Source organism: Lynx canadensis, chromosome A2 (genome assembly GCF_007474595.2).
Source record: "Lynx canadensis isolate LIC74 chromosome A2, mLynCan4.pri.v2, whole genome shotgun sequence".
Classification (NCBI taxonomy): Eukaryota; Metazoa; Chordata; class Mammalia; order Carnivora; family Felidae; genus Lynx; species Lynx canadensis.
Genome location: NC_044304.2, coordinates 125,090,009 through 125,225,273, shown reverse-complemented (window position 1 = coordinate 125,225,273; position 135,265 = coordinate 125,090,009). Strand labels below are relative to the sequence as shown.

At 39.6% G+C, this 135,265-nt stretch overlaps 1 protein-coding gene and 1 long non-coding RNA gene across 8 annotated transcripts; both read left to right on the top strand.

The window, feature by feature from the left end:
* Window positions 1–25,025: 25,025 nt before the first annotated feature.
* Window positions 25,026–131,149, top strand: DPY19L1 (dpy-19 like C-mannosyltransferase 1). 7 transcript variants are annotated; one of them, XM_030308216.1, is made up of 23 exons: window positions 25,026–25,071; window positions 25,425–25,541; window positions 52,309–52,333; window positions 52,977–53,064; window positions 56,592–56,729; window positions 60,065–60,185; window positions 61,081–61,174; window positions 74,998–75,055; window positions 86,592–86,683; window positions 88,577–88,676; window positions 90,835–90,912; window positions 99,428–99,514; window positions 101,653–101,712; window positions 102,249–102,329; window positions 108,262–108,363; window positions 112,677–112,748; window positions 114,709–114,758; window positions 116,923–116,947; window positions 118,014–118,133; window positions 119,521–119,695; window positions 120,414–120,513; window positions 121,678–121,803; window positions 128,333–131,149. In XM_030308216.1, the coding sequence occupies exons 4-23, from the start codon at window positions 53,044–53,046 to the stop codon at window positions 128,487–128,489; spliced, it is 1,857 nt and encodes a 618-aa protein (XP_030164076.1). In that variant the 5' UTR covers window positions 25,026–25,071; window positions 25,425–25,541; window positions 52,309–52,333; window positions 52,977–53,043; the 3' UTR covers window positions 128,490–131,149. The 7 variants fall into 7 exon arrangements, with proteins under 7 accessions (XP_030164076.1, XP_030164077.1, XP_030164073.1 ...); XM_030308213.1 differs by lacking the exons at window positions 25,026–25,071; window positions 25,425–25,541 and adding an exon at window positions 33,433–33,930 and having other exon boundaries at window positions 128,333–128,506; window positions 129,882–131,149; XM_030308212.1 differs by lacking the exons at window positions 25,026–25,071; window positions 25,425–25,541 and adding an exon at window positions 33,433–33,930 and having other exon boundaries at window positions 128,333–128,514; window positions 129,882–131,149.
* On the top strand, window positions 41,270–44,211 carry LOC115509064. The gene is made up of 2 exons (XR_003967219.1): window positions 41,270–41,417; window positions 44,087–44,211. It is a non-coding gene; the product is annotated as an uncharacterized LOC115509064 (long non-coding RNA).
* Window positions 131,150–135,265: the final 4,116 nt, after the last annotated feature.

Below are 135,265 nucleotides of genomic sequence, written 5' to 3'. Positions count from 1 at the left end.
GTTTTTATAAATCTTCTCCTCCAATATAAAACCTATGCAACAACAGTGCTTTGGCAGTGGGAAATAGTTATCTTGAAGATGTTGCCAAATGCAAAGACTGTCTGTGCTTGATAGTAAATATGCCACATCTGTAGCATTTTAGTATCTATCTGCTTTAAGTTAATCATCTCAGAGTCTTTGTAATTCCCTTATGTCCTTGGCCCTCTACATTTGAGATAACAAATGACTTAATTCCATAGATTAGTTCATATATGGTAGGTAGGAGATTATATTCAAGAAAACGAATAAAATTACTTTTCAACTTTTATAATTGTAAAATACTTCATTTAATACAGGTTACAAAACTGCTAAGAAAGCATACCACATTTTATCAGTATTTTCCAGTAACTGGGGCCTAGGTATGAGACAAAAAAGAAAAGGGAGACTTAACACCTAACGTTCGTAAAAATTAAAATACATTTTGGATGATGTTTTCATAGGAAATATTTTTCAAACTTTGGGAGAATTTTTTTAAAAGAAGAGCTGTATTACCTAATAACATATTTTATACAAGTGTACTTACATGTATTTATTATTTTCAACTTGTATAGTTGTCAGATATTTTAACACAGGATGCAGAGCAGCTAAGAAAGTAAAACATTTTACTATTTTAGCATTTTCAAATAATTTTTCGGTGTGTAGGGCAAAGAAGGAAAAGAGACATAGCACCTGACATTCATAAAATTAAAGTAACACATTTTTGATGATATTGGCATAAAAATATTTTTAAAGAAGCTGGTAGAATTCAACAACCAAAACAGGGAAGAACAATATTAACTAATTAAATGTTTCATGCAAATATAATGTATTGATATGGATTTGTGTTACTTTCATGTACTATATATTTTTAAGAATTAAAAAAAGCCCTTGAAGATCCTCTGTGTGTTTTCTATCTTTTCTCATCCTTTACTAAGCATACATTTTGACCTTGAAATAAATCTGGTATGAAGGTACAAATCATAGGTTCCTAAATTTATTAACCATGTTTACATTGGCAATGATCTTTCTTAGTTAGCCATTTAAAAACAATTCTGCATCGTCTCACACAGAAGTCGGGGTATTGTGAAGGAAATAGTGTGGGCTTTGTAACCAGATAGCTCTAATTTTAAATCCTGGCATTTGTTTTTACTGGGTATATCACCTACCATCCATTCAAAAGGTATTTATTGAGCCCTTATGCTAATTAAGCTTGGCCATGTCACATGACTATGAGCTTCAGTTTCTTCACCTGTAAGTCGGACTCTGTAAATCAGTTCTGTAAATGAGAGCCCAAACTACCCACTCGGTAGCATCATTATGAGATAATGTAAGATAATGTAGTAAAGTGTTTGGCACTTACAGATGTGCACTCAAAAATGTTAGTTCCATTGCTCCTTCTCCCCGTTCACCAAATAACCAGCTTAACAATATCAAGTTACATGGTTGGTTATTTCATCTCAACATTTCAAAGAGTTCTACCTTTATTTTCTGTCAATAAAGAGGAATACCGGGCTACGCCTTACTTTTGTACAAATGATGCTATTGGCCTCTCGCCTGCATATATTTAATCGTTTATATCTTTGAAATGTGAAGACTGTGCATGAACACTGTGGGTTGAGTCATGGGTAGATTTTCCCCAATGCAATGAAGTGTTTCCCTTAGTTTCTGATGATCATATTTATGCACACGCATTTGAAACTACGGCTAGAAGTGAGTTGCACACAAGCTACGGCAATCCTCCCCGTCTTCCATGTCTCCATCTTCTGATTACAGCGTCAGTGACTGCTGTGCCTTCTACTCTTTTGCCGCTAACAGATGCCACATCAAAAAGCATGGAGTACTTTTCATGTTAATTTTAATAAAAATTATATTTCAATTGATAGGTGTCTATTATACAAGCAATGCAAACTCAGAATTTTAATTTTGAATAAAGATACTTGAAAGAAGGGGGGAAATACTCAACAAACTCAGTTGTGTCATTGTTTTCTTCCAACTTTACTATCAAGGATGCATATTTTGCTTGTTTTCTTCTTTTAACATAATTTAAACACTTTTATGTTTTCTTCTTTATGCAATACATAGGGAAGTATTTTACAGAGACTCTTTTCATAGTACTATATAATACCCCGTGTGTGTGTGTGTGTAGAGACCATGTATATAAATATGTCTCTTAAGCATTGTCAAGCTATTTCCACTCTTGCTACTTCATGTATGTATATATGTAGAACAGCACTACAGTGAATATCCTAGTACCTTAAGATTTTTTAATTTTCAAATTATTTCCGTAGGATAGATTCCATAAAGTTAAGTTTCAGCCAAGAAATGTGGATACTCTTAAAGTCTACAATGCAGTTTGCCTCAAATTACCTTTGCAAAGGGATTATATACACCACCAGAAGTCAGTGTGCAAATTTGTGACACCTGAAATGTTATTCATTATTATTTTAATTCACACTAATTCCCTGGTTTCTGAGGTTGGGTACCTATTCATGCTTGTTAAATGGTTGCATTTCCCTTTGTGTATCGCCCCTTTATATTCATCCACATTTATATGTGTCCAGCTCAGCACTGAGATTGTACGGTACTGGTTTTTAGTGAGTTTTTAGTTTTTCACTGTTTAGTAATGTTGATGAAGATGCCATATGAGTTAGTATATTCTTACTACTGTGTAGGCTGGAGACCATGCGTCAACTGTCTAAAATAGTTTATCATTTGTACCATATTCAGTATGTCATATTTAACATTAAATATCAAGTTTTAAAATCTCAGTGCCTCAGCTGTTTAAATAAAGATGCAGTGATCATCATTTCATGGTTCGATACTATAAACTTTTTAAGTTATGTTTATGTCTGAAATTTCTTTTACATTTAAAAAAATTTAATGTTTATTTTTAAATGTTTATTTATTTATAGTAAAGAATGTTTTATTATTCAGCGCGTGAATGGGGGAGGGGCATAGAGAAAGAGGGAGACACAGAATCTGAAGCAGGCTCCAGGCTCTGGGCTGTCAGCACAGAGCCTGACGCGGAGCTCGAACTCACGAACTGTCAGATCATGACCTGAGCATAAGTCGGACGCTCAACTGACTGAGCCACCCAGGTGCCCCTATGACTGAAATTTCTTAAACCATTATTATTAATCTAAACTGGGTTGCTTTTTGTAGGATACAGAAATTAGTAAATTTCCAACAGTTTTTGGCCTCATGTGAACTAGTAGAGTTTTATGTCCAGTAATAACTCCCTATATTTTTAATCGTTAAAAAGTATATTCTCTGAAGCTCCATTCATATTCTTTGATAAATCCATTGAGTCTCCTCAAAAGAGGTGGGGTAAGAGATAAGGGAGAAGAAAAATCCTTTTGAAAATTCTTAACCATGAGAAACAAAAGGAAAATTTGAAAAGAACAGGTAAGTATATAACTTCATGCATAAAAATAAAATTTATATGGATCAAAAACTTAAATGAAAAAGGCAGAACATTAAAACTTTTAGAAGAATATAGGAAAATACAAATTAAAACCGCATGATAGGGGCGCCTGGGTGACTCAGTCAATTAAGCCTCCGACTTCGGCTCAGGTCATGATCTCACAGCTCTTGGGCTCGAGCCTTGCGTTGGGCTCTGTGCTGACAGATCAGAGCCTGGAGCCTGCTTCAGATTCTGGGTCTCCCTCTCTCTCTGCCCCACCCCTGCTTGCACTCTCTGCCTCTCAAAAATGAATAAACGTTAAAACACACACACACGACAAAATGTGCAAGTCTAATAATCGGTGAAAACAAGGAGCGACAAAATTGTTGCTCACAAAATTGTAGTAGGGGGGATAAACTGGTACAGCTATCTCGGAAAATAATGTTTTATTACCTAGTAAATTTGAGAGGGTGTAGTCCCTGCAACCAACAATCACCCTAAAGAAATGTTTGTACCAATACGCCAAGGAAAACAATTACAAGAATATATATGGAGGCATTATTTGTACCTCAGGAGAATAAAGGCTGAAAACAACCCAAAGGGCCACCAGTAGACCAGATAATGAAGAATCCCATACAATGGAATATTGTACAGAAGTGAAAATGATCCATTCATGTATCAGCAGGACTCAATTTTAAATATGTTAAAAATAAAAAACTTGAGTTATCAAAGATTGGTGTGTGTATAAATATATAGGCCACTTCACTTTTTTTTAAGTTAAAAAAAGGGGGGGGCTGTGCTAGCATATCAGTGGTTCTTAAACCTCAGATTGTCTTTCAGTGGCCCCAGGGTGCCTAAGCAAGCATCACGAGTTGTTCTGCTGACCATAGTCTAGCCAGCCAAACAAAACTTCAGACTGTAGATTTTCTTGAGCTTCCGTTCGTGCGATTTCTTTCTTCAAATAGCAGGTGATGTGACAGTGCCTTTATTGAACACCACAAACTTGGTAGAATTTTTTATAGAAATTTGATTTTTTTAAAAATGTTTCCTATGAAAGTAATTTACGTGCATTAAGGGAAAGTTGGAAAACCCTGAATAGTATTGAAAAAGGAGTATAACTTCTTAAAAATTACCACATCATGGTTCATTGGACTTTGAGGAAAGACATCATTCATAGAAATTGTATTACAATTCATAATAATGAGCAATAATGTGACTTCTTCGTGGCCTTAAAATAGCCTCCACACGACAAGAACTCTGTTTTTGCTACCCAACACAGTATATGTGATGGCCTGTGTCTATTAAACACCCGTGTTCTATAATACACAAGAAAATTACAAATTAAATTTGTTTTTATTTATTTTTAAGGCCAAGATTTTTATCACTCAACTGTAAGTAGTACATTGCTTAGGACTTCAAATTAGGCTCCCTGTTTCTCTTGAATTGTGGTAAATTGCTTCTTCATCTTTTCTGGCGATTAACTATCAAAATTAGAAAAAAATACACAATGTACCTACTTAACATTAATACATCCATTAAGAGGTTTTTGTTTTTGTTTTTGTTTTTCCCCAAGAGAGCAAAATTTCTAGCCTGGGTTTCAGTAATATTGAACAGAAGACATTGCTTTTCTTTGAAATGAGGTCTAATCAAGCATTTTTTTTAAGTATTTATTTTTGAGAGAGAGAGCAAGCAGGGGAGGGGCAAAGAGAGAAAGAGAATCCCACGCAGGCTCTGCACTGTTAATGCAGAGCCTGATACGGGGTTCGAACTCACAAACCATGAGATCATTGACCTGAGCCGAAATCAAGAATCAGATGCTTAACCGATGGAGACACCCAGGCGCCCTGGTCTAATCAAGTATTGACATTTGATACTTAATACTCTTTGAATGCCTTACAGTTCTCAGATTCCTGTTTTTCTATTGAAAAACTACAGTCTGCTGTGTGGATACAGTGTGCAAGTCTGTCCACATCCCCTTTAAAGGAACTATCTTCAAAGAGCTTAGAAGCTTGTGTGTGATAACCACTCTGTGACCAATGCCCTGGTCGCACGATAGAAGGGACGCCTGAGCAGACCATGTCACTTCACATAAGACTTTTCTAGTACAGGTGCTCCTCGATCTGTATCCTAAAGGGAAGGTAGGAAGTAACCAGCTAAATGGATAGGGGAAGGGGGGAGGCACTTTCCGGGTAGGGGGAGCAGCATGCACAAGAGCCCAGAACCATTGAGGCAGATGACTCAGTCCAGGAATTGTGTCGTGGCTCAATGGCAGCATGTGCTTGTTGAAGTACTTACTAGAAACTGGAGAGACAGGCAAGCAGGTCGCGAAAGCAGTGGGGTTTAAAGGAAGATACGCCTCTGGAGCGGGACGACCACAAACGCACCTTTACTCTCCAATCCGATAACTCTGGGCCTCCATTTCTTTGTAAGTTGTTCATAAGGCTTTCCTTCCAGAATTGTGAGGATCAAACAAGGTATTCCATGTGGAAGTGCATTATAAAGTAGTCCACATGCGATCCATTTTAATACTTCTAAAGACATGGAGTCAACTCTGAATTGGATGTTAACAAAAGGAAGCTCTGAAAGGTAGTAATAATCCAAAAGAGCAAATAACATGATCATTTTTATTTGACTTTGACTTATGTTAGAGGAGCTTTTGCAGAAACTGGGTTATTATGCTTGGCTGAGATTAAAATTCATTTGTATCCTTTGAACCCATATAGACAATGGCCTTTATTTGAAAATCTTCATAGAAGGGGAAAAATTCCATGGAAGAGCTACAGCTAACTCATCTATAGATACTGAGCTTATTCAAATGAAGCTGCAAAGCCCCTTCGTGGAATATACTGAATTGAACCAGGCCCAAGGACACAGGAACTAAAGTCTATACACAATTAGCACCTCAGCCATCGGAAAAAACAAACAAACAAAAACCTGTTCCTGAGGCCTCATCAGGGAGATCTAAGGAATACAAAGGGGATCTTAACAAGGTCCCCTTTTTAGCTGGGACCGTGTGGCTGTCACAAAGGCACACCACCCTTAGGATATTCCTCCAAAGAAGAACGTACTATTCAACTGCAGGAGGACAGTTAACTGATGGCCTCCGGTTATAGCACCTGCAGCTGCAGCTTCTGGCATGGCCATCAAGCAGTGGCCACACTCTTCTGGGCTGTCCCAAGCTAATGACAGCATGGTGGGAACTAGGGCCTGGCTGTTTCTACCCAGTGCTGGACTCCTCGGAACGGCAACCTTTTCTCTGAAGCTCCTCACTGAGTAAGCCAAGACCGGGGCAGGTCTCCCTGGCAGTCCCTTGTCCCTCCTCTCCCGGGTATCAGATGGACCTCAAAGCCCGCGGGCTGCCGCACCCAGTCCTACCTCCTGCCACAGCCATGACCCCTTCCGTCAAGCCCCGTGCCCTCCTTTCTCCATCTCGGCTTCTAATTGTTGGAGAACCTGAGCTAACCTGGGTAGATTGCTGGCCCCGATCATAAGCAAAGCAAGTTCGGACTTTTGTGTCCGTCTGTCGGGTTGTCTGAGTGATTTCTGCCATTCTCTGTGTATGTGGGGGCTTACGAATAGAGAAAACCTGACTGTGGAAAACCTTTCACTCCTTCACCCACCCGTGCTAGTTTCCCATGAATTTTCTGGACTACTCAGAGATGATGCCACCAAGGAAATTCCTCTCCTTTTAGAACCTTACCGGAGTCCCCAAGGTAATCCCTAGGAGGCTATCCCACAGCAGCTACTGTCAAGAGAGGGGACTGTATGCCTTGAGACGACCGTCTTTTCTCACGGTTCTGGACCCTTGTCAAATTTCAGAGTTCCCCAAATGGAGAAAAGTCCTTTGAGAACAGAAGAGGCCAGGCATTTAAACCGTTAATAGTACATTCACACTGTACAATTATATGAAGCATTAAATGCTGAAATTTGGTCATAAAACTAACTAGCCAAGTTCAGCTATTTTAAATGAAGAGTTGGGCTTTGTTAGACTCTTTCCAATATTGTGAAAAGCAAAACTAATCTGAAATACAGACTTGTTAACTCCCCACACTTACCAAAATGGTTTACTGTATTATGAAAACTGGATTAATTTTTTTAATAAATAGGAAGAGCCACTAAAAAAGGAGGGCGCAAAATGTTCATTTTGTATATACTTAGTGCCATCTGCTGGCAGTGACATATTATAACATTTGTCATGAAATAACCTATAAAAATTGTAAAGCCGCTGGTTTGCATTTGTTTTAATAGAAAGTGGGAGAAATCCAAGGACAAACAGAACTCGAAGACACGAACTACACTTTTTTTTTTTTTTTTTTTTTGGAACAGAATAGGCTCTTCTTTGTTTTACCCAGTCTATCTGCACCGTGTCCTCCATTTAGCTCCCTCCCTTCATGTCTCAGGAGCTTCTCTTGGCTTCGGCCCTGCCTCCCTGTCCAAGATCACTGACACAGCCAACATCACGTTTCACTCCAGTAATAATGAACTGCTGGAAATCTCCAGCCTCTCTTTGTCCCATCCGGCCTCCCATCCTCCCTTCAATCTATCAAGGTCTCACCTGCCCTCCTTCCTCTTGAGGCTGATCCTTCTAGTCTCTGCCCAGAAGTCCCCTCCTCTTGGAAACTGGTCCTGCCCAGCTCTTCCGTGGTTTGCTCATGGCACTCCACTTGCCATGTCGTTTGTTTAAAAATTGTCAGTTTGTGGGCACCTGGGTGGCTGAGACTCTTAAGCATCTGACTCTTGAGTTGGGCTCAGGTCATGATCTCATGATGTGGCTCTCTCTGCCCCTCCCCTACTCATACACATGCTCTCTCTCTCTCTCTCTCTCTCTCTCTCAAATAATAAATAAACCTAAAAAATTGTTTGCCTTCTGACGTCCCTTACTGAGCTATGCACTACTTAAATACAGGATTTGTGTCTTACTTATTTCTGTGTTCCTGCACAGTACCTGGCACATACTAGACACTCAGTAAATATTGCATGAAGGAATAACATAGAACATGGTTAGGATATAGGAAAAAAAATAAAGATAGGGTGCTTGGTAATCCCTTTGGGTCATTTTTTTCCCCTGTTTTCTGTCTCTACTACATGGGTAAATCATCCAAAAATGGATCAACATATTCTTAATTTATTTTCTAGGTATCCAGCACCGGATCTGGGTGTTCTGAGGAACAAATACAAAATAGTAGTATGTAGATTAAGACTGGGTTGGAATCCCTGCACTCTCACTTACTAGCTGGGCAATTCATTTAAATGTTCACACGTTTTCTCATATGCAATATGGAGATATTAAACTGTATCCCTCAAAATGGTCTTTGGAAGTAAAACATGAGGTAATACCATAAAGCATATAAAATAGAGTAAGCGCCCAGCAGGTCGCTTGCTGTTCTTTTTGTCATTGTTCCTGCTAAAATCAGATCAGCACAGGGCATCCGCTGACTGGATGGGGTTTCTATTCACCACTCAATACTTTGCTTATTCTTCAGGGACCGTCTGTCCTCTCCGGAGTCTACTTACAACACTTCACTATGCCAATTTGGGAAGCTTTACTATTGTGTTGTTTCTCTGATGAGGGCTAACTTATATCTTTAATTTTAAGAAGCCATTATGCCAGGGGTGCCTGGGTGGCTCAATCGGTAAGCGTCCGACTTCAGCTCAGGTCATGATCTCACGGTTCGTGGGTTCGAGCCCCACGTCGGACTCTGTGCTGACAGCTTGGAGCCTGGAGCCTGCTTCGGATTCTGTGTCTCCCTCTCTCTCTGCTCCTCCCCCACTCACACTCCGTCTCTGTCTCAAAAATAAATAAAACATTGAAAAAAGACATTTTTTTTTTGAAAAAAAATCCATTATGCCAGACACAGAAGATGAACACAGTCTAAATAAATGACTATAGCTTCACCGGCAAAATAGCAGGTTGCTATAGTATAGTGGCATTTTAAGTTTTCAAATAACTTTGAATTTACTCAGGTGGTCTTTACCTCCAGGCATAAAATAAGAAACACAACAACACCAGGCCTCCAGAGTTTGCTTCTGACAAATTTCTCACCAGCAAAGGCAAAGCAAATTGAAAAAGATGAATAACAGCTTCTCAATTGGAAACAAATCTAAATACCATCATGGGAGTTGATGTGCTGTGCACAAATTTTACCTAATGTCACAGCCTCGTTGAGTGGAGGATGAGGGAAGGTGGCTGTTTGTGTTTACTCTTGGAAGGACTTCGTTAAATGCTTCTGCAAATTTCTGTTTTCTCGGCAGATGAATTTGTCTTGAGAGAGTCAGAAACCAAAAAGGTAACCAGAGGCAAAGGTTCATGGCTTGATTCTTTAATAAATGAGTATGTTGCTCTTTTTCCTACCTCCTATTCCCGATGCCTGAAACAGGGTGAGAAGGGGAGGGACGGTGAAGAGATGTAGAGGGAAATAGAAGGAAGTGGCGGCTGACACAGTAATTCTCCGGGTTGCGCCATGTTGGAACTGTTTTCCAGAACGTCTTATTCACACAATTGGGTAGAGCCATGGACATTTCCAGTAGGAAACTTGGGTTATGAGACCAATCTCTCAGATCATCCACATAGGTTGGAGAGTCAGTCTAACTGGACCCAGATTTTCTACACTCTGTTCCCTGTACTGACCATGCCTTTTACTTACCACAACAGGTGATTTTTCTCTGGGCGTTATTTTTCTACTACGACAACCTGAGAAAAACAAACTTCAGCTTCAATTTCAGAATATTTTAGCTGATGCCACTTTCTCATCCAAGGTGGTTTATAATTACGGATTCGCATACACTCCTATGAAATAACATATTCTATGTGTAATACTTCCATACTTTTAAATCTCCTGACACACATACAGAAGCCCACACTCATACTCAGCATGTCCACAGTATGCCAGAAGCAGGGCCATACAGAAGCAGGAGGTAGAAAGAGGCCCTCCATGAAGAGACTTTTTGTCAACATCACTCCCTCCTGCAGGCAAATTAATATAGGCACCACAGTAAAGGCAAGAAATTTGGTGTTATAACAAGTTTCTCAACTGAGTCTATGGATACGTCAGACCTTAGACTATCGTCTAATGAGAGTAGAGTATACAAGGACTTTCTACAAAGTCACCTATTTTGTTTCCCAGATCAGGAAAACAGGCAAGGATGAAACTACTTCCTGTTTTAGGTCTCCACTCTACTGATAACGACTCCCATTGCAGAATCGACAACATTTTGGTGCCTTTATTCTCCACTTTCTTTCATTTTCCTCAGGGGTACAAAATGTGCCTTAGTAAGAAAGCAGTTTCTTTGCATGCCCAAGACCAGGTCAATGCCTGGCTTCTCATAAGTACTTGGCACGCGTTTCCAGAATGAATTTATCTATACAAACAGACCCCACATGCATGGTTCCCATGGAGAACCAGAACTGGGCAGATAAGGGAAATCAATGGGGGTCTGGAAATGAAAAGGAAAAAGCAACTGAATGTATTACAGTATCGCGCTGATGTAGTCCATTCTTTCAGGACACATGTCTATCTTTCCTGTTTGTTGCTACTTCTCTCCTGAAGAGCAGAACACCTCTCTTTCGGGCAACTCACTCCAATTTAGATGATTTCTAAGGGCCTTTCGGCTCTAAAAAGCCCATGATCTGTGTATGACTCATTGGCACTGACACTTTTCCTTCAGGAGGAGGAGAAAAGAGATGCAGTTAAAAGCCCACAAAAATGTCAAAATGACTGAAGCTTTTGGATTCGGGTGGGAAATATGCGAGCCCCGGAGTTCTGGAAAGGTCTATCTCCGCGAGACATTGTAGGAGATAGATGAAATAATGAAGATATTTATTGTTGAAAGACAAAAGCGAAAATGGGTAGCAAATAGACTGTCTAGCAGCATACACCTCATTCGAAAAGTTTCAATGTTTTTTCAAGGTAGCTCCAGAAGCTGAAATTGGTGATTTCTTAATAACACGTTTTGAGTGTTTATCTTATTTGTTTGTGAGAAAGAGAGAAAGGCAAGCAGGGAAGGGGCACCGAGAAGGAAAGAGAGAGAGAGAGAATCTTAAGCAGGCTCTGTGCTGTCAGCACAGAGCCTGATGTGGGACTCAAACTCAGGAACCACGGGATCATGACCTGAACCGAAATCAAGAGTTGGAAGCTTAACTGACTGAGCCACGCAGGCACCCTTCTTTATAACACAGTTTGACCCTGCATTCAGTCCAGTTTAACCCAGTCGAGTGCTTTGTGAATACTTCTTACATGGCTGGTGATGGACGGAGTAGCAGTAAAGACCTATCAGCAATGATTTTCGTGTTCTCTATTTTGATGCTTTGACATCTGGGCCCTTGCTGACCCAGGAGGACGGCCTCTCTCGGGGTTAGCTAATTCCCAGAGACAGCAAACAACCACAAGCACACCTTTCATATGCAAACTCACCAATCCATAGCCCACACCCCCAACTGCCTGTTTGATGCGCTCTCACATTCCAGGCCATCCTCCACCTGCCCTAGTCACCAGGGCCAGGTACCAGGCAACTAGGGACACCCCCTATGCCCCAGAACTTGCTAGAATTATTCAAATTAAGCAATTCTAAACTTATTTCCGTTTGCTTGCCCATTTATTCCCACAGAAACCACAAGAAATCCATGTACCCCCATTTCCCACCACTTTCCTCTGCCTCCTCATTGGCCTTGGCATTTCCCCATGCGGTGTGGCATGCACGCCCCCTCTTCTCGGACACCGGTGACCTTTCTTCATGAAAGTCATTGCCATGTCTGCGTGTCTTGCCACACGTGATTAGAACAAATCCCGAAGGCCAAAATCCAGGACACTGACCACCAGGCGGTGAAGGCAATGAGGAACAAGGAAGAGCTGGCTGAGAATAAAGGCATGGGCACTCCTGCAAGTGAAAAATACGGTAAATACCCTGCTGTTAAAGGACTCGGATTGCAAAGCTCATCTCAAGAACCGTCTCAAAAACGACTGAGCAAGCAAATTACCCAGCTCTTCTCATCCCAGACCTTCTCCGGGTTGCTGGAGGCTGTAGGAGTGCAAGGCAGGGCTGAACTTGGGGGTGGGGGGCCAGTCTCCACTGGGCCAACAGCGGGAGGGAAAGGGAAGGAGGCAAAGGGGTCCTCTGAGAACCCAGGAGCTCCCGCCCACAGCAGGACCCGGTTCTTTCCATTCCCACCCATGGGAAGCTAATTAGTGGGGAGCTTCGGAGACCTTCGCTGAGTCCCGCAGCTCTCTGCCCTGCAGTGGGCTCACTGGCGAAGGAGAGGATCCTGCTTCCTCTGGAGGCGGTTCAGCTTTCTGCTCTCCAGACTACTGAGAATCCCTGCTAGATCTGTTCCTGGGCTGGATTCGCACGAAGCAGAAGTCTGTGGCACAGGCCTTTGAAGCATTTTCTGTTTACTGGCGCCCTTTCGTTGGAATTTAAAATTCTCCGGAGGAAATCAAATTCCCATCTGAAGCAATTTGGTGACAGCGCGAGGTGTGTGTGTGATTCAGTGTAGTTCCTGAGGGTGTGGAGCTGTTCCCAGAGATGTGATAAATGTAGCATTCAGCCAGACAGGGCAGGTGCTCAATTTAGAACATGTAGGTGAATGGCTGATGTGACATCTTGCTGATACCTCTCAGATGCAAAGTTCCCCCAAGTAAGTAAAAGCCTTGGAAAATAACGTGAAATTGCCTTGACTGCACTCATACGCCAGGAGAATGTAAACGCTTTTTTTTTTTTTTTAACTAAAAAAAATATGTTTAAGGCTTTTGTTGCACCATAGAATGGAAACCGACAGGGCAGGGCAGGAGCACAGTGGTATCGGTGAAGCACGGCGTGCCATGCATTTGGTCATTGATGCAGTCAGAGACACAGAAGAAGTGAGAAAACGTATTCTTACATGATGTCTTAATGCAAAAGTTAAAAAAAAAATGAGTGATATTGAGCTGTCTGCTATGCAGCTGAGGGGAACTGAAATCAGAACTGCCATTATGAGCCTGGGTTGACTCAGATTCTCCCTTTCGATTTCTTCACAGTGAATAATAATTGTAGGCTGAATAGAAGGACATGTGGGAGCGCCTGGGTGGCTCAGTCGGTTAAGGTTAAGCGTCTGACTCTTGATCTCCGCTCAGGTCACGATCTCATGGTTTGTGAGATCGAGTCCTGCGTCAGGCTCTGCACTGACGGTGTGAAGACTGCTTGAGATGCTCTCTCTCTCTCCCTCTCTCTGCCCCTCTCCCACTCATGCTCACATTCTCGCGCTCGCTCTCAAAATAAATAAATAAACTTAAAAAAAAAAAAAAGACATCTGACTTTCCCGTGCTTTAGTTTACCTGTCTCTGAAGTAGAGAAGATTCAGAGGGACCTCTCCCACCAGCTCCAGGGTGCTCATGTTTGTGAAGTGTTGACCTTTTCAGGCATAAGAGACTGTAATTACAGGATCATTCTCAGAGATGTGTGATGTATTATTATTAGCAGACGTGTTTAACGCGACCAGAAAAATACCACTCATTGGCGCCACTCATGCCAAGAATCTGGAAGTCAATTTCAAGGCAACGTCAGACAATTAAAAATATTTTTAAAATCCCATTCCCGCTATGTGCCAGAGACTGGAAGGAGCTCAGAAGGCAGATATAAATTCTCTGCCCTCAAGGAACCTCGAGGAGGAAATAGACATACAAACCAACAAATACTAAGTATCACAGGTAATGACTGTAGTAGCAGTAGGGTATGTCTCCAGAATGGGAACATAAAATTGTGACACTGGATTATTGTGATTCCTGAAAGGTGGAAGCTACCAATATGCAAATAAGTCACATGTGGACCAAGAGGCACTACTCCCCTGACGAAGCAAATCAGATTCCCTCAAAGTCCCTGGAATCCCCACATACCTGGCGGTTCTAAAAGCCTTCCCAAAGAGGGAAGGACAGGGAGATGCAAGTCGTATATAGAATTCACCAACTGTTGGATGTTGAATATGACTGAGACTGGCCAAGATGAAGTGAGCCCACAACAGCCTCTCTCTCACACAAACTGTAGCTAAAAACCAATGCAACATACCCCAACTCCTTAAGGAATCTGAAAAGTAAACAGGGGAAGGTAGGTTGGAGAGGAAAAACAAAAATTTAAGTAGTACCAGTATTGTGGTATTTGGGGTCGTTTTTCCTCTTTCATCACACGACTTTGACAGGATAGTGGCCCCCGTTATGGAGTGTCACACAGGCAGACGTTAGAACCCTGAGAAAAAACTCCTTTCTTGACCATAGCAGGAAAAGCGGACCCCTGGGAGCTGGGAAGTATGGCACACATCAACTTTTTTCCTTTTTTCCCTCCTACCTCTAACACAAGAGTGGCCCCAGTCTGGAACTTCTTTGCAGTGCTATGGGCCTGAGCCTTAAAGCACTGAAGAAAAACTAGTTTCTCTTGTCAGAGGAATCTGGCAGAAGGGCTCCCAGTGCTCCAAAGAGTATAGTAGAAGTCCCCACTATTGTTTTCTCTCTTTTTTCCTCACCATTTTGCCCAGAATGCGGCACCAGTCATATGGAATTGCGTGACAGCGTGGTTTGAATAAATTCTAAGAGGAACTCATTTTTACGGCCAGAAGAACCAGGAACAAGTGTCCCTGGGAGCCTGAGGGCATGAGGGAAATCTTGGAGAGGTCAGAACTAGAGAAGAGAAAGCTCCAATCCTGTGTACAAAACTAACACAAGGTCTGGGCTAGCGACGAGGCTGCATGTGCATGAAACAGACCCAAAAGCAACATAGCCACCACTTTGAGATCTGACCTGATGGTGAAATCACAGTCCCACATGACTGGTGACCTGTGCTGTGTCGGCTGATTAACTGCTAAAGCAAGCAAACAAAATCAACATTCTCTAGATTTATAACTGGAGAAAAAAAAAATCCAATAATCGCCAGAGGATTTTGACGGGACCCAGAGTCTCACAACATCATATCAAATTGTTTAGAATATAATCTCAAGTTAGTTAGCAAAGAATCAGGAAAATGTGACCAGTTCTCAAGGGAAAACCTATCAACAGATGCCAATCCACTCCAAAATGGCAAAATGCATATTCTTTGAAAGTGCTTATATAGGCCACGTTCTGAGCCTTTAAATAAACCTTAGAGTTTTTTAGATAATTGAAAGCATACCAAGTATGTTCACAATAACATGTATGATCATAACAGAACTAGAGAAAAAATAAAAACAGAAAGATATCTAGTATATATCCAAACATTTGGAAATTAAACAAGGCTGGTTATCTAGTGGAAAGAAGTTTCAAGGTAAATAAATTTTATTTTATTTTTTTTTTTTTTTTTAACACATTTATTTTTGAGCGACAGAGAGAGACAGAGCACAAGCGGGGCAGGGGCAGAAAGAGAGAGAGACACACACAGAATCTGAAGCAGGCTCTGAGCTGTCAGCACAGCGCTCAACGCGGGGCTCGAACTCACAAACCGTGAGATCATGACCTGAGCTGAAGTCAGACACTTAACCTACCGCATCATCCAGGCACCCTGGTAAATAAAATATTTTAAAAGAATAACAATGAAAATACAGCTATGACAAGGATAGGAAGCACTTAGAGGGAAAAAAATAGCATGAAATGTTCGTATTAAAAAGAAAGTCTCAAATCAGTAACCTGAGCTTCCACATTAAGAAACTAGAAAGGAATCAACTAAACCCAAAATAAGTAGAATGGAGGAAATAATAAAGATAAGAGCAAAAATCAGTGAAAGAGAAACCAGAGAAGGGAGAGAGAGCGGGGGAGAGAGGGAGCAACAGCTAGCAGTATCAGGAATGAAAGAGTGGATGTCATTAGGAGGAGGAACACCAGGAGCCCCTTGTCCCTGGGGCACCTGGGACCCTGGGAGAAACTGGAGGTTCACTGGAGGAGATTATCAGGACCCCCGACCTCAGGTTGAAGAAACACACTCAAGGAGGGTCTACGGATAGTTACTGAGACCTAAAAACAGTGTCAGAATAATGAACGGGTAGAGCCAGGGCCTGGGGCCAGCTCAGAGGCCATGCAGGAGAAGCGTGGTGGCCAGAACTGTGTTGTAGCTAAACTCTCTGTCCTGTTCAGCCGAGCTCTTGAGGAAGTTCTAATATCTCTCATGACACCATGAGGTGCGACTGTTTACGAGCAAAGATTCCCTCAGGAGACGTGGAGACCGAGAGTCTCTGAGAAGCATGGCCTTCTGATTTGGCCGGAGCTGGGTTGGAGGCCAGGACAAAGTAAGCTTCTGTCACCCCTTTCTCTAAAGGGGGGATCCTAGTGCAGCTTAGGAGAGAAGGTGGCTGACACAATGCCCGGCAGATAGCAGGTGTTCACTGCACACGGGTTTCTTCTCATCCGCCTCGGAGGCCATGCTACCTGAGGCCGTTTGTCAGAATTGTCACTTTGGGACAGAAAGCACCAAGTCCCAGCAGAACCCGGCAAAACCTGTGGCAGCCACTGTGGCCAGTCCCTTGAGGAGGATGAGACGCTGGAGTGGTGCTCCACAGAACAGCCTTGAAGCGGGGGGGCCCTGAGCCTAAGAGACCGTGGACTGGTGGGCGGCCCTGAATAGCCTGTTTGCAGGGGGAAGGGCCTCCCAGAGGAGGACACGGGCAGGGGCCCTTATGGGGCTGACTCTTTGTAGAGAGCTGACAGATCCCCAGGGGAGAAGACCTCCCAAGAGAAGGGGCCGGGGGGCAACAAGCTGAGCCTGATAACAGGGCCTTCCTTGCTGAAGGAAGTGGGGGTTCTGAGCTCAGGGTGAAAGCAGTTACTCACCCCTGTCCCAGCCCAGGCTCTGGGATGCACCTTTTCTACTGAGAGGAAAGACACTACTTTTTTTTTTTTTTGAATAGTAGTTTTGTCTTTAAATTCTAACATAGGGCATTCCCTGCTTGGCATTCTTCCAATAGCCAGTCACACAGAGCTGGTCCTTCGGTCCCCGCAGCCGATTGTCACAGGCCACAGCACAGCTTTGCTCTCTCGTCATCAGCGTGGGTGGCAGGCAGAGAGGCTGTGCCTCCATCAGGAGTGGCTTTCCAAGCTGTGACAGCTCTGAAGACAGGGCACTCTGGTGACGGGCAGGGCATCTGCGGGCCTGCAGGGCACAGCAGCAGGCTGGTTCCTGCACACCAGTGACACACCTTCTGGAGAGTCCTAGAACTACCAGCGGGAGCTTATAGGTAGAGGAGGTGTGAAGGTCCTGCATGAGGTGGCCAGACAACCAGTGAGTGAAACTCAAATTGTCCCAATAATTTGACCTCATTTTTCCCTGCCTGGTGGAGAAACCTCGGAAAGATAAGGCAAGAGTAGTAATGATCAGTAATTACCATCCGTTGAGCCACCGTCTTGGGCCAGAACTATGCTTAAATGTTCTAAACATATTATTTACTCCTCATCACAACCCTGAAAGTCTCCCTCCTTCTTCCCCTCCTCCTCCTCCTTCTTCCTTACTATGCAGAAATACCTTGATTAAAGGAAACTATGCAGAGATAAAAATTTGGAAATGAATCTTTTAACTGGGCTTTGATTTTACAGCAGGCAAAAAACCAAGCTGGTTCTCATTTAAAAAAAAGATTTAATAAAGTGAATACTCGATAAATATTTGTCGATTTAATCCATGAAACATATAAATGTTAAATGAAAATATACATGCTCCCAAAATGAAAAAGATGACTTTTTTTTCTTTTTTTTTTTTCCTAGCACACAGTACCACAGCACTGCAGCTCCATTCTCGTGGAATTTTCTTTGATGTAAGTGGCGCCCCCTGCAGGACAGTCCCAGGACACTAGGTGAGGGCCGGCCACCCAGCAGCCCTGAGTTCATTACAAGTGAAAATGATTTTTGTATATTTTATGCTTTTTTTTTTTTTTAACCAATCTCTTTGGAAGAAGCAGATGAAAATTTACAATTTTAACAGAGAATGTTTATTTTAGAACAGAGAAGCTAGATTAAAAGATCAGCTGGGGCCCAGAACACACATATTTTTCCTGTAGATCCAGCCAAATGTGAGACCAGGGACTGGGCGTAATTCATCTGAGCCAAGCAACTCTCTGCAGGCAGGTTGTATGGCACCCACCTACCTTTGCAACACTGCCTGCCTTCAAACGCAAACACAGCCAGCCAACTCCTCCGAGAAGGATGGGAGGGAAAGCCAAGCTTGGCAGCCGGCTTGGCACCTCTAAGTGCCAGAAGCCACCTGCACACAGCATGGTGTAGAGGAATAGCCATAGTGCCCTGGAGCCATTTCCTTCTAGAAACCAGCAGTGGTGGGGCTCACCTCCTGTAGGGAAGAGCTTTTGCAAGGGTGAGGTGGAAGGAGGAGGCCTAGACTGGGGAGGGCTTGGGCGGTACCTGGTTCTTCTCTGGTCCCCCAGGGCCCACTGCTGTCTGCTTAATACCCCATTGAATGGAATGCATGGATTCTAGCCCCAGCTCCACTGGGAGGTTTCTGAGTGATTCTGGGAAGTTACTTCTCTTGGAGCCTGCTGTACAACAAACCACTCCAAACTTAGTAGCAGGAAATGAAAATAAGCATTTATTATCTTTCGTTGTTTGGGTGTTGATAGGGCCCCACTAGGTAGTTTTGGGTCCTTCTGCAATTATCATTACACAGTGGCTGGGCTATAGTTCTCTCGAAGTCCTTTCCATTCACATGTCTGCTGTCTGACCTGGGGAGACCTGAATGTCTGGGGCTTCTTGGACACCCCTCCCTGTCAGAGTGTGTTCCCTCCATGTGGACCCTCCAGCATGGTGGCTTCAGGGAAGGTGGACTTCTTACACAAGGGGATGAGTCCTAGGAGAGAGGCAAGTGGAAGTCAGTTGCCTTTTGTGACCCAGCCTCTGATCACACAGTGACCTGTTCGCCACATTGTTTTTCTGGAGGCATTTGAAAGTCCTGCTCATGTTTCCAGGGGAGGGGAATAGAAATCCCTCTTCTTGATGGGAAGAATGTCAAAGAATTTACAGAGGTGCTTTGAAACCTCCGCAGAGCCTCAGTTTCTCCATATGTTAAATGAAATAATATTTCTTGGGATAGATCTTTGGGCGGGGGAACGGGAGAATAAACGGGGCTAATGCAGATGAACTTGTGGCAAAAGTGAAGGCACTGTCCAAATGCAAGTGATGAACAATTAGAAAAAGCTGTGTGGTATTACTAATTTTCAAATTGGACTATATTATAATATTTCAAAGGCTAAAAAGCAAGCATAGTTTTCTCATTGACATTCTTTTCTTCAATAAACAGATCATCTAAGCTGAAATAATTTCTCCCATAGGATCAACCACAAAGCCATTTTGAATGAAAGAGAAATATAGCCTGTAAGCATTTGTGCTTTCTCCTGAATTTGCCCTTGATCAAAACAAGGTTGCCCACCATTGCTACGCATCTTGTTAACCCCATTGCCAAGCTCAATGTCTTGCAAAAGCTGCGGCTGAGTGTGAATGTTTATAATGCAAAGAATTTAGGAGTGCCTGGGTGGCTCAGTCGGCTGAGCGTCCAACTTTGGTTCAGGTCATGATCTCCTGGTTTGTGAGTTTGAGCTGTCAGCACAGCTGCTTTGGATTCTGTGTCTCCCTCTCTCTCTGCCCCTCTCCAACTTACGCTTGCTTTCTCTCTCTCTCTCTCTGTCAAAAATAAATAAACATGAAAAAAATTTAAAAAAATGAATTGTCATTGGCCTATTTATCATGAAATACACTTATTATTTTTACTCTACCTATAGCAGTAAGATAAGTAAAAACTTTTCCTTTGATGCAGGCAGGCTGGGTTCAAGGACCCAGGGGGTGTCCCACAGGACCAGCCAAGAGGGTCTTTGGCTTCCGGTAGGATAAAACTCCAACGCAAGCTGGAAAAAGTGAAAGCAGAGTTTATTGAATAGTATGAGTGACAAGACAGAGAACAGCAGACAGAGTGTCTGGCGGACTAGAAAGGAAAGGACAATTGAGTCTCACTTTTGCTTGGGGTTAGAGTTTTATGCTGAAAAGGGGTCTCAGGTATGTGTTCCTCCAGGAATCCAGGGTAGGGTCCAATCAAAGGCAGATGTCAGGTGAACAATAGGTGTTACTCCGTAGGGGCACTGAGGCTAGCAGCAGCCCAGGTTTATTTGAAGCGCATGTCCTGGAACATGTTTGGGATCCAGCTCTTCTGAGATGTTCTCAGGTGTTTGGGGCCCGGGACCAAAGTCAGAGAATGATTAACTTCCCTGCTTCCCCTTTGACGTGGGAACATAGCTTCTTTGGCTTATTCAGAAGCAAAATACAGAGCGTGAGTAAACGGGGCCTGGCAGAAAAACAGCAGCAACGTGGCCATTCTAAAATGGAGTCTGTTCAACTTTCCTACCTCACCTTCACCCATCTCAATTGTTATATGAATAACAATTCACTCACTTATTAGTTGGAACTCTTGGTTATAAGCATTTTTTAGAAATGTGAGCAGGCTTAACAGAAAACGGAACTGGGTGCCTTCAGCGCTGTTCAGTGTTGTAATGTCAGAATATGGCCGGCCCTCAGGCAGGGGCAGCAAGCAGCTACTGGTAGGAAGCAGGTTCTTCAGGATCCCTTCACTCATCCACTTTCACTCTCTCTGGCTCTCTCTCTCTCTCTCTGTCTCTCCCTTTCTCTCTCTCTCGTTCCCTCTCTCTCCCTCCCACCCCTGTTCTCATGCTGTCTGTTGCATTCCACTCTTTCCACAGATTGATTTTTTTCTACTTCTCAGCTGACATGACAAGCAGAAGGTGGCTGCTCCGTCATGTTCTATTTTGAGTCCTTCATTCAGCAGACTTGTCCAAACTAAATTAGACAAAATTCTCGGGAGAGATGATACGCTCGGCCCTGTGTGGGTCAGCGTCCGTTCATCTGGGGTGAAGGGACCAGTCCACAGTACAGCTGCAAGCTCCCAGGTGTAGGTGGGGGAGGGGAGGACTGGCGGGCAGGGACTAAGGGATGCACTTGGAAATGGAGGGACACTCCGGAGGGTAGCTACCGCCACTTATTTACTTACACATCTTCAGACGTAAGGGCAGGACTCTGTTTTATTCACTAGTTTCGTGTCTGTATCAAGCACGCTGCCCATCCCATAGTAAGTACTCAGTGCAGGCTGGATTTATGAATGACAGTTTTTACCATCACATTTAGTAAATAACAAAACCTTGGGTCATGGGGACAGCCTTTGAGAACCTTGTGATAATTAGCACATGAAATGGGACTGTCTCTTTTAAGTCTACCTGGATCCTTTGAAATGTACCCAAAGGCGTGTGCTAGTGTGTGAAAAGAAACTTCTCCAATATAATTTCTTCTTTTTGATGACATGCGTTTTTAGGTGGGATTCTTCCTGTTTGTAAAAGTGCATAGTGATCAAGGGGAGTCTTGAGGACGTAGTATTTGGATAGATAGATACTTTTTAGGCTCAGAGTCTAAATAATGCTAATTTGGATTGAATACAAGCAATGGATACTTTAGAGTCTGTGGGCTAGTGATCCACTAGGGCTTTACAAAATCTATTCATTTGAAATGAAAAAGAAAATGATCTGGAGGTGGATTACTGGGAAAAGATTGAAGGCGGGAAGAAAACATTGAGTGAAAATCTAGCATTCAAGCTAGCTCTTCTCGACGGGAATAAACATTATACACCAGTCTCATCTTAATCAAAGCACCACAGGTTTTTGAGCAAAAAGGGACTTAGGGGAGCATATATTTTTTCCTTCTGCAGTAATATTAATTGACTTGACCAAAGTCACCTGGCTGACCTGAAGCGTCAAGGGACCCAAATGTCCAAGCATGCGGATGTCCTGGGAGAAGTGGCTCTTTCTTCCCCCCAGAGCCTGTCATTTGCTGTTTCAACGGGGAGAATTCTCGGCCAGCAGTGATTTAATCTTATGCAATAAGTGCTGTGGCTTCTGGGACTTCTGTCCTGTAGTCTTGGCAGGCAGCAGGATGCCCTGAAGCTTATCTCTGCAGCTCAACTCCAACACTGTGATATTTGCTCTTTCTGCCAGCTGCTTTTCTTGCCCACTTTTCCAGAAAGGCACTAAGCTGGGAAGTCTGACACAAACTGCCGATGTCTAGTTTTATGCATCTTCCAGCTACCTTTTCCAACTCAGTCACATAAATATCTTTCCATTTAGGTCTATTCACCAGGCTGCTGCTTTCCAAAATGGTGGTGTTGCAACCCCCTGGGTGTTGCAATGGGTTGTCAGCAGTAGGGCAAATCATTGCTTACTAAAAATAGAGTCCCAAGGTCTGCAGAGGACTCGCTTTTCAATATATAAATTAAAGAGAACTCAAGTTAATCCCTGTGATGTGTCACACTCAGTCACCCTGAACATACTTTCTCATGAAAGCCCGTAATTGTTGGATGGGTATGCGTAGCCTTTATTTGCAAGGAAGCCATTTTTAGCTCACAACTCATGGTGTCTGTCTTTCATGAATGCTCCACCCACAAGACAGTACAGAGTTCAGGATCAGGCAGAGTGGCCCCATTACTCCTAACTATCTGTCTGACCTTGAGCCAGTCACAGCCTCTCTGTATTTTCCCTCTAGTAAGTTGGAGGGAATATGCACCTTGTTGGTTGCTGTGAGTATTAAATAGTGTGTATTAAAGACACAGAACAGCGCCCAGGACCTGGTAAAGGCTGGTTTTATAGTAGCTGTTACTATTTATTTCTGTGGGTATTTTCTGAGGGTTTTCCTTGATGTTTTACCAGTTGTTTTGGGCATAAAGAACAAATACATCATTACTGTGTTGAATAATGCCCACACATAAATATATAGGGTGCCTCCACCTGGATTTCTTTTGTTTTCAAGATACTTAAAATTCCATTGCCCTCTTCCTTGGCTAACACCAGAAATATGTCTTGGGCTTGGGTAGCTCCAGGAAAAACGAGATTTGGCACAAGCTGTTGTTCTCCGAGATATTTCACGACTCTCTTCACGGGCTCCTCATACTTGCACCTTGATTCATTTCTCCTTCCCTACAGCCATCCCTTTTCAGCCCTTTCTGTTTCTGCCTAGTCCGGGGAGTGTGGGAAAGAGGAGATTCCTGCTCAGGTTTTCCAAGCTGTGGCAAAGCTGGATCCGGGCGAGGGGGAGGAACAGGAGTCTAGGAGGCAAATCCCTGGCCTTCCAGGCTGAAGCTCCAAACTGTTTTCCAACCAATGCTGGGCACTTGTGCACTGTGGGTTAAGTTGGCATCTGTGACCTGACTGAAGTGTTGGACAGGCCACAAGAGAGAGACTCAAATAGAGAGTGCTATGGACAAAGGTCTGTCTCTGATGTGTAAAAGCCACTTTTGAATTTGAAAGGAGTGACATCCTACATTCCTTGCTACCTCATTGTTTTTTCCTTTTACTGTATGGACCCTACATAAGATAAATTAATATACTGTATGCTAAAAGTCTATCATATAACCAAGGAATATGAATAAAGATCATTTCCTTGTCTCCTAAGGTTGTGGGTCTCCGCCTTACTGTTTTGCAGTCACCTGGGGAGCTTCTAAGAGGTACAGATGATTCCCTTCCTGACTTCATTGGTTTGGGTGAGGTTTGGACACTGGCATTTCTTAAAGGCTTCCGGGTAAGGTTAATGTTGCCAGAGCTCCCGAGATGAGACCTGGCAGACCTATGGTATTTGCTGAACAGTTGTAGATTTCCCCAACCTTGTTCCCCCAACTTCAGGCTCCAAGAAAAGGGTCAGGTGACACCAAAGACATCTCCCTCAGTACTCAGAATCACACATCTGTGTAACCTTTTAAGTTTTATAAATAGTACGTGGTCTATTGTTATCTACCTTACTTTTTTCTTTTTTTCTTTTTTTTTTTGGCAGTATTTTCAAGACCTGTTTCCAAGATCCTTCTTAAACTACTAAAGAAGAATTATTAGGGACATACAAGAGCTATTTCTCCAAAATATGACTCAAGAAAAAAAAAAAAAGAATGAAGGATGAACTTTGTGAAAATGTATCTCTATTGCTTTTTTCACTTTTTTTCTACAGGCAAAATCTGCATACTTCTCCTGAAGGTCTCCCTTACAAATGTACAGATTATTAAATACTAATAAGAAAGGAATTTGAGAAAAATGTTTATTCGTTTTCAAAAAAAAAATGCAAAATGGAAGCAAAATATTGAATAGGTGCTCGTGGTCTGTCAGGCCCCGAGACACCCCCCAGCGTTGGCCTGGGTGCTGGGCGTGTGCCGCCCAGACCCTCCCTTCAGGTCTGCAACCAGGGGTGTAGGTTGCTGAGGGCTTTGGGTCCCTCTTTAGGAACTGCTCTTGGATGTGCACTTTCCATGGAGATGCCATGCTCAGATCTCTGCCCCTGCTCCTTGCAAGCAGCCAGCACCAATAATCAGTTGATGTGATATCAAAGGCTTGTGACCCTTGCCACAATTTGGGGTGATTTTGAAGGGCCATCCTAGCTCCAGAGCTCCCTGTTGGATTGGCCAAAGCCTCTGTGGCAACCACATTGCAGCTCGATTTCTCTTTGCCCAATTGCACCTTCCTCACTCTCTTACAGGTTTTGTTCTTGAGAGCACCCCCCTCCCCCAACACACTGCCTGCATGCAGATTTTCATCTCAGAGTCTGCTTCCTGGGCCACGTGACCTACCACGCGGTTTCCGTCCAGGAACCCTATAGTCTGACAGAGAAGTTGGACAAATAAACAGGCAAATAGACTGTGTGGTAAGTAGTATGACAGAAGACAGTCTTGGTTACTGGCTGTAGAGCCCAGGGGAAGGGGGAGGAAAGTTCCTACAGGAACGGATTTCTAAGTGAGATATGAAGGATGACTCAGCTGTCCTAGTGAAGTGTTAGGGGCAGGGTAGGCAGAAGTGGGGCAGTTCAAGAGAAGACCACACATGCAAGTCCAGGGGAATTGAGGGCACAGAGTATTGGGGCGACATCAGAGACGAGGCTGGAGAAGAAAGAGCAGGGGGAGGGAACGGTATGTCACAGATCATGACGGCACATGACGGCAGTGTAGTAGATCATGTGGAGGAATTCGGGAGGGATGAATATTTTTTTTTTTTTTAAAGGAGAAACATTATCAAATTCTCATTTTGGAAACAGTTATCTGGAAGACGGATGGGCAAAAGAGAAGATGCAAAGTGACCGGTGAGGAGGTGCTGCCGAAGGCCATGGGAAAAATAATGGTGAGTCATAGCCATAAGGATGGAAAGAAAGGAGTTTATTTGGGAGACATTTATGAGACAGAATCAGTAGGTGTCTGTGATTGACAGGATGAAGAAAGTAAGAGAGAAGAAATAAGAATGACTCCCTGGAAAGGGGGATAGAGGGAGTCCTGGTGGATTTACTGAGATTAGGACACTAGAAGAGAAGCAGGTTTGGATTTGGGGGGTTAAGGTGCCAAAAAGACATGTCAGTGTGTCATCAAATGCTCAGTTGTGGATACGGGTCTGAGACTCAGAGAGGAGATCAAGGCTGGAGACAGAAATACCCATCAAAGAGACAGCAGTGAGAATGCCCAGGGAATGTGTACAGAGTCAAAATGGGAGAAGCTCCTTTTTGAACCCACGGGGACATCAACATTTAGTGAACAAGAGGAACTTTCAAGGGAGATTGGAAAAGAACAGCCAAAGGGACACAACAACCAAGTGTGTGGGTCAGAGAAGTCAAAGGAAGGGTGTGGTCAGATGACAAGATGTGAACCTAGCAACAGGGAGGTTATTAGCAATCTCTGGGTGAGCAGTTCTGCAGAGGGTTGGAGGCAATGCCAGACTTCCGTGAGCTTGAGTGGGAAATGAAGAAGCAGAAGTAGTAGGTCTAAGGAACTCTACTAGAATGTGTCTGAATGAGGCAAGGAGAGGGAAAGGGCCATTGCCTTGAGGAGTTGTTGGTTTGGAGGAAGGTTCTAATTAAAATAGGAGTCAATTGGCTATAGTCCTAAGGCTATTTGAAGGCAGCCCAAACAGTGGAAAGGTGCCCAAGCAGTAGTTGGCAGAGGGAGGCACCAAGATGGTGGCATAAGATAGGAGAGGTTGGCTGTGTATGGAAAGCCCCATCCTCCTTAGGATGGAAGGAATGAGGATATTGGGTGAGTTTGTGGGTACATGGGAGAACAGGCAGACAACTCCTTCTGATAGTGGCCAGTTTCTCTGTAGTGTAGGAGGAAAGATCATTTTCTGGGAGTATGGGAATTGGGATGAGGGTAGCAGGTTTGAGAAACTAGTTGTCTTAGTTAACTCAGGCTGCTATGATAGAGCACCATAGCGTGGGGGGGGGGGGGGCTGTAAACAGCAGAAATTTCTATCTCACGGTTCAGAAGTGGGGAAGTCCAGGATCAAGGCACTGACAGATTTGGTGAGAATCTTTCCTGGTTCATAGATGCCCTTCTTTTTTGCTGTGTCCTTATAAGAAGGAAGAGGTGGAGGAACTCTCTGAGTCTCTTTGATAAGGGCACTAATCCCATCCTGAGGGCCCTGATGATCTTCATGATCTAATCGCCCCCAAAGGCCCCGCCTTCAAACACCACCACCCTGGGGATTACATTTCAACACATGAATTTTGTAAAGACACAAATATTCAGTCTATAGCACCAGCGAACATTTGCTACCCCTGCTCTGGAGAATGGGATCGGGGAACATGGAAGGATTTCAGGCAGCACGTAAGGTTCAGCTGCTGATGGAAACTAAGGGTTCCCAGGGGTTACTTCCTTCCATGTTGTAGGATTTGTCCAGTGTTTCACAGCAGCACAGGTGCAGATTTGAAGTCGGACAGTGACATTTTGCCAGGTTGGTGAGAGAGGAAGGCCATGCAGGGGAGAGGTGGGGATCTTGGCACAGAAAGCTGCAATAATGGGCCCTGACTGTCAGGATGGAATAATCAAGAGACTTAGAGGCATTGGAAGTGGGGTTGTTTGCATTATAAAATGCAGAGGCAAAGCCAGTTGGGGTGGTGACAAGGATCAGGGTGAGTCCATGAGAGTGGGTGGATGACACAGAGTGTGAGTGCAGGTCACCGGAGACAGGGATGTCAGGGAGCTGAGAGGCTGGGTGTTAGATGGGTGTGGAGGTCCCTCGGAGCACTGGGGAAGACTGAGCAGGCTGGGGCCAGGGCTCGAGGAAGTGCCCGTGCGGGACACAATGATGAAGGGCAAAGATGACTCGGAATTCAGAGGAGCTCTCCAGGTGGCAGAAAGGAGCTCTGGGGAGAGACAGAGTGGCCTTGTGGGGGAATGAACCTATCACAGGAGAGGGGGGTCTCTGGAAAGAGCTGAGAGGTGGAGGCTACTGAGAAGAACTGAGTGTGTCAGAGATGGATTGGTGGTCTCAGGGAGCACCAGGTAAGGTTGCGTAGAGGCAACAGTTTAGGGGTGAGAGGAAAAATTGTGCAAGGCATCCAGGTGCTTACCCTGGAGAATGGAGACAGGAGACTGTACAATGTGTAGGTCGGTCAGTTCCTTATCTGATCCATGCCTGGGGGCCTGGGAGTAGGTGAGGGGCTCAGGCTTCTGGCTGGGAGTCAGCAGAGGCCAGTCAGATGCAAGCGAGTCCTGGCCCAAATCTGAGCCTGGGGGTGGAATTCATTGGCTCCAAGTATTTCTTTTCTTTTCTTTCTTTTTTTCGTTTATTTTGAGAGAGAGAGGGAGAGAGAGAAAGAGAGAGACAGAGAGAGAGAGAAAACGAGTCAGGGAGGGCCAGAGGGAGAGGGAGAGAGAGAATCCCAAGCAGGCCCCGAGCTGTGCTGTCAGCGCAGAGCCTGTTGGGGGGCTCCATCTCACAAACCGTGAGATGGTGACCTGAGCGGACAAAATCAAGAGTTGGACGCTTAACCAACTGAGCCACCCAGGCGCCCCTGGCTCCCAGTATTTCTCAGGTCACGTGGGTGTGAGGGTCACTCGGCATTCCTCAAGCAGGAGCCTGCTCAGGTCTAGATAGATTTGTGGGGCTTTGAGAGCCAGAAGCCATGTTGAGACACCCTGGGCACGTCATGCTTCAATCATTACTTCATTGATTCATTCTTTAATCCATTTATTTATTCCTGAAACTTACATCAGCTGTTTCTTCCCTTCCTCGTTCCAAAAAGGATTTAAGATGTTCATACTAGCACCCACTATATACCAGGCACATAGGGTTTCGGAAATACGCTGTTCCCCATCTGTAATGCCTTTTCCGTGTTTCCTTCTGTTCAAAGTCCATTGTTCGAACAAGGCCTAGACCAAGTTTCATCTCCTATCTGCAAACTCGTCCATCATGTCAGCCATGGTCTTCTCTCCTTAGAGCTCCTTCAGTACTTACACTCTGGATCACATACTTTCCTGCATAACCATACTTTGTTCTAGCCTACCCTGCCTCTCTGACCAAGCTGCAAGCCCTTTGGGGATGGAGACTTAGTATCTGAATTTTTAATGTCTCTAATGTCTATTGAGGCACTAGGGACATAGTGAGCCCTCAGTGCCAGAGACTGCAGCTTGGAGAAACACGGACCTCTGCACTGGAGTGGCTCCTGGTGATGCACTATAACTAGGACTAATAATGCACTCCAGGCCTTTCTCAGGAACACCCATTTGAGCATGAACAGTTTAAATTACAAGGTCAGCTACCAGAGAGACGGAAGATAAAACTTAAAAAGCAATAAAGTAGCAATTTACATTTGTTCTCACCAGAGACTAACGGAATACATTATAACACAGTGACAAGTTAATGTTGGAGCTTTGCTGGAAGTTGAATGTTACACAGATCTACTTTGTGGCACCCATTTTAAATTTTTGGGAAGTGTTCTGGGATTTGCAGTTTCTTCTCTTGACAGGAGCTACTACTGAGAAATCTAGAACTTGCCAGAATCTAGAACTTGCCCCCAAGACACTTCTCCAATAAAGGGATCAAGTGACCTAGTCCAAGGAAATGAGAAATAGATGCCACAGTCAAGATTCTCCTTTTGCTTCATTCTGTGGGCAGGAGTGCGAGTGGGAGGAAATGCAAGAAATTTGGAAGTTTTAATGTTTTTATTTATTTATTTTTATTTTTGAGAGAGAGTGAGAGTGAGTACAAGTAGGGGTGGGGCAGAGAGAGAGAGAGAGGGAGAGAGAGAGAGAGAGAGAGAGAGAGAGAGAGAGAGAGAATCTGAAGCAGGCTCCAAGTCTGGAACTGTCAGCACAGAGCCCAACTTGGGGCTTGAACCCACGATCCGTGAGATACGATCTGAGCCGAAGTTGGACGCTCAGCCAACTGAGCCACCTAGACACCCGAAATTTGAAAGTGTTAAATGGGGTCTTTAAAATGCCAGTGTAGGGCGCCTGGGTGGCGCAGTCGGTTAAGCGTCCGACTTCAGCCAGGTCACGATCTCACGGTCCGTGAGTTCGAGCCCCGCGTCTGGCTCTGGGCTGATGGCTCAGAGCCTGGAGCCTGTTTCCGATTCTGTGTCTCCCTCTCTCTCTGCCCCTCGCCCATTCATGCTCTGTCTCTCTCTGTCCCAAAAAGAAATAAATGTTGGAAAAAAATAAATAAATAAAATGCCAGTGTAGAGAAACAAGGAAATTGGTTCCTAACATAGTCTTCTCTTGACCAAATTTTGCTTTTCATCACCCATTTAACAATGTTTCCTTGGTTGCTTAATGTAGCTAAGCTTTATTTTGGCGCATTTACTTGCCTTCCTTTATTATTTTATGCTCACTTCCCCTCTTTAACCTCCTCTCTCTGTGCCCAAAGTTAAAAAAATTTTTTTTTAATTAAAAGTTTTTATTTCAAACGTCCAAAGCGTAGCTTTTAGTGAGGGAAAGGATTGGGTTTGCACCCTGGGGACCAAACCCAATGAGTGGTTGTTCTGTTGGGTTTCTGTGTTGTAATCTGTCTGCCTTGGCCCAGTATTTCTACAATGTCACATAAGGAAGTACCTTCCTGGTGCATCTGTAACTCTTGAAAAGCACATTAAAGGTGGCTACTAACTATAATGCTTAATCCATATTCATTATAATCTTGAATTGATTCATTGGATCATCTGTGCACAACACAGTTTTTAAAATGCAGCTTTCAGTTTGTCTTTTTTTTTTTTTTTTTTTTTTTTAAAGCATCCACCACTGTGTGGCAGGCACTGGCCTAAAGATACAGATATGAATAAAATGCATTGCCGGCTCTTGTGAATGTCACAGCGATAAATGCACAATGAAATCTGGCATGTAACCTTCCATGACTGTTCTAGTTTCTGTTCCACCACCCATCTCGTGTGAAATATGCTTCTCGGGGTGGGGGGAGGTTGGGATGGGGGGGAAGAGGGTCAAGAGGAGATGCCTATTATTTTATCCAGGCTTAATGACCCACCCATGGGCATCATTTGTAAAGCATGTGTGTGAAGCAGGAAAACTCAGGGGAGGTCAACTTCTCAGATAGTTGAGAAGCTTGAATCCCACCCAGTGTAGGACTGGTCCAGAGAGCATACAGCTGTCCTTGTTTTTGTGTGCTCTTCTCCCCTGCATCTTCATACCCATTGGAGACTGTCGGCCTTAGGCTCTGGGAGGACAGAGGACCTGCCATCCTCCTTACATACTGGCCACTGATTTGAACATTTTTTGAGAAATTACTCTGATGGAAGTAAGTTATATACATTGTATTTAATTTTTACAAACCTGAAGGGTAGATATTTTTTATCACTCCCATTTTAGGGATGAGGAAACCAAAACTGAAGAAGGTCTAGTAAATTGGCCAAGGTCACAGGGCTGGCACATGTCAGAGCAAAGGCTGGTACCTGGGCCTAAAGTCACCATGTTTTTTGCCCAATACTCCATACTGCCCCTTGCTGGAATTCTTTACTTGGTCTCCAAACAAAGAAGAGCTCTCATCAGCACTGGTGGAGTTTATAAAAACCTACTTGGTGTGTCTTAAATATAGGTGTCTCTCTTTCGATTAAAAAAACTTCCATAGCCAGGTTCTGGGTTAGGCTCTGTGGGACAATATGAAATTGAATAGAAAAGATTGTCCTCTAGAAAGTTGAGACTGTGGGAGAGGGCTGCAACAAGGTGACTTTCAAGTGCACTACAGAACACAAGGTTTTGAATTATCATTTGATTATGTCATTTCCCGCATTCATTTACTCATTCATTCATTCATTCATTCAACAAGTATTTTCTCTGGTGAAATGGTACCAGTTAAAGGGATACAGTTCCTGAATCCAGCCTCCCATGTATAGGAGACAGACAAGCAATCCAGTAGTTGAAATACTGAACCTCGTATTCCATGTGTTTTTCCAATCATTTAAACAAAAATCGGTCAATGAATTATTTGTATTACCTTTAACAGACATTGAGTTAGGTCCCTCTTTCTTTTCTTTCTTTTCTCTTTTCTTTCTTTCTTCTTTCTTTCTTTCTTTCTTTCTTTCTTTCTTTCTTTCTTTCTTTCTTTCTTTCGTTTATTTTTGAGAGAGTGCAAGGGAAGGGCAGAGAGAGGGGAGACAGAGGATCCAATGCAGGCTCTGCGCTGACAGCAGGGAGCCCAATGTGGGCCTTGAACTCACCAAACTCACCAACCATAAGATCATGACCTCAGCTGAAGTCAGATGCTCAATCAACTGAGCCACCCAGGCCCCCTGAGTTAGGTTTCTTTTAATCTAATCGGTAATGATTTAAAAATTAATCCAAGAGGGCAACACTGGATCCATCTGACACATTGTTTTAGAATTCAAGCATTCCCTGCTATCCTTTTGTTTTTTGAAAACTAGTGCCTAAAAATAGTTGTTCCCTGCGCCAATAAAAACAACAGCTGAAAATCCTAATTCACAAAATATAGAGTATGAGGGATTATCAATTAGCATGACGTTTTTTTTCCCCTTACAAAAGAATTCATTGTCTCTTAAAGAGGCCTAACAGTGAATGTATGCATGTATTAACTTCCCTAATAAAGACATCGCTCAGTGGAGAAACTTCACGGTGAGGATCCATAGTCTCATGAAGCTTCTGTAATTACAATAGAGATAAATGATATGATTTACATGACTTACAAATGATATGATACGATTTACAAAATTGGGACTTAAGGACAATTTTTTGGAACAAGCCCACTGGACACCGCGAGGAAGGGGACCTGCCAGTTAACCATACAGCTGTAGAGCTTTGTGCACAGAATTCAGGAGAGCGGTGGGGTGGAGGAGGAGGGATAACTGGGTTTTGCTTCGTTTTAATTCCTTTACTCCCGCATTCCGCTGCTACGTGAAAGAAAATACGTTCTTGACTAAAGTTTTGTCTTTTATCAGCAAATAAAGTTTCTCTAAGTCACAAGGTTGCAGCACTTGAAACTAACAGAACATACTTGTTGATAATCCTTCCTTCTCGGGCCGTTCAATTTCGTCACCTTCCAGCCTGGGCTCCCCTCCCTGGTTTTCAGTTTACGGTTGTAACGTCAGGCACACGCTTGTGCCTCGACGCTTATCACTCCCCCTGAGATACTCTGCTGCCATTTTAAGTCGAGTTGCACCGTTGGTCGCATCGGCGGAGGGAGGTGCACTGGGCAGCATTCCCAGATGCGAAGCCACACACTGTGGAGTCAGTGTGAAACCGCAGCTTGACTTTTATCCCCTCGCTTTCCAGCGGCGGGGCCACCGCGCCTGCGGAGCGCGTGCACAGCTCCCCCCTCGGTCGTTCCCGAGCGCTCCTCCCCCACCCAGCCCACCCCCGCGACCAGCCGCCTGGGCCACGCGGGCTTCTTTGGGCTCCACGCGCACCCTTAATCGGGTCCGAAACTTCGCCAGAGGCTCCCGCCCCGAAAAGGCCCTTCCTTCTTCCCAACCACTCCCAGAGGGAGGGACGGCTGCTCCCGGAAGGACAGCACCACCCTCGCCCCAACAGAGCCCGACGCGGGCCACCAGCAGGGCGAGGGTCCCGGGGCCGCGGCGGGGTCGGCTCCCCTTCCGCGCCGGAAGTCCGCGCGTGCGCGCTGGCCGGCCGGGAGCGCGCGTCCGGCGCGGAGAGGCGGAGGGGCGGCGGGGGCGGGGCCGCGGCCGCTCACAGGGTGTCCCCGCCCCCGCCCCCCGGCGTTCCGCGGTCGCCGTGACAACCGGAGCGGCGGCAACGGCGGCAGGAGCGCGAGTCCGGCGCCGCCTCCCGGCCGCACCGCCAAAGCAAGCAGCCGCCGCCCGGCCTTGCTGCTCTCCCCGCCTCCCGGCCCGCGGGGAGGGAACGGCCCGCCCTCCGCCCGCCTGCCCGCCGGAGAGTGAGCGGCGCCCGTGCCGCCCCGCCAGCCCGCCGTTCCCCGGCCGCCGTTCGGGCGCGCGCAGCGAGCGGGAGCGACTATGCCAAGATGGTCCTGCAGGCGCGGAACAAGCACCGGGAGGCGGCCCCCAAGCCGCCCCAGCCGCCCCGCGCCTCTCAGTCGCCGCTGAGGGGGGCGCCGGACGCCGGCGCCGGGGAGCCCGGGCCCGAGCGCGCGCCCCGGTCCCCCGGGCGCAAGGGCGCCGCGGGCAGGAAGGGGCCCCGCGCCGAGCCCGCCGCGCCGCCCGCCGGAGGCGGGCTTGGGGGGCGCCTGGCGGCCGGGCTGCGTGGGGCGCTGGGCCTGCGGCGCGCGGGGCGCGGCCGGACCTGGACCACGCTCCTGCTAGGTGAGCAGCCCCAAAGCGCGGGCGCCGCCGGGACGCGGAACTTTGAGGCGCGGGCCCCTCTCCCCCTCCCCTGTATTCCCCTCCCACTTCCGCGCCGCGGAGCCCCGCCGCCCTGTCCCCGTCAGTTTGCAGCCTTCTCCGACTTTTCCTGGGACGTCCTCACCTCCTCCTCCCCTCCCCCTCCTCCTTGCTCAGCCTTCCTCGCTCCCTTCCAGTCCGCACTCTGTCTCTGTTTAAAAAAAAAAAAAAAAAAAAAAAATGGCCCCGAGATCAACAGCTGCCCAGCCTGGCTGCGAACTGACAGGTCTGCGCTAACGAGACTTGGGCGCTGCTGATTGGCGCGGACCGGCCGCCTTCCCGTTATCTCGGCCCCTGCCCGGAGGATGGTTTGCTTTGGGTTGGAAGCGATTCCGTGCTGCTCAAAGTAGAAGCTCATTCCCTATCCTAGAAAGTTGCTAAACTTATAATTGAAATTTAGAGTGCTTTTTTTCTTCTTGGCCGCAGACACCGCCGGTGGCACTTTGTGATTCCCCGCAGCACGTCACTTTCCAGGTTGTGTTGTGTTTTGGGCACTGGAGCCTTAATCCTCTCTGCTGACCTGGGAACGTTTGGTGTGGAGGGCTCCCCTCCGTTCCCGCTACCATGCACCAAATGGGTGATATGCAGCGATGTGCTGAACAAATAAAGTTCAAACAGTCACAGGTTGTGGACAGACTTCAGGTTTTCTTTGTTTCCTGATTGACATTCTGATAAGGCAAATTATTAGCAGTTTGGATAATGGGCCTAATTTTTCCAAACCAGTGCTTGGAAAATGGGAAATGCTGTAACACCGCCTTTCCTATATAATACATTAATGGATTTTGGCTACTGCATTATTTAACTGTTGGTGATTTATTCTTTGTTATCCTTTCAAATTCCCTTAGTGACCCAAAAGATTTGGATTTCAATATAGGTGAAGGAATAGGACACAACAATCAGCTTCCCCTGAGATAACATCCACCACCAGAAGAAGCCACTCAATCATAAAACACCAGAGTGTGTGTGAGTGTGTGTGTGTGTGTGTTTGTGTGTGTGTTTTAATGGTCTCAGGTTGATATTGTTATTAGAGTACTTTTATATATTGTAGATTCAAGCCTCGAAAAAATCAGTATTTTCAGTATATTCCTTCCCTTTTTAGTAGGGAGCTTGAAAAAAACCTTGCCAGTATGCAGGTTAGATAAGTTCACCTTGGGGAGGCAGCATGGTACAATGGATGAGAACAGGCTCCAAATCCTGTTCAGAGTGGTTAAGTATGGTTTAAGTTTCAAGTTATTTCCTTTGTGAGCCCTTCCTTCTCTGTGACATGGGATTATCACCTGCCCTACTTACTCTGAGGAGTAGAACTAAAAGGGGTGGCTAATATGTGGGAAGGCACTTTGTGTCTAAAGCCTTTAACAAGTTTTAGTTGCTATTATAAAAGCACATGCATAATACTGACTTGAGATCTGGTGACAGAATGAAGTTGCATTTTTGTCGAATGGCTATTATAAACATAAACCACTTTGTAGTGAAATATGGAATGACACCACTTCTTTTTCAGAGGTTACAGTAACAACCATAGAATAATATCTTGCCATTTTCTTGTTATTGCATTTACTTTGAATCTCCTTTTATTGGATACCTTATATTTGGATTTCGTGAGCATTATATTTAATGTTTCTACCTAAATACAGTTTTGTATTAATAGAGCAGTGTGGCACTTTACCTGACTTACCCCTTTGGGCATTGAAAAGAGGTACAGTGAAGGAGCTGTCCCTTATTTTTGGGTGTACTGGTCATCAGATGTATGGAGGTTGGATGATTTTCTGTCCCTGCTAACCACTTAAAAGAGGCCACGGGACAGCCTGAGAGGTGATTCTGGAGAATGGGATGTAGGTTGTTTGGTTCTTCCTCTGGCCCTGTTCCTTTGGATCCTGCAAGAAGGAGCAGAGTTTAGACATTTTTGAAAGCCTCCTCATTCCCTTCCTTCTTGCCCTTCACAGAATGAGTGAGAATTTGAGCTGACACTGTACAGTATGGGATTTTGCTATGACAAAAATGGTTCATTTATGTTTTGGGAAGAAATTTACAACTTGAACCTCCCTGATAGAAGCATACATTTTTAAAAGTTAGAAACTGACTGGAGATTCTCAGTTCTGTTTCTTGCATCTCCTCCATATATACTAAGCACTGATGGACTCACTATGTACCATGGGGGCCCTTTCCACTGTTGGGCAGTGGTAATCACCGTTGCAAACATCTATTCAACAAACATGTGTTTTTCTTTTTCTTTTTTGGATATCATTTACTATTTATTTAGTGGTAACAGTCATAAAAAGAAATATTTTTCAAATGTGTGTTTTTAGAAGTATCAGTCCAGTAGCTCCCTATATCAGCCAGGGGCAACAGTGGTATAGTAAGAAGAACCATGATGGTGTTTCTCCATCTTTTTTGACCATAACCCACAGTAGGCAATACAATTTACATTAAACTTGCTCACACTTCTGAAAGTGCAACCCAGTACGTTTATGCACATTTCTGTCTGTTATTCTGTTTAGGTTTGTCAGTGTCCTGGCAGGAAACAGATTTAATAAACGGACTGTTTTCAAAAGTGAACAGTTTTGTGGAACCCACAGAGGGCATCGAAACACTGAGGCTGTCAGCAGTGAGAAAGTGCTACCATGTCTGGGCCTGATGGGGGAAGGGGAGCTTCATCAGGAGCTGAACCCAAGGAGAGCTGTGATGTGGGAGCAGGATCTCCCCCCAAGAGGAGTGACCCCATACTCTTCTCCAACCTTCTACTTTCCCCACTCATGCCTCTCACTGGCTGACCAACTGGAACCCCTCGGGCAAGGGACCCAACTGAATCATTCTGTAGGGCTGGGAACTAGGCAGAGAAGGGAGGAGAATGGATTTAGATAGGCAAATGAAGTCTGACCAGCAAATATGTGCATATGCTTTAAAACAAGTGTCATGTTAACAATCTTACTTCTGTAATATACTGTATACTCTGATTTTCTATTCTGTCCCTTTTAAAACAATGCCATTTTATAAACTGTTGAGTTTTATGGTCTAGTGTATAACACTAGAAAAACCTACAGTGAAAACATTGCCTTAGAAGAACTGTTTTCTGATTTTTTTACCTATTTCAAACTAGTTGGGTACCTGAGCAAAGCACTTAGCTTCTCCGAGCCTCCGTTTGTAAGCACATGTAAAAATGGGAAGCCTGGACTAGACTGGTGGCTCTCAATCTTAGCAATACTGGACTAGAGTCATCTGGAAGCTTCAAGAAATCCTAATAGCCAAGCCACACATCTGACCAATTAAATCAAAATCTGGGGATGGGGTGAGGTGGAGGAAAATGTCAGTAATTTTTAAGTCCGATGTCTTGCCTCTCCGTAGAAGCAGCTTGTCTAGCATCACGGGGCTGTTATTCCTACATGGCAGCGATCCCCTAGTACTAAGTGGTTCTCACCTCCCCTCTTTTAGGCGGGGACACACAGTTCAATTTGCCCACGTTTCTCCTAGTCTATTGTTTTCTCAAAACTGGGGCTGTGAGTTGCCATTCATCAACTGATATGGCTGTTATTTTAATTAGAGTTGAGAGAAGAGTGATGTGTTTCTTGTACCCATGTGTATTATCAGAAGAGGGAAGAAAAAAGCATAGTTGGAGAGGGCTGTGTGTTTCAAGGAGAAATGGAAGGGGTGCTATCCTTTGTGGAAGTGAATATACATGTTAAACATGCAAAAAGAGCATGCCTGTGGTAAAGACTGCAAGGTAAGATGCCATTTACAAAACATAATAAATTTGTAACCTGAATATGGAAGAGAAAGATACTGAAAACTACTTTTTTCCCCCTTTCATCTGTCCTGCTTGGTTCGTTAACATACCTGCCTGGTTCCTAGGATCAGTGGCAACCGCACCCTTGCTGAAAGCTGGTTCTGTGTTGGCAAGGCCTCTCAACCACAACGTGATGACATGTTGGGTTGGATAATTCTTTGCTGGGGGGTGGGGAGGGGCTGCTGTCCTGTGCATGGTGGGATGTTCAGCAGCATCCCTGGCCTCTACCTATTCGACGTCAGTAGCACGTCCCCCGTTGTGACAACCAAAATGTCTCCATATATTGGCAAATGTCCTTTGGGAAGCAAAACTGCTTTTGTTCTCCACAATTTATGGGAGTGTGAAAGCCCATATAATAGGAAAGAAATATGGCTTTTTAGGGGCAGAAGGGGTAAGAAAGTGGGTGGAGGCAGAAGATTGAGGCTAGGTGTTAGCCATAGGACTGGGTAGGAGGCAGTGTGGTGTGTTTGAAATAGCACAGGCATCTCAATACTGACCTGCATTTGAGTCTTGTTTCTACACTTAAAAGTTATAGATCCCTAAATATCTCTGACTCTTGCTTGCTTCATCTTTAAAATGGGGATTATATGAGGTGCCTGGGTGGCTTTGTCAGTTAAGCATCCAACTTCGGCTCAGGTCATGATCTCACAGTTCATGGGTTCCAGCCCTGTGTTGGGCTCCACACTGTCAGTGGGATTCTCTCTCTCTCTGCCCGTCCCCAACTCATGCTTTTTCAAAATGAATAAACTTTAAAATAAAACATAAATAAAATGAGGATAAATGCCCCACACGGTTATGGTAAAGAATAAATAATATCTGTAACAGCAGCTCTATTCACAGTTACCAATTACTGAATGCCTACTACAGCTGATGCTAGCTTTGGGGGATAAGAGGGAGGACAAGACAAGCTGTATGTAGCCCCTGTCTCCAAGGAACTCCATTCTAAAAGGGCCGGGAACAAATAAGAATAATAGTACATTGTAGTAAGTCCAGTGGAGGAAAGAAAAAGGGCTAAGATAGAAAAAACAGGAGAGACCCACTTTAGGGTCAGAAAAATTTTGGGGGAGTTGGCCTTAGAGGCAAGACCTGCGGGTGAGAAGATGCATACTGTCCGGAGAAGAAGGGGCATTGTGGAAATGGCACACGACATGTGCTGAGGCAGGCCAGAGCTTAGCCTGTTCAACATGAGAAGGCCACAAACCAGAGCTCCTTAAGGAGTTGGGGTTTTATTCCTAGCATGACGGGAAGCCACCGAGGAGTATTAAACAGGAGAGTAACGTGACTTAAATTTTATTTTGGGAAATCTACACTTGGGAAAATGGGCTGTGGAGCACAAGGGCAGAGCTGGGAGCAGTCAGTGGGGAGGCTCTGGCAGGACTCCGGCAAGAGAGTTGTTGGTCATGATGAAGGGGATAGATTTGAGATCTGCTTTGGAGAGAGAAATGGGAGGGTTTGGGCTTGGATTGAGGAATTGGGAAGGGCTTGGATTGAAGGAATTGGTTTGGGCTTGGATTGAGGAAAAGGGAAGGGCTAGGAATAATTTCTCAGTTTTGGCTGCTGTAACTGGGTATATAGGGTGCATTCACTGAGATCGTGAAGACTAGGGGCATGGTGAGGGGCTGGGTTTGAGGGAAAAGATTGGAATTCTATCCTGGACGTGTTTCCCTTGCAATATTTGTGAGATGTCCAAGTAGAAATGTCAAGCAGGTAGTGGGACATAAGAGAAGATGTCAGAATGGAAACAAAATAGGACATCACCAGCAAATGGGTGTTAATTCCCAAATTAATGGGAATTAATAATAACACCTTTTACTGAAATGGGGTTTACTCTGTGCCAGACATAGTTCTAAGTGCTTTAGATAAACTCATTTATCTTAGACTCAATTCACTGCTAACTCAGGCCTGGCCATGACACTGTGATTGCCATACCTGTTTTATCAGACAGGGGATCTGAGGCACACAGCTGTTAAATAACTTGCCCAAGACCATCTCTAGAATGTGGAAGGCTCAGGATTTGAATCCAGGCAATGTGGCTTCAGAGTTCGAGCTCTTAACTGCTCTGCTGTATTTCATCTTCTCCAGGGTGAGTATAGCAAAAGAAGAAATGAAGCCCCAGGACTCTGTTCAGAGAAATGGCAACATTTAATGCTCAATTGAGTGTTAGCTTTCTTGTTTCTTCCTTCAGGGGAAATAAAGCAGAGAGGGATCATGTGTGGAGGTACGGGGACAGGAAGTGGAAAGAGAGCATATTAGGGTGGCATAAAGGATGAGAAAAGCTGAGGAGCTGTGAGGCACAGGGACCACTGGCCATCTTGGTGGGATGGCTGTCAAGCAAACACTTAGACACAACTGAGCATCAGCTCTAAGGATGTGTTAATACATAGATGTTGGACCAGTACATTTCCTTAGAAAGCCAGTGAATAAGATGGGAATTTGGGATTTAAAGTGTTTCTTCAATGTTTAAAACCAGTTTTTTCTTTCTGAAATAGACTCTGGTTAACTCTAAACAACAGTCATAATCACTTAAACATATTTTTTTTTTATTTTTTTATTTATTTTTTTTTTCAACGTTTATTTATTTTTGACAGAGAGAGACAGAGCATGAACGGGGGAGGGGCAGAGAGAGAGGGAGACACAGAATCGGAAACAGGCTCCAGGCTCTGAGCCATCAGCCCAGAGCCTGACGCGGGGCTCGAACTCACGGACCGCGAGATCGTGACCTGGCTGATCGGACGCTTAACCGACTGCACCACCCAGGCGCCCCTTAAACATATTTTTTTATTAAAATACACAATTGGAGGGGTTCTGAGTATGTTATATTTGTGTGTGCTCAAATTAACAAATGTGATGAGTTTAGATTGTGTAAGTATAAGGAGACATTACCAATATGTGATTGATTCTTGGCCCATAGTATGGCATCATTACTGAAAGCAGATAAAATTTTATTATACACATATGCATATTTGCATGTTGATAAATTTGAACTGTGGCCATTTTTATAAGTTTTATATGCTTAGCCTGTTAGGCTGTATTAATGTGTCTTAAAATTTATGTTAATGAGATACTTACATTATCATAGAGACCTATAAGCCTGTGTGCATGTTTCTAAGCAGGCCAGCTTTAGGCTGCGTACTTTGTATGTTTAGTTCTAAATTCTTGTGTCGTTAGTTTATCTTTTGCCATCGGATTGTACTTTACCCAAACCATTGGAACATTACTCTTCCAGGAAGGAGTCTGCTAGTTTTCTTTAGTTACCATTCTAATGAGTATTTGTCCTCAGAGTTAGTAAAAATTACATCTATTTCTAGGTCATGACCTTTATGCTGCTGTTTAATTCTGTAAAAGGCAGTTTCATAGGAAAGATCAATTCTTCATGGATGATCTTTCACAATTCAAGAATCATTGAATAGGAATAAATTTAAAAGTGGAAGTATTGATTTGTAGAGTACATAAATCTACAACTGTTGTAACTTTTCTCTTTTTTGTTTTCATACTACTTTTTATTTTCTCAGCATTGTCCTTTTTCCTCCCTGAATACATTTAAATTAACAGCTCACACTCATATCTTCACGTTTGTCTGGCATATTCCTTCATGTTTGACTTCCTTTCCGGAGTAACCGATTGTCAGGTATGTTTTTCACTACTGTCACTACACATGATCAACGCTTAGACAGCATTTTGTAATTTTAACTTCTTGCAGCAAATGTTAACATAATAACCTAGTCACCAAAATCACGGGAGTTCAGTGTGATTCATTGTACTAACTAAGGATGGGGTGATTTTATCTTCTAGTTTACGGTAGTACCAACTATATCTTAAACAAAGTTTATAAATTACTTGGCCAATTACTTTGACAAATTTTTAACTTGAGATTGTTGTAATTCAGAAGAGTGAGGCTTTAGTCATTATTTTTATACAGCTCAACTCAAATTTGCCCAAAATGCTGTTGCTCTGCGTTGAATTTGTCTATTAGTTCCTAACAGTAATCACTAGTTTTTTGTAATGCAGCTTTTCAGTGCTGCTATTGTCAAATCTCAGAATCTTTTCTCCACATTAAAAAAATTTTTTTTAATGTTTTGTTTATTTTTGAGAGGGAGAGACAGTACAAGTGGGGGAGGGAGAGAGAGAGAGAGAGAGAGAGAGAGACAGACAGACAGACCGACAGACAGAATCCTAAGCAGGCTTCAGGCTCTGACCTTCCAGCACAGAGCCTGATGTGGAGCTCAAACTCGTGAACAGTGAGATCATGACCTGAGTCAAAGTCAGATGCTTACCTGACTGAACCACCCAGGCGCCCCTCTCCACATTTTAATAATCATCATAAAGTACTTATATAACTGGCACAGTGCTACTGTTTTCCACCACATTTAAAGGGTTTTTTTTAATAAGACCTCATTTCTCATTCTTTTGTCCTCTTTGATCTCCATGGAAATATCATAAGAAATCCAGACTGAAAGGTTGGTTACTGGAATTTTACATGCGAAGAAAGTAAAGTAGGCCAGGTGAATGGCCTGACATCATTAGTGAGTTCACAGGGGGAAGTTTGAGATTGAAGTTAAGGTCTCTTGGTTTGTTAAGCACATCTGTCAAATTGTAGGTTTCAGATCTATAGTTTAAGGCAGCTGTCAAAGATACATTAATGGGAAAATGACCTGATAACTCTTTTGGCAAGAACACTCCTTTGCTGGCTTCTGCTTATCTGGGGGAGTCACTCTCTTCTATCCTTATGGTCAACTTGTTAGTTTCCATTTTGTTTGTGCTTAACTATTTTTGAAGATGATTAAATTGTGGGTTATTTTTTATTGTGTTGGTTGGGTGTTTGGCATTAGTATAAAAACAGAATAGTAATCAGTGGTATCGTGGTTTTCTTAACCATTTAAAGAATAAAGTACACTTTGTGATATCCAAGGGCAGTTTGCAGTTTGGGGGATGGAATCTATAATCTAAAGATTGGAATGGCTTATTGATTAATAAACTTGCTAAATCTTTTGCTTCGTGTGATGGGTCTGGGTTTATATTGTGCACGTGTGGGTTTTCTTTCCCCCTCTAATGAAGAGATGCAGCATCTACACTTTTCACATTAGGTTTACTAAAGTTTTAACAGTTTTTCTACGATTGCTCAGAAACATTAAATGGGCCAGCATATTATTTTGGGTCTGTATTTATTTAGCTACCTAAAACACTGAAATGCCTTTTTTCAATAAGGAGAAAGTTACTTTATGAAAATGATTAATGTAGGTAACTGTTTGAGTTAGAAATATTTGTATTCATATTATCTGAGAATAAGATTTTTAAAGGAAGTTACAATTGATTGCTTTAAAAGCCCATATGCTGGGTAATTGTTCTATTAAGTATTCCCTACTTTAATATATGTATATATGTAAATATTTAAAGACGTGAACATTTATTTTGTATATTTCTCTGTTTAGAATAGCCTAATTATATTCTCTTTGAGGATGGTGATATATATTTTCTGTGCTCTGTTTTCATATATTCACCTTAAAATAAGCCTTTGTCCTTGATTTTTGTATTATTTCTAAAGCATCTCCTCCCACATTTGAATGCATTCTTTTGGTTAAATGTGCTTATTAAACATTTTCATGCCTGAGCTTCCAGTCACAAGGACATCAGTGGCCAGAGTCCCAAAATCCAGGCTTTTCCTCCAGGCCTTGGTGCATCCCAGTCATGTGACCTTGCACCTCATGGGAAAATAAGAACCATATTTGACTCATAAGGACTCCTGGTTCTTTTCCCTTAATGTGTGAAAGTGTTTTGTAATCTGCAACTGATAAACAGATGTTAGACATTGTCATTGTAATTGAGAGCCTCCTAATTTTTTCCTGTTGTAATGTACTGTTTTGCTCAATGCCAAATATATGCAGGAGATTCAAATGATCTAAAGTCAGCCTTGCAGCCATCATCACATAGATCACTGAATTCTAGATCTTACTGGTAGTGTCTTCAAATCATGCCTGAGTTTTGGGGCGCCTGGGTGGCGCAGTCGGTTAAGCGTCCGACTTCAGCCAGGTCACGATCTCCCGGTCCGTGAGTTCGAGCCCCGCGTCGGGCTCTGGGCTGATGGCTCGGAGCCTGGAGCCTGTTTCCGATTCTGTGTCTCCCTCTCTCTCTGCCCCTCGCCCGTTCATACTCTGTCTCTCTCTGTCCCAAAAATAAATAAACGTTGAAAAAAAAAATTAAAAAAAAAAAATCATGCCTGAATTTTAAAGGGGTCCTGGTTCTTAAGACTGAGTATCTCTATTAATACATTGAGTGCATTCCTTTTTTTTCTCCATTCAGAGAAGAAAACAATAAAAGGACCAAACCTACAAAGACTTTTAGTTTGGGGAGCAGGAAGATGAAAACAAAAACAGAAAATAACCAGGGAAGCAACTTGGAGAATGTGAAGTCCGATGTATTAGTGGTAATTGTTGTGGCTATCTGAGGTCATTAAGTGTGAGGAATAGAGATAACCAAGTAAAAACCACTTTTTAACATCTGGGAAAAATGAGACTTAGACTAAATAACTTATAAGTCATATAAAATCCAGGGACTCTTTCTTTTTAGGAGTGACGTTATTGCCAAGAGAGGTTAAAAAAAAGGATTTTATTTTCAATTTTAGTTCTTTCCCTTCCTTAATCATTGTTTTCTGCTATCAGGATTTTGACAGTTTTTCTATCAGAGTATCATTTGAATTAATATTTGCCTTTTCCTAATAAAAATTGCTAAAAGTGTAGATTTCCAAGCCCCCCAAGTGAGAGAGATTGAATTAGGGTCTTTGAGAATGTAATCTTAACATGCCCCTCCTAGGTTAATGTTTTCAATCCTAGTTGCGTATTAGAATCACCCCCAGTGCCAAACCTAGCACATTCAAACCTCCCAGGTGACTCCACTGTGCTGTCAGTGTTGACACATTGTCCTTAAAAGTGTTTACAAGCCATCTGAGGGGTCTTGTTAAAATGTAGATTTGGAGCCCAGGATTCCGGGATGGGACCTGAGAGTCTGCATTTCTAGGGAGCTCTCAGGTGATACAATTACTGCTGGAGGGCACTTGGAATACAGAGAACCATTTCTCAGGTTACATTTTGTGGACAACTACCTACACTCTGTTCCAGTCATTTTTGTGCCAGTGATAATTAGCCTTGACTGTACATCAGAATCCCTTGTGAATTAAAAAAAAAAAAAAAATCCCTAGAGTTTCAGATTTAGGGGTTCTGGATTAATACTCAAGTATCTCCAGTTTTATTTAGTGCCAGGGATGATTCTAATGCAATCCCAGGGTTTAGACCACTGTGACTTCATATTACTGTATTAGGATAGATTCTCTGAAACTTTCTTTTCTTTAGTGGCTCAGTGCTTTCCAACCTTTTTCATGTCATGGCACACGTAGGAAATGATAATATTTGTGTGGCGTGGGGTGGGTGAGTGCTCTCTTCAAAACCTGGAGGTTACTGGCCCCCAGGACTCTGGTGCTGCCATCCTTAGCACTCCAGGCCCCATTGGCTGAGAAGCTTTGCCAAACTCCTTTCCTGGTGTTCAGTGGAGCTCTGAGAGCCTGACACACTATACGTATAGTGAGTGGGCCCTCAGTGAATATTGTCTTGTTTTTGCCATTATAATTTGTGTTCTGTACTATGTATCAGTGATGGAACTTCTTTTTCATGTTCGAGCCCAGTCCACCTACAGCTTTACTGTAGCTGTCTTCTTTTCTGGCTGTCCACCAGAAATCCCTACCTAAGTTGTACTCATGTCCTGAGCCCTGTCCCTCCCTCCCACCCCCCTTTGATAGACCTTGCCCTGAGAAAGTCATTACTGATCTGCCTTCTCAGATTTTTTTTACAGTTTGTAGACTTTGTGCCCTTTGCTTGAGTGCCTAATGTGTTCTCTCATTATATTGCGTGTGTACCTAAATCATATCTCTCAAATATTTTATTTTTGATGTTGGATAATGTTTCTTTAAAAAATTTTTTTAATGTCTTTATTTTGAGAGAGAGACAGAGTGCGAGCAGGGAGAGGGTCAGAGAGAGAGGGAGACATAGAATCTGAAGCAGGCTCCAGGCTCTGAGCTGTCAGCACAGAGCCTGACATGGGGGCTCGAACTCACAGACTAAGATCATGACCTGAGCTGAAGTCAGATGCTTAACCCACTGAGCCACCCAGGTGCCCCTGATGTTAGATAATATTTCTTTAGTGTTGTTGATTTCTAGGAAAATGTGTTGTGCATCTAGTGGGCATTTAGATACTTGTTGACTTTAAAGCACTTATAATTCTCAAAAATCTAGGTGCTAGAAAGAAGGCAGGAGCTGAGCTTATGGTATAACAACTGTTTTCTCTTTCTTAAACTGGATCCTGCAAAATGTCTTTTCACTTGTTACTTGATTACACAGAAACTGGCCTCTGTTTCATTATAGGTACTATAGACTGAAAATATGATTTCTTCCAATATATTAATTTTATTATAATATATGGGCCTTCATGTAATGGGAACCCTTTGAACAGTTTGGAATGCTTAGATATTGTCTTTAGGTATTTAGGTTTTTATTTAATGGGGTGCATTCTTTAATTTCTCTTACATGGTGATTGTCATTTAACAGTTCAACCCAGTGAGGTGCCAGGCATCATGCTAGGACATGTAGATATTAAGAGGAATTAAACACAAGCTCAGCTTCAAGGCCTTTCCATTCTAGCAGAGGAAACTGGCGTGTGCATGACTAGCTATTTAGTTGCTGTAATAAAGGTATTTTAGCTAGGATGGCAGGATCAGCTTCACAAAATGCCACATTTGAATTCCTGTGATTTGAAGGATAAAGTAGGAGTTTACAGACAGAAGCAAAAGCATAGCATCATGAAACACTTGGTATTTTAGGGGACTGTTGCCCAGTGCAGCGCGCATGAAAGGCATGTGGTGGGAATCAAGTGAAAACAGACCGGAGTGTGGGCTCCATGGTTTGAGGCTTCGGGAGTTATGAGACTTTTCAGACAAGGGGATGAGATGCTTAAACCTGTACATTTCGAAATTGACTTCATTCTCCAGGATGGATTGTTGATGTGGAACAAGGAGACAGACTATTTACTGGTGGCTTTACCTTCTGGAAAGAAACTTAAACTCTGAACAGACCCTTGAGAACAATAAGAAATGATTAGTAAGGATTGAGTATAGAACTTGTCAAGGTTGATTTGGAAACCTTGTCCAATAGATTTAAGGGGAGCATCCTTAACCTTTTTTTATGTCATTTGTCACTTGAGGGTTAGGGAGGCTAAAACTCTTTAGAATGCTTTAAGTATGGATTAACCTCAATTTAGGAATAAATTGTATTAAATTTTGCAAGTCATTATGGTCTTAGAATACATTTTTCCATATAAATATTGTTACAAGATGAGGTCAGCAAATGCCCACAAATGGGAGAGGAGGCAGCTCCTTCCCAGTGCGAAGAAAGGGAGGTTTGGAATTAGAACCCCTGGCTCCAGGTGATTCTTGCCATTTATCAGCTATGTGCCTTTGGGGGAAATGACCTCTTGAAGGCCTAGTTTTTCATTTGTAAAATAGGAATAAATACTCCCACTGCTGTGTGAGAATCAAATGAGACAGTTTGTGAAGGTAGCTCTGAGTTTTAAGTCAAATGCTAGTTACGTAGTACACATGTAAGGGACAATGTAACGTGGATGGGATAATATATTCAGGATCAGAAATATCTGTTGGCTGCAGGAGAGCCTCCTGCAGGTTAGCACAGGAGAGCAAAGGCAGAGGCAGCCCACCTTGGCTTCATGGTTCTTGCTCTCACACCTTGAGGAGGTGGAAAAGGAAAGGAAAGGACTGTGCATTAGAGTGCAAAAGACTCAGCTGAGTATCTTAAAGATGCAGATCACAAGGCTCTACTTCGCAGCAATCCAGATGGGGGTTGGTGGGTGTATTCATAAAGGGGTTCTGGACTTCTGAGTCATCTGCTGGGGTGAGGCAACTTGGGGGAAGGGAAGAGGCTGGGAGAGGAGGTGAGGGCCGGCAGGGGCCGGGTGCCGGGCAGAGAGGGATTAGGGTTTAGGAGCCATTGAAGGAGGATTGAGCTGAACCTATGGAAGAGCCCCTTCTCCCATTTCTTTTTCCTTTCCTCCTGCCCTCCCTGCTGCTGCTGACCACTGTGGGCCAGGCATTGGGATGGGGACAGGGGATGTCCCCTCCCTGTTTTCCCAAGACACTGGACTTGCTGGTGTGGAGCAATCCAGAGGAAAAGAACAAAGGCCACCTTGGGGAGCTGTGGCTAGAAGGAGGGGGGTCAAAGGGAACTGAGCTGGGGTGGACTTCTGGGACCTCGCCTGCTCACCTGGGGGCACTCGTCCTCCCCTGCTACCTGCTGCTGGGCTGCGGGTGAGAGGGGAACTAAAAGCTTAGGCACCTGACTGGTTGTAGAGGGAGGCTGGTGGGTGTGTCAAATTTGCACTAAGTAAGTGGGGACTCAATTTTTGGAAAAAAAAAATCTATTACTTACATACAAGTGTATGTGTGTGTATCCATCAATCAGAGTACATTCAACCTTATTATGTGGACATGATTTAGATGATTTCGTTTCCCCTTTAATTATATCAAGTTGTACCCATTAATTCAGCAAACATTTCATTTGAGCTGTGTGCTCCAGTATGTGGTCAGCTTCCTGTAAGTACTGTGGTATAAACCTCAGTAAAACATCATTTCTGCCCTCAGGGAGTTACATTCTAGTTTGTTTAAACAAGATTCTAATAACAGGAGAAGAACAATTTTCAGTGGCTAGGCTTCTCAAATCCCATGAAACTGAAAATTGATATAATGTGACATATAATCTGGTACAGAATTTCTTTAATCAGAAAGTGGAAGGAGTGTCCAATTTAGCTTCAGAGTGTTGGTAATTTAAGTGCTTCCAGCAAAACATAAGAGCCTTTCAGAATTCTCAGCCATAGGATTGCAATCTTTTGAATTAGATTACAAAGCAAACCTTTCCTTGAACACTTTTCTTCTTATGGAATCGGCTTGGATTTTTGAAAGTTCGGGTTTTTTTCAATGTTCCGATTAAAAGAAAAAAAAAAAACATGCTAAATTCACCACAGTACCTTAGAATGACAAAAAAAAAAAAAAAATAGCATGTGTATTAAAATGGAAAAAAAGGGATTATCAATTTTGTGACACTCCCAAAAGACTATATAGACAGGGTTGATGATCACTGGACTAAATTTAGAGAAAATCATTTATAATCTTTTCTGTAGGCAAGAATGTAAGAAAAGCTCTTTAGGGGTGCCTTCAGAAGTTTTTGTCATTTTATGTCTTTCTGCTTAAATTATATGCTCACAAGGCAGTATCTGCCTTACTGAGGCTTTCATTTTCAAATGAAAAAAATGTATATATATAAATATATGTATACACACACATAGCTTATTTCAATTTTGAATAAATTAAATCATAACTCTACATTTTTATGTAAAAATTAGTAGTTTCTGTAAAGTATGCTGCATATATCAATAGATAAATTGCAACTTTCCACCCCTTTTATCTTAAGGAAAAAAAAAAAAAGAAAGAAAGAAGGGAGCAAGATAATTTAAGGTAAGGAAGCCCCGGCTTTTGTCTTACCCTTGCCCCCGCAGTCCTCCTCAAGAGGCCAGGCAGTGTATGGCTTTCACGTTAAAGTTCTTGTCTTCAACTTCCCTTTCTCTGTTTACTTGCTTTGTTTCCTTGGTCAAGTTCCTCCAGTTCTCTGAGCCTCAGTTTCTCACTATATAGTGGGGAAATACTGGTGTCTACCCCATGGGATAGTTGTGGGGATCTACTGGGTTGGTTTAGGTAAAGCACTTCAAAAGTACCTGGCATGTAGTAAGAATGAAAATGTCAGCTGCTTTATTATTATTACTACTAAATTGAAAGGAGCAAAGGAATTGAAAACACTGGGCATATTATGAATCGACCCTGGGGGCTATGAAAGAGCTCCATTCAAATGCCCCAAATTCCAAGAACAGTTTAGTGCTTCAGGGATTGAATTAGAGGAAGGCACCAAAGGCCACTTGGTACCTTCCTTCCTTCCTTCCGTTCTTCTCCTGAAGAATTGTGGTATTCTGAGGAAGTAGAGAGGTGATTGCCTTGAGAAATCCTATTTATCACTCCAGAGTCCTGAAGGTTAGAGGCTAATTTAAAAGCAGATGTGTAATGCACTGCCACTGAAGTCAGTAGAAGGCAGGATGCCCTCTTTTACCAGAATTACTTAGTATTGTTCTAGAAGTCTATTATTATTGTCAAGTGGGAAGAAGATACTAACAGCAAAATTATAAAACACGAGCAAAATTATTAAAAAAATTTTTTTTAATGTTCATTTATTTTTGAGAGAGAGCACAAGTGGGGAGGGGCAGAGAGAAAGGGAGACACAGAATCTGAAGCAGACTCCAGGCTCTGAGCTGTCAGCACAGAGCTGGAAGTGGGAAGTGGGGCTCAAATCCACGAACCATGAGATCATGACCCAAATGGAAGTCAGACGCTTAATGGACTGAGCCACCCAGGTGCCCCGCAAAATTATTATTTTTAAATAATATTGTTCAAAATAGAGAATTGAATATAAACAAAAAAAAAGGTAATAAAATTAATAATTTAGTATGAGTCAAAAATAAATACATGGCAAAATAATTACACTTCAAAAATAAGTACATTAACAATATTCAGTAAAGTGTAATAAAAAAGATTTCGTGGATATTAGCAGAAAAATGTTAAGCTCACAAAGGAGACTTAAGAAATATGAATTAACTATGTAACTACTATATTAATTCTACCGATAGGATTTTTGTCAAGGGCAATTGAAAAGCAAGTTGAATAATTGAAGGTATGTACTATGTTTATGGGTATATACATATGGATTCATGTCATCACCGTGTAGCTTCTTTCCAAATTAATTTATAAATGAAACTCCAATTACAATCTCAAAGGGATTCCCAAAGTAGAAGGGTGTGAGGTGTTCCATACATTAAAGATGGCATTTACATTCAGTGAGAGAACGATTTATTCAGAACATGATAGTTAGATTATTGAGAAAATAAAGCCCAAATCGTGTTATGTATGGTGAGGTGAAGTCTTTGAAGGCAGAAACCAAAAAAGAAATGGATGGTAGATTTGTCAACAAGAAAAAATCAAAATTTTGAAAGATCCAAGTAATATATGTAACAAATGTCAAATGACAAACCTAGTTAAATATTTGCAGTTTTAGTGACCCAGAAGGAGTAATCTGTCTTTTATAACCATTACTATCTCCTAGGTAACATGCATTTTTTAATATTTAAAAATGTAAATACTTGTTTAAGAAAAAGGCAATAAGATCTAGACTGTTTGGTTTTCATTTCTAAGAGTATTTCATAGTTCAGTTCCTTAGTAGTTATTTAATAAGAAGTAGTTATTTAATAAGAAGCCTGCAATAGGGTGAATCTTGTGGCATAAGAAAATTGGTATGGTTTGGATTCATCTTAATATGTTTTTTGTACTTGGACAGAAAGCAACTATTGATTCTCCTATGAGACTGATTTTATTATTAGCTTATTTTCTCTCCCTTACCTTTTCTTTCTTCCTTCTGCCCTGATGAGAGAAAAAACAGAAACAAAAAACCTCTAAAGGCCTGAGATATAAGGGAAGTTATTTTAGGTTTCTTTCTAAGTCAGCATGACTGTACATAAACTTGGTTTAAAACAAACGCCTGATTTATGGCCCACCACTCCTACATTATACACCTGCTTTGTAAATGAGTAGCCTAAGGAAAACCATCTTGTCTTTAAGATATCGATCATTGCTCTTACTTGCATTCCTTGACATTAAACTTATGTTTGCTGCCTGTATGCTAATCTGTAATCTTTTGAGCTTTTACAAGATGTAAAAAAGTATATAACCTTGTAAAAACTGTTTATTCTCTGAAGCACTTCTCTGTGAAGAGCATGTTTCTTGGGCATCTGTCCTAACTTGGGCTCCCGTAAAACTCTCTTAGAGATTCTAAAATGTTTGCTTGTTTTGTGTCAACAGCCCTCCCTCTTCCTTCCTTCTTTACTATATTTCATGATAAATTTGTTTAAAAAATAGTAAAATTTATCATAAAAATCCAGATATTGCAGCAATATACAATAAGTGATAGTTTCTTATTTTATTCATCCTCAGTCCGGCGCCCGAGGTCACCATATGTCTTTATTCTTGAGTTATTTCTTACTGTTGTTTCTATTCCTCTGGCAGTTCTGTTTGTGGAAGTTTCCATGTTAGGGTTCCTTGGATAGTTTTTGGCAAATAAAGGGCCCGCATTTTGTTGAGTGAGTGAATGAATGAAATTTATAGATACATGCCTAATTCTTTTGTAATCCAGGCTGTTGGATTTTAAGCATAGCCCTGGGGTTTCTTCCAAAGAGTCTCTCTTCTTTCCCCAATCGCTAAGAATCCAACATTTTATATCCCAAATTTTACCATGCTTATTTTTGCAATGCTTTTCTATAAGGTGAACACGTTTCTTTATGCTAACATAGTAATTTAAATTTCTTTTTTCTTCCAGCTGCCTTTGCAGCAGTGTTGCACTGGTAAGATTGTTTTCTTCTCATGTATTTTATGCAGATCATTACAATTTACCAAAGCTATTTCCCATATATATAAAGAAAAAAATTTCAGTATGATAAGGATGTATATATATATATTAATTACTACAGGCAACACAATAGCTTGAAAAAGTAGTTTAATTGATAAATCGAGGTCAGAATAATGTAATTTTTTAATAAAAAAAAAAAGAGATCCATTATTGAAGAGGTTATATTTGAGGCTCTATTTCACTTAACGTTAATATAGTGTTCATGTTGAGAGGAAGATTAATTTTTTTAATCTTCTGGATAGAGTGAAATATGAATTTCATTAATCAGATATTTCTGAAATGGGAACCCAATGACATTTATAGTTCATTTATAGTTTTATTGTACGTAGTTTAAAATATTGTTATTCTGGTTCATTCTAATTTTAAAATCTAATTTGAATGTGTTTTCTAATAGAAATTTTAGTAGAAATGTTAAGACATACAGAGTGGAAAAACAAAGTCAAACGTTATCTTTGACTTTCATTACAAAATTATGTGCAAATTTCTAGATTCTTTTATGTTTGCTCTTGGTTTCTTTTCAAAATAATACTTAGCATAAGTTCAACACTGCTGCTCTGTTAACTCTTTTGTTTTTGCAGGAGCCATATAACACACCTCTTTGAAAATGATCGCCACTTTTCTCACCTCTCAACGTTGGAAAGGGAGATGGCTTTTCGCACTGAAATGGTTAGTTTTCATGTGGTATTTTAGGAATCTAAAAACTTGAAGCTTTTTATCAGGGAAATTTTCAAAGATGTTCCAAAGTAGAAAGAGCAGACACCTCCCATGCCCCATCCTGTGGCTTCAACACCTGGAGACACAGCCATCTTTCTTTCATTCCCTCACCTCCACACAGCCATCTCTTTTTAAAGGAATCCTCAGACATCGTATCATTTCATCTGTAAATACTTTCGTATGTATCTCAAAAGAGGAATTTTTTGTTACCCACAATACTTCTGGCGCACTTGAAAACGATAAACAGCAATTGCTTAATACTATCAAATGTCAATCAGTGTTTAAGTGACCTACTGGCTTTTTTTTTTTTTTTTCCTTTTTACAGTTGGTGTGTTGGTAGGCTTGAATTAGGATTCAGACAATGTCTACACATTGCGCTTAGTTGAGGTATCTCTTGTCTTTTAATCTATAAATTCCACTTCTGATTTTTGTTGTTCTGCTCTTTATTTGTTGTAGAATCCAGGTTATTTATCTTACAGAATTACCCACAGTAATTCATGTCATTTATTATGTTCCACTGCCCCAAGTTTCCTGAATAATTGAGAGAGACCTGATAACTGAAGATTCAGTGGTGTTCTTTTTGTCTGTTTTTTTTGTTTGTTTGTTTCGGTAGGAATATTTCATAAGCGGGTGTACATCTGCTGTATCATACAAAGAGGCACACCGTATCTGGTTGTCTCAGTTTCTGTGATGCCAAGATTGATCAGTGGGTTTAGATATTGTCATGTTGATCCTTCCATTATAGCCTAGCCATCAGCCTAAATCAGTTAATTCATTAAGATTACCAAATGTTGATGATCTATTCTAATTATTTGTTTCCTGCATTTGTTGACTGTAATTCTTCTATAAAGAAGAATTTTCCCATAATATTTATTTATTTATTATTTAATTATATATTCTCTGGTGTACGCTTTGTACAGGTAAGACAAATAAATGCTTGAGTTTTTCCTTTTATTTACTACTTTCTAGAAAAATTAGTTGGTTTCCTAGCATTTTCTTCTGGTAACTGATGGAGTTCCATCTTTTGGAATAAATCATTATGAACTGATGAATTATAACATGTTTTGTAAACTTGTAAAACTGTCTTTAATGAGAGTCCTTGCATTGACTTTGTGTCCCTCTGATGTGACCTTGCTAATCTTCTATAGCTTTCATACTTTCTGGTACTATTAGGTGTATCCTTTCCAGACCTGGAGTCATCGAGTTTTCCAAGGAGCCCCAATTCCTTTCAGTAGCAAGTGGTAGTTAGAGACCACAGTTTTGGTGCTAGAGGTGTTTATTGCTATTACAGTTGACCTTTGAACAACAAGGGGGTTAGAGGTCCTGACCCCCGTGCAGTCAAACATCCACGTATAACTTTTGACTCCTTCCAAATTTAATGATTAATAGCTTACTGTTTACCGGAAGCCTTACTAATAGCATGAACAGTTGATTAACACATGTTTTGTATATTACATGTATTATAAACTATATTCTTCCCATATAGTAAGCTAGAAAAAAGAAAATGTTATTAAGAAAATCATAAGGAAGAGAAAATATACTGTATTTATCCAAAAAAATCTGAGTGGAACTGCGTAGTTCAAACCTGTGTTGTTCTGGGTTCAGATGTATTTGATACTAGATTGGCCATTGTGTCTAAGCCTTTTTAGTAAACAGAACTAAGAAACAATTTTTTAAAGAGAAATTATGATCTTATATTCATATTTTAAAATGCAAATTTAGGATGAGTTTTTTTACTTACTTTGTATTAAATTTATATCTTTATTGTTAGCTTAGGAATCTTGGTTTCAAGTTACTTGTTTTTGAGGAACAAAAGTACCAAAGGTATTATTAAACATATGATTATTGAAAACATTTTAAGATTTTCTTGCATTTCTTTTTGACTTCAGGATATATTCCATTAGGGATGTACAGTAGAATTACTGTATCTTACAGTTATTTGAAATCTTCCAACTTGATAGTTAATTCCTTTATTTTGATGTTTGGGGTTTACAAAATTTTTGTTTTGTAATTCAGTAAGATATTTACATGATTCCAAAACAAACCTATAAAACAAGATAGGTTGTAGTAGGTTTCTACAGCTAACATAACAAGGGTACACTAAACCAGGTGGCTTAAAAGCAGAGATTTATTCTCAGAGTTTCGGAGGCTAGGAGTGTGAAGTCAAAGTGTGGGCAGGGCCACGTTCTGTCAGAAGGCTCTGTGGGACAGTCCTTCCTTGCCTCTTCCTAGCTTCTCATGGTTTCCGGCAATCCTTGGCATTCCTTGGCCGGCTTTGGAATTGCCATCACTCCAGGCTCTGCCTCTGTCATCATGAGACATTTTCCCCTGTGTCTCTGTGTTTAAATTTCCCTCTCATTGTAAGGATATCACTTATTAGATGTCCTCGTTTTAATTTGATTATGTCTTCAAGGAACCTATTCCAGATAGGTTCACATTCACAGGTGCCAGTGCGTATGAAATTTTGGGGGATATTGTTCAACTCATTACAGTGGGAGATATTTTTAAAAAGTGATATGAAAGCTAAATACCATAGTAGGAAGAACCATTTTTTTTGTTGTTGTTTTCAATAAATATCCAGGTATGCAAATTGCTTTCATATTTATGAGCTTTAAATCCAGTATGGAATTTGACAGCTGATGTGTCCTGGCCACCAGGGCAGCTGTAGGCAAAGTTGTATAGAAGATGCAGTATGTTTCCTGTCTTGCCCCATACTGCCACTTATACTCCCTCACAAGGGGAGCAAGTACTAGTACTTGCTTATTTTTTGTTCTTTGTATTATTCCAACCTCAATATGTCCTATTCGCTCATAATGGGAGTACCACTGCTGTCCTCCCCGACCCACATGATCGCAGTCCTATGGGGTTCTTACTGTATTCTGAGCTGGAAGGAAAGAAAACAGCCTGGAAAAGTGGTTGGCATCTGAATGTAATAATTGATATGTAATACATCAATATGTAGCCTTCCTAATATATTTTCATTTATACATGCAAATCTGGAGGAAAGATGACTGCTAGCAGAATTTTGGGGAATCAGATAAGCAGGAAGGGGGAAACATTTTTGCTGAGGGAAGATTTCTTGGATCATGGTAATTTATGTTCTGTAGTAAACCACTCACTCACCCTGTTCATAAGGTAGCCTTTTCTAACAATTAAATTAGTATGGGACCTGGGGTTTCTTAGATTATGTATGCTGTCTGAGTTATATTACTTTTTAAATGCTAAAACTATTTTTGAGTAAATTTTGTGTTCAATTATTTAATTTATTTTTTTTGAGTTCAATTATTTTAATTAAGGCAAGGTTATACTAACATATGTAGTTCTTTTTTGTAACCTAAGATTGTATTAGTGATCAGAAACTGAAAGCTATTATTTGCCTGATTGCTTTATTTTTCAAAAACAGTGTATTTTTTTTAAGCTGATAAGAGGCATAGTAATTATGTGCTTTTTATTATAACTATAACATATATTTGTTTCAGGGACTGTATTATTCCTACTTTAAGACTATTGTGGAAGCACCCTCATTTTTGAATGGAGTATGGATGATTATGAATGATAAGCTGACTGAATACCCCCTTGTTATTAATACATTAAAAAGGTTCAATCTTTACCCTGAGGTAAGTTACTTTTTCAATTGTGATTTTTTTTTTTTTTTTTTTTTATTTTTTAAAGTGTTACTTGCATTAAATGCTGATTCTAAATGTAAGGTATAGTTCAATATATTCTATTTCATCTTCTACTTAAAAAGAAATTATATATCTTGTTTTGGAAAGAACTATGAAAAAAATTATTATTAATTTTGGTGGGCTTTAGCTAGTTTCATGGGAACTGTGATGATTTCATGGTTTAGAAAATTTGAAAACTATTTAGATTCGGTGTGTTTACAGAGATGATAGCAAGGGAGTGCCATTACATGTCATTTGCCAAATAATGTTTCTTCCCTGTCTGGGATTCTTCACTTAATTGAATGAATGCCCTTTTTGCGGGGAGGGGAAAGATGGATCCACCCAGGAGGTGATCTCAATGATATCAGTAACTTTTTTAGCCTCTCTTTTACTGTCCCTGCCTTCATTTGACACATCCCTAAGCATTTTCCAGGGCTAAACTGAGATGTGACTCAGTGACATCCTCCTTGACTTGATATGAGGTTCCTCTGTTAACACACTGCCCCTCTGACTCCCCCCTCTTAGCTTGCCTGAGCTGCTAGACAGCATGTTCTCCGGCTAGGGCGGTGGGGGCCTTGGTCTCTGAGGATCTCAAGCTTGGGCTCTGTACCAGGACTTAGCAGGGCTCTCCGTTATTCCCATTCCACGAGAGAGGAGTCCCAAACTCCATCCAGATCAGTGAGTTAGCTGATTGATTAATGAGGAGATAGAGATAGAGGAGGTAGAGACAAATAACCGCCAAGTTCCAGTGTTTTGTTTTTGTTTCTGTTTTTTTAAGTTTATTTATTTTGAGAGAGAGAGAGTGAATGGGAGGGGCAGAGAAAGAGAGAGAGAGAGAGAGAGAGAGAGAGAGAGAGAGAGAGAGAGAGACAACTCCAAGCAGGCTCCACACTGTCAGCACAAATCCCAGTGCAGGACTTGAACTCACGAATTGTGAGAACATGACCTGAGCGGAAATCAAGAGTTGGAAGCTTAACCTGCTGAGGCACCCAGGCACCCCTGTGTTGTTTTACTAATGTACTGCTTATGAGTACTTTCTATAACCGTGTATACATTTATTTTTACAGAAATGGGATCACATAGCAAATATTCTTTTATAAGTCCTTTTTGTCTTTTAGGATATTTGTAACAATCTTCCTGTGTCATCTTTTCTTCTGCAACATCAGTTTTGGTGGCTGTATATCCAATCTCCCATTGTTTATTTAGTCCATCTTTTATGAAAATTTTGGCTGTTTTCAGTTTTTAAAATATTCTAATACTGGCATGAGCATTCTTGAAGCTAAATTTCTATACATGTCCTTATGTTTTTTAAAGTATAAATTTGTTGATGTGGAACTATTTGGTTCAACAAATATATACTTTAATGACTTCGGTATGGGTTGCTAAAATGTTTTCTAGATAGGTTATACTAATCAAAATTACCACTGGCAGTGTTTTTGAAAATGTTTGTTTCCTTGAATCCCTGCCAATTTGGTAGACAAAAAAATTGAAATCACATGATATATTTTTCTCATTGCTATATATGTGTGTATATATGTATTTCGTTCGGTGCTATACATTAAAAATGCATTTTTACTTATAAAAGTAATGGTTTATGTCCTTTGTCTATATTCCTATTGCAATTTTGTAGGGGTGCATTTACTATATTCTGGATGTTAATACCAGGCTATCTGGGTAAACCTTTTCCTCCGGTTTTTGTTTGCCTTTAACTTTGTGTATGATATGTATGTATTTTTTCTGTATAGAAGTAGCATACCTATTAATCTTTTAAATTTATGATTTTTCATATTTGTAAAAAAATCTTCATTCTTTATTTTAATTATTTTTTTGGCATTTATGTTTTGAATATTTCTGGAATTTATTTTATTGCACAGTATTAGAATAGGAATCTAACCTTATATTTTTTCAAAATGGTCTCATGTGTAACCTAACACTTTGATGAGTGGTCCATCTTCTTTCTCCCTACTGATTTGAAGTAGCTTTCTTTATTATATACAGAATTATTCTACGTATATGCTTGCATCTGTTTTGGGGCTTTGTATTCTGTATTGGGTTAGGTTGAGGTCCTGGAAAGCAGGCTTTCAGATGGAGATTTGCATATAGGAAGTATCTAGAGGAGTGCCCTTGGGGGCAACACCTAAAGGGGATGAAGGAAGTTGGCTGAGGCTGGAGGAGTTGGGCTCTGATGCAGTCACAACAGAGGCTGCAGGTAATCCCACCCAGAGCTCTGGAACTGAGATGACCCTGCTGGGAGTTGTCCTTGGCCTTTACATCCCTCCCTATTGACTAGTCTGGTATTGAATGCCCAGTTACCCGTGGGTTGCCTTTGGGTCGCCTTTGGGTCAGGGTGTAACCTATAATGAATTTACTGTCCTCCAGTTGAGGGTAGTTACCAGAGTGGGACTCTGGTGGGAGCTGTCAGCCACCAACCCTCCCTGCCCCTGAAGAAATGAGTGTCTCAGCCCTGGAGGAGGATATGGTAACACTCCTCGAGGCCTCTGCCATGATTACTTTGATCTGTCTGGCTCTTCTTCCCGCATCACACTGTTTTAATTTTTTTTAAGTAGCAAGTTTTAGTATCTGTTAGATAGAATATTCCCTTCGGTTATTCTCCTTGTTATATTGCCACATAGCACTTCTAGATAGACACTTGGGATTTTGCTTAGCATTGTTTTATGTTTATGAGTTAATTTGAGGGAGAAGTCACATCTTGAGAAATTAGATCTATTCAAGAGGACAAACTATCTTTCGATTTGTTCATCTCTTCTTTTATGTTCCTTAGTAGAATCTTAAAGCTTTTGAAAAATATAAATCTTGCGTGTTTCGCGTTATATTTTATTCTTATGTATGGGTGAACAGTTGAAGCCTGGCTAATGAAGAATCTATGTAGGGGATTGTAAAGCTTACTTGACTAAATTTAAAGGGAACCAAGTGGGTAAGTGTAGAAAAGGAAGGTTTAATAATTATCAAAATAGGGGCGCCTGGGTGGCGCAGTCGGTTAAGCGTCCGACTTCAGCCAGGTCATGATCTCGCGGTCCGTGGGTTCGAGCCCCGCGTCAGGCTCTGGGCTGATGGCTCAGAGCCAGGAGCCTGTTTCCGATTCTGTGTCTCCCTCTCTCTCTGCCCCTCCCCCGTTCATGCTCTGTCTCTCTCTGTCCCAAAATAAATAAACGTTGAAAAAAAAATAATTATCAAAATATCTCAAAAATATTCTAGTAATGAAACTGTTGATGATAATATCTTTTCTCTAAAAATCTAAAAAAATGCCTCTATTTTCTTAAAAATAGGTAATCTTAGCCAGCTGGTACCGGATTTATACCAAAACAATGGACTTGATTGGTCTTCAAACCAAGATATGTTGGACGGTTACCAGAGGAGAAGGACTCAGTCCTATTGAAAGCTGTGAAGGCAAGGTTCTTTCTGTGATAATGTGTCAGAGGCTTCTGCTAGATTCAAATGGCTTGGGAACACTGGAATTAATTGGAGACTGCTTCACTTACATTCTGCCCTGAGAGGCTGGGCTCATTTGGGGCTATAGGTTGGAACACCTACATATGCCTTTTCCATGCATCTTTGGCTTTTGAGCCGGATAGTACCTCAGGGTAATCAGGCTTTTCATGGACTCCAAGTTGGATACTGCTTGGCCTCTTCTAGTCTTAGAAGTCACATAGTATGGCCTCTGCCATCGTCTGTTAAAGCAGTCACAAGCCCAGCCAGACTCAAAAGCATGAGCATAGACCCTCCCCTTCCCCAATACCTCGAAAGGAGGAGTATCTGAATTTGTAGCCCTGTTTTTTTTTTTTTTGTTTTTTTTTTTTTTTTTTTTGTTTTGTTTTTTTTTTTGTAGCCCTGTTTTAAAACCACGGCAGTTGGAGCGCCTGGGTAGCTCAGGGAGGTGTCTGACTCCTGACTTCAGCTTACATAATGATCTCAGTGTCCTGTGATCAAGCCCTGCCTTGGGCTGTACGCTGGGCTTGGAGCCTGCTTGAGATTCTCTGTCTCTCTCTGTCTCTGTCTCTGTCTCTGTCTCCGTCTCTCTCTCTGTCTCTCAATAAATAAACAAATAAATAAGTAAATAAATAAGTAAATAAATAACTTTAAAAAATAAAAAATAAAACCATCACAGCTACTGCCCTGTTCTCATCTCTGTTCTGCAGTAGTGTCATGTGTTCCTATGGGAACCAAGGCAACCATTGAAGATATCTGTGCCATTTTCAAAATAAGCACATTTTAATATAAATTGCCAGACACACAGAGTAATTTATAGTTAGAACATATGTTTTTTTTTTTTTTATTTTTAAAGGATTGGGAGATCCTGCTTGCTTTTATGTGGCTGTAATTTTTATTTTAAATGGACTAATGATGGCATTATTCTTCATATATGGCACATATTTAAGGTAAGACTATTCATTGAGAATATTTTGGTATGTATTATAACACTATATACTAGAATAATAAAAATGGTGAGATAAAGATTAACTTTTGGTTTCAGTTTTATAATATTTCTAATAGATCTACTTGTAGATACAAAATTCTTTCCTATTTGAATGATTTCATCATTGGCATAGCCAGCCAAACTTAAAATAATTTTAGAGGCTTAAATAGAGAAGGGTGGGGATATTTGATTAATTTTAAATATTTATAGGCTTTTAAGCATAAATAATATATTGTGTACATAAAATATAAGGAAAGGACCACTCATTATCAAATGGTGTTAACAATTCTATTTTGCTGATGTTAAAATAGAAATATATTTTAGACAGATATTTAATATCTGACCTGATATACTTCACAGTTGAATAACAGTCCTTAAAGTAAAAGATTGACAAATTTTGTAAGCATCTTTATTTTTCTTCTTTTTTTGACAGTTTGTTACATTGTGTACTTGTTTGAACAATTTTACCTTGAGAATATGTTTAGAATTTTTTTATATTGCTTATAGATTCCTTGTAGTACAGAAGTATGAGCATAGGTATATGACTTTCAATTTGGGTTAATGAGTTTGAATCTGCTGTTATACCATTATCTTTGCCTTGGAAGTACTGGTATTTTCAGTATAGTGCCTCAAAGATCTCTTTCATTCCTAGCTCAGTGTTTGAGCAGATAACAGTAACTTGATAAATATTTGTCAGATGAGGAAGTTATTAGAAGATCAATTTAAAGTATATTTGCATATAGATTTAAGATACTTTGATGCTAATATTTCTGATTTAGCTATAACAAAGTTTTTTTAATCATGTCACTGGAGGAGACTGAAATGAAAATGCGTGATTAAAAGATGATGTGGAAAATTTTGTTTTTGAAACAAGCCACACAGATATCTTAACCAGAAGTATATGTTAATTGGTCAAGAGGAAGCCCACCTGAAGGAGAGCATGGCCAGTGTGCCTTGTATTATGATGAGCCTAAGGTCTCTGCTTTGGGAGGGGGTCCATCATTTTGCTAAGTACTGCCTAGCTGTCTAATGGATGGGTAGCTTTATTGCGTTTGGGATATTTGATTTTGAGGAAAAGAAGTTAAAATATGGAACAACAATATGGCATTGTTGCTAAATTGCCGACCTATAGTTATGCTACCTTTTTAATTGAAAGAATTTCTAAATATTTAATAAGCATGCAGTATCATTTCCTTATAATGCATCGTTTTGAAGGCCAAGGGTATGACATCCGCTGCAGAGACTCCATTTTGTGGTTTTGACTGAGAGGTTCTCGGTGGTTTAGGCCCTGACCTGAGATTTCTCAGCCTTCAGCCCCCGCTGTCCCCAGACAGCAGTTTTCTCCCTACATATGTAGGAGACACATGTTCATTTGTCTAGTCCACATAAAGTACGTACCAAGTGGCTTCTTTGTGAGCTGGTGCGCTTGGGTTTTGACAGCATGTGGTGAGGTGAGGTGGGAGATGAAAGTGGTGCTGAGCGTATGTAAATGGGAGACAGCCAACAAGGATAATGTGCTTCTAGTGCTGGTGGCAGAAGTTTGTTCTGGGTGGAGGGTTGCTTTAGCTGTCCCTTGGAGGGTCAGGGCATTTTGGATAGGTGGGGGAGGAAGGAATTCCAGGGAGAGGCAAAGGTGGAAAACGTTGGATGTAGAAAGCAGATGAGTTTTACTGGGATGCAGATTATTGAGGAACATTGTTGAAGATTAAGATTGGAGAAATGGTTTGGCTGGTTGGTGCATGACCTTGGCTGGTTTGAGACCTATTCCAAAGCAAGCGAAGACATTCAGAAATTTGACCAACGGAGGGACAGGATTCAAACTAAACTACGATCTCATGAGACCCTTGATTTTCACCTGTCACTACAGTTAGACAGTAACTCCTTTAGCATAGCATCTGTCAAACTGCAGGGTAAGGCCTACTCGGTGATTTTAGAATTAATTTAATTGGTTTGGCGCAGCAGTATTTTTCACATGAAAAAGAAAAGAATACAAATGTAAATAATAGATTATACAACATTTTGTAAGATAGGTAAGATTTAGAGAAACTTCTATTTGCTATTTATTGTATATACGTGTATACATGTGCATGTGCTGAGTTGTAATGTAAAGTCTCATTTCTTATACTTTGAGTGTAAAGAAAAAAAATCTATAGACCACTGCTACTCGGTATGAGGGAGTGATTACCTTACGCATTTGAGTCTTTCCAAATAGCTGTTTTTGGTTTCTCTTCCTGGCTCCGAGGGCTGCAGCCTGTTTCAGCTTCACCCACTTGCCTGTTTTGTGCCCCAGCCTTTCAGGTGTTGCTTGACTCTTGGACCCTGAGGGTGGTCTGCCTTATGCACCTGGGCTTGGATATAGACCTGCAGTAGTGTCACACGTTTTCACTTCTCTCCTTCTCCCTTTGCTCTGTTTGCGGGCATTTTTTTAACCCTACCTGAGTAATCACTTTAGCTTGAGCCAAATGCATCCTAAACTCATTTCTTTCCAGCCCCAAATGAATATCTAGTTCTTGTACATTAACAGAGCCCCTTCTAGGGAGCCTTGACTATTGCACTGTGCCCTGAGGGCAGATGTGTAAATTAGAGTCCAGTGGTGATCCTGGTTAATATTGTGTTGAAGAGAGTCTTCAGTCACGTCTTTTCTATCAGTTTTTTTCATCGTATTTTAGAATGTTCTTAACATGAGTATTTTTAGAGGTCTTAAATTGCTAGGTAGTTCTTATTGTTTTCTTTCTTGGTGGTTAGTTCTGTCAACCTTCTAACTTTATAAAGTGGGATAAAGCTGCAGACTTCTTAACATGTGGGTTAAGAATAAAGAGGAGGATATCTATAACTGTGGTTAGAATCTTTTTATAAATTGTATTATATAAATTTACAGGCAGATTGAGTATGACATTTTTACTCCAGAAGTATATTTCTTTTTAAATAGTACAGATATAAGTTTTCTGAAGTCAGATAAGTCAATCCATTTCACAAAAAAAAAAAAAAAAAAAAAAAATGGAAGGAGAAACAGAAAACACAGCCAAATGGTGAAATGGGTCTGGGCTGCCAAGCTCTGACTTGAGATGAAGTAAGACGTTTTGTCAATACAACCTATTCATGATGTATCTCTTTTTCTGGAATTCTCAGTGTTCTGTTTTTGTTTTTGTTTTTAATAAAACATATGTTGTTATTTTCTAAAAGCTGTTTTGTTAATTCATGATTACAGTTATCTATTTCATTAGATACCCTGACATGTTTCAGCTACAGACTAATAGTGTCTGGAGGCCAGTTTCATAAGACTTGGTATGTGCAAGTTTCCATTCTGCAGGAAGGAGGGTTCTCTGAGGGAACCTTCAGGGACTGTTAGGAGCTCAGCTGAGCTAGAAGAGGGAGCTGAGCTGTCAAGTATTGGAGTCATCCATTAAAGCAACAAGCCAGAAACAAAAGAGTTAAGCCTTCTGTCACTTACTGTGATAATATAGCATGAGTCTAAAACTGGAGAAAACACAGACTATCCCTGGCCCACTTCCCCCCATGGAACAGTACACTGGTTGAGAAGTGGGGGACCAGTGTAGACATGGGGGTCATCTCACTGTTGAGGAAGCCCTGAACAAAAGGCTACAGCAGTTTTATGGACCCTGAGGTAGGTGGGGGAAGGGCAAAGGGAAGATGGCTAGGAATGGAAAAGTACTGGGTACTGAGTCAGACTGGGGGAAAGTATCTTCAGAGCTCCCCCTCTCATCCCTCTATAAGGAGCCCTTGGCAGAGGCATCTGAAGAGGACTTCTGCCCAAAGTCTCAGATAAAGAGACCTAGGAATGAAGGCAGCTGGGGGTAGGAATGCAAAGATGTGAAGGCCATGACTGGCCAGGACATCCTGAGTCCTCAGAGACTGCCATGCACCAGGTGTGTGGGGGGAGGGTAGCTGTCTCAGTGAGGCCTGTCAGGTAAACCTTTGTAATTGTCTGTGGTTGGGCCTTAGAAATTATCTATGGGTTTTTAACCAGGAGCCCAACTCTGTAGGGCATCTGTGGGCAAGGTCATGAGGACAAAGGGGCATCTGGAAGAACGGGCCTGGTCTGAATGTCCAGCCGAAATATTGTCAGGGGAAGAGCTGTCCCCTGTTTCCAAATTCATCACTGCATCCTGGCTCTCAAGGATATACCAAAACAGAACAATTTCTGTAGGTGAAATGAGCATCTTTAGCTGATGCCAGTAGTAAGGCATGTGGAAGCCAAGACAAAATATGGACAACAATCTGATCTAGGCTCACCTGGGTATTAATCTCAAGTTAAATAAAACACGAAGGGCACCTGGGTGGCTCCGTGGATTGTGCATCCAACTTAAGCTCAGGTTGTGTTGCGGTTCATGAGTTCAAGCCCCACATCGGGCTTACTGCCTTCAGTGTGGAGCTGGTTTCAGATCCTCTGTCCTCCTCTCTCCACCCTTCCCCAACTTGCATTCTTTCTCTCTCAAAAATAAACAAACATTAAGAAGAAAAAAGAATCTTGGCATGAGTCAGTACTTGGTTCTGTACTGACTGCTTTCTATGGTTTGGTGTCCATCTGTCATCTTGGCGTTTTCCTTCACCACCCAGTGTTCCTTCATTGCTCTCTTATAATGGGATCTCTTGTGCCATATCCTATGTATTCTTCTTTCTTGGTTTATTTTTTCACTCTGGTACATCTTCTAGTGACTAGATGGGAGGTAAGGTTTTGCATATTTGAAAATGTATCTATTTTGTCCTTATATTTGATTGATAGTTTTAGCCAGTATTGAACTCCAGATTGGAAATCATTTTCCTTCAGAATTTTGAAAGCATCACACTATTGTTGTCTTGGTTCACATGGTGCTGTTCAAGTCTAAGTTATTCAGATTCCTAAATTTTTGTATGTGACCTTTTCTCCCCCGTCTTTCCTTCTGAATGATTGTAGAATTTTTTCTTTGTCACCGTGGTTCTCAGATTTCACAATCTGTCTTGCTGTAGATCTGTTCCCCTTTATTATCTTGTACGTGTGATGGGTTGTTTCAGCGTTGCAGTTTGTGCCCTTGATTTCAGGGAAATTTTCTTGGATTATTTCTTCACGTACATCATTCCTTCTGTTTTCTCTTTCAAAACTTCTGTTATTTGAGTATTGCATTTCCTGATCTTCTAATTTTCATATATTTTCCTATTTTTAATATCATTGCTATTCTACATTCTAGAATACTTTGTCCACTTTATTTTTCCAACTCTTCTCACTTTTTCATTTCTGTTATCTTGTTTTTAATTTTCAAGAAATTTTCATTTGTTCTGTGAATGTTCCTTTTTTAAAAAGTAGTATTTTATTTTTGTTTCATGGATTCAATATCTTTATCTCGGTGGATACTAATGATTTTTTTCTTCCCTAAACAACTTTGGTATCTTCTGGTTTGCTTTTTTTTAATCTTTTGTCTTCACCTACCATGTTAGAGGTTGTCTTTAGCTGTCTGGCTATCCTAGGCTGTCATGATTGAGACAGGAGGACACAAAAGCAGTATGGAAGCTCCATATCGTGGGTGGAACCTGTTAACATTGAGTTTTTATATAATTTGAATAAATGACGTGGGAAGAACTTAGAGTGACTGCCAGTTCTTTGGTTTGCCTTTAGATGTAAAAGAAAATATAATGTAACAAAGGTTTTTCAGGGTTGTGATAGGGAGGTAAAGTGTTTCATCAAGTTAATTGGAATGAAAGATTATAGGAGAATTTTTAAGAAGTGACTGGGTAGGGGGGAAAACACCGAAATGAGTTAGGAGACACTGTCTTCTGTGTGAGACAGAATATACAATAAGATAATGCTTGCAGGGCACCTAGAAGAAAATTTGCTTTCAGAAAATAGTTTTTAATTGAATGAAGTGAATAAATAAATTATTGGGGGAAGAAAAACTTAGCTCTTGATTGCTATTTGCAAAAGGCACAAAAATGATATATTCTTTTTTTTTTTTAATTTTTTTTTTCTTCAACGTTTTTATTTATTTTTGGGACAGAGAGAGACAGAGCATGAACGGGGGAGGGGCAGAGAGAGAGGGAGACACAGAATCGGAAACAGGCTCCAGGCTCCGAGCCATCAGCCCAGAGCCTGACGCAGGGCTCGAACTCACGGACCGCGAGATCGTGACCTGGCTGAAGTCGGACGCTTAACCGACTGCGCCACCCAGGCGCCCCAAAAATGATATATTCTTATCTAGCATATAAGCTTTATTAGCATTTTACCAATTTAGGAAGTATTTTTTCAGTGGATTCATTTGAAGCTTTTCCTCTTCAGATTCCCATTTTAAGATTATTTGTTTACTGAAGAAATACGTTTCTAGCACTTTCAGAGGTAACTCTGAGGAAACAGAGTAACAGGAAAGCCATGGGTCTTTCCTAGGGGTCAGACTTGGGTAGCAAACTTTGTTGGTTTGAAGTGTCATTTGCTGAGATAGTGACCTAAAAAGGGACAGGTTTTGGAGAAAAGATGCCAATATTTTCAACCAATAACTTTCATCAATTTATGTGTACTGAAGAGAAATACTTATCTTTTAAATATTCATATACAACTGTTAGACCAAATGACTAAAGATGTGCTAGCAGGCCAAGTTAATAGAACATTCCAAAAAATAAAAATAAAAAAGCAAAAAACAAACAAACAAAAAAAACCCCTCCACAACAAGAACATGGAGCTGAAGAAATTCGAGCTGGTGCAATTCATAGCTTATTTAAGACATATTTTAGTCAAAAATCCAGCCTGCATAAACAATAATGCTTGATTTTTTAATGAAGCATGAACAACAGAAAAATGTCAAAACAATGGAAGCAAAGCAAAATTGGCATAAAGAATAAGAAGCCCAACTTTGCCTTGAAACAGGTAGTGGTAGGGGGAGTAGTATATTGATCTATAATAAAGAATTGATATGAAAAGCTACTCTATTCTGCCACAGAACCTAAAAGGACATTGAGTCACTTCATTGATAGCTTGGATTGGATCATGAGAAGAGACTAGAAAAACTGGTTATATTAACTATGACTCTTCACTATCATTATTCAGGATAGAAAGGGGGGATGTTAAGCAAAATTAAAAGGAAGATTTGGATATAGACTAATCTTCCATGCTTTCAGGGCTTCTGGAATACCTTTAGAAATAAAGTAGTCAAAAATTCTTTCTGGTATCAAAGAAGCATGAACCTGTAGTGACCAAAGAAAATAATAGAGTAGAGCAGAAAATGAGATGATGAATGCATTATGCTCTGTGACTGGTTGGTTTTTCTTGTGGAAGAAAAGGCATTTTCTGATGACTAGCTATGTCTACAAAAGAATGGCCAGGATTTTCTGACAAGAGCTGAGAAGCAATGGAGGATAAAGTAGAAACAGAGAAAGGTAAGTATTCAAGAAGAGAAGGAAGAGATCAGAGACAGATTAGAGTGGCCACAGTGATACAGAGCAGCAGACATTAAATGTAGAGAAGTTCATTAAAAAAGGTCGTTAAAAAGTTCTCCTCAAAAAGCCACCCCAGTGTAAGAGAGGAAGGGAAAAGAGGCACAGGGAACCCGGAACCCTGCCTCCTGTGAGTTAAGACTCTAGGTGTGCCTGTGATGAAGGAGAATAGCTGTGGATTATGGAAAACAAGCTGGAGTGTTGGGAGAGAACTGTTGTGAGAAGCGAAGTGAGAGAAATGAGCTCAGAGGGGTAGGCTTTCAGGAAGGTTCCAGGGTGGTGTCTGAAAGTAGCAATAGAGGAAGCTACTGGCCTCGCCCCCGGGCCTTGAGCCATTCAGGAGCATGGTGGTGTGGGGAGGGGAAACTTCTTCTCAGAGTAGGGTGAGGTTTCAAGACAGGAGAGGGAAGCATCTGGGTAGAGACTGAGGGTGCCGTGAAGGAAGTTGTTTACCATGGAATGGAGGTTCTGAAGGGTGCAGTGAAAGGTCTGGATGGGGAGTCAAGTGGTGTGGTGGGTCACAGTAGAGGTTCCACTGAACACAGGACACTGATGATGAGCAGGAGTCTGCATCTAGGCCAGTGACCAAGGACAGCAGTAGCATGAGGTGTGGGGTGTTTGAAAGTGCTCCCTTCCCTCTCCTGAAAGAAAAGAATGCCAGCCGCCTTTTAAGTGGATTGTCTTCATGTTTTTATTTACTCCTCAGATACCTTTTGACTCTGCCATAGACAACGCTCAGGCTGTGTGTTAGGCACTATGGCAGCCACAATGATGATTTGGGAAGTTCACAATCCAGTAGATAAAAGATTATGTTTTTGGCCCTGGCAGACAAAGAGTTAAGTTAAAGGCATTAATTAGTTGCCTCTAATAGACTGGGAGGGCTAAGCTGAGACTTTTCCTAGCCTTCCCGATTATCATTCTTGTTCCTTACCTTTACTTTCTGTGGCTTTCCTTAATGCCCCAGAGGAGCCAAAGAATCCATGTGTAAGTTTAGGGGAAGGTGCTCAGTGGGCCTGCCAGGTGTTTCTTCATCTGGCTAGCAAGGTGCCTAAGTCTTACGTCTCTAACTTGAGACTGAAATTCTCTTAATTCAGTTGTTTCTACATTATTCTCTCATTTTCTTTCTTAAGCATTTATACAAGAGTTACTTAACTTCAAGAGTTAGTTAATAACATTTTGAATTAACTGATTAGCTTTTCTTTTTCTCATTGAGTGTTGAACTTTGTATGTTTTACCATTTTTTGGTAAATGGAGGTACAAACATCAGTGATTAATGAAGCCCACAAAATATGATGATTGGTTTGAATTCATGTCACTTAAAGATGTGAGAAGAGAATTATAAGTTATTAAATGTCAGCAATGAAAAGTATTTTTAAGATCTTTCACATTCTTACCCCTCATTTTACATCCAATGAAATTGAGGCTGAAGGGGCGCCTGGGTGGCGCAGTCGGTTAAGCGTCCGACTTCAGCCAGGTCACGATCTCGCGGTCCGTGAGTTCGAGCCCCGCGTCGGGCTCTGGGTTGATGGCTCAGAGCCTGGAGCCTGTTTCCGATTCTGTGTCTCCCTCTCTCTCTGCCCCTCCCCCGTTCATGCTCTGTCTCTCTCTGTCCCAAAAATAAATAAACGTTGAAAAAAAAAAAAAAAAAAAAAGAAATTGAGGCTGAAGAGGTGAATGAGTAAATATGGTAAATGTTTAGCAAACTTAGAATATTATAAAACTTACACAATAGGAGCTTCAGAATTTTCTGATAGTTGGTGGTAATATTGCAGAAGAAGCTTTTTTTTTTTTTTTTAAACCACTAGGGAATGCTGAAATATCAACTGATCAACTATAATGAGGAAAAAAAAAGTCAGTCTTAAGTTTTCTGATTATTATATCTTTTCTGTTTAGAAAAATAAAATGACCTATGTGGTCGTTTGTACGGATCATAGGGGAGGGAGTTAATGCTGGAGACACTATTTTAGATTTGTTGCAAGTCACATCGTTTCAAAACGATTGTAACTCAGATATTCCTTGTAGGTAAGCAAATTTTGTTCTCCCTTCCAACTATACAGGACATGAAAGTGTAGGGGAAAATCTGCCCCCCTGGTTAGTTAAGCATAGCTGTTCGTGTTCATGGAAGAGGTTGGGCCATAACCTACTTTGTGGTAATTTGCTGAAAGGGGAGTTTTGTCACACCGCTTCTGCCTTTGGGAAAATGTCCAGTTCCGGAGCCCCACAGGTCGTATGGCAATTGAGTAAGGGTGGAAGACTTCTTGAGCAGACCTCATCATGAGTTTTGGTTGCGAGATAAAATGGGACTTGTGATCCTTCTGTTCTTGTCCTCCACATCCCTGTCCTTGTCTTTACTCTGCCATTAAAAAAATTCAATTCATAAAATTTCAGTTTTGATTCTTTTTCTGTTCAGGGTATTTTTAAAAGGGAATTTTACATTAATTTCCCAAATTGGTAGTGTTGTTTTGAGTCTCTTTTGTGTTTTAGGTTGGTTTGGATTATAATCAGATAATGAGGTGTCTTTCTAGCCAGGTACTCCAGGGACATAAAAAAATAATGCATATTCTCTGTATAGTTAAAATACTATATATATTCATAAAATTGAGCTTATTGATTATCTCATTCAAATTGTTAGTATGTTTTCTTCAGCTTATATGATCTACCAAAATCTGAAAGTGCTAAAATACTTTACTATGATCAGATTTTATTATATCCCTGTATTTCTAGAAGTTTTAACTCTAGTTATCTGACTGCCGTGCTGCTTGTCCATAAAAGTTTTATTTAAAGAAATAGAATTGAATAAATGGAGAGAGACATAATCTCCAGCTGAATGGGCAGACTTACATCACATAAATGGCAGTTCTTCCAACATTATCTCTAAATTTAATGACATTCTGATCAGAAACCGACACTTTTTTGTGCATGGGAGGGGCATTGGTTAGAATTACCTTAAAAAATGTTAAAAAATAAGAGTACTTGAGGGTGGGGAACTTTCCTTATCATATGTTAAAATTACCATAATGTGGGGTGCCTGGATGGCTTATTTGGTTAAGTGTCGGATTCTTGGTTTCGGCTCAGGTCATGATCTCACGTTTCATGAGTTTGAGCCCCGTTTCGGGCTCTGAGCTGACAGTGCAGAGCCTGCTTGGGTTTCTCTCTCTCCCTTTCTCTCTTCCCCTCCCCTGCTCACTTTCTCTGTCTTTCTCGAAATCAATAAATAAACTTAAAAATAAAATAAAATTACCATAATGCTACAGGAATAAAAACAGTGTGATATAGAAAATACAGAATTAAGTCAATTGGCTGGAAATAACAGATTCTAATATTGTAAGAAATTAAAGTAGATAAAGGCTGAATTTCATTACACTGGAAAAAGGAATGTTTATTTGATAAATGGTGTTAGCATAATTGGCTGTCTGTGTCAAAAAGAACAAAATTAGGGCTTTACACTTACATTTCTGTGGATGAAAGATTTAAATGTAAATTACAATGATACTGGAAGATATTTTAGAACACTGTATCATTTTGAGGTAGGAAAGATCTTCACAGACAAGACAGGAAATGCAGAAGAAATAAAGGAAAATATTGACATTTAACTACATAAAATTAACTGCATAAACTTTTATATTTCTTTCTGGCAGAATACACCATAAATTATTAAAAGACTTAGTCACACATATGACAGTCAAAAAATTGATAACCTTAATCTTTGAATAGGGAAACAGACAATCCAATAGAAAATCAGACAAGAATGTAAACAGGCAATTCATGGAAGAGAAATGCATATTGTCTCCAAAACCCATTAAACTGATGCTCTGTATAAGCAGGAAGGAAGTAAAAATAACAGTGAGAAAAAAGATACCACCTATCCAATGGGGAAAATACAAAAGGGTCTGGGCACATCAGGTTCTGTGTTATGGAGAAGCAGACCCCTCACATGCTGTGGTGGGGGTGTATGTGGACTGGTATGGCATTTTCTGGAAAGTTCATTCTTTGGGCAGTCTTCACAGTAAGGTCTGTCCTATAGAAATGAAAGCACCAGTATATGCATGTACAAGGATATTTATTTTAATGTGTTTTTAATTAATTAATTTTTTTATTTTAGAGTGTGAGTGGGGGACAGGGTCAGATGAGGAGACAGACAGAGAGAGAGAGAGAGAGAGAGAGAGAGAGAGAGAGAGAATCTAAGCAGGCTCTGTGCTGAGCATGGAGCTTGATCCCATGACCCTGGAATTATGACTTGAGCTGAAATCATGAGTTGGACGCTCAACCCACTCAGCCACCCAGGCATCTTTTTAACGTGTTTTTATTATAGTAAGAAATTTAAAAAATACTAGCATGTCCGATAATAGCGAAAAGACAGAACAAATTGTAATACATTTGTACTATGTAATATTTGACGTCCGTTAATAAGAACGTCTTGAGTTACATGTATTGATTAGGAATCATCTTCATAATAGATTGTTTGGCAAAGGAACAAATTTCAGAGAGGTGTTAGTAGTATGATCAAATTAAAATATATATTTGTATGGGTATAGAAAAAGATTTGGGAGAATGGACACACACAGATGTTATTATTTATCTTAGGTGAATAGGATTTGGAGAAGGGTGGCAGGGAGGAGACCAATTTTTAAACTATAGATCTTTGCACTTTCTGCTCTGGTGGAATAAGTTCAAAATATTAACATTTATTTATTTAAACCCGTAACTCTAGCTTACATTTTCTAAAGTCTCATGACTTTCAATGAAATTTGGGGTTGGCCTGTTTGCTGGTCTTTTTAAGAAGACGTGCTGGACCTCCAAGGGGAGAATGCTGGCTTTTGCTTCCTGGCCTGTACTACTTTCTGGCTCCTTTATTTGTCCCTCTTATTTCTGTGATTCTTCACTTCAGCCATTTTCTGGCCAGTATGCTGTTTCTTTGCCCCTTTATAGGTCATTTGTGCTAGTCCAGGTTGATAGTTGGTGGAGAAAAATTACACAGTTCTTCCATTAGTGTCCTATAAATGTGTGGTGTTCAGTGTCCGATGATCCCTTAAGATGGCTTAGCAGTCCATCTGTTTCCCCGGGTTAGCTCCATTCTTAAATGCATGTGGTATTTCAGACAAGCCTCTTTCTTCAAACTTTTAGCACTGCCATTTCTTCTCTAGAGCAGCAAGTGAGGGGCTCAAAACTCTGTAGGGAAAATGGCAACGCCAGAAACTATGTGCTGCTCTGAACACACAAACTTAACCTTCCTCTCGTACCAAGGCTGATTAGCCACCTATGCTGGGGAGGCCAGCCCTTCCTATCTCCTTCTGGGGGGATGTGGAGGGTGTGTGTGCTTGTTCCTTGGATTGTCTCCGCCATCTCATGTATCTCCTCTGTTTCCTTATTCATTCATCTCCAAGAGTAAGTATCATGGCCTAGGATACCTGTGTCTGATTCTTCCTTACCTTCCTGACTTGTCTGTGTTATACATGTACTTGTTGGGTAGATAGAAAGAAGGAAGGCTATTTGGGCACAATAATGAGAAAACAACATGAGCTAAAGAGAGTAGAAGACCTCAAGAGTAAAGATGAAAGAAGGGCAGCAAACCTAGAACAGCCTTTTTATCCCCTGTCCAGATGCTCCTGGCCAGGATGGGAGGAGAGTGAGGGGATGCGTATTACTCTTACCTAAGCAAATGAAGATTTAATTGTTTCAACTGCCAAACTATGGCATTGTGACTTCTTAGCTAGAGTTAGAAGCCTGATTTTTGTGTTCTTTTATAAGTTTTTGAAAACAGATGAAAGGTAAAAACTTCATCTGTAAACTGATGTTTGCCAAGCATGTTCTATAGGAAAGCTTGGGATGGGGTTTGGGAAATAATGAATTAATCAAATCTTTAATGGGCTGGCATGCTTTCTGAATTTCCAAGAGTAGGAGACCATATGGTGTTTTCTACCTTAATGACCACTAAACCTTTTTCTGCACTTCTCTCCTCCTCTTTCCTTAATCTATTATCCTGTGTCTTCAGAAAAATAGTTTGAGAACTGTGAGGACACAAATAAATATATGGTACGGAAGAGTGAAAAAAAAAAAAAAAAAGAAAAATATCAGCTTGTTTTATGCCCAGGAATGCGACTATTCACAACTTTTTATTCCCTGTCAGTTTGGGGTTTTTTTGGTACATTTGGAAGATGGAAAATGACTTTTTAAAAATGAAACTAATTTTGACTAATGTTACGGTAAAGGGAATAAACTATTTTGTAAATAAGCACAGTAGAGTGAGTTCTAGTGTGGCTAAAATTTGTGTAGTACTAGAAGTTTATCATATTATATTATTTCATGGTTTCATTAGGGTTGACCTGAATTTCAGTTATTTGAGTTATGTTTTCTTACCTTCTTTTCCAGCGGCAGCCGATTAGGAGGCCTGGTTACAGTGCTGTGCTTCTTTTTCAATCATGGAGAGGTACGTAGTCAACAAATATTTTCAGAATTTTTAGACGATTGTACTTCCAGAAATACAAGTTTCTTCTTTAGGTAGTCAATCAAATATTTTTTTAAAAATTTGGGAGATTTTGCTGATGGAAATACAGGTTTCTTTTTAAAATTTAATTTTCTTAAATTTAGTCTATAGTAGCATTCTTTAAATGCTTGATCTTATTTTAATACAAATTTTACACTAGCATTTATTTTAAGTTAACTTTTTGTGAATATTATATCTTTTGTGCCATATATCTCTTAGTGATTTGAAGCAAGATGGGTCTGCATCAATTCTTTATATAATTTAAAAGTGCGGAAGTTCACGTGTAGTGATAATAGAAATAAGCCAGCCATGGATGTAGTTAACTTCCTTGTGTGGGGGTAACTTTTTTTTTTTTAAGTTTGTTTATTTATTTTGATAGAGCGAGAAAGAGCCCAAGCGGGGGGGGGAGGGGGCAGAGAGAGCGAGAGAGCGAGAGAATCCCAGGCAGGCTCTGTGCTGTCAACGCAGAGCCTGACGCGGGGCTCCATCTCACGAACTGGGAGACCATGATCTGAGGTGAAATCAGGAGTCAGATGGGTCGGATGCTTAACCAGCTGAGCCACCCAGCTGCCCCAGGGGATAACTTTGTGTTGTTGGAGCTATATAGTATGTTTCTGTTTTAATGCATCTATGTTAAACTTGGATGCATTTTTAAGTCTCCTTTGCAGATATTATTCCTGTAAATTTGCACATACCCAAGGGTTTTCTAAAGAGAACCCTATTATAAAAAAGTATCGACTCTGTCTCCAGGCTACCTGTGTTCAAATCCTGGCTCTGATGTTTAGGGGCTTCGTGACCTGAGCAAGTCATATGTCTCACCTGCCTTAGTTTCCTCTTTGTAAATGGGTGTAATGATGTTACTCATCTCATGAGATTATTGGGGAGATGAAATGAATTCATGAGTGTAAAGCATCTAGAACAATGTTTGGCACATAGTAACTGTTATGTAACTATTACCTTGTATTATTATTAATAACTTAGTTTAGATTAAGTTCTAATATAAATTCAGGATGCCAGTGAAATCCTTCCACTAAATGAATTGTAGTTGTAAATGAATTTCTATTAATAGATCTCTATCTGGTTTTCTTTCATGGTAAATTTTGTATGAGGGAAAGGAAAAAAAATTCAGCTTGTTTTGTGTGAAGTAACTTAATCCTTTTATGCATTTATAAACTCAGTGTCTACAGTATTTGAATATGCACACGTTAAAAAACCCTAATTATACTAAAATGTAACTGTAGAGTCAAGGTTGAACTTTTTTTTATTGTTATGTTAACTAACATAGGCTTAATATTTAGAATCACAGAAATTTAAAGCCAGAGCAGCCTTAGAGATTAGAGCATTTGAGATAAATCATTGCAGCATGGTTTGTCTGACTTTTGAGCAAGAAAAAAAACCATTTGGTTTTTTTTGCCTCTTTTTGACTGTGGATGCCACTCAGTGTAATAGTGCGGACCATGAGACATGTGGAAGCACAGATCCTGGGAGAATGACCTAAGAACTAGGAAGTAACTACTTAACAGTGGAGGAAAGGAGCGCTGAGTGTTCACTATGAGATGTTGGAGGAAAGAGATTATAGAAAAATTTGAAGCCAAGGTGCAGTTTTAAAGACGATGGTCTGTTAAGCAGAAAGGTCTATTGTGTTACCCTCGGTCTAAATTAGAGGTGGTCAATTCCCGATCTTATGTTTTTCTTACACGATTTTGATGCTCACATAGCATGAACATCATTCCTTACAAGGCTTTTCAGTTTATACCAATGAAATTTGGACTATTCTGTTCATTTTTCGGGTTGATAGACTTTCCCTTTGATACTTTTTGGCTATTTGGTGTGTTTAAACATGCTTAGACATCCCTTTCTACTTAGGAAAGGGTCAACTAAATGTGACAAGAATTAGAATTGCAGTTACACTGAAATAGTCAAGTAGATAATTGTACTTAATCAGTAACTTAGCTTTGGAGTAGAAACGTGACCATTCTGAGTAAAAACATTGAAATTTCGTAGAATAAACTGCAGTTTGGGGTAAAGTGAGGGTGAGAACTTAAGTAACTAAAACCATTTATATTATAATTTAGTGTTTATTTTGGTTTTCAGACTGTGATTGTCAGACCCTATTTTTTTTCTGAATTTTAAAGATGTTGCTCAAAGTCTATAATTTTTATAGAAGGGAAGCATCTACTCTGGTCGTACCTATTCACATGTTTAGTGAACTGTTCTAGAGCTTCCTGGTGTTTTGCTCACCGGAATTGCTGGCGGTTACTAATCCGGACCCCTCTTTCTTAGGAGAGTTATCTGAATCATGCGAGTGAATGGTTTGTATGCCAAAAAATAGTTATGGATTGTTACTTGCTTTTAAATTCTATTTCCATTGTTTAGTTTGCTCTCTACTTGAGTCTAAGATAGTATATTTTGAAAACAGTCTTTCACTCAGATGATTTCATAAGGGAACATTTTGGCCTTAACAAAAGAACTACACAATGTATAGTATACAAGAAGTAATCAAATGATTTAAAACAGAAATTTAAAACCTCCAAATCTGAAACCTGTGAAAATGTAACAAAGGACTTATTAATTGCTCATAGTAATAATAATATTGAGCTTGCACATTTCATAATAAAAATTATGTAGATGTTTTCACTTGTCAAGCTTTTTTTTTTTTTTTTTTTATTAAATGTTGATTCTGTCCCAGTTGGGAATTATTGCTAAGATGAAAGCTAACAGTTTTGCTCTGCCTTTTAAATCCTTCCTAATTACAAGATCAGATGTATGCCACATGGGTTGATACTGTAGGATTTTTAGCATACTGATTGAAAAGCATTTAGAGGAGTGTATCAAAAAAAACCTAAATACAATATTTCTCTTTAATTTTAGACTGTTAAAAATTCATTATATGTGAAATAGGTTTGTTTAGCTTTTTCATGATGAGATTTTTTAGAAGTTATTACTAAGATGACTAATGGTGTTTTATGTGAAACATGTTCCCAGATAAAATGATAGGCACATGTGAGGAGGAAAATTCTTTTTTTTTTTTTTTTTGAAACCAAAGTAAATAATTCAAAGTAGTATATGAAAGGTTTGCTTTAGAGGCATATCTAATTAGCCTTTCTTTATTACCCATAATATATTTCTGACCCATATTGGTTTCTTAAATATTTTTGAACTGAACTGAGATAATGTACATGTTCCTAATTAGTTATTGACACAGTTATGTTATTTAAGATTTGGAAAGCAGTTCTTAGAACACTTTGAAAACAGTCTCATTAATCCTTGGGATGTTCTTGTATGGTAGATAAATAGGAGATAATAATATTCCAGTTTGCATAATAATTGGAAGCACTAAAAGGTTAAATGTTTGAGTCAAGGTTGCTAAGCAGGGACAGGATTCTAAGTTTTCTGATTAACCCGTAATCTCTCCAAACTTCTCTCAACACAGATAACTCTCAGAAAAGGGAGTAGGATTTCAAAGATAACACAACAGTTTATCTTTCAGGAGTAAAAGTACAGAGATCTTTCCTTGCTAATTTGTGGAACTTTTTCTCTTCCCTCTTCCTTTCTTTTTTTTTTTTTTTTCTTCTTCCCTCTCTCCCTTCTTCCCTTTCTTGTGATGGTAACATTTTGGCCAGGACATTTATTCTGGGTCTTCTGTTTATTCAACTCAATGAAAACAATGTATACAGAGGGCTCATTGTATGCCAGGTACTTGTAGATGCTGAGGATATGTCAATATGTCAGTAAAACAAGGACCCCTGTCCTTGTGGATAAGCGTCTGAAGGTCAGACCATCTTCTGTCTAAGGTGGGAGAATCCTGGCTTTTGGGGAAAGTAGCAAGGAGGCTATCACAACAGGAGCAGAGAGTAGAAGGGTTGAGGCCAGTTAATAATGGGGAGTAGGATGTGGAAGAAGCCAATTGTGTAGTCCTTGTTGGTCACTATAGGGTTCATTTGGAGTAAGTAGGAAGGCCATTGAGGAATTACATGCAGAAGAGTGATGCAGTTTAAATTACTTTTTACATTAATTTGGAAAATTGTGTGAGTATAAAGATGTGTTATTTATTCAGGCTATTGAGAGGTGTGTTTATCAATTTGTGAATTTACATTAAAATTGCATTAACTCCAAAGTCAAAAAAAAAGTGTGCTGGTCTTAGATGGGAATGTATATGTTGATTAGATTTGAAAACCGCCTATAATATAGTAGAAAACTAGCCTCTTGATGACCTGGGCCCTGCTGGGTTCTCAGCACTGTCCAGGCTCTTCTCTTTGCTTAGGTCCCACTGCCCTTCCCCCTCTACTTCCCAAAAGGACCACCCCTTTTCCTTCCTCAGAGCCTTTGTATGTGCTGTGCCTTTGCCCTGCAAACATCCCTCCCTTTTTATCTCCTAGCCATCCTTCACATCTGGACATTTGTGTTTGGGTGTCAGTGATATTTTTCATTCTACAGATCTGGGCTTCCATCTGGTAGAATTTCTCTTTGGTCTTAAGAACTTTATTTAGCGTTGCGGTGAAGATCTGCTGCCAACAGGGTCTCTTAGCTTCTGCCTGTCTAAAAATGTCCTTATTTTACCTTCTTTTTTTTAAGCGTGTTTTTGCTGGATAAGAATTCTAGGTTGATAGCTTGACCTTTCGGAACTTTAAGTGTTATTCTATTGTCGTCTGCTTTCCGTTGTTTAATGAGAAGTCAGTTATCATTCTTCTTATTACTCTGAATGTAGTACATCTCTTCTGTGGTGGTTTGAAGACTTTCTTTTTATATTTGGTTTTCATTGGTTTGATGGTAATAAATTTAGATGTGGTCTTCTTTGTATGTGCCCTGCTTACGGCTCACTGAACATCTTTGTTCCCTGGATTGATTCTTTTAAATTGGTTTTGGAAAATTTTTAGCCAGTATCTTCAAATATTTTGTCTTTTCACTTCTTTGAGGATTCTGATTCCATGTATTTTTGATGGGTTTTTGATACTGTCTTCCTCTTGTTTTTATTCATGTTTTGTTTGTTTTTTTTCTATCTTTGTCTCTATTTAGATATTTTCTCTTGCCATGTCCTTGAGTTCACTGGTACTTTATTCTAATACATTCAATCTGCTACTCAGTCCGGTGAATTTTTCATTTAAGATATTATGAATTTCAATGTTAGAATTTCGGGGGTTTTTTTGAGCTTCCATTTCTCTATTGAAAATTCACATCTGTTCACCCAGTCTATCTTATTCTATAAATTTTAAAACCTAATTATAGTTATTTTAAAGTCCTTGTCTGTTAATTCCAACATATATGTTGTTTATGGCTTTAATTCTGTTGACTAGAGTTTATCTCTTGATTGTGGGTTCTGTTTCTTTGCTATTTTGCATGTGTCATAGCTTTCTATCTTATGTAAGACATTTTGTATGAAAAAATGAGAAAGCCTGAACTAGATAATTGCTTTCATTTGTTTTTTTATTTTTCCCAGAGAAGGACCATCTCTTCTCGGGTCAGGCATGTAAGGTGAGGCCCTGAGCATCTGGATCTCACTATGAGTCCTGCTTTAGTGGGCAGGGCTATACTTTTCATTGTTTCAGTTTGCCTCCAGTTTGAATTAAGGAGATCTCTGCTCTTAGGCTCAATCTCCAGCTTCCCAGCTGCTCAGCCCAGGGCATTAGCTCTTTGATCTTACCAGCATTTGAATTGAGAGGGGGTTCGTTTTCAGCCTTTTAGTTACTTTCAGTCCATCTCTGAATTCAACTTCCCGCAAGTTCCTGGAAGCTAAGCATTGTATGAGATTGTGAGATCTCTGCTTTTTTACGCCTCCCCACTGCTGCCTACTCTGCCAAATTTGTGTGGGGTGTGTGTGTGTGTGTGTGTGTGTGTGTGTGTCTGTCTGTCTGTCTTCAGGGTTGGTGTGAGGGGGGGAAGTTGTCAAAAAGATTTATTTTTGTGTTGTGGCTTTTCCAGATTCCAGTTTTTGTTGTTAGAAGTCTATCTGTTTTATATCTGGCACCAGCAAAAACTGTCTGTGGAAGGTCCATACCTAAATTATGCAGTTGTTCCCAGGTGTGAAAGTAGAAGCCAACAGATGTTCTATCTCTTCTTTTGGGCTCTATCTAATTCCATTGTACATTTTGTCCTAAAAAGGCAGTACCAAAAAACTACATGTTTCTTTACTTTTTCTCTCTAGCTTTTTATTTGGAAAAATTAATGTACACATTGTTCTAGATTCACTTCATTTGCCAATTGTAATATTTCCCCACATTTGCTCTCTCTGTCTTATACATGCTCCTACACATTACAGACGTTTTTCTAATCCATTTAAACTAAGTGCAGACATGATGACATATATTTATGTTAAATTAATTCCTAAAGATTTTGTGGGTTTTTTGGGTACTATTCTCTGCCTTTGATATGTCCCCATTTGTCTTTGAACATATCCTTTCTGGAAAAAAAAAAAAAGGTGTTACAGGATCACCTTGCACTTTTCTTATCTCCAGATGTGGAATCCACTGTTTTCTTTAATTTTTTTTTTTATTTAAAACAAAAATTTTTTTTAATGTTTATTTATTTTTGAGAGAGAGGGAGAGTGTGAGTGGGAGAGGGGCAGAGAGAGAGAAGGAGACACAGAGTCCGAAGCAGACTCCAGGCTCTGAGATGTCAGCACAGAGCCTGATGCGGGGCTCCAACACACGAATGGTGAGATCATGACCTGAGCTGAAGTCAGACACTTAACCGACTGAGCCATCCAGGCGCCCCCTTTTAAAATTTTTGTAATGTTTATTTGTGTGTGTGTGTGAGAGAGAGAGAGCGAGCCTGAGCACTGGAGGGGCAAAGAGAAAGAAAAATTCCCAACCAGGCTCCACACTGCCAGCACAGAGCCCAATGTGGGGCTCAAACTCATGAACTATGAGATCATGGCCTGAGCTGAAATCAAACTCCAGACATTTAACTGACTGAGCCACCCAGCTGCCCCAAATCCACTGTTTTCTAAGGAACCTTGGACGCTTTTAGTGGAAAATGATATTTATTTATTTATTTATAAATGTTTATTTGTTTTGACAGAGAGAGAACAGGGGAGGTGCAGATAGAGGGACAGAGAGAGCATCCCAAGCAGGCTGTGCACCATCAACACAGAGCCCGATGCAGGGCTTGAACCCACAAACTGTGAGATCATGACCTGAACTGAAACCAAGAGTCAGTCACTTACACGACTGAGCCACCCAGGCACCCCAAATGGTATTTAGAGACCACAAGCAGGGTCCTTACTGAACTCACTGGTACTAGGGTGTAATTACTTTTAGCTCTTTTCAGCAGAAGGCTAGTAAATATGCTTTTAAAAAATCATTAATTCCTACTGATTCCTCCAATAATTATTTTAGGGTTCTTCTTTACTTTCCCCCACTCCATATTTGTATCTTCCTCTTTCCCCCAATTTAAATAAATTTACTTATTTGCTTTATTCTATAATATACAAGAAGTAGTTTCAGAATTAGTACACTAATTCTGTTACCAATAATGAATTTGCTAGTAAGACTCGAGATTTTTTTGCAATTCTTTTTCTTGTAAGAGTATATTCTACTAACGTTATACAGTCAGTCCAAAAATTAAACATTCAGAAGTGACTTGAATTATTTTTCTCTATGTTATTATTTTGATAATACAATTAAAATCACTTATAGTTTATACTGCCTTTATATCTTGACTAATACTTTCATACTATAGACAGAATTCTGATTCTTGATCACTTTGAGAGGTATAGTTTACAACCACATGGTAAAGGAGATATATTGTTAGAATATTGTCAGATAATGTTTTCTATTTTAAATGAGTAAGAAATGGGTCAAGTTTGGGTCATTGCAGCAGTAGATGGAGGCATGAAGATGTGATTCAATGCTTTTCCAACAAAGTTTACAGATTTCACAGATGTATACTGATATCCTGAAAGTTCAGAGACAAAAAAGATAATTTTCTTTTCATAGAATCAGCAGAAATTCTTTGTTAAGGTAGTAAAACTTAATACTAGCAATTATATATTACTGCCACATTAATTCTTGTGTGAGCCAAAATTGTGTTACAAATTCAAATTGATTTATATGACTGGTTAATTGGGCAGCATATCATTACATGGTACAGAAAGAGACAAAAATTCCGAGAAAGGTACCTGGCTTATTATCAAGGTGCAACACCATCAGCCAGCCACACAAAGCCCACTCCGAGCTAAAGGTCTTCCTAAATAGTGGTACTACCCTACGTAACATCAAAGAGATGTTCAAATTGTGGCTGTTACTCCTAGCATTTTTTATGGTTAGCATCTGAGGAATAGAATTTTTTTTAAGTTTATTTTTTTGAGAGAGAGAGTGAGAGCATGTGAGTGAGGGAGAGGCAGAGAGAGGGAGAGAGAATCTCAAGCAGCTTCTGTGTTGTCAGCGCAGAGCCCAGACCCAAGCTGAAATCAAGAGTTGGATGCTTAACCAACTGAGCCACCCAGGTGCCCCAGGAATAGTATTTTTAAACCTGTACTGTTCTCTGCAGGAAAGTAGCCAAAACCCATGGGGGCCAGAAATCTTTTTTTGGAAGCAGTTTTAAGTGCAGGGTTTAACACAATATTATAATGAGCAGTAAGCAATATAAAGCAATGTTATAGCTAATATTGTGGTGCAGCATTCAGAAGGGGGATAATTTATTGTAAACCTAGACATTATACCAACAACAATTTATGACTAATCCTACAAATATCAGCTCTGGCCAAAACTCTTAGAACAAGCCTTAAACACGATCTTTCTGATATTAACTAATTTATAATTCACGAGTTAGTTGTTCTCCTATTTAGTTTTACATTATGAAGAAAAGTAGATTAGATTATGCTAGATCTCTAATAGTATACGTAAGCCATTTGAAAATAGAGCTTGACAGGGGCGCCTGGGTGGCTCAGTCGGTTGAGCGGCCGACTTCAGCTCACGTCATGATCTCGTGGTCCGTGAGTTCGAGCCCCGCGTCGGGCTCTCAGAGCCTGGAGCCTGTTTCAGATTCTGTGTCTCCCTCTCTCTGACCCTCCGCTGTTCATGCTCTGTCTCTCTCTGTCTCAAAAACAAATAAACGTTAAAAAAAAAAAAATTAAAAAAAAAAATAGAGCTTGACAAATGAAGCTGCCTACTGTTGAAATTCCTGGGTTTTTGATTCTTGAGTAGATGATTTGAAATTCAGGCTTTCCTAAGTAGAAAATTGGAGCTATTGTTGTCAATACCTGGGCCGTATCATGCTGCAGCATTATTTAGTGCTTCAAAATATGTGCCAGAAATTATATACTATAAGAGGACAGCTTAAAGAAACAGATTTTCATTGAGTTCATTTTCATAATTCAGGAGTTTCTTGTATTTTGCCTGAGTGTGCGTAACACAGTGTGTAACCCCATGTGAAGGAGCTCACACGTTTATTCCCTTCTATAATTCCTAAATTTCACAGTGATGCCTTTAGAAGGCCTTTTGAACTATCATCCTATGTAGAGAACTGTATTATAATTAGAGGAAAATACTTACTTGTTGAGACTTAAGGTCTGATTAAAGCAAACCTGTTTACTATTTTCAAATTACTTGGGGTCATCTGGACCAGCAGTTATGTTTGTACCAGATCTAGTAAAGCACATGGTGTCATTGGAGAAGAAATAAGCACTTTCCCATACATTTGCATTCATTCACTCTTAACTTTGCAGAGGCAGATGACCTTGCTCTTTGTTTCAGTTCTGTAATTTGGCCTTCTCATCCTACGTTTTACAAGGGATGTAATTGAGTTTTAGAGAATTGAGCGACTTCAGCTAGTAAAAGAAATGAATTTCTAAGAGATGGCACCATAGTTGAATTTGGGTAATAAAATAAACGTAGGTAAACAGTCTGAATGGAGAAAATTCTCAAATTCTGAATTACATAGTTTAAATATTTTCTTCTTGGTTTTTGCACAGAGATTGATAGCTTTATAAAGTATGGTTATATATCTCTACTATCAATCATACTGAAATTTCTAATTAATTTGGTAAACTAACAGATTTTTTAAATTGCCTTCCAGTAACAATAAATATGCATTTTAAAAAGACTTTTTCAATCTTTTCAGAATTCTCTTGTGTGTATAGTTCATTTATAAATAGGTATCTATGTTAAATTTCATAGAGGATGGTGAATTTTGGTTAAAAAGAGAAGTAAATTGGCTCAAATTTTCTATAGCAGTAGTGGAAATATCTAATAGTCTGAAGCAGAGCTAAAATAAAGGAAAGGTTTATTTCCTTTATTCACTGTGGTCTTTGTAATTCCATGTAGTCTTTAAAGTAACTCTGCTTGGGGGCGCCTGGGTGGCGCAGTCGGTTAAGCGTCCGACTTCAGCCAGGTCACGATCTCGCGGTCCGGGAGTTCGAGCCCCGCGTCGGGCTCTGGGCTGATGGCTCAGAGCCTGGAGCCTGTTTCCGATTCTGTGTCTCCCTCTCCCTCTGCCCCTCCCCCGTTCATGCTCTGTCTCTCTCTGTCGCAAAAATAAATAAACGTTGAAAAAAAAAAAAAAATAAAGTAACTCTGCTTGGAGCACCTGGCTGACTCCTTTGGTAGAGCATGTGACTCTTACTCTTGGGGTTGTGAGTTCAAGCCCCACGCTGGGTGTAGAGAGTACTTAAAAAATAAAAAAAATAAAAAATCTTAAAAAAACAAAATTAAGTAAATCTGTTTGACTTGAAAGATGTAATGATTTCATCTAGTGTGAGTAGCTTAATAGTAGTAAAATCAGATTGTTTATATGTCATTCAGTATAGTTTTCCTTTAATTGAAAGATAGACTTATTAATACATTTCGTATAGATGCAGAAAAATGGTAAGAGTACTAAAACTGGGATAGAACATTATTTATTTATGTCCAAAGTGAGTTCTTTAGTAGAGTTGGTACATTACATTTTAGGATTTGTTATTTTTTATTTGATCCCCTCTGCCACTTTTAAATATTTTGCAGCCAAGGGTAGCTTGGGCAAAGAAAAAGTAAAAACAGAAATGGAATGCTGCCCCCCCCCCACTTTTTTGTAAAGCAGCATTGTGCATAAAAATACTGACATTGATAACTACAAAGAGTTTTGAAGTATTGGTTATGGATAGTTTTGCTGAAATTCAAGTGGAAGAAGACAAACTAAACAGGTTTCCACCACCAATTCAAAATGAAACATTTTTCATTTTGGCGGAACATTTTCTTGCTCGTGCTTTCCCCACTTTCCTTTTAGGCTGTAGTTGAAGTCTGTTGGTATTTGTTGTTGACAATTCATGTTACTATTTCACAAGATCTTATGCCATGTGTGTCCCCCTCTCAATAATGTTTCGCTTCTCACTTTTCAGTTTTGCTGTTGGTGGAAAACCTAGCAGCTTGTTTTCCAACATACCATTTAAATTATGTGTGAAAAAAAACTTTTTTTGTGTTCGTAAATAGCTGCTTTCGATTAGTATGTCTTACTTAACACATTCAACAGACAGACCATACACTATGAATTCTGTTTTTGTTTTTAGTGCACACGTGTGATGTGGACACCACCTCTCCGCGAAAGCTTCTCCTATCCATTCCTTGTACTTCAGATGTTGCTTGTGACTCACATTCTCAGGTAACTTTGACTTCTCCTTAGGTCTAATTTGTTTGTTTTGCATTGAATAACCTAAGCTAGAATTTTTTAAGCTTCCATAATAAAAACAGTCAATGGAATGAAATAATTAAGACGATGCCCTTGCTAGGTTGAATCCATGGTTATTTTAAGTGTATACCTTCAAAATATTTAGCACCAAAAACATTTTCTTCAGCTGCCTTCCAGTCTTCTCCCTTTTTTCCTTAGTTGCTCGAGGAGCAGCAAATCTGCTTTCACTCTTGCCATCTCCTCTTTCCCAAGTCACTTTCCGCTGCCACCACGGCTTCCCAAAAGTAGGCAGAGAAGGGGGAAGACTGATGGCAGTAGAGTGTAACCTGTAAGATACAGTCCTTCAGAGGAAAGAACAGTTCGTAGAATAATTGTGGCCAGGTACGTTCACGCGTGTAATTCTTCCTGTATGTGTTTAGCATCCCCTAGAATCAGACAGTAAGCGTAAAAAGAAAAGCGTAAAAAGATACACTTACTAGGAGAATTCCTGCTGGAAGTTCAGGATTGGATTGGGCTTTCTCACGTTCATCTGGCCTTCAGCTAGAGACCTCACAGAGATTCACGCACCATATGAATGGAAGAGAGTAGGACCAAGAACACTTCTCTCTCCTTTGTGTCGATGAATATTGAGTTTGGATGGATGTTGCCTTGATTCAGAGGGTAAAAATTAAACAAAATGGGGACTGCGAAAAAAATAGAACAAAGCCTGACGAAACTCTGAAGATGACTCAGACTAAGAACTCCCTTCGACAATCGGCAGAATGTAGGAGAAGCTGGTTAAAATCTGTTACACCAAAACCGTTTGGACGATCCATTTCCACCTGTGACAACCTCAGCAGGACTAGAGCCATTATGTGGCCTTGTCCCTTAGGTAGACAGGCCCCTCTCTGAATGTGGGATGTATTCACTCCATTAAAAATTACGGGTTTGCAGCTAATAAATTGATTTCATAGCTCACAAAAAGGTTGCCTGGATTTTAAAAGTACTTGATATAGGGACATGATATAAAGAGTTGGATTAGAAGAGCAGAGAGGGATGTCCTCGGAAACGGGATGCTTAAGGAAGCAAAGAAAGGCATTTTGTGGTGGCGCTCAGTGCCCCAGGTAGGTTTATCCTGAGGAGGATCTCTTTAAGGTGTATACTGCATTGTGTTAGCATATACACTTCACTTTGCGCAGATGTTAGACATGTTGGGGGCTCCTCGTTGGCTCACTGATTTAGGAGAAAAGTACTTCTCAAAACTAGCACAAAAGATAAAATTGCCTCACCTTCCTGAAGGTCCCCTAAATTACAAGTCAGGAAAGTGAAGCCTCTAAGGGTGCTCCACAGTGGCCCCTTGCCTTTGCTGCCTCTTCTCTTCTCTTCTCTTCTCTTCTCTTCTCTTCTCTTCTCTTCTCTTCTCTTCTCTTCTCTTCTCTGGGTCCTCCCTGGGCAGGACCCAACTTTTATCCCACACCCTCCACAGATTTTCCCACTGCTCAGCCCGTATTCGGAATTCAATTTATCTGCAGAATACTTGGCACTTAGAATATGCTACTTTTTTATACACATCTTCTGACTCTCCAAATGAAGCTATTGGGATGGAGCATTAAATATGTTTGATTATAAATTCGCCAAAATACAGTTTGAAAAAATTCAACGGATATACTGACCCAACTGCCCTTTCTCTCTGGCAAGCTTTGTTTTGTTCATGGAAAGGTGTTGGAATTGAGTGTCAGGGAGTATAATTTCTAACCCATATGTTCATTTCATGTCTGGTTTATGTTATAACCAGATTATGTTTAGGGATACTAATTTGCAGCATTTCGGGGCCGTGCTAGAATATCTCGTGGTTAAACTTACTCATATTTATTTTATCTTCCCAAGGGCTACAAAACTTTATAGAGGAAGCCTGATTGCACTCTGCATTTCCAATGTATTTTTCATGCTTCCATGGCAGTTTGCTCAGTTCGTGCTTCTTACTCAGGTACGGTGCTTACAGTTTTAAATGGAATTAAGCTCAGTGTGTTTGATTATGTGTACTCACTTGTGTAAAATTATAGAACTGAGATATTACATGATTCTAAGTCCTAAAATGTTTTTTAGTTAATACTTTTAAAGAAAGTTCAAGATAGGGAAATATGTAACATTTATGTATTAGTGAGTGCTCCTTATTGACTTACTAGTGGAGTGCCTTTATTGAACTCAAACTGAAGAGCCTACTCATATTTGTTATTCGGTGTTGCTAGTGTGCTTAAAAGAGGACCAGCGCTAAAACTTTAAGTATTTCTCTTAAATAAATGTACTTCTTTTATGAATAACGCTGTACATTCTTACCCAGAGCATAAATGCACGCAGGATAACATAGGACAGGGAGCTAAACAGTTCTTATTTGTAGAGCTCCCCCACCAATCTATAATTTATCATTTTTCTGTGCATTCTTGCCCCCTTCTCCCTTCAAATAGAAGTATATGAAGCAAGGTGAAGGTGCTTGCTGAGAGAGGGAGTGAATTGTGGGTGGTCTCTCCCTATGCTGCTCCCCGCCCCCAGCTACTTCTGCTCCCTCATTGTGCTTGCCATCTTCCTATTCATATAAAGCAGATTAAGAGTTGCTTTGTAATCTTGGAAATATCTTGCTTGAGATATGAAGTAAGACCTGGGTTTGATTCCTAACTCTGTCCACTAGCCGCTTGACTTAGACAAACTGCTTAACTTTGCTTAGTTTCAGTTTTCTCCGTTGTGAGATAGAGAAAATGAAAGAACCTACTTTATTGGGTTAGGATCAGATGAGGGAATGTATATTAGACTTAACACATTGCTGGTACTTAGCAAGATGCCAGTAAGGTCAGCTGCTTTTATCATTATTTTTTAAAAAGAGGCTCTATTTGTACTTCATTCTTTCTTTGATCTTACCTTTTAGGCTCCCTTGTTTCCTTTAGCTTGGTGACATTTTAAATGTGTCTGCTTAAATATGTCCCTGAGAGACACTCCTTAAGAGTCTACCCTTGTAGGCCTGCTGTGTATTGCTTGACTCTGGATGGAAAGGGAGAGTTCCCGTTGCTTCCAGCTAGGGGTGCTAACCTGCGTTGTTGGTTTTTTTTTGGGGGGGGGGTGAGTGGGGGAAGGCGTTGCACGGAGTGAGGGGCTTATGTTGAATAACGAGGCACACTTCCTCCCAGTTACCATGTCATATTAGTCTCATCCTTAGGCAATGCAGTGTTCCCCTTGGGTAAATCCCTGGTAAAGGGAAATCTTGTTTTTCTTGCTAATGAGAAAATTTGTTGTAGATCATTTTGGAGATAAATAACTTGATGAATGAAATTTTAAGTTCTGTGTTTAAGCATTCAGCCACTTTACAGCTCATTTGTACCATGTTTGTGTGGTAGGGGAAGCATGGAATTTAATCTGAGTTGCTTTCTCCATGAAGGGTGGAGAGTCATTGTTTGACCGAGTAACTATATTTTATGAAGAGGTACATTGTTATCATTTAATCAATTAATTCATCTAAATAACTCCAGTACTCCTTGAATTCTTGGTAAATATATATGCAGGTTTCTTCAAAACTGTGAAGAAAGTTAAAAGTGGTGAAAATTATCCTTCTAATTTGAAATTTGATAAATTTGATTATAACAAGTACTTGAATATTTATATGAAAGAGAACACTAATGGAGATTCTTGTAAAGAGTGACTAATAAGCAGAACTTAATGCATTTTTACACACACACTCATTACATGATTACTTTTGAATTCAATGTACCTTTCCCAATTATGTATTAATTATCATACATTATAATTAAATTTTTATATTTTTTGATTGGGCAAGGCACTTTGTAATTGTACATGTTGACAGTAGAGTCACCCTGACATTATAATGAGTATTGTGTTGAATAATCCACAAAGTAGAAAATTTACATGGTTATGTAAGACAGCTGTGTATGGAAGGAAAAACATCAATATTTGCTATATTTATATATTGACCATATTCAATAGTAAATTGGCAGGTAAGAGAGAAACTAAAGAATTTCCTTTTAATATAAATACAAATCAAAGTGAGAAAAAACAAAAAATAATCTTTTTTTCATTCTTATAGGTATTCATTATGTATGTAATTTTTATTTATAATTTAACTTCTTCTTAAATTTCAGATTGCATCATTATTTGCAGTATATGTTGTGGGATACATTGATGTATGCAAATTACGGAAGATCATTTATATACACATGGTAATGGTTTAAATTTTTTGTTTTTCGATTTACTTTGACCTTAAACTCCTCGTTACTATTTGTTATACACATGGTTGAAACTCATAATAGGATTCCATAACTAAAAAAAGTGTCATTCAAATATTGTGATATAATTAACAGACCATGTTTTAAAATAGGCCACCCAGAAAATTTTAATTTGGGTCATGTTATCTGGTTTGAGATTGTGCCTGACTTGCTACAAGTAAAAGAATTCGTGAGAGAGAAACATAGAATGGTGTATTATCCAGGAGCCTTCTGTTAAAATGAAGTGGAATGTTCATTTCTGAGCACCAACTATCCAGGCATGTGGGTTGTACCTGAGACTAGAACTACACAGATCCCAGCATCCATGTTAATCACATTCTGGGAGAATGGGGAATGCGAGAGCACAGAGGGTAAATAATGAACACAGTAAATGGGCAAAGTATATAGTATTAGAAGGTGACACAGGACTGTAGAAAAAAAGAAAAGAACAAATCAAGGTACCTCAGGGCAATCAGGAGTGCAAGTCTTTTTTTTTTTAATTTAATATAATTTTTAATATAATTTATTGTCAAATTGGCTTACATACAACACCCGGTGCTCATCCCAACAAGTGCCCTCCTCGATGCCCATCACCCATTTTCCCCTCTCCCCTACCCACCCCCCCCATCCACCCTCAGTTTGTTCTCTGTATTTAAGAGTCTCTTATGGTTTGCCTCCCTCCCTCTCTGTAAATTTTTTTTTTTCCCTTCCCTTCCCTCATGGTATTCTGTTAGTTTCTCAAGGTCCACATATGAGTAAAAACATATGATATCTGTCCTTCTCTGACTGACTTATTTCACTCAGCATAATACCTTCCAGTTCCATCCACATTGCTGCAAATGTCCAGATTTCATTCTTTCTCATTGCCAAGTAGTATTCCATTGTATATATAAACCACATCTTCTTTATCCATTCATCAGTTGATGGATATTTAGGCTTTTTCTGTAATTTGGCTATTGTTGAAAGCGCTGCTATAAACATTGGGGTACAAGTGCCCCTATGCATCAGCACTCCTGTATCCCTTGGGTAAATTCCTAGTAGTGCTATTGCTGGGTCATAGGGTAGTTCTCTATTTTTAATTTTTTCAGGAGTGCCAGTCTTAGGTGGTGGGAGATTAAGATATCAAGTAAGTAGTTAGGGCAGGTCTTTAGGAAGAAGAGGAGAGGAAAGCAAAGATTGGAAGGAGAGGGAATTAGCTAAGTAGATATCATGGAACAGTTAGAACAAAGGTCCTAAGGCGCTGGATGGTTTATTTTGATGAATGTTTATTCTTCAAGAGTATCTGTCATTGTCACTAATTTTTAAAATTTAATGTTTTCTTTTCCCTATAATTTTGATGTTATTATAATATGACAGTATTGTTTTTTATTCTCTGTAAAAGGACATTATAATATATAGGGAGGTTTTTAGTACAGTTGTAAAATTAACAAGCATGAGCCCACCCTCTAACTGAAAAATAGAACCGTCATTACTTGAAAATCCTTGTGTGCCCTAGATACATCCCCCTCACTTCTCCTAGGGATAATCAGTCTCCTGACTTGTTAAATTATAACTAACTTGCTTTTCTTGGTGACTTTACCTTTTATGTATTCCTGAATAATATACCCTTTTTATTATAGGTTAGTATTGTTTTTAAGGTTTGTAAAAATGGTATCTGTTTATGAGACTTACATTTTTACTTAGGTTTCTGAGATTTTGATGTTACTGGAGTTCAGACGTTTTCTTTGCTTTGCACTTTCCATTGTATAAACAAAGCACAATTTATTTACCCATTTTCTTGTTGAAAGACATTTAGGTTTTTTCCTCTTCTTTTTCTTTTATGAATAATGCTGTATATTGTCACATGTACCTCCTGAGGCATATATATTAAGAATTTCTCTAGGGTATTTACCTAACAGTAGAACTCCTGGGCGGTAAATTATATACATGTTCAGCTTTTTAATTTAATCCTGTATTGTTTTTCAAAAATGATTAGACTACCTCAAACAGTAATGGATAATATATAGCTCATATTATTGTACATCCTTTTTTTATTTTGTCTTTCGGGTGAGTATAAAATGGTATCTTATGGCCTTAATTTGCATTTTCCCTGATTGTCAATAAAGCCAAAGATCTTTTCGTGTGTTTATGGGCCCTTTGTGCTTCCTTTTTTGTGATGTTCCTATTCAAATCTCTTACCACTTTCTCTCTTATGTCCAAGAGAAAATGGCATCTGTTTTATTCACTGCAGTATAATCCACCATTTTCATTATTTATTTTTATGCTTTTATGCTTAACTTGTTCCTGATTTGGCCAGCTACGTAAAGCTGGCTTCTTTGTCTTTCTAACATGTCCTCAAGCTTTGAGCACCTCTTAAAAGAAATTAATAAAAGCTAAGTTTCATCAAATGCTTTTCTAAAGTGTCTGTCTAGATGATCCTGTGTATATTTCCCTCTAATATGTTACTGTGGTAAATTATATTAATTGATATTATACAGCAAGAAACCTTGCTTTTATGGACTAAATACAATTTTTATATATTACTGGATTCATTTTGCTCTTCATGAATTTTTTAAATCTCTTTTTTTATCTCTTTTTAAATCTCTTCATGAATGGGATTAGACAAAATTTTGATTGCAGCAAAAATCAGAATAATTGTGTAGGGGCACATGGGTGGCTCAGTCGGTTACATGTCCAACTCTTGATTTCCATTCAGGTCATGATCTCAAGTTCGTGGGATCGAGCCCTATGTCTGTCTCTGCTCTGACAGGGTGGAGCCTGCTTGGGATTCTTTCTCTGACCCTCCCCTGCTCGCTTAGTCTCTCTCTCTCTCAAAATAAATAAACATTTAAAAAAAATAATTAGCATTTAGAGTTGGTCAGTCACACGGTCACACAGGTGACTATGGGTAAGGTGTTTGACTCAATTACAGTTAAAAAGTACTAACATTACTCAGGTTTATTTGTAGTAGAACCTGTCTTGGGTGAATGGTATATGGTTTATGATGTGACTTACTAACTACGGAACTAGTTTCTTACTGTGAAATACCTTCTTTCGTTATCACTTTACAGGTTCCTAAATCCCTATAGTTATTTAAAGGAAAATAAATAATTATTTCCAAACAGAAATTTTTTCCATGTTTTTATTGTGGTAAAATATACATAATGTAACATTCACTATCTTAAGCTTTTTAAGTGTACCCATCAATGGTATTAAGTATATTCACATTGTTATGCACCCATTACCACCATCTCTCAAACTCTTTTCATCTTTTGAGATAGAATCTCTATACCCATTAAACAATAATTACCTATTCCCCTTCTTCCCCTCCAGCTCCTGGAAACCCCCATTCTGCTTTCTATGTCTATGATTTTAACTGTGCCAGTTATTTTTTTCTTAATGTATTATTTTACTTAGCATGATGTGTTCAAGATCCATCCATGTTGATGCAAATGGAAGGATTTCCTTTTTTTATGGATGAATAATTTTTGCATTTTGTGTGTGTGTGTGTGTGTGTGTGTGTGTGTGTGTGTACGCACACACATCACAATTTCAATATCTATTTATTCATTGATGCAAACTTAGGTTATTTCCATGTCTTGGCTCTTATGAATAAGGCTGCAGTGAATATGGGAGTACAGATACCTCTTTGAGATCCTGTTTTCATTTTCTTTCTTTGGGATTGCTGGATCATATGGTAGTTCTGCTTTTAATTTCCTAAGAAACCTCCATACTATCTTCCATAGTGGCTGTACCAATTTACATTCCCACCAACAGAAAACAAGGGTTCCTTTTTTCCACATCCTCTTCAACACTTATCTCTTGTCTTTTTTATAATAGTCATTCTAACAGGTATAAGGTGATGTTCATTGTGGTTTTGTTTTGCATTTACCTAATGATTAGTGATGTTGAGCAACTTTTATATCTGTGGGCCATTTGTATGTTTTCCTTAGAAAAATGTCTGTTCAGGTCTTCTGCCCATATTTAATCAGATTATGTGGGCTTTTGGGTTTCTTTGACTATTGAGTTGTAAAAACTTATATATTTTGAATATTAACTCCGCTAGATGGTTTGCAAATATTTTCTCTCATTCTGTAAGTTGCTTCTTCATATTGTTGATCATTTCTTTTGCTATGCAGAAACTTTTTAGGTTGATATAGTTTCACTTGTTTATTTTGCTTTTGTTGCCTATGCTTTTGAACTTGTGCAGGACTGTTTGTGTCTCGATGGGTAGCTGCTGTTGAGGTAAGAGCTGAAATGGACTCAAATTAACTCAATTTCCCATTGAAGAGTTCTCCTGGAAGTTGTAACTCTTAATAGACTCCCGAGTTCCAGAACAGTTCCATCAGACAGATTTGGCCAGTGCAGTTGTTATTTAGGTGAGCAGACCTGCTATTCTCCCAGAATGCTCCAGCCACACTTGATGGTTTTTTATATCAGATTTATTCTAGCCCCATAGAATTTAATTGTAAGTTGTCTCTACCTTTTCTTTCTGTGGTAGATTTTGTTTAAGATTGGAAGGAATATTCCCTGAAAGTTTGGTGATATTGCCTATTAAACTATATGGACCTGTTGTTTTCTTTGTGGACAGATTTTAAGTTACTCATCTAACTTGTTTCATGATAATAAGACGGTTTAGATTTCTTTCTTGAATAGTTTTTTATAACTTTTGCATTGCTAGGAATTGTCCCATATCATCTAAGTTTTACACTTCACTAACATAATGGGGCACCTGGGTAGCTCAGTCCGTTAAGCGTCCTACTCTTGGTTTCAGCTCAGGTCGTGATCTCATGGTTCATGGGGGCTCCTGCATCAGCACGGAGCCTGCTTGGAATTCTTTCTGTCCCTCTCTCTCTGCTCCTTCCCTGCTTGCACTCGCTTATGTGCTTTCTCTCTCTCAAAATAAATAAACTTAAAAAAAAAGTTCACTAACATAAGTCATTCACAGTGTTGTCTTATTTTTTTTAACCTACTAAAAATACAGATACTCAAAAAAAGACAAATACTAAATAATTTGTAATAATCTCTATTCTGCACCTTTTAAGTTCTTAATTTTGTTTTTTCAACTTTTCAAATTTTTTCCCTCAAATTTGAATTCACTGATGTTTTTGAGCAATGAGTTGTTTGTCAAACATTTCCTGGGTTCTAAGGATAGAGCAGTGAAAAAACAATAAAAAGAAAGAAACCCTTCCCTTCTAGAGCTGGTATTCTAAATTTTTTTTTTTATTTTTATTTATTTTTGAGAGAGAGAGAAACAGAGTGTGAGCAGAGGAGGGGCAGAGAAAGGGAGACACAGAATCCGAAACAGGTTCCAGGCTCTGAGCTGTCAGCCCAGAGCCCGATGCGGGGCTTGAACTCACAAGCCATGAGATCATGACCTGAGCCAAAGTCGGATGCTTAACCGACAGAACCACCCAGGCGCCCCTGGACCTTGTATTCTAGAGTACAAAGAAAGCAAATATGTAAGATAAACAGTATGTTAATTCCAAAGGTATTAGGAAAAGAAAGCAGATAAAAAATGTGCTGAGTGTGTACTGGAGGTCAGAATTGAAAAGGGTGCAAAGATAAGGCCTCACTGAGAAGGTTACATAGAGATAGCTGAGGGAGTGGAGGTAGCGTCTGTTAGGTTAAGAGAGACAGCGGGTACCAAAGCTCTGAGATGGGGGTGTGCCCGGTATGTTTCTGCATGTCCAAGATGTGGCTGGATTGGAGTGACATGGGAAAGGTAATGTGAAATGAGGTTCCAGGTGTTAGTGGGGAAGGCCCTAGAAGTTCCGTAGGTGTTTGTAAGGCCTTTGGCTTTCCCTTAAAGTGACAACCAAAGCTTTTGGAGGGTTTGAGCAGGGAAGTGACCAGACTGGCTGCTGAGGTGGGAATGGATCACAAATGTCTCTGCAGACCTTTAGGACCTCCTTTTTTAATACTGCCTTAATTTTTTTCTTGAATACCCTTGACATGGCTTTACCTGATTGTTGGTTATGAATCTGTTTATTCAAAGTGATGTTATTCTGCTAATTTTTGCCAGAATTGATTGGGAAAGTTTAGAATTAGTCTTAAATTTTAGCACTTATGGGAAAAAGGTATTGTCATAAAATTTTGAGAATTTGGCTCCTTACCCATTTAGTAAGTGTATGTGAATAATGTACCATGAAAAGTTAAGTTCGTTCCAGGAATGTGAGAAAGGTTTGACATTAGAAATTATATTAATATAATTTATTACATCAATATATTTTTAGAAGATCAACAATATGATCATTTCCTGTGATGCTATAAAGATATTTAATAAAAGTCAATATCTATTTCTTATTTTAAGATCGTAATCAAATGAAAATAGATGGAAATTTCATTGAAATTAAAAAAAATTTTTTAATGTCTATTTATTTTTGAGAGAGAGAGAGCGTGAGCAGGGAAGGGGCAGAGACAGAGAGAGAGGGAGACACAGAATCAGAAGCAGGCTCCAGGCTCTGAGCTGTCAGCACAGAGCCTGACACGGGGCTCGAACTCACAAACCGCAAGATCATGACCTGAGCCAAAGTCGGTCGCTCAATCGACTGAGCCACCCAGGTGCCCCTTCATTGAAATTTTAAATATATACATATACTTCAAAAGCTAGTAGTGTCACACAAAATGATGCATCAATAGAACTATTCCCATTAATGCCAGAAGCTTGACAGATAATGCCTATTGTCACTTTTATTACTTAATTTTGTTGAAAGAATATCAAACAATACAATTGATTAAAAAATAAGACTTTCAAAACTAAAGGGAAGACAAAGAAATATTATTTGCAGGTGATATGATTTTGAATACCTAAAAAAACCAAAGTTAATAAACTACTACTAGAAATAATAAAAGATTATATTCATTTCTGTATATTTACCATAATTTTTTTATGCAGTCAGAAAACATGATGAAAAAATATTCCTGATAGAATAGCAACAGAAATAATATACTTTGAAGTAAACTTAATATGCTGGATCTACATGAAGAAAATTTTATGCTCTGCTAATGAATAAGTACAGGAACACTTAGAGAAATGGAAGCAATGTGGTATTTTTGGATCTAAAGATTCAACAGTTGACAGATTATAGCTATAAATATGTGATATATATTATTGAATAAAACAGTTCTAATAAAAATGTCAGTTTTGAAACTTAAGCTGATTCTAAAATTCAGATAGAAATTCATATATATTGCTCAAAAAGAAAACTTCTAGAAGAAAACATGGATTATTTTATTTTTAAAGCTTTTCTGATAATGGAAGACCTAAAGGAAATGAATGATAAATTTGATGATCATAAAAATTTGGAAAACAATCCTAATACAGAAATGCCACAAAGATAAAAATGAACTGGGAAAAATATTTACAATATGTTTGTTTGATAAGGAGAGATTTTTTTCATAATATATAAAGAGAGCTCTTAAAGAAAATAACTGAAACCCAGTAGAAAAATGGGCAGTAGGAATAAGCAATTCAGACACACAGTAACAAAAACAACAAATAGAAGAAAAGATGGTGCATCTACCCAGTATTAAAAGAATGGAAAAGTGAAATAATGAGGCAACATTTTTCTTATATTAGCTTGTCAAACAGGGGCATCTGGGTGTCTCCATCGGTTGACCGTCTGACTCTTGATTTCGGCTCAGGTCATGATCTCCTGGTTCATGAGTTTGAGCCCCGAGTTGGGCTCTGCACTGACAGCACGGAGACTGCTTGGGATTCTCTGTCTCCTTCTCTGCCTTTCCCCGGCTTGCATGCACACTCTCTGTCTCTGTCTCTGAATAAATAAACAACAACAACAACAAAAAAGATCATTCTCTCTGAATAACTTAAAAACTTAAAAAAAAAAAAAAGATTGTCAAACATTTAAAAGAATTGGCAGGAGTGTGTATCAGCAGGAGCTCTCATATCCCATTGATGGAGGGTAAATTGGTACAATATTTTTTATGGCAATAAAAATAAAATAATTTATCTCACGAGTGTTGGACATGTGTATAAGGTATACACCTAAGGATGCTTATCATAGCGGTGTTTGCAACAGGAAAAACAAAATAGCAGCAAAATAAAACTGGAAGGTACTTACCTGTTCAGCAGTAGTCATAGGACTGTTCAGTAAATTATGGAACCACTTTGGTGTACTTTTTTCAGTTATTCAATGGAATAAATTAGATTGGTTTGGATTCATGGAAAGCTCTCGGAAACAAAGTCAGAGTAAAGCAAGCAGTAGCATAGCTTATGGGCCAAGTTTCCATTTGTGGTTTTTAAAAAATACAAACTGGAATTTGTACATGTGACTATGTGGAAGGATGCACAGGAAACTGTTGATGGTGGCGATCTTCTGGGTTTTGAAGTGTGGGATAGAACATGAGCTGCTTTCATTGTCTCTTCTCTTGTGAATGGTTTGAATTTCATCATGGGCATGTGCAATTTTAAGAATAAAAATCAGTGTTTTTTATGTGCATTAATTATATTTTTCTTGGATTTTTCCAGATTTCTCTTGCACTTTGTTTTGTTTTGATGTTTGGAAACTCAATGTTATTAACTTCTTATTATGCTTCCTCTTTGGTAATTATTTGGGTAAGTGCCTCTTAAGTATATGGCTGTTTTTGAAACTAATGACTGACCAGTTTTTTTAACCACTGGCTTGGGATTCATGAGTTATTTTCTATAAGAATCACCTGAGGTGTTTTAATGAATTCATCTATATGCGATAGAGTATTCCAGTACTCACTTTTCAAACAGGAAAGAAACAAAAGAGTTAATACTGGAAAACATAGCCCCTTGCCTCATACCTCTACTTTGCCCTTTCTCCTTCCTTGTCTTTTCTGTCACCTAAGTTTTGGTCCCAGGTTTCACTTGAGAAAGGTTTCACGCTTTCTTCTTGTTCTTGTTTCCTCCCCTCTTTGCAGTTTTTATCCTATTCCTACTCCACTCGCTGACCCCCTTGCCTCCCTGTGGCACTTCGCAGTAGTCTCTCCTGGTTTTGCTGTGATCAGAGGTGTGGGGCCCTGGGTTCTCTTAGTTTTTTTGTTTTTTTGTTTTTTTTCCTGTTCTATTTGTGTGAAATATTTAGATAGTTTCAGTCAGGTGATGATTCAGTTGTATTTTGCTAAGTCACTACTGAGAGCAGGTTTAGATTATTGGGAGACTGTCTGCTAGAATTAGAACAAATGGGGAAAGGTCGTCTAACCCCTTCTGCCACTTTTGGCAGGATGACCTTCTAAATATAAATCTTCCTAAATTTAAGGACTTCCAGAGGTGGGTATGCCTTTTTTATTCATGGATCTCACCATTATAATGTTTAGTGTACCTAAGAGGAAAAATACTATTCCTGTGTTTAAAAGTGCATGTGCTTTAGCATTAGGCTGCTTTTCTGAAGACAAAAGTGTATTGTACTCTCTTAATTGAAATATATTCTCTTTGAATAATTGTTTAAGTTACTCAGATTATTTTGGCTTTCTTGATTTCTAGAACTCATGAACAAATTGGGAACTTCCTATTTCTTTGCCCCATTTCACAAATAATACTTAAGATCCTTTTCCCCCAGAAATATGCCTCTTCCCACTCTGGACCACGCTACCCTTTTTCAGGTTGTGTGGCTCGAGTATACTTAGTTGCAGGTATAAGTAATTAGCATATGGTGATGCTGCGTTTTCAACAATGACAAAAAAAATCACTAAGTGAGTTGCTGTAGTTTGAGATTAATGATAGTTCTTACAGTCAGTGAACTCTGTTTCTAATCAGGAAATGTTAACAGTGTACTCAGTTCTATATTTTACATGTGTGCACAGGCAAGTCCTTATCACTTATATTAAAGCACATGACTCTTGGTACTTGTATTCAGGTACCAATAAAATCTAACCTAAGTACATTTTACAGGAAACTTCTCTTCAGTTCAGTCCAGGACCCACAGTGTGTCAGGTTTCCTTTTAGCTGCTTGACACTGAGGTGTGTCTTAGGTATGAATTAAGTGTATTTATGTATATTTCCTATTTGGGTGTGTATAAAAATAAATGATGCCCACAGTTACAGAATATAGCGTATTTATGCATATTCAACTATAAACACTCATTTTCCTATTTTTATTTGTAGTTATCACTTTGAAACCTGAATCCTATCACCTGTTGTGTTCTCAGATATTCAGAAACTTGTGAAAAGATTTAATTTGGGTTCATGTATTTATTTATGTTTTGATCTGTAGCCGTACTTTTGCCAAGTTGCAAGTGCATTTAGCCCCCTATAGGTAATATACTTTGGGAGTCTATTCATGTCCAGGAGAGAGCGAAGATTTGATAGAGGAGAAGTATTTGGTTGGTCCACTAAAAACTCATTTGTAGTTTATTCTAAGAGTTGATAATATTTAACTTAAGTAAAATTTTATGACTATAAGATACTGTCTAAAATTCTGAAATTATTATATACTTTATATATGTTATTATACTCTATTATATATTATATTGATTCTTAGGTAAATCAGAGATGTAAAATCAGTTGTAGAAATGTATGGTAATTTGTTTTCAATTTTACAAAGTCACTAACTAACCTAATCTACTTTGGATAAAATAGGACTGTTGCTTAAAGTCATCCAATGCTATATGGAACATTGACAATGTGCTGAGTTTTAGATTCTAGAGAGTCTTATTATAAGTGGTTTTTGGTGCTTGAATTTATGTATATAAGTATTAACTGCATGCTGTGTTATTTTCTCCATGAAGGGTATACTGGAAATGAAACCACATTTCCTGAAAATGAATATATCTGAACTTAGTTTATGGGTAAGAATCAATCTATTTGAATGTGTAAGTTTTTCCTTCTCTAAAATGTATCTTTGATTTTATGTTTTACTTTTAAGGAAATTATCTATTTTTATGTAATGCAAGATATCTAACAGCTTTATGACATAATTAGGGCTCAATTTTAATGGGCCAAATTGCCGTTTTCATGTGGCAAGTTAAAATTAATATTGGATAAGTGAAGAATTCTAGTTTTACTTATTTTATCACCCATGTTTGTTTCTGGGGAGCAGTGCGTGTGTAGAAACTGTTAGTACAAAGGGAATTTAACTGTAATTCCGTATAAATCTCCTATAATTATTATAATGTTGATAATATTGTATGTATATATTTTTATTTTTGGTGATTTTGGAGTAGCATTCTTTAAGCTGCATTGTTTAGCATTTTTTTTCTTGGGTATGGAGCTAGTTATTTCACAGTTGATTAAAGCATTTATATTTTTCTTCCTCCATTATATGCAAGGAATGGCTATCAGAAGCATCAATTTATTTTTGCTTTATTATGTTTTTCTTTTGTAGGTTATCCAAGGATGTTTTTGGTTATTTGGAACTGTCGTACTCAAGTATTTGACATCTAAAATCTTTGGCATTGCAGACGATGTAAGTGCATTGTTGCTTAAACTTGAAAGACTTTAAAAGAATCAGACAGGCTAAGAATGAATTACCTGAGTTATTAAAGTACCACTATTTAAGCCAGATTCTAATGTGAAGTCTATTTACTTATTTTTTTTTATCTATTTACTATAATAGAAAGTAAATGTGACTCTGTGTATAGTCTCTAATCTCCAATATCAATTTCTTGACACAATTCTGTTATTTTATCCTTCTGTATCATAAAGATTTTAAAATTTTAAAGCAAGAAAGCTCTAGAGTCCTAAGCTCAAATGTTAAGGTCCATATAGTCATTTTTCTCTGGTTTCTTCATAATTCCCCTTGGTAACACATCAGTACGCCATCTTCAGAGCCTCTGAATCTATAGACTGTATTATAGCCTCATTCCTCCCATCCCAGGTTTCCCAGTCAGTGCTTGTGAAAGGTTTATTTATAATTTATACCTAATTTATACCTACATTATAGGTAATTTATAATTTATACCTAAATTATAGGTAATTTAATCCAAGTGAGCCTTATTGAGAAGAGAAGGGTTTTTCTTGTCTGTTCTGTTTTGGTATCTGGGTAGGATGGAAATCTGCTTTATAACTTTAAGGATTCCTCCTTGCATAATTTTGCTTTGCCTATTTTATTTTGGTGTTTTAGTAAACACATTAATTAAAAAAGAAGCAACACAGCAACCAGCAAAAGTAAACCATGTACTTTTTTCTGTAATTTATTTTAACAGGTTGTCTTTCCTCTATCCATAATAGATTAAAGCTGTAGTTTTGACACTGGGTCTTGTGAAGTCCTGAGACTTCCAAGGAGTCTTCCGTGGGCTCCACCTACTTCCCAATCATCCTGGAAGTCCCCCCGCTCCACCCAGTGCAGTTTAGCTTTAATTTCTTACACATTGGATAATTATATAGGTTTTCATTAGAACAAGGGAATTTTTTGCTTAAAAAAGATTGAACAGTTGGGTTGTTCAGTGGGTGATCTGCAAGCTGTGGAAAGACTTTTTAAAGTATAAAACTGGCGTCTAAAATTACCTGTTAATTCATTCAATACGTGCCTGCTTTGTGCCTGGCAGTAGAATGCATCCTAGAGGCACAAAACTGAGTAAGACACGGTCTAGTGTGAGGTGGAAACGATTTCTAGCAACTGTAATACAATGTGAGGAAGGCTGTGTTAAAAAAACAAGTACAGAAAGCTGCAGAAACATAGAGGAGGAGAGGGGAAGGCTCCTGCCTGAAGTCACCTGCGAAGAGGAGAGCTAAAAGGTGATCGAGTCAGTGAGGATGCAGAGAATGAGCAGGAAAGGAAAGAGCCCAAGTCCTGGGTGAACGGAATCTGTTTCCTCCCTGGGAGAAGACAAACCAGTTAAGGTATTGATTCAGGTTAAAGTGATGTCGTCATTGCTGTCACAGCCTGATGTTGTAGCAGGACCAAACCACAGTTATTTCCAAATCAGAAGTAATTTAATTGCAACTTTAATATTTCTAGGAATCTGTAACACCGATCAAGGACATCAGCTCATAAATTCTGAATTTTGACATTGGTCAGAGGAAGAGAATGGCAAGGTCCCATAGCTCTCAAGAAGCACTTTCATTCACCCCTTTCTATTAAGATAATTAGACACTCGCCTGTTCTTTAGGAGCCAAGTGAGCCAATTTCTCAGTACATCCTGCTTCTGTCACACTCTTCTTGGTAGAAGCTTGAGCTTGTCTACCAGGGAAGCTCAGTACTCAGTGACACAGTTTTCACTGGGAGCTGGTAACATAGGCACCCTCGGCCTGACACAATTCAAAGTTCCAGACTCCCAGAAGGAATGTAGGTGCTGAGGGTAGGCCTGGGTTTGTTCAATTTGGGCACAGTGAGCCGCTGTTCATTCTCACTTAGGGTAGAAGGAGCCATCTGAAATCTAAGTTCTCTGATGCCAGCCAAGTGCCAGCTTTGCAAGCAGGGTTTTCAAAGGATAGCAGTCAGGCCTACTATGTTAACTCTCACCTGAACATCAGGTCTGCCCCATCTTTTCCTATCTTCCATGACTTATTGGATCTTCCGTGAATCTGCATACCACTTCCCAGTTGGTCATAGGTTTGTGGAGAGCTTGGGCTCGAGGATCCCTGCCCGTGTGTGCAGCTTTCTAGTCCACCGGGGATGTGAGAACTTCTTTACCTCCTTGCTGGTTTTCTCATTTCCAGAATCTTTTTAAAATTTCTAGGTAGTCTTCCAGTCTGCTGTTCACTGCACAAGTAATGAAATACTAGGCTGGCAAAGCTGTGAGCTTTCACCTTTCATTTCCTGCCATTCCATACTTTTATTAATAGTGTCTCTGGGCATAGGCATTTTGCTGTCTGCCCCCAAACAAGTCAGGACCCTCCAGTAGCAAAGGTTCTGCTTTTCATGCTCAGCCCCAGCCTCGGGGACTATTGGTCCCACCAAGCGTGGTGCTGATCTGATGGCAGATGGGCCAGCCCAGGCAAGAATGCTGCAGACGCCTTCTACGTCCACTCAGAGTTCATCAGCTCTTGTATGAATGAGTGCTTCTCGGTTTGCTTGCCTTGTGGTCAGTTTCTAGAACCTGATATGGTTGTTTTTGGCAGTTTTGTCCAGTTTTATAGTTGTTATTGGGGAAAAGGATTTGTCAACTTCTCTGCCATAGGAAGCACTCATTTCCATCAATTCTTAATTGTTCATTCAGTCTTGTGTTTCTCGGATAACCTCACTTGCTCACAATGTAGTATTCTTTCTGTATATTGGATTTGGATTTGGTTGTTAATATTTTTAAGGATTTTTGTCTATATTTATGAGAGAGATTAGTCTGTGGTTTTATTTTCTTAACAATGTTTTTTTGTCTGGCTTTGGTTTCAAGGTAATGATAGCTTCTCTATTTCAAAGAGAATTTATGTAGAATTGATATTATTTCTTTGCCTACAGTGTATGGTAGAATTTGACAGTGAAGCCTGCAGGGCCTGGACTTTTCTTCATGAGAGAATTTTCTACTACAAATCCACTTTTTTGAGGAAGTTATTGGTGGTTTATGTCTTTAGAGGAATCTTACCCATTTCATATGTGTCATCAAATGGATTGTATTTAAAAAAAAGTTTTTTTATGTTCATTTAATTTTTGAGAGAGAGAGAGAGAGACAACAGAATGTGAGTGGGGAGAGGGGCAAAGAGAGAGACACAGAATCTGAAGCAGGCCCCAGTCTCTGAGCTGTCTGCACAGAGCCTGACTCCGGGCTCGAACCCATGAACCATGTGATCATGACCTGAGCTGAAGTCAGACGCTTAACTGACCGAGCCATCCAGGTGCCCCAGGATTGTATTTTTTAGAAAAATTATTATAGCCTGGGGCACCTGAGTGGCTCAGTCGGTTAAGCATCCGACTTCAGCTCAGGTCATGACCTCACTGTGAGTTTGAGCCTGCATCAGGCTCTGTGCTGACAGCTCAGAGCCTGGAGCCTGCTTCGGATTCTGTGCGTGTCTCTCTCTCTCTGCCCCTTTCCCACTCGTGTTCTGTTTCTCTCTTCCTCTCTCTCTCAAAAATAATAAATAAACAAGTTTAAAAAATTAAAAATTTATTACAGGATTCAATTAGTGAAAATTCTTATTAATATTTTTGCATGTATGTGAAATGGTTTTACATTCTTTTATTTATTCTTATTTGGATTCAGAGTCAATATTGTATTAGTCTCCTATAAAGAGCTGTTTTTTAAGGGGTTTTTGGGGTGTGCTCTTTTTCCTGTTTTCTATTTACTGTATTAATATTTTCAAAGTACCACCTTTTTTGAGTCCTCTGGTTTTGTTGAATTTCTCTTTGTCAACAAATTCTGTCATCCTCATTTCTTATTTCTTTGTGCTGTTCTGTAGCTTTTTCTAATGCTCGAGGGAAAGTGCTTGGCTCTTTTGTTTTCAACCTCTCTTTCTGATAAATGCATTTAAAGCTATACATTTCCCTGTAAGTAGTACTTTTTGTGTATCTTACAAATTAACTATTTAGTGATGTTCTTTTTAGCCTGAAGGTTATTAAATTTTATGCTATTTATGTTAGCTTCTAGCCAAAAGGATTTTTAAAGCCATTTCTAGTTAGCTGTTTTCCAGTTTTATTGCATTTACGATTAGAAAAAAATAATTTGTATTATATCAGTTCTTTAAAATATATTGTGGTGCAGTATGGTATGTGAACATTTAAAAAAATTTTTACCATGTTCAAGGGTAACATGTAGTCTCTCTTGTGAAGTTTGTATTCTCCGTGAGCATATTATTATTCAGGTGTTATGTTAACATTTGTTAACCTTCTATTTTAGTGAGAAATATTTATTTTAGTGAGAAATATTTCTATTTTAGTGAGAAATATTTAACATTTCCAATGAACACTGTCAGCTTACCTATTTCTTCATCAATTTACCTATTCTTACCTATTTCTTCTTACCTATTTCTACATTCTTTTCAGCTCTTGATACACTGTGAATCTATACTGTTAACTGCACATATGTTCATGATACATATGACCTTGCTTTGCTGTTCATTTTACCAGCATATAAGGTCATTCTGTCTCTTTTCATGTATTTTTTGCTTGAATTCAGTTTTGTGAGATGTTACTATTGCTAGCCTAGATTTCTTTGGTCCAGTTTATCTAATATATCTTGTTCTCCTCTTTTATTTTCAACCTTTCTATGTACTTTTGTGTTAAACATGTCTTTTGTAGACAATATATATTTGAATTTTCTTCCTAAAACCTAATTTGAGCATCTATCCTTTAATTTGTGAATTTAAGTTCTTTAAATATATGGCACTTACCATTATATTGGGACATTTCTTCCATTGTATTTCAGTTTCCAACTATTTTACATGCTTTTTAGATTTTTCTCCTTTTCATTGGATAGACAGATTTCTTATGCTGTTTAAGGCACTGTATGTTCTTCCTGTTGGTTTCTTAAACTTCTCAGCATACATTTCCTCCCCAACAAAATAGAGTATTTTGGAATTTTTCAACACATTCCCACCACCCCTTATTTAGTTCCCCTCTCCTCCAATCTTCCCACTTCATGTAGGTATCATTTAGGATTTTAGCTATTGTTTGTTTTACATAATTTCCCCCTTTTCTTTGGTCCTTACTCTTTTAGACAATAATGAATTGAAAATTTAGCCAACGTTTTCTCATTTGTTAAATGCAAATAATCCCACTTTCCTCACATGACTTTTTGTGGGAGGCAGATGAGAGGAGGGAAGTAAGAGCACTTGGTAACATGTAAAGAATTACACAGGTAAATTGATCGTCATTCAGAAGGTGGATTTTATTCCAAGGCCTGGCCATTTTTTTAAAGTTTATTTATTTATTTTGAGAGAGAGAAAGAGAGCAAAGAGAGAGACAGAATCTCAAGCAGGCTCCAAGCCATCAGCACAGAGCCCCACACGGGGCTTTAACTTACAAACTGTGAGATCATGACCGGAGCTGAAATCAACAGTCTAACCAACCAAGCCACCCAGGCACCCCTTTCAAAGAGTCTTTTCAATCCCCTTTTCAAAAATCAGAATGAATGTTTCCTCCTTTTCTTTCACTCCATTGCACTTTGTTCCTTATGATTGACAGATGTCTGTATGTGTTACCAAGCCCGCCCTCCCTAGAAGGCTCCAGAAAAGGAGAAGGGTAGTGTATTTCATCAGGCTTAGCACACTGAGCAGGGAAAACCTAAGGATGAAAGCTCTGGTATGTTGATGATGGATCGTGGAAGGCAGGGTGTTGCTGGAGTTACCATTTGTCAGCAAAAGAAGGGAGAACCACGAAGTTGCAGCTCTTTAGCAAAAGCAAGCCTGGCATGGGGACAGCGAGCTCGCCAATGTAGTGAAAGCTATTTTTCAATGCTATTAAGATGAAAATGCACTGTTCCACCATATGGCGTAATCTAATGGTACCTCACTTTATTCCTTCCTAGGCTCATATTGGCAACTTATTAACATCAAAATTCTTCAGTTACAAGGATTTTGATACTTTATTGTACACCTGTGCAGCAGAGTTTGACTTTATGGAAAAGGAGGTAAGGTGTGATTTCTAGTTTTCCTTCCCCAGGTTCTGGTCCACTCATTTTTCATAAAGGGCGCTCCTCTTATCTCAGACTCTCCTCTGTGCTGTTACCTCACTTGGAAGGAAAAGGAAAGTGATGGTTTACAGGAAGATGTTCCTACTTACATTAGTACAGCACCCTGAAATGTATGGTCTTTTCTCACTTTGATAATTTGGAAGCATGCATTCAGACTAGCAATAGTTTTTTGAATGAGTGAACACAGAGGCATTTCAAGATGCCTCTTTTCAGGGACAACATTAATTCAGTGACGCTCCCGAGCTCTTACATTTCCATTCATTCAGTGGTCGTTTGTTGGAATAATCTCATTGCTTTGAAATATCGTTGAGTTTGAGTTTGTTCATTCCAACAGCATTTTTCTTTCTAAAACTGTATTCAGACGTTTAAAAGGAAATCAGACAGTAGTGTGGTGGATTGGGAGATGGAAGTCTGCAGTAGTATTCGATGTTGTTGAACACACGACTCTCATTTTGTTCTCTCTCATAGCTTACTAGTTTCTAGTAGTGTGCTGCAAAAAGATATTGTGAGGACCAAATGAGATACAGAGGACAGTACTTTGATATTTTAATGATATTTTTTATAGAATATTATTTTGCAGTAATCAGTGAGCTGGTTTGGTTCAACAAACACATATATATGTGTCTTTTTTAACACCACCCATGCGGCCCCAATTTATTATGATAGTTTACTATCTGTGAAACATTTTCCTTCAGAGCTGTGTGTGTGTATATATTACACTGGTCAACGGTACTTTGTTGACACTTTCATTTTCCTCTCGCTCCCCACTGTGTTCCCTCTGTGTCCTGAGTTACACAGACCAGTGGATGATAGTGCCCCACACTGCAAAGTCCTTTCAACCAGACATTCTGAATTGGGCATGTCCTGCACATGTCCTCTTTACTCCAGTACCTACCAGTCTTCATTCCCAGGTTCTGGCAAGTTTTGACATATAATGGCTAATAAAAACTGTATGAGTGAATGTATTGAGCCCACTGAAAGAAAGGAAGGAAGAGTATCTGCAAGACATTAAAATACGTATTCACAGCAGCTCAAGACTCCTTCAAGCAAGCGGTAAAGGAAATAGAAGGTAAACACCAGAAGGCATTAGGACTTGGTGGAAGTCCTCTGACATTAGTTAGATACACATGCCGCTGTCACCTGAGAGTAAGAACCATCGGGTAGGTGATAGAAGAAATTGCTTATTGAGGCATAGCCTGGCTTCAGTTAATTTGAAGACAGTAGCAAAGCTGTTTCCAGCCTGCCATTCCTCATCTCCATGGGTATCTTCACAGGGACCGTGCTGTAGAGACAGAGTACTGTGCCAGCTCGGAGAGTGCCTCCATTGTTTGATACATCCATACGGTGGGGAAAAGGGAACAGTTTAACATAATGCATTTGAGAATGATTAATAGATTTGTCTGCATGTAACTTAAGACATCTGACATTAAATATTTCAAAAACCAAAAGGCAAATGACTAAGTGGGATGATTTTTGCCATAAATATGACAAGTGAAACTAGGGATTAGGGTAGTGAGTATAGGAGATTGTCCAAATCAAGAAAAAATTTCAGAAGACTTGGGGTGCCTGGGTGGCTCAGTCGGTTGAGCATCTACCTCTTGATTCCAGCTCAGGTCATGATCTCACGGTTGGTGAGATCGATCCTGCATCAGGCTCTGTGCTGAAGCGTTGAGCACAGAACCTGCTTGGAATTCTCTCTCACCTCTCTCTCTGCCCCTCCACCCGCTCTCAAAATAAATAAATAAACATTTAAAAAAAATTTACCAAGGACTCTTACCCTTCCCCATCACAAAGAATACATCCCCACTCCCACACACCTATGCAGAAATAGGTGAAAGGTGGGAACAGACAACCCATTGGGGAGGAAATGCTGACAACTGATTAAAATGTGAAATTGGTTGTTTCCTTTTTATTTGTTTGTTTGCTTGTTTATTTTGAGGGAGGGGGAGAGGCAATGAGAGAGGGAGAGAGAGGATCCCAAGCAGACTCCACACTGCCAGCACAAAGCCCGATCGATGCAGGGCTCAAACTTATAAATCCTGAGATCATGACCTGAGCCAAGATCAAGAGTCAGACACTTAACTGACTGAGCCGCCCAGGCTTTCCCTAAATTGGTTGTCTTCTTTATTTTCTCTGCATTTTTTAGTTTTTACAATGAGTGTATATAACTTTTATGCTTAGACTAAATCCAACAATTCATAGAAGTATTAAAAGAACTTGTAATTCTAATATTGCACACACATGCTCACCTCTCTCCCTGTGTGGTTGTTTCCCTTGCATTTGTTCTTGTGCATACACTCTGGTGGATCTTTTGGTATTGAGGAAATTGTATGATTTTGTTTCCTTTGTATTAATACTTTCATATATCCACTCCAGTCCCTTCTGTTGGTTTCCTACTGAGAATTATATTGAACTTAGTTTCTTCTTGCCTGGTCACTACTCCCCCCCCCATTTCTTTTGTAATACTATAATCAGTGACGTTATTTTACTTCCCATGTACTCTCCCCTCTGACCCCTGTTTTAAGAGATCCATTGTATCTGAATTGTCTACACATGTAACCACTCATGCTACTCTGTCACTGTTATATCTGTTACATCCTTGTCATAGTTCTGTAGGTTGGTGTTTTTAACACTGTGTGTTCTGGCATTGAAGCCTCTCCTGCCATTTCTCTATTGTGTGAAGCTTGCTCTCCAATGGATTCCTCAGGAAGGGCCATAGGAACAGTAATCCCTGAGTTTTTACGTGGTCAAATATTCTATCAGTGGCTTATATAAGTGAAATTCTGGCTAGATTCAAAATCTTTGGCTTTTTTTTTTTTTTTTGTATTTTTGTATTTTTCCTTGAGTGTCTTTTTAAAAATATTTATTTATTTATTTATTTTGAGAAAAAGAGAGAGAGAGATACACAAACAGGCTCCATGCTGTCAGTGGGGAGCCTGACTTGGGGTCTGAACTCATGAACTGTGAGATCATGACCTGAGCCAAAATGAAGAGTCAGACGCTTAACTGACTGAACCACCCAAGCGCCCCTAAAAAATACTTTTAAAACAAAGTTTTTGAATGTATTTTTAAAATTGTTTGAATTCTTTGTTAAATTGTTAAATACTTTTAACACAGTTTTGACACATTGCCTTTTTAAGGTAAACACCTGTATTTCACACCTTTTCTTATATTTATTGTTAGTTGTTGATAGCAAATGTCTAAATTTTAAATGATAAAATAGTTTTGGATATATGATTTTTGCCTAGACATAGGTCTAGACAAAGACATAATGTAAAATTTACAAATTAGAAATACATACATTTTAAAATATTAAGTACTATGCAAATGCTTGTAAATAGTAAAATAAAACCATAAAAATCTCCTTTTAATGGGACTTCTAACTGAAGTATGCATTTTGGGTTAATAAATTATCAAAATTACTTTCTAATACAGAATAACAAGTGAGAAAATTGGACTAATGAGAGGGAAAATCAGAAAATACTACTTTGTAAAATTAAAATGTATCAGTGTTTTTAATATGATTAAAGCTAGATTTCTCTTGATAAACATATTTGGGAAAATGTACATTATTTAACTCAATAATATAGTGTTATTTTTGTGAAGGTAAATGTTGGTGGTAAGCAAATCAATTGCAATTTAGAAATTTCAAGCCCAGAATTGTTTAAAAGTGTGACTTCAAATAATTGAAATATATATAGGATTGCAGTGTGTAAGGCTTTGGTATTAAATGTTTCTGTAGCTTTTTCTCTGTTATTAAGAAAATGCAAAAATGTTTTTATTTCTCTTGTAAACATTGGTCATTACTGTGTGTGTGTGTGTGTGTGTGTGTGTGTGTGTGTGTCTGTGTGTGTGTGTGTGTGTGTGCGTGTGTGTCTTAGTGTGTCTTAGTGTATCTTAGGATCATGGTTACGATTTTTATCCCCCACCAAATGTACAGGAAATGCTCATGCTGTTTAAAGTTAGAGTCCTGCTGACCTTAGGCAAATGTTAAGTTGAGCTCTGTAGTTGGAAACGCTGTGTACAAAAAGTGAACAGTAATCTTCCTAGTCACGTTTTATACTTACCAGTGTTCGTGTTTTCAACTCAGCATTTTAGGGATGTTTGTTTCTATGGAAATGCATCTTCATTTTTACGATGGGAGTCAATGGGTATATTGGACTGATGCTCATGTTTCTCACTTATACTTTTTGAAATGAAATTTTGTCTGAAAATATTTTCCTCTAACAAAACATCTCTTTGAATTGCAGACTCCTCTGAGGTATACAAAGACACTGTTGCTTCCGGTTGTTCTGGTTGTGTTTATTGCAATCGTTAGAAAGGTATGTTGATTTGATTACTTAAGAGCTCTTTTTTATAATAAAACATTTTGTTGTTTCTATCCTAGTAGTTAAGTAAACTAGGTTACACGTTAATATGACACAATACATCATATGGATTTGTTGAAACGTTTTCTGTATTTTCTTAATTACAGCCCTTGATGAACATTATAAACCTTAAAAACATTCTATCTGCCAGCATAAAATAGACATAGGAAAAGGATGGCTCGGGTTTTGATGGTCATGCATTTTGAAAGACATGATCAAAGAGACCATATTGACCCAGATACAGTTATTTTTGTCTTTGTAAATTACTACTGACTGACTTTTAACTTTATGTAATATTTTCTAAAATATTTAATGTATGCCTTTCTAAGTCATTTGTGCAGTTCTCACTAACCCCTGGATTGAGTTTATTATTATTGATCAAAAGGAAAAGATAGAATACTAACAGTGTATTACCAACATCGATAAAATTGTTAGACTTCCAACTTGGCTTTGATAATGAAATTCTAAGCCCAGATTTAAATCAGGTCAGGGAAGTTCCAATCTTTAGCAAAGAGCAGGTGTGATATTCTCTTTTTTCTTGTAAGAGTTGGTGAATTCTGTAATTGCAAGTGTTTTAAGAGAATAAATAAAGATTAATCTATTATCAAAAAACAGATGATAGATCCTAAAAGTTTTCTGATTTGTAGTTAGTGATTTCTGGGTTAACAGAATGTCGTGTATTTGTAGAATATTCTGTACTATGGTTATTGTTCACATTATATATTTGTACTCTCCCTAGCCATATCACGTGTGTTATTTCACCTGCTTATTTGACAGCTCTGTACGGTACACAGATATTGCCCCCATTTTGACAGATGCAGAATTAGAAGATCATAGAAGTTGTTACCAGCCTCACATCATGTACATTAAAAAGCAAGGAAGGAATAAGAATCAGACTCTGCACCTTTCCCTCCTTCTTGGGTGTAGTGTAGCATTCAGCTTTGTAGTTGCACCAGCTTTTCAAATCTAATGAGTTTGTGGTCAGTTTCTGCTATATGCCAGGCTCTGTGCTTCCTTTGCACTTTTGCATACTTTGTGTAGGTGTGCAGCTAGTAGGTAAATCAGAAAGTACCAACGTTGGCAATCCAGAATCCATTAAAAAGGCAGCAACCTGGATGGCTAGAGATGACAAAAGCAATTACATCAGGTTAAAAAAGCTGAGATGTTTGATTTAAAGAAGGATTCATTTGGACAAAAGATAATTATTTTCAAATATTTAAAGCCTACCCCTTGGAAATACGATTACACTCATTCTGGCTCCTTAGAATTATGGCCAATTCTACGAGGTTGGACTTTGGACCAGAATTGATCTGGACTGACAAAGTGTTGTAGATTCAAGCAGCAGTTGGGTGGTTCTTCCAAGGGCTAGATTAAAACGTGCAAGCAGTGTCCAAGAGGGCATCCATACTGGGGATAGGATTTCAGATTAGATGACCTTACCTGGCTGCTAACTGTGCAAACCCAGTGTTTAGTTAGTTGTGCTTATCAGTCTCTGAGGCAGTTGTCTGGGTATATGGGGTATATGTGCATGATTAAGAAGAGGCATTGCTAGTGACCTTGGCATGGTGGAGTTCACTGAATGTGGACTGGAAGCCAGAAGGTCAGGTTTCACGACCTATTAATGCTTCCTAGTTGTTGTCCACCTTCCAGGATATCATCTAATCCATCTGAGCCCATTGCTCATGTACGAAATGAAGATAAGAAAATCTATTTGAACAGGGTTGTTGGGTATTAGATATATGATCAAGTACTGTACAAATGTAAGATTAGGTTGTTGTAGTTATTATTTCCTGAGTCATCTCTTATCCCTATACTTATATTTTTAAGTAGAGTTTGAAAATTTAGAGGATGCTTGAGTTACAATTTTGTTTTTCCCAAAACAACTCTTCTTAAGTGTTAAAAAATCTATTTGCAGATTATTAGTGACATGTGGGGTGTCTTAACTAAACAACAGACACAAATGAGGTAAGTATGCTATTAATCATTTTGTTACATTATCTATTAAATAGATATCTACAAGGTATTAATTTTATAATTCATGTGGTGTGGTACACTCAACATTTGATCATGGATGTTTTCGATTGTTGTCATTCCCCTTCTTTGCTTTTCTCATGATCCCCTATCCATGCAGAGCTCAGTAAATTACTTATTCATACCTCAGATTCCATCCATACAATCTGATATTAGGCCTACACATAATCTGTACTTGAAGGACACAGCTTTGTGCTTCAGTTTATCAGGGAAAATAAATTATTCTGTTGTTGGTTCTAGGACCAATGGACTGGACTGCCTTTTGAGAGAAGAGCAGGGAAATAGAAAACTGATTCCATACTTTACTTTTTACACAAAATAAATTCCAGATGGAATAGAGATTTAAATGTAGGAAAAAACCCAAAACCCCAATATTAAGCAAGAGATTATTTTAGGACTCTTAGGATGAGAGAGGCCTTGTTAAGTATGACATAAAACCTGTACGCTAAAAGGAAAGACTGAAAAGGCTGACTAGATAAATATTTTGGTTTGATGAGATACTTGTAAGCATTGTTCAGAGAAAAAGACAAATTGGGTACAATAGTCACAATATATGACAAAGGACAAATGACTCATGTATAAAGGACTTCTATGAATTAACAGGAAAAATGCTAAAACCCTATTGGAAAATGAGTGAAGTACACAAAAGAGGCAATTGAGAGAAAAATAAATTGTCACTTTCCCTTTTCCCACCACACTCATGTCCCCTGGACCTCCTTGCTGCTCTGTAACCGTGGCCAGTTGCTTCCTGCCTGGCAGTTTTGCACTGTTTGTACCCCAAGGCTGTAATTGTGCCTCTGCTCCCCACAGCTTGGCTCTGCATGTGGCCAATTCCTTTAATTCTTGTTTAAATGTTACCTCCTTCAAGAAGCCTTTCCTGACCATCACTTCCCTGTAGATTCCTTGTCTCCTGGCTTGTTATTCTTCATCATCATATGCCCTTATCTTCCTCTCTCCGAATTTATCACCATTTATACTTGAACATCTCCTATGGCACTGCCATTCTCCCCCACATCTCTCTTCTCTGATCACGGTGTCTTTGTACTTAGCCCATTAAGGACTACTTCCTACTATAGGGTTATGCACTATCTTTCTCTTTGCCTCAAGTGCTCTTCCTGAGGGTTGCTCAACCTCAAACTCTCTGCTTCTTCAGGCCTTGCTCAAATGTCACTCAGTGACCCCATTGATTGCTATACGCCTTCCCCACCATTCCCTGCATCTTTTGCCCTGTTTTCACTCTCTCCACGGTACTTCTCACTGTTTGACAAATGTTTACTTACTTGCATTTTGTTTCTCCCTTTACTATATGTAAGTTCTATGAGGGCAAAGATTTTTTTCCCCATCTTATCTACTGCTGTGTCTCCAGTGTCATCGGTGCTCAGTGGGATTGAGGATGGATAGGTTTGTACCTTGTAGTCCTGAGGGGTTCATTTTAGTACGGAGAGACAGATGATAATAAGAAACCAATAAATGAACATCTTTGAGGAGATAAAGCAGGGAAATGGAGTAGGAGTGATTATGGAGAGGGGTGGCACGAGACCAGAGGGAGATGCAGGGACCTCTAAGCGTACATCTTTTCTCAGGAAAATTAAAGCTGTCAAGTAGAACTAAAGAGGGAATTTTGTGGCTATTTGTATATTCCAGAACCACTGATGAAAAAATCTTTTATGTGGTTTCCTAAATTATCTCTATAGCAGCCCCAGCTTGGGGGGGACCTCAGGTGGGGCTCCTCTCCCTGGGGATGAGAAGCAGGGGAACAGAAGTATGAAGTCTTCAGGGTTCCCTTCACTTCCCTCCCTGCTTTAGCAGGACATCACAGGGAGGGACCTGCTACACCACGGTGTCCCTTTTGTTGGCCCAGGAATTGTCCCTGTGGTCAAATGTGCAAGGTATGCTCCAAGGTCAATTTTTTAAAAATAAACTGTCTTTTAAAAGATTATGGCACCAGTTTGGGTTCATAACTTTGTAATTTTTGTTTACATATATATGTCCTTGGAATATTACAGAAATTGTAAAACTTGTATTTGTAAGATAAAAATGCAAATAATTGAAGTGCTTCAACAATGATTCAACAGTAATATTTCTTATTCCATTTCAGAAAACACCAGTTTGATCATGGAGAGGTAAAGACTTAATATTACTAAAACATACTTTATTTCAATGTGTGTGTGTGTGTATGTATGTATGTATATATATATATATGTGTATATATATATATATGTGTGTGTGTATATATGTGTGTGTGTATATATATGTGTGCGTGTGTGTGTGTGTGTGTGTACACACACTTTTTTTCTTTCAGTTCCAGTTTCTAAGTATTGGTATTTGTCACTAATCATCTTCAAAATAGGCCTGTATGTGTTTTTATGAGACTGTTACAAACATGACCATTCATTTGTTAAAACCGTTAAGTAGGAAACCCATTTGGTCTGCTCTGATCATCCTCAGAAGATCCAGTTTATTGCTAAATGCATGTGGAGTGTCTTTTGCTTGACTGGAGATGGCTTTCCTCTCTACTCACCTTGCCCTGAGGCTTTGGAGGTGTGACTGGTTGCTCCTGCCATCTCCTGGTGGTTTCACTTGTTTATCTTTTTTTCTTTCTTGTTTTGTTTTGTTTTTACTTGAGATCTAATTGACATGTAACCTGATATTGATTTCAGGTGTATGGCATAAGTAATCAGATTTGTAGACATTGTGAGATGATCACCACAATAAGTCTAGCTAACATCCATCACCATACATAGTTACAAAATAATTTTTTTTCCCCTGGGATGACCTTTAAGATCTACTCTCTTAGCAACAGCATGGTGACTATAGCTGATAATACTGTATTGCATATTTCTGCCTGGTTTTGATGGCTCTTCCAAGGCAGACTCTGGGATCTTAAATAGTACTTACTTTTGTTTACCGCTTTCCTGTGTTAATCTGATGGTATCATCAAGGTAGATTCAGAGATGTGGGCTTTGGTAACTATGGACTTAACCCTGAGCAGAATTCTAGAACAACTTGCTTTAGTGACTTTATCATTTTAGGCTTTTAATAAAATGGAGAGGTTTGAAAGTGAACTTGTAGACTCGTTTATTTCAGAAGTCAAAGTATTGTTGCGAAGCAAAAGTACTCTTCTGGATATTCATCTATTTAACAATATATTAAACTGTAGGAGTAAAAAATATTTTCTCTTTCTTTCAGCTAGTTTATCATGCATTGCAACTGTTAGCATATACAGCCCTCGGTATTTTAATTATGAGACTAAAACTCTTCTTGACCCCACACATGTGTGTTATGGCTTCTTTGATCTGTTCAAGACAGGTAAGATCGTTATGTTGGTGTTGTAGTTGCTATGATCACTTTACCCCAGCCTATGTCATTGAATGACCCTGAAATAATATTGAATAACTCAAAATTCTTTAAATTGTCATAAAGTTCTTCATGGATTTATATTAATCGTTCATAAAGGGTAAGGGCCAAAACAGGTCATTTATCCTTCTAACTTCTAAGACATTCCTTGGCATACAACAGACACTCAAATAGTACAGGCTGAATTCATGAATGATCCCTACAGATGTTGATAGAAAGCAGAGCGTCATTGTAGAAATATTTTTTTGTTGTTTTGACATTCCTATCACATAGAATTCTAGCCAGTGATTTCAAGTTACAGTTGCTTTCAAATAGATGTTCTTTTTCAGTATCAAGCTTAAAAAAATATTTTTCTCATTTGAGTGTACATTTGTATGCACATCCCTGCCTTTTTAAAATTTAGTGTAAGCCATTTTGGTTATTTGCTGCTTATTTTCCCTGGATAACTGTGTCCTTGCTCTGTATTCACAGATTGATGCTTCTGCATCGTCTCACCTTTTCATCAACCAATTAGCCAAGGTCCAGCAGCAGTACCTCTTTTAAATTTAACAAATATTTACTAAGCATCTATACCATACTCTAAGGATGAGGGTAGAATGGCATGATAGAAAAATCAAGAAGAAATAATATATATCTGCCCTCAAGAGGCTTGAAATCTAACTCTAAAGACATAGAGAAATTAAGGAGAGAATAATAGGGGTAAAGTGTTATTATTGAGTGTGGACTATTAAAATGGAAAAATCAGCTAGCCTCAAGTTTCCCAATCAGAATGTTGGTGTTGTGTTAAAGAGGGACAGCTCTCTAGACACCTACCTGTCTTGGTATGAAGCTGCTGTTCCTGATTCCTCCGGGCTGGGCAGGAAAGGAGGCTGGCAGGAAGCCCGCACCATGACTGAAGATAGAGAGCATGGCCCCAGGATGGCTTCACAGGTGTGGGACCTTTGCAAACGCACGAGGGCCCACACTCAGAAGGACCCTACATCTAGTTGGGTGCTCTTCTGTTGGTCTTTGGAACTTCTAAATACTTTTTAAACGAGAGACCCTACCTTTTCTTTTTGCATTGGGCCTGACAAATTATGTAGGTGGTCCTGGCCTTACCTGAAGCTAGAATTAGCACAAATTGAGAGAAGAACTTCTTAAATTATGTCCCACCTATGTAAGACTTATGGTAAAATTCTTTTAATCCCCCTGGTCATTGTTGCTGGAACTTTTTCGTAGGATAACTAATCATTTATCTGTGACTCTACCAGAGACTGTGTTCTTCTCTGGGAAGAACTTATGTTTATTTGATACAGGCTGCTTTGTACTAATTATCAACATATTCTTAATTTGGTTTCAGCTATTTGGATGGCTCTTTTGCAAAGTACATCCTGGTGCTGTTGTTTTTGCTGTCTTAGCAGCAATGTCAATACAGGGTTCAGCAAATCTACAAACCCAATGGAATATTGTAGGGGAATTCAGCAATTTGCCACAAGAAGAGCTTATAGAATGGATCAAATACAGTACTAAACCAGGTAAGTTTCCCTCACGGTTTCATATGCCCCTGCAAAATCTTAAACCCAACTTACTTCCAGTGGCCTTACTCTAAGTAGTGTTGCTTCTAGATTATTCAGAAAAAGAGAGATGTCAGTCTTACTTAAATGGTTTGCCAAGGAAATGTTATATATATTTTCTTAGTAATCTGTTTTGCTATTTTCCTTAAATACCAATGTTTTTTCAAAATTTATCCAAGATTTTACATTGCGAGATTTAAAATAATTTTTATTGTGCTTATTTTCCTAATGAGTTTTTAATCTTAGTCCTGCACATTCCTCCTTGAAATGAACTCATGGAGTATGGCATTTTATCCAAGGGAGATTTTGTTGTCTGAGTATCAAATGACTGAATTTTAAATCATTTTCCAGGATCCCTTGGTGCTATAAAACTTTCCTAGCCAATTTGATACTTCTTTCCCAGGGGCAGGAAAGATTTCTAAGACATTACAAAAACAAACAAACAAAGAAAACCCCAGAAATCCTCAGTGATGAAATGAGGAGGCTCTAACTTCCCAAGAAAATTGTTTATCCAGGCCAGGTTGCTGATAGCCATTTTTCCAACTTCAGTCTAGTTCTTCCATTGAATCTTTAAGTTGTTCTGGGCCTCCGTTTTTTCACCTGGGAAGTGATTGAGTTGACCCATAAGGAGACCCTTGTGACACTCACTGAGTCTCCTGAGACCTTTCCTGCTTTGCAGACGCGGTGTTTGCGGGTGCCATGCCCACAATGGCGAGTGTTAAACTCTCTGCACTTCGGCCCATTGTGAATCATCCACATTATGAAGATGCAGGTTTAAGGTTAGTACACAGTTCTCATGTTGCCCAAAACAAATTTCCCACACAAATAGTGAGCGAGGGAACCAGCAAAATAACGAGGCTGTGGTGAATGGGGATTTATAGAGTTAGGGGAGAAAACAAGGCTGAAATAAGAGGGCTGAGTTCGATACAAACTGGTAAGGCTCCACAGGGCAATAAATCTACAACCTTTTCTGCCTTTTGTACGAGGCAGCCAAATGAAATCATAGTGTGTCCTTTTTCTCCAAGTGAGCAGGGCTGCAAGCCACGTAGGTTCTTGTTAGTCATCACCGTCCTTGTGCTCCCCAGAAGATTCATTAGCCTCTAGCTTTTATTAAGGTGCCCTTTTGGCTATTTTTTCTTGAATTCTCAAGAGTCAGTTGAAACGGAATCTCATTCAAAGAAGATTTTATTCTGATTTTCACCTGTGTAGCCTACTAGAATGATCTTGGTTTTTGTTTTTTACTACTTTTCATAAGTTAGAGTATTGTGTTCTCTTTTAAAAAGGACATAGATTTAATTTTCATACAGTTTCTGGGGCTAGGTCAAGCTATCCCTGTCACTGGGTGACTCCTCTTAATGTATTCTTTGTGTAACGGTGAGACATACATTTTATAAATAAAAAAACTTTTTCATTAAAAAACCAATTTCCGCAAGCTTATTTCCAGAGCAGTTGTGTGGAATCGGTTTAGGGTTGTTTTTTGTTTTTTGTTTTTTGTTTTTTTTTGTATTTTAATCTAGGACCAAAATGGAGAGCCATTTATGCCAGTTATTGTTGCTGTCGAAGTCGGGACTGTGTTGCAGCTCTAGTGTGGTGGCCGTGTATGTGTGGCCCACCCTGCCCACACACAGCACGCCTCACTCTAATGTATGATAGAGTTATGGAGAATACGAAACAAAAACAAATGAGCCAATGAACAAAGAGACTAAGTTTGGAAAGGAAGGGGTTCATCAAAGTGCATCTCTTCTCCCAGGACTCTTGTGCTGCTTCTAAATGTCCTTTTGACCTCCCTGGGGCCCCTGAGCAGCAACTCTGAGAAGAAAGTTCTCTTGACCTGACTCTTCTGTAGACTCTTCCTTCCTGTTCCGTTCAGTGCTTTCTTCCAAGTGCGTTGACTGCATCCTTTTAATCTTGAAACTCTTTTGCCCAATTATCTTTCTTTAAAGAGCCAGAACGAAAATAGTTTACTCAATGTATAGTCGAAAAGCAGCTGAAGAAGTGAAGCGAGAATTGATAAAGTTACAAGTGAATTATTACATTCTAGAGGAGTCCTGGTGTATAAGAAGATCCAAGTGAGTATTCAACACAGTTAATATTTTATATGCATAAGACATGAAAAATTAATTCAGTCTTATGGCAAGTGCTTTACTAGTCGTATGTGTGAGATATATATAACATTTAGCAAAGTATAAGTGGAAAGAACTTTTTAGATCATTTTTTGAATTGCAATTTTTTCTTTTCTGGTCATTACGAATATGTTTCTTTTATAATGATTTGCATGTGTATCCAACCATAAAGGTATTATATTGGTACTGATTGATAATTTCCCAAATCGCTCATATTTGCCTGCGATGTTTTTAAAAACTTTTATTTAAAGTTGGATGTATTCTCTTTTAAAAAGACTTGCAGAGTCTGAAACGAAATAATGGAGAGTCTCATTGTAATGAAGTCAGACAGGCAGCTGAGAGTCAGAGCCTCCTTTGTGCACACCACGTCTCTGCACGTCACGCCATGCCCCGTGAGAGACGGGCCCCCTCCCGGCGTCCCCTTACAGTGACACTTCTTTCTTGCTGTTTCACATCTTATTTGAGTAGGAAAACAATTAACTTTACCGTGACCCACATTTTCCTGGCTTTATAGTTTTTAAAACTATTTCCACAGAGAAGTTCACTAAGCAGAGTATAGCAGAGGTTAGTAAGATCATAAAAGCAAATATGACTTGTAAACATTTAGAAACATTTAAAAACATTTAGAGATGTTGTACCTCGGTGACTACACACAGACGACTGTAGCTTCTTGCTGTTAAAATACCAAAGTGCTGGATCCATGAGGAGCACAGACATGAGCAGTTTCATTAGAAAATAAGAGTATTTGGGGCGCCTGGGTGGCTCAGTCGGTTAGGCGTCCGACTTCGGCTCAGGTCACGATCTCGCGGTCTGTGAGTTCGAGCCCCGCGTCGGGCTCTGGGCTGATGGCTCAGAGCCTGGAGCCTGCTTCCGATTCTGTGTCTCCCTCTCTCTCTGTCCCTCCCCCGTTCATGCTCTGTCTCTCTCTGTCTCAAAAATAATAAAATAAACATTAAAAAAAATTAAAAAAAAAAAAAGAAAATAAGAGTATTTTATGGAGAACTATTAATTTAAAATTCTCACTACTCTTTAAACAGAAGCCTTCAGGAGGCTGCTGTATTTGTGGCTTGATCATACTTATTCACCATGTATTTCAGTGATACAAAAGGGTGTTAAGACAAAATAATTAAATATTGACTCAGGAGTGAAAATAGTTCTGTGACATAGCCCACAAGGAAACTCAAACAACTGTTGATTACTGAATGATTTTCCAATGAATATGTCCCAAGTGACTTGAATTTAATCAAGATCTATACAAAATGTTTATGTTCTTAGAGTCATAATTTAAAAAATGTTTTATGTCCTTATAAACAGAAGAATACATATGAAATTCATATACCCACTTTTAATTAACTTTGTTACATAAATTTAGAACAAAGAAGTCATAAGCATCTCTCATAACAATTTTATGAGGATATTGTAATAAAGGAATGGTAGGCTGACATTTGCGATTAGAAGAACTTGCAAGAAGTTCTTGCAAGAAGAACTTGCAAGAAAAACTTCTTGTCAGAGATTTCCACCAGCATTGTGATCTTTATTGCCAAGGGCTTTGCTCCCTAGTTCGATTATCATCCTGAGGCACTTATAGGTTACTGGAACATAAAAATAATGTTTTATGACCTTTTTGTTCCCATGCTGATGATGAGCCTTGATTCAAGATTCTTCATTTCTTCCCCCAGATCTTGCATAGTATTTTAAATATGTGTAAGTCGCAGAGATTGGGGCACTTTATATTCTTTTTTTTTAATTTAATTTTTCTTTTACGCTTATTTATTTTTTGAGAGACACAGAGAGACAGAGCACAAGTTGGGTAGGGGCAGAGAGAGAGAATCCGAAGCAGGCTCCAGGCTCCAAGCTGTCAGCACAGAGCCCGACGTGGGCCTCGAACTCACAAACCGTGAGATCACGACCCAAACCGAAGTTGGACACTCAACCGACTGAGCCACCCAGGCGCCCCAAAGGCATTTTATATTCTAAGATGTTGATGGAACTCCTTGGATTTGCATTGCTGTAGTAGTCTCATGTTCTGATGGGCAGATTACTGTTTTATACACAAGAAGGGATGAAAGACAAATTTAGGAAGTATGGCAACAAATCTTGCTCACTAAACAAGGTCAGCAGTAAATTCGCTGGCTTTGGATCCTCTCCATTTAGCGCCCACTTCTGGGCACCAAGACTGAGAGTTTGGGGTGGGAGTGCGTGCTCGATCTTCCTGTCTGGATCTTGACTTGCCCCTGTTTTTTTTTCTGGCAGGAGTGGAGAGAAGGAGGCTAAAGAAGTGACTTTCTCTAATCTGTTTTCCGCACTCAGTAACTAAAACAGTACTCTCCTTTTACTACAGGATTTAAGCCAGACTGATACTAAATCTCAGGAAACCTTAGACAGGTGCACTCTGCTTAAACCTTGAAACAAAACACAAGCTGTGCTTTCTGTTTTGCCAGGGAAGCAAATGGGGAACTCAGAAGAGGAAAGGGAATAAGAACTAATATTTAGTGCAGTCGGAAGACTGCATTTCTTGACAGAACTTTCTACCAGGACTAGGTAGAAATGCCTTTAATGCCTTGGCCCCCACTGTCCATTTCAGTTATGCCTGAGACATTTGTAGGTTACTGGAACAGAAAAGTTTGTCAGAACAGGGGGAGTAAATGGAGAACTCAAAGAAAAGGAAGAAGAAAAGGAAGAGGGACCTAATATTTATCTAGCACTTAATCTGTGCCCAGCATGTTGGTGAGCCCTACATTTATGTGATCTCATTACCAGTGGCTTTATTTTTAATTTTTGTTTTATAAAGTTTCTTTATTTTTGAGAGAGAGAGAGGTGGAGAGAGGGGGACAGAGGATGCAACGTGGGCTCTACGCTGGCAGCAGAGAGCCCAGTGCAGGGCTCATACTTACTAACCATGAGATCATGACCTGAACCAAAGTCAGATGCTCAGCTGGCTGAGCTACCCAGGCGCCCCACCAGTGGCTTTAATTGTGTGGCTTGATTATTCCTTAAATACTTGACACCCCATGTTCAAATACAAGTACGAAAATATACTCAAATGCAAGTTGTAGATGAGTTTTTAATTAACTATTTTCTTCTCAGTTCTCTGCTTTCTATCTCATTAATTCCGATAATAGAGTTGACATAAAATTAAAACACATGAATTCAGAAGAAAATTATTCCCATTTTCAATAATGCTATTTAAAGACCTCGCTGGCTGACTTGGGGGAGCTCCAGTACACGCAGATAAGTACTAAAGGATGTTACACTCAGGCAGACAGAGCTCACAAAGGCAGCTCTTACCTTCTCTTTTTCCTGCAAACAGTTGAGCTCAGGAACTGGGTAGTTTTCTACTGCCTGTATGTTTCGCTCTCTACTACCCATGGCCTGCAGTGTGGCAACAGTTTGTCCTTGGCATGTGTCAGAAAATTAAATGGCTTAGAAAACCTAAGCCCTCTCATTTTATCATATATGCTCGGTGTTGGTAGAATCTAGTGAACAGCCTTTGTGGGAACACTCACTGGGAGATAATGTGATAGAGGCAAAGTGAAAATTGTGTAGCCCTGTGATGTGATAATAATGCTGCTTCTAACTTGCAATTGGGGCACCTGGGGGGCTCAGTCAGTTAAGTGTCCGACTTTGGCTAAGGTCATGATCTCACGGTTTGTGGGTTTGAGCCCCGCATCGGGCTCTGTGCTCACAGCTCAGATCCTGGAGCCTGCTTCAGATTCTGTGTCTCCCTCTCTCTCTACTCTTCCCCTGCTTGCACTCTGTCTTCTCTCTCTCAAAAATAAATAAACATTAAAAAAATTTTTTTAATTTAGCTTGCAGAAAGATATAGGCACAAGAATGTTTATATCAATGTCATTTTATAATGGCAAAATGAGAAACAATTAAAATATCTACCCATAAAAGAGTGGCTAATTAATAGGTGTACTAGCAACTATTAAAAAGAATGAAGTAGGTCTTTAGGTACTGAGGTAGGAAAATGGCCACATTTTATTGTTAAGTGAGGAGTTCCAGAATAATCTCTTGTTTGTAAAAGCAGCCCAGGAGCATCTATATACATAAATCTGTCCATTCCTATATTTGTATGTGTGTGTCTGAAGTTGAATTAAAAAGGTCTAGCTGAGGGTTGCCTGGGTGGCTCAGTCAGTTAAGCGTCCAATTCTTGGTTTCAGCTCAGGTCATGATCTTGCGGTTCATGAGTTCGAGCCCCACATGAGGCTCTGTGCTGATAGTATGAAACCTGCTTGGGATTCTCTCTCCCTCTCTCTCCCTGCCCCTGCCCCACTCACTCTGTCTGTCTCTCTCTCTCTCTATCTGTCTCTCTCTCAAAGATAGATAAATGCACTTAAAAAAATTTAAATGGGTGTAGCAGAATGTATGCTGGATTGTTTACACAGGTCACCTCTGAGAAATGGCTTTGGAAGTGACAGTGACTTTCATTTTTTTATTTTTGATAGGCCTATATTTTGACACTTTTTGGATGATTAGTCAGTTTCAAATTAAAGATGTTATTGAGAAGAAAAAGGCATGTGCTGCCTGCCCCATAGTAGAGGTAGGGAAGCGGGGCTGCACTTGGGGATTAAAAAGACATGTTGGAAATGTTTCTTTCTCATAAAGTGAAGCAACTATGACAAAACATAAGCTGTTGTCAGTTCTCTATAATTATTCTGTACTGTGTATTTTTTCTGTTTTTGTTTGTTTGTTTGTTTGTTTTAATTTCTCAAATAGCACATAGGAGATTGTGAACTCCCTTTTGCCCTTTTTGTTTTTGTTGATATTTTCCCAGAGTCCAAGCCAGTTGTCTTAGAGGAAAGGTCCCATGTCTGGATTTGTCTAATTCCTTCCTTGTGATTAGATTCAGTTTGGCAAATTGTGGCAAGATTATGACATCAGAGGGGTTGTATACTTTCTATTGTGTCACATCAGGAGGTAGAGATCACTTTGTTCTATCATTGGTCATGCTAAGTTTGATCACCTGATCTCTCTATATTAAGGAGGTACATCTCCTATAGAATTAATAGGAAACCTGTAGAGATACTTAGAGGCCATTTGTTTATCCTCTTTCTCAACAACCTTTCACCAGATAGTTCTTGCATCCAGTTTTGACTCTTGCCTGAATCCATTATTACATTGGTGATTATAAAACAGGTAATATAGATTTGAAAGTGGTATGCCAGGTACTGATCGATAGGGGTAAGGATGGATTTGACAAATAATAAATCATATGGGACACCTGGGTGGCTCAGTCGGTTGAGTGTAGACTTTGGCTCAGGTCATGATCTTATGGTTTGTGGGTTCGAGCCCCTCATCGGGCTTTGTACTGATGGCTCAGAGCCTTCTTCAGATTCTCTGTCTCCCTCTCTCCCTGCCCTGTCTTGCTCACTCTCTCAAAAATCAATAAACATTAAAAAAAAATTGCTTTAAATAAAAATGTCCCTAGAGTTGCTGGGCTATCTATATGGAAAAAATTAAAATTAAATCTCTGCCTCACACCGTACAGAAAGATTAATTCCAGATGAGTTATAAGTCTAGCTGTGAAAAGCAGACTCTAAAACTTTCACAGAAGAACACAATGATATGTGTGATATGATATAACATATCTCATGATATGTTATAGGGAAGGATTCCTTGAACAAGACATGGAAATCATAAGTCCTAAAGAAAATACTGACATTTTGGAATATAATAACATAAAAATCCTCAATGTAACAAAAGCCAAAAAGAAAAAAGAAATTTGTGAACCCTAGTGAAAGCCAGCAGTTATATCTGTAACACTGCTTTAGATGTAAAATAAATGTTAAAGCCATCTGCAGAAGTTATTGGGACTGATACCACATAATATCAATTTCACTTCTGTTCTTCATAAACTATATTGCTTTTAAAATTTAATTGTGAAAAAAATAAAATTTAATTGTGCATTTAGCTAAAGACTTGAACTGAACACCACTGGGTTTTCTTTAAGTTGACTCATTCTAGGAGACAATAGTGGGAAGTTGCATAAATGTGAACTAAGCATATCTGCCAATTATAATTTTTAAGTCAATATAACATACCTCTGTCTGTGTTCTGGGCACGGTGCTAACTAGGTACAGTCTTTCTCTCTGAGTCCTCATAACCCATACCCACATCATGGTTATTCCCCATTTGACAAATCTGGAGAGAGACTGTGAGCTCTCCAACACCACATCCTTGCTAAGCCAACTGTTGCAGAATTGAAGCAAGATCTGTCTTACCCCACCACCTGCATTCGTGTATTTTGTACGTCTGTTTCCTTCTTTATAGTCCACTTGCTGCGTTCACCTTGTTCTAAAGAGAATTTATGGCAGCTTAAATAAATATAGATAACTATAACAGGATTTTTTAAACTAAGTGAATTTACATAGAAAAAATGAAACGAGGGCAGGAATAGAAAAAGTGTGCTCTGCTTCATCTGCCGTGTATCATGTACTTTGATTTTTAATCTGTACATTAATTTTTCTAGGCCTGGGTGCAGTATGCCTGAAATCTGGGATGTGGAAGACCCTGCTAATGCTGGGAAACCTCCCTTATGTAACCTCCTGGTGAAGGATTCCAAGCCACACTTCACCACTGTATTCCAGAACAGTGTTTACAAGGTCTTAGAAGTTATAGAAGAGTGACTGCTGCCTACAGAGAAGTACATCAGTAATGGTTTTAATGTTTTGCTAATAATTCATGCCTTGTTTTTAATTCAAATCCCAAAAACTTTTGTAGGTAACTGTTTTCAAATAGAAAACATTTCGTGTGGTCAATTTGAATGTCGTTCTGATTGTAAAGATACTTAACACCTTAATCAGTTGGTTACTATTTCAATGCACCCCTTAAAATTTGCTATGCAAATGAGTATATGTTTGTACCTGACTTAAATATTTGTTCTAAAGTGAGCGAGCAAAGCTACTTGTGTAAAAAACATGATGGCTCACGGCAAGGATGATATGAAAGTATCGTGAGCTCTGAACTATGTAGGGGCTGATTTTAGTTTATGGACTATTGATGCCCCTTGCTTCTTTTTCTGCCTCTTGCTCTCGTCTTTTGGACATTTCAGTGATTGTCATAAGCTCCTCAGTCGTGTCGGCCCCTGTCATCAACTTCCGTGAGAGCAGATGGGGCAGACATGGGTATTTGCTATGTGGAATGATCTGTTGATTTCACTTCTTCACGTTCTGCTGTGTCTTGTTGCTCTTGTTAATGAAGCATTTTCTGCCCATTACTAATCCAGATTCTTGGACCTAGTGGTCAGGACCAAATTCTTCTAACCACCAACCATGTGACAGCGTGTCTGCTCTCTCTCCTTCTCTCCCGCTTTCTCTCCCAGCATTCTTTGTCAAATAAGTGTTATTTACTCATTTAGTTGCTTAGAAAGTACTTATTCTTGGTTAAAAAAATTTAATGGCAGTTGTGTACGTTTCTCATTTTTAGTATTATTCAGATGTTTATATTTTAATACCTTTAAACCATTTACAGAATTTTTCATGTTTAATTGTAGTTTTAAGAACCACTATTTTGAATGACTCAAATGTAGTGCATTTGAGTAGGCATAGTTTACAGTGGAATAGTAGATGTAGTATGTGTAGTTTTTCTTTTACTATTAAGATACAATAAAACGTGACTAATTTTTCTGTCGGAAAAGTAAATGAATAACGAGAAGTGAATGGAGTTTTTATATTTTACTTTTTAAATTGCCTGTCTTTAGTAAGACAAAGCCTTAAGCCTTATGTTATAATTTTGATCCCCAAAACTATCATTTCAGTACAAAGGAATGAATATATTCAGCCTTCCTCTTTATTTTTTTTCCCTTCCTATTTATTTTTATTTTGAAAGAGTCCCCAACCTGCTCCGAATTCTTAGTATGAATTTTGTTTCTTAGAAGTTAATTTGTGTGAAATGAGATTCTTCAAAACAGCGAATCCTCATAGTTCTGAGAAACGGTTTTAAGATTTTAAATTCTAAGCAAACCATGACTCTGACGGACTACACATTTAATTATACAGTGTTCTCTTTATTAACCGCAGGCAGATTAACCTCACTGTGGACTGTCCTTGAGACCTGAGTCCTCAGGGATGGCTTCCGGTGCCCACTGCTGGGAGCCACTGAAGAGCTGTTCCCTTTCTGCCTTCTCACCAGAGCCCAAGGACGAGCCTGGTCTGGGGGAAGCACTAGCTTGCTTAGAGCAGACAGCTGCAAGGACAGCCTGGGCTGGCGACCGTGCAGCCCCCGGCCTGCCCCAGAGCCCGCCTTCCCGGGGAGCCTCCTTCCGGCCGGCCGGAGCTTCTGTGCCAGTGTCTTCAGGTGCCCGCCCCCTCCTCCTCGCTTGCTGGGTGACTTTTATTTCTTGGGCTTTTTGCCAGTTTCAGAAAATAGGGAAGCAGCTGGGGAGTTGTGGACTGGGAGTAGAATTTGAGCAATGATGCAGCAATCCAGAAAAATGGCAAGAGGGCACCTGAGGCCGAGGTGGCTGAGGGTCGCGGTGGGAGGGAGGAGGGAAGCGTGCTCCGCTCTGTGACTGTTCTGCACCAAATATGGCTGTTTTGTACCTCCAGCGGTTACAGGTTTTTAAAAATTGTACTTTTAAAGCCATTCTTTATCCTCCCCACCCTCCGATAATTCCCTTCCCAATAAGTTCCCATGTAATGATTGGAGATTCTGTACAGGAAAAACATGAAAGTGCTGTTTTGATTGTTTTGTATGCTGGGAAAAGTTAAAAGTGGGCAAGTTAGTTTTTTTTTCTTCCCCACCCCCAAAGAATCCTTTTGTAATGGCATTTATTAACGTGACTCCACCAGCAAGCTATGATTATATTTCAAGCCAGTGAGTTTCGAACAGAGGCCTTGGGCTGCACTGCACACTCAGCCTTGGTCACATCTGGTAGCAGCCGGTGCTGTAGATTATAAGTATCTTTTATGGCAAAGTAGAATAGTAGTAGTTTCGATATACATGACAAAACAGTATTAAAGCTCAGTATTTTACTCATTTTTTAGCATTTAAAAATATTTTTGCTTTAGTGTGAGGAAGGTAAGGTTGGGCAGAGAGGCGATAAAAATAGCCGTTGCCGTGACAAAAAAGAAACAAAGTTGGGGCAGGATTTCTGTGAGATAAGCCTCTAAAACTGCTTAGCAGAAGACGGATTGTATTAAACTAGAACAATGATACTAAGGAGAACATGAAAGGATGTATCAGGAATAAAGTGATATTGCATAGAAGTATTGTATTTTTATGAATTTTATGCCAGTTGTTTTACATGTACTATGTATGTTAAATAAAAAAGATCATGAAAAGTATAGAAGGTGGGTTTTTTTAATTATTATTTTCATCTCTGCCTTGATTGTTGACATGTTCAGCCTCATTCTCTATAGTCAGATAACCATGAACTCGTTTGTGGGAGACTGCAGTCCTGAATAATGGGGAAGGGATATAACACTGGGGTCCGTGAAGCTGCTTACTCCTCTTTGTTGGTGGCAGTGTAGGTACTGGGGTTACCCATACTCTTCTTCTATTTATGCTGTTACAGATTCACATTACTTTATCATTTACATCAAGGGACACAATAATTCTTTAAAACGATCGTTTGGGGATAACTTTAGAGCTGCTGAAAGCATTTTCTCATACATTAAACAATAGTTTGGTCTCATGATATTTCCTAAACTATAGCTCCATGTTCTTGCTTGATACAAGCATCAGCTTTGTCTGTTTATTTATTTATTTAGTTGGCTGGAGGAAAGACAGTTTAGCTCATGCCCATACAATTAATTTCTTTACAAAGCGACACCTTCATTCTCTGACATCTTGGGGGAGTGTTCATTGGAATGCGGCGTTCTCAAATGGAATGGGCGTCAGAATCACCTGGAGGTTTGTTAAAACGATTGCTGCACCCTGCCTCAGAGGGTTCTGATTCAGTTGACCTGAGGACCCCAGGTGGTTGTATGGTCTGAATGTTTGTGTCCCCCCCAAAACTCATATGTTGAAATCCTGACACCCGAGGTGATTGCATTAGGAGGTGGGACACTTGGGAGGTGATGAGATCATGAGGGTGGAGCCCTCATGAATGGAATTAGTGCCACTGTAAAAGAATTCCAAGAAAGCTCCCTTGGACCTTTTCACATTGTGAGGGTATAGCTACAAGGTGCCATCTGTGAACCAGGAAATGGGCTCTCATCAGACATTGGATTAGCTGGAGCCTTGATCTTGGACTTTCAACCTCTAGAACTATGAGAAATGAATTTCTGTACTTTATAAGATAACTCAAGGGGGATTAAACAGGTGAGTCCCCAGAATTTATATTTCTAACCATTTCTCAAGTAATGCTGATGCTGTTGGTCCAAGGGCCGTACTTGAGAACTGCTGCTCTAATGGATTGCAAAAGACTATTTGGATGACTGGCCTCTAGAGGGCGCTCCGTTCTTGACAGCATTTATCCCACCCCGACAGGCTAGAGGGTCCCTATATTGGAAACTGAATTGTGTAGAGCCTCTTCTTTGTCTTTTAGGGGGCATTGCTTTCAACAGAACTTGCAAGGAGCAAAGAACAGATAAGGTAGTTTTTAACCAGAACATCAATACACATTGTGTTTGCTGAGCAGGTGGCTTATGATCATTTAAATATTTTGAAGCCATAAACTGTTTCTTTTCAGTTCAGAGATGGAAAAAGTGAAATCCTTTAAAATCGAACTTCTTTTTGTAAAATTACTTTGTCTAGGAGAAAATGGATAAATTCAGTGATGTGTGTGGATTTTAAAACTTCATTTTTCACTTTATTACCTTTGGCCCCAGAAATCTTCACTCTTCTCCCTCTATTAGAGAGCAGTTAAGAACTAGCTTTGAGTCACGGATCACCTGTTTCTCTCTTCTGCCTTCCCTTTCTCCTTCCCCCCAACTAAAAGCTTCTAATAGAAATCAGTAAAATTGTTCCCTATGCAGAAAAAGAGAAGCTGCTTTTAAACTTCATTACATTCTTGAATTGGTCTTTATTTCACAGTACTATATCAGTACAAATACAGTTTTACATTTGGAGTCGAAAAGGACATTAAGGTATAGAAAGGTCTTGAAAAGTCTTTCCTTTTACCTTTCTTCTCATGAGAGAGATTTTAAAATTCTGAGCGAATGTTCAAGTTGAAGACTTTTTCCTGTTAAGATTTTGAGTCATTGTAGTGTAATTAAAAGGTAGATTTTTCTTTCTTTTCTTTTTTTTTTTTTTTTTTTTTTTTGCAAAGAGATTAGGATGGAATTGATATGGGGTCTGCTTTCAAAGGAGCATTCTCTGTACTCAATTATCTCTAGCTCAAAATTTTAATTACTTTAAGTAAGCAATGTGTTGTCAAAATGACTTTCAAATAAATGGTAGTGCTACCAAGTATTATGTTTACGCAGGCATGTACTTTTTAATTCAACATAATATCATTTCATTGATTTGTAAGTACCTGGGCTTTTTCTGTATGCAAATTTAATACCTTGAAAGAAAGTTCAATGTAGCGAAATTAAGCTCATTCAGTTGTTATGCTGATTGCCCTAAAGCTTAAGTACTCAGCCATTTCTAGAAAGAAATGAAAACAAGAGATGGCCATTTTTAAGTAGATTTGGCATTAGGCCATTAAAAGGGATTTAAAAAAAGAAAAGGTGCCTGAAGGCCAGCCCTTCAGCTCAGTTTTATGGGCACAGTTCACATCTCTGGCTCTGTCCTGGGTGCCGATGCCCTGCACACTGGCCACGCCCCTCAGGTCTTCACTCTTGGTATCTGCTCCTTGACAAGGCCAGATTCTGAGGCCTCCCTCTTGCCCTAAAACATCCTCCCTCGGAAGTGCAGTTTGGTCATTCTTCAACCCTTTAGATCTGACTTTAAATCCGAATTAGACTTTTTCTAACAAAGCCCCCTTATGGCAGTCATTCCCAAACTTGTGTGCACATTGGAAATTACTTGGGGAGCTTCAGAACTGCTGAATCCTTTCTCCCACCCCCAGAGTTTGGGATTTGATCAGTCTATGGTGTGGTCTACGATTTGGAACTTTAAAAAATGCCCAAGTGACATTGTAAAACCTGGCCTCCTTGCCTCACCTCCGGATCCACCCTTCCCGTGTCTCCTCCACTCCACGAAATTAGAAATGGTCAGCAAGTTTCTCTCATATCCACTCTCTTTTATTAATGATGAGGGCCTATTTCTACTTTATTAATCATGTTGAGTCGACTCTATAAGGAAAAGATTCTGTGTTCAGGTAGAGATAGCTGCCATGGGGTAGGTGGGAGTGGGGCAGCCTATGTGCCACATATTCATAAACCCGGATTAGAGTGTCAGTGAGAAATGAGAATAGAAGAGCAAGAAAATAAGTGAAAAGAAATTCCTTTCCGAATCACTGACAGTTTAATATCAGTGTGGAGAATCATGCTTTTTTCTCTTTCCCTGGACTGTACTTTCTTGATCAGTTTAACTGAAAGATGCAACTCACGTGTCCCCTCCTCTGCGAAGCCTTCCCTGAGGGCCTGCTGCTGAGTGAACTGCCCCCACTGCCCGTGCTCCTGTAACTCAGTGTGTTTATTCCACATATTTAACATGACTTTCTCTACTACACCGTGGCCCTATAGACTGGACTTCTGTCTTATTCCATTCGGAATCTGCAGTGCCTCTTGGTACAGTTCCTGGCATGTAGAAATGCTTAATGATTTTCTAAATCGTGCTTTGTCCAACAATGCAGCAAGTTCCATATGGCAGTAAAAATTATTTTTTGAACTGTAAGAAACGGAAGAGTATGTACTATAGCTGTGGAGATGAAAAATAAGGACATTCAGAACACCTTCAGATGAGATTAATATCATATATAGGAGAAGAATGTCCTTGACAAACAGCAAAACAAAAATTAACCACAAGACATATTCTGACTAGGTACCTTGATACACTCAGACGCGGCTAGTAACTGAGTAACTATTAGATAGCAATATGGCAAAGACAGATATGTCTGTCTCCAGAGAGAAGCCTCTTATTGGCCTGGTTTAGGTTGTGTGGCTTAAGCTACTATAATGGCTGGTCCTGGGCATATTCACTGCTGGCCGGGAAGCAGAGAACTCTGATTAAGAATTTGGTTAAAGTATGGGAGAGGAAGTTTCTAAACATGGGGAGAAATTGATATGTTGCTGCTGGATGAGGATATTAGACAAGACAAATGACAGTAATACAATATTGTCCTAATTGAGACAGCTAAATGAGAATCCTGGCTCCATCTTCACAAACTTCATGAGATAAGACATGTTTCTTATTTTGAAAATCAGTTTTCTTGTCTTCTAAAAGGATAGGCCTCCTATGGTGGTAATTAAAAACAAGAAAAATAGATGAATTCACAAATACACCTGGAAATTCTAACATGCCTCTCTTAGAAATGCTCTAGGGGCACCTGGGTGGCTTGGTAAGTTAAGCA

Coding starts and splice junctions, on each gene's coding strand:
- DPY19L1 (XM_030308213.1), top strand. CDS start 33,633: ATGGTCCTGCAGGCGCGGAACAAGCACCGGGAGGCGGCCCCCAAGCCG. Junction 33,931..52,308: donor CTGGACCACGCTCCTGCTAG/GTGAGCAGCCCC, acceptor TTTTTCTTCCAG/CTGCCTTTGCAGCAGTGTTG. Junction 86,684..88,576: donor CTTGTGACTCACATTCTCAG/GTAACTTTGACT, acceptor TATCTTCCCAAG/GGCTACAAAACTTTATAGAG.